Here is a 139,627-nt window from a genome sequence, read left to right on the forward strand (position 1 = left end):
AATCACAATTTTCCCTTTGATGGTATCTTGGTAAATCAGCGACACATTCTGGCAGGTAGGGCCTTCAGTAACTGCAACGAATGCCTGTGTAACTCAAGCGAATGTGGACACAATTTGACAATGACAGTTGTCTTAGCCAATCATATTTTGTTAAATTGTGGGCGGGCTCATACCTGTCATCTTCCGGGGATTCGCGAATACTTACCAAACACCCCCTCCCTGCCCCTCTGCACTCTGACGGGGCAATATTTTACTTGACCAAAAGCACAAATAAACGGACTCTCACCGAAAAAATCTGATATCTGTCTGCATTCACGCTTTATTTAGAGAATTTTCAGGGCGTTACTTTCACACAAAAACACCGCTAAATAAGGCTCTAGTTCTACATAAGTGTGTCTTTGAATGCCTCGCGTGTTTGGGATCCAGATTAATCTGCGTTCATTTTTATAACGCGTGAATTTGCGGTGTCATTAATTAATGTAATTAACGCGTTAAAATGACAGCCCTATATATATATATATATATATATATATATATATATATATATATATATATATCCACTGTGGAAACTGGACAGTTATTGGATAAACGCTGGGCTTTGTCTCGTCCTCGGACGCTAAGCGTCTCTGGGGTCTATGAGACAGTGGGCTGGCCTGGACGCTGGGCTTCTGCATGATGATTGGATGATCTGTCAGAGGCCGAATCCCTTTTTGATTGACAGTGAAATGAGCCAGTCAGCGATCTTGAAGTATAACCCTCCACTGGAGCATCTTCTCAGTTGTACATTCAGTTGTTCTGGACTGATTCGGTGGCTTTATCGATCCCAAGCGAGTTTACCTTTCTTAAAAACGACGAGCGTTGTGTTTAAAGATTCTCTCTCTTTTCACCAATACAGCTACAGCTACAGCTGCCGAGCTTCTCCCCAGTCACTCACACTTACAGCCTGCAGGTGTAGAGAGGAGCTTCTGTTTAAAGCGGCTCAAGTCTAACACCCACAACACAATGGGCCAAGACCCTTTTAGCAGTCTAGCTCTGCTGGCCATTGAGAGAACACTGGGTAAAATCCCTGGAAAAAACACCTGGTTGATACGACAGGGTCACAGATCATTTTCTTGAGAAGAATGGAGGGTAGAATTTACGTTTACATACATAATCGAATTTATGATGAAGGCTGGAAAAAATGAGCTTCCCCTCCTTGACTTGACCAGCAATCAATTTTACTGTAGAATAACGGAGATTTTCAAAGTAAAAATTTTAGATCCTAAAATAAGGGAGCAATACCTGTGGTGTTTTGGTGGCTTTAAATTTTTATGTTAGGTTCTGACAATTCTTGGTCTGTATGTTTTCACTACTACTCTGACTTCTCACAAACAAGAAACCAAGCGATTAATGTGGAATATCAGAGATTTTTAATGTTAAAGTCTAGGACCCTCAAATAAAAAAGAAATATCTCTGACATTTTGGTGGCTTTCAATTTTTTTTTGTTATCCATTAGTTTGACTATTCTTGTTCTGTATGTTTTCGGTATCACTCTGACTTCTCACACACAAGATATCAAGCGATTAGTGTGGAAAAACAAAGATTTCAAATGTTAAAGTCTAGGATCCTCAAATAAAATAGTTATGTCTCTGATGTTGTGGTGGCTTTCAATTTTTTTGTTATCCATAAGTTCCCACAAATTTCGTTCCGTAAATTGGTACCAGTCTGACTACTTACAAATAAATTCAAGAAATTTTATTTTAGAAAATAGAGATTTTCAAAGTTTAAAGTCTTACATTATAGAATGAAGGAGTAATATATCTGATGATTTGGTGGCTTTCTTTTTTTTTCTTTTTTCCCCTTGTCCTGTTCAGCGTCACGACAACAGAATAATGGTCTGGCTGCCGTATTGTGCAGAACACATTTGCTTTTCCAAAGGGAGCCGTTAGTGTATAAGGCTCCACTTGAGTGTTAAAATTGTACTCTTTGTTAGTGTTTTTTGATATATATTTTATACATAAATACACATACATATATATACATACACACACACACATACGTATATATGCACATACATACGCATACATGTATCCATACAGTTTCCCTCCCGTATATTGCCAAGTTTGAAGATTACTGCTTAAGAAACAGTGATAAAGGGAAAGAGTGTAGAGAAGAGACAAGACAGAGGGGGAGAGAGAGACAACAAAACAACAGTAGAGAGCAACCACAACAACTGAACAAATGACTACAGACAGGAGAAATAAACAAGCAGCTACTGAGCCTGAAAAGAGGCAGTATCCTGAGGTCTTTGACATCATAATCACAAGAAGCACCTGTGGAGAAATTGAACTGGAGAAATCATGAGTAGCAGTGAGCACAACAACGACAATTGTAAGAAGGTACATATACGTATATAGAAAAATACACAGAAGCATATACTCACCTACACGTATCGGGGTACAGGTGGCAGTACAGAATATTGGGTTTGATTTAGGTCAGGTGATCATTCCAAGGTGTGATCATGCAGATGTGGCCCCGCTGTTCCCAGAGGCCAAACGCGAACTGAGACAGCCCTCATATCCGGGCATCTAGCAGCCACAACAGAGCACAGGGCCCAGACAGACCACCATGGAGACAGCAGCACGCCAACCCAGGAGGGGCAAGGAGGGGGCGTCCCGGGAAGGCTAGAGGCAGGCCCCCGACGCTGCGGAGGGAGGACCCCAGGGGGCCAGGGACTGAGGCCTACAGGCCCCGCTGGACGCAGGGCCCCCTATCGAGTGTAGGGGGTAGGACCCGGGGTCACCTGTGCCCAAGGGCCGCTCACCCCCGAGGAGAGAGGGTTCGGCCAGGTACCCAGGAGGACAGACCCAGCCCAGGCCACCACCCATCACGAGTCGGTGCCAGCCCCCAGCGCACCCGGCCAGACACCGGAGACCACAGAAGTCCTCTCCCCAAAAACCCAGTGTCCCCCTTACACAACCCCCTGTCCCAACCCACCCCTATCCCCCTTTCATCTGTACCCCAGCTCACCAGCCCTCCTCCGTGGACCCTGACACCCGCACATAAACATTCTGTCCATCCATACCCATACGTTGACACAACAGCACAACGACACCACAGCACCACAAGACGACCACACAACAACATCACAACACGGCAGCACCATATCACAACACACTCGGAGCCTCCAGCCACTCAGGTGGTGAAATACCCCTTTTCCTCCTCACTCACCAAAAAATAAAAAAAAATAAAAATAATTTAAAAAAAGGATTAGATAAATAAATAAATAAATAAATAAGTAAATAAGTAAATATAAAGCCATGGGCATCCCCCGGGGCGCCGCAGGATCCCCGCTGTGCCACTTGCCCAGAACCCAAGGCAGCGGATCCCTTTTTTACCCCATGCCCCAGGGGGCACCGTAGAAACAGGGGTGTGAGAAGAGCCCCCTACCCCACCTCTGATTTGGTGGCTTTCAATTGTTTTGTTTTCCATAGTTCTGACAATTTTTGGTCTGTACGTTTTCAGTACCACTCTGACTTCTCATAGACTCAATCAATTGAAGAATAACAGAGATTTTTTAAAGTTTAAAGTCTTACATTTTAAAATGGAGTAATATCTCTGGTGTTTTGGTTGGCTTTTAATTTTTATTATTATTATTATTATTTTTTTTTTTTTTGATATCCATAAGTTCCTCCAATTCTTGGTCTGTATGTTTTCAGTGCCACTCTGACTTCTCACCATAGAATAGAACTTATTGTCTTTGTAACAAGTACAACGAAACTGAAGTCGCAGCAGCAATCAAGAAAACAAAAGTAAGAAAGTGCAAAAAGGTCCATAAGAAAAAAGATGATGACAGCTTGTCTATCATTCTCCAGTTCAGCCAGCCTCCACCTCCACAGGGTCCGGACTGAGCTTCTTTCAGTCATGCTCCATCTCTGTCTTCTGTATCCTGTATACTCAGGTGAAGCTCTTCCAACATGGCGTTGGTGTCTGATGTTAGCTTCGTTAGCCATGTCTGTGAATAGCATGAATAGCACTCTGCCCTCTGGAATTCCCTCTATTGCTGGGTTAGCATGGATAGCTTGGAGATAGATCTTACGTATCCAATAACGATGGATCCAACAGGTCTAGGTCTCTAACAGGTCCATGTCGTCACTTCTTAGTTCACACCTGAGAACCATCACGTCGTCCTCACCTCCTACTCCTCACCTTGTAGCAAGACATCAGGCCTTACACCAGTTAGCGTTGACATGCTACAGGCTGCAAACAGCTGAGTTCACATGTAAAAAATGCAGCCATGGTTACATGTAGGATCTCTAGACAAACACAGGAGCAAAAGTAGTAAAAATATCACTAAGCCACAAAAAGTTTGGTGTCCATGACCAACAAATGAGCCACACAAAGTAATGATCCACTCCAAATACAAAGATTACAAAATAAGAGGCGAAAAAATTACTAGAAACGGACAGAAAAGAGAGAGCTGCTGCAAAGGCAGCCATAACCAACAGAGCGGCGCCTAGCAATATGTTGTACTTTGTTATCTATATTTATCTTATTTGTGTTAACTGAAACATATTCCTACCTGTACAATAATATATTTCTTCATTGCTGCTCTGGGTGCTCCATAAAACCCTATTCAGTGCCACTACAAGCTTAATCTTTATGCTTAGACTTTTAAGACTTTAATCTGACACGTGAACTGCAGGTGTCTTGCCGCCCTGCTCTTGCACTCCATGAACACTGCTCAAACAGGGTGTATATCAGCGTCTCATGGCTGACGACCTCAACACCTTCTACTGCAGATTCGAAAGGGACCACTTCACACCTGCTCCTCTCCTCTCTGCAGTCACTCTGCCCCCCCCCCCCCCCCCCCCCCCCCCCCACCCCCACCCCCCCCACCCACTGACACTGAGCCCCTCATCTCAACTCCATCTCATCCCCGGGGTTCCAGCACACCCACTCCCCAGACCCTCCAAGTGAGCGAGGAGGAAGTGACCCTGCTGCTGCAGGGACAAAAAAGCAGGAAAGCTCCAGGCCCTGATGGGGGTTCCCCCTCCTGTCTGCGAGCCTGTGCAGACCAGCTAGCTCCTGTCTTCCCCCAGCTCTTCAACAGGTCCCTGGAGCTGGGTGTGGTCCCCTCCTGCTTCAAGCGCTCCACCATCATCCCCGTCCCCAAGAAACCCACCATCTCAGGACTAAATAACTACAGGCCTGTCGCACATCTGTGGTCATGAAGACCTTTGAGCAGCTGGTGTTGGCCCATCTGAAGACCCTCACAAAGGACCTGCTGGACCCCCTGCAGTTTGCCTACCTGGCAAAAAGATCAGTGGACGACGCTGTCAACTTGGGGCTGCATTACATCCTGCATCACCTGGATCGTCCTGGGACCTATGCACGTGCCCTTTTTGTGGACTTCAGCTCGGCCCTCAACACTGTGCCCCCCCCCTCTGCTTGCTCCAAACTGGCCCAGCTCACTGTGCCTCCTGCACTCTGTCAGTGGATCTACAGCTTTCTGACTGACAGAAGTCAGCAGGTGAGGCTGGGGCAGGCCATTTCGGACATTCGGACCACCAGCACAGGGACTCCCCAAGGATGTGTCCTTTCTCCACTACTCTTCTCCCTCTACACCAATGACTGCACCTCCACAGACGCCTCTGTGAAGCTGCTGAAGTTCGCAGACGACACCACCATCATCAGTCTCATCCAGGATGGTGATGAGACTGCTTACAAGACAGCAAGTGGATCAGCTGGTGCTCTGGTGTAAACAGAACAACCTGGAGCTCAACTCGCTCAAGACGGTGGAGATGATAGTGGACTTAAGGAGACATCCCCCGCCCTGTCCCCCCTCACAGTCCTCAACAGCCCGGTGTCCATTGTGGAGAACTTCAGATTCCTGGGCACGATCATCAGCAAGAACATCAGCTCCATCCTCAAGAAGGCTCAGCAGCGGATGTGTACTTCCTGCGCCTCCTGAGAAGACATGGACTGCCCCCTGAGCTGCTGCTGCAGTTCTACACTGCAGTCATCGAGTCCGTTCTGTGCTCCTCCATCACTGTGTGGTTTGGAGCTGCCACCAGGCAGGACCGATTCAGACTGCAGCGCACTGTGAGGACTGCTGAGCGCATCATTGGTGTTCTCCTGCCCTCCATCCAGGACCTCTACTGCTCTAGGACTCAGAGGAGTGCAGAAAACATTGTGAGGGACTCCACTCACCCTGCTCACGGACTCTTTGAAATGCTCCCATCCGGCAAGCGCCTCAGAGCTCTGCGGACCAGGACAAGCCGGCACAGGAGTAGTTTCTATCCGTCTGCAGTCTCCATATTAAATAATAAAAACTGTAACTAACACTGGCACCTTTTTTAAAACAGTTTACAGCTGCACTACGGACCGCACAGTTGCACTTTTCCACCTTCAATTGTAAGTATCCCAGTATTCTGTAAATATTTCTGATGCACATTTTATCCCAGCCCTTTTCTACACCCACATCTTTTTATTTATCTATTTTTTATTGTCATGTTTATGTATCATGTTTGTGTGTACCTCTTGTGCTAGAGACAACAACTGCCGGAGTCAAATTCCTTGTATGTGTTGCATACTTGGCAATAAAAACCGATTCTGATTCTGATTCTGATTCTGAATCAGTACAGCACGCACAGTGCAACCTTTTCTCAGAACAGTACTCAATTTGTTAATTGATCGAGGGCGCCATCTAGCGACCATATTTAACTCATACACTTATCTAACAGCAAACACAGGAAAAGATACAAATCAGTGTCATCTTATAATGCTTTTAATATTTTGTCATACACACGTTCGTTTGGCTCTAAAAATTATTTTGGTTCAAACAAACAACGTGAGTCAGGTTGCAATTTGCAAAATCTTAAATTTGTTTTAATGTCATCTAGGAGGATCACTGTGCAGAAATTCAGATCACCTATCATTGTTCTCCTTCGCTTTTTCCTGCAGTGGCTGTCACACTTGACAACCAAAACATGAAAAAACAAAAGCAAATGCGTGAGAGCTAACGGTATGATTTTCATTGATGTCTCTTTAGCGTTTTCCTGCAAATGCTGTGATATTTGACCCCGATATTGGAGAAACTTTCAGATTCAAGGAAAGACAATTGCGAATAAGAGTTTAAAGTTTAATTAAATAATATGTCATTTTTATGCTTTTCTCGCTAAAGCAAAGCACTTTTGGTGCTTAACCACGACTCTATGATGTAGGTTCATGGGAACTGGTATACAATTGTGCTTTTGTCACACACTTACTGAAATGAGTAAATCAGAGTACTTTTCCGTTTCCTGAGCCTTTTCGGTGTTGATTTGTCTCATTCAGCATGTTGTCTAGTCTTTTTGGTGTTTCTCGCCCCGCAAAGCGTTTTGGTTCATTACAGCGACTCTCTGATGCAGATTCAAGAAAGAACGAGAAATTATAATGCTTTTGTGACAATTATACTGAAATGAGAAAAACAGAGTACAGATTCATGTAATTCCGTGTCCTGAGCCTTTTCTGTGCTGTTTTGGCATCCAACATGTTATTGTAGTGCTTCTTATGGTCATGGCAAATTTCTGCATTCTCAGTCCTCTTTAGCTTTTTCCTGCAAATGTTGTGATATTTGACCCCCAAAACGTGAGAAACTTTCAGATTCAAGGAAAGACAATGGCGAATAAGAGTTTAAAATTTGATTAAAATAATATGTCATTTTTATGCTTTTCTCGCTAAAGCAAAGCACTTTTGGTGCTTACCACGTCTCTATGATGCAGGTTCATGGGAACAGTTACACAATTGTGCTTTTGTCACACACTTACTGAAATGAGTAAATCAGAGTACTTTTCCCGTTTCATGAGCCTTTTCGGTGTTGATTTGTCTCATTCAGCATGTTGTCTAGTCTTTTTGGTGTTTCTCGTCCCGCAAAGCGTTTTGGTTCATTACAGCGACTCTCTGATGCAGATTCAAGAAAGAACGAGAAATAATTAAGCTTTTGTGACATTTATACTGAAATCAGAAAAACAGAGTACAGATTCATGTAATTCCGTGTCCTGAGCCTTTTCTGTGCTATTTTTGCATCCAGCATGTTATTGTAGTGCTTCTTATGGTCATGGCAAATTTCTGCATTCTCTGTCCTCTTTAGCTTTTTCCTGCAAATGTTGTGGTATTTGACCCCCAAAACGTGAGAAACTTTCAGATTCAAGGGAAGACAATTGCGAATAAGAATTTAAAGTTTGATTCAAATAATATGTCATTTTTATGCTTTTCTCGCTAAAGCAAAGCACTTTTGGTGCTTAACCACGACTCTATGATGCAGGGTCATGGGAACTGTTATACAGTTGTGCTTTTGTCACACACTTACTGAAATGAGTAAATCAGAGTACTTTTCCCGTTTCATGAGCCTTTTCGGTGTTGATTTGTCTCATTCAGCATGTTGTCTAGTCTTTTGGTGTTTCTCGTCCCGCAAAGCGTTTTGGTTCATTACAGCGACTCTCTGATGCAGATTCAAGAAAGAACGAGGAATTATTATGCTTTTGTGACATTTATACTGAAATGAGCAAAACAGAGTACAGATACATGTAATTCCGTGTCCTGAGCCTTTTCTGTGCTGTTTTGGCATCCAGCATGTTATTGTAGTGCTTCTTATGGTCATGGCAAATTTCTGCATTCTCAGTCCTCTTTAGCTTTTTCCTGCAAATGTTGTGATATTTGACCCCCAAAACGTGAGAAACTTTCAGATTCAAGGGAAGACAATGGCGAATAAGAGTTTAAAGTTTGATTAAAATAATATGTCACTTTTATGCTTTTCTCGCTAAAGCAAAGCGCTTTTGGTGCTTAACCACGACTCTATGATGCAGGTTCATGGGAACTGTTATACAATTGTGCTTTTGTCACACACTTACTGAAATGAGTAAATCAGAGTACTTTTCCCGTTTCATGAGCCTTTTCGGTGTTGATTTGTCTCATTCAGCATGTTGTCTAGTCTTTTTGGTGTTTCTCGTCCCGCAAAGCGTTTTGGTTCATTACAGCGACTCTCTGATGCAGATTCAAGAAAGAACGAGGAATTATTATGCTTTTGTGACATTTATACTGAAATGAGCAAAACAGAGTACAGATACATGTAATTCCGTGTCCTGAGCCTTTTCTGTGCTGTTTTGGCATCCAGCATGTTATTGTAGTGCCTCCTATGGTCATGGCAAATTTCTGCATTCTCAGTCCTCTTTAGCTTTTTCCTGCAAATGTTGTGATATTTGACCCCCAAAACGTGAGAAACATTCAGATTCAAGGAAAGACAATGGCGAATAAGAGTTTAAAGTTTGATTAAATAATATGTCATTTTTATGCTTTTCTCGCTAAAGCAAAGCACTTTTGGTGCTTAACCACGACTCTATGATGTAGGTTCATGGGAACAGTTACACAATTGTGCTTTTGTCACACACTTACTGAAATGAGTAAATCAGAGTACTTTTCCCGTTTCATGAGCCTTTTCGGTGTTGATTTGTCTCATTCAGCATGTTGTCTAGTCTTTTTGGTGTTTCTCGCCCCGCAAAGCGTTTTGGTTCATCACAGCGACTCTCTGATGCAGATTCAAGAAAGAACGAGAAATAATTAAGCTTTTGTGACATTTATACTGAAATCAGAAAAACAGAGTACAGATTCATGTAATTCCGTGTCCTGAGCCTTTTCTGTGCTGTTTTTGCATCCAGCCTGTTATTGTAGTGCCTCTTATGGTCATGGCAAATTTCTGAATTCTCAGTCCTCTTTAGCTTTTTCCTGCAAATGTTGTGATATTTGACCCCCAAAACGTGAGAAACATTCAGATTCAAGGAAAGACAATGGCGAATAAGAGTTTAAAGTTTGATTAAATAATATGTCATTTTTATGCTTTTCTCGCTAAAGCAAAGCACTTTTGGTGCTTAACCACGACTCTATGATGTAGGTTCATGGGAACAGTTACACAATTGTGCTTTTGTCACACACTTACTGAAATGAGTAAATCAGAGTACTTTTCCCGTTTCATGAGCCTTTTCGGTGTTGATTTGTCTCATTCAGCATGTTGTCTAGTCTTTTTGGTGTTTCTCGCCCCGCAAAGCGTTTTGGTTCATCACAGCGACTCTCTGATGCAGATTCAAGAAAGAACGAGAAATAATTAAGCTTTTGTGACATTTATACTGAAATCAGAAAAACAGAGTACAGATTCATGTAATTCCGTGTCCTGAGCCTTTTCTGTGCTGTTTTTGCATCCAGCCTGTTATTGTAGTGCCTCTTATGGTCATGGCAAATTTCTGAATTCTCAGTCCTCTTTAGCTTTTTCCTGCAAATGTTGTGATATTTGACCCCCAAAACGTGAGAAACTTTCAGATTCAAGGGAAGACAATGGCGAATAAGAGTTTAAAGTTTGATTAAAATAATATGTCATTTTTATGCTTTTCCCGCTAAAGCAAAGCGCTTTTGGTGCTTAACCACGACTCTATGATGCAGGTTCATGGGAACTGTTATACAATTGTGCTTTTGTCACACACTTACTGAAATGAGTAAATCAGAGTACTTTTCCCGTTTCATGAGCCTTTTCGGTGTTGATTTGTCTCATTCAGCATGTTGTCTAGTCTTTTTGGTGTTTCTCGCCCTCGCAAAGCGTTTTGGTTCATCACAGCGACTCTCTGATGCAGATTCAAGAAAGAACGAGAAATTATTATGCTTTTGTGACAATTATACTGAAATCAGAAAAACAGAGTACAGATTCATGTAATTCCGTGTCCTGAGCCTTTTCTGTGCTGTTTTGGCATCCAGCATGTCATTGTAGTGCCTCTTATGGTCATGGCAAATTTCTGCATTCTCTGTCCTCTTTAGCTTTTTCCTGCAAATGTTGTGGTATTTGACCCCCAAAACGTGAGAAACTTTCAGATTCAAGGGAAGACAATGGCGAATAAGAGTTTAAAGTTTGATTAAAATAATATGTCATTTTTATGCTTTTCTCGCTAAAGCAAAGCACTTTTGGTGCTTAACCACGACTCTATGATGCAGGTTCATTGGAACTGGTATACAATTGTGCTTTTGTCACACACTTACTGAAATGAGTAAATCAGAGTACTTTTCCCGTTTCATGAGCCTTTTCGGTGTTGATTTGTCTCATTCAGCATGTTGTCTAGTCTTTTTGGTGTTTCTCGTCCCGCAAAGCGTTTTGGTTCATTACAGCGACTCTCTGATGCAGATTCAAGAAAGAACGAGGAATTATTATGCTTTTGTGACATTTATACTGAAATGAGCAAAACAGAGTACAGATACATGTAATTCCGTGTCCTGAGCCTTTTCTGTGCTGTTTTGGCATCCAGCATGTTATTGTAGTGCCTCTTATGGTCATGGCAAATTTCTGCATTCTCAGTCCTCTTTAGCTTTTTCCTGCAAATGTTGTGATATTTGACCCCCAAAACGTGAGAAACTTTCAGATTCAAGGGAAGACAATTGCGAATAAGAGTTTAAAGTTTGATTAAATAATATGTCATTTTTATGCTTTTCTCGCTAAAGCAAAGCGCTTTTGGTGCTTAACCACGACTCTATGATGCAGGTTCATGGGAACAGTTACACAATTGTGCTTTTGTCACGCACTTACTGAAATGAGTAAATCAGAGTACTTTTCCCGTTTCATGAGCCTTTTCGGTGTTGATTTGTCTCATTCAGCATGTTGTCTAGTCTTTTTGGTGTTTCTCGTCCCGCAAAGCGTTTTGGTTCATTACAGCGACTCTCTGATGCAGATTCAAGAAAGAACGAGGAATTATTATGCTTTTGTGACATTTATACTGAAATGAGCAAAACAGAGTACAGATACATGTAATTCCGTGTCCTGAGCCTTTTCTGTGCTGTTTTGGCATCCAACATGTTATTGTAGTGCTTCTTATGGTCATGGCAAATTTCTGCATTCTCAGTCCTCTTTAGCTTTTTCCTGCAAATGTTGTGATATTTGACCCCCAAAACGTGAGAAACTTTCAGATTCAAGGGAAGACAATTGCGAATAAGAGTTTAAAGTTTGATTAAATAATATGTCATTTTTATGCTTTTCTCGCTAAAGCAAAGCGCTTTTGGTGCTTAACCACGACTCTATGATGCAGGTTCATGGGAACAGTTACACAATTGTGCTTTTGTCACGCACTTACTGAAATGAGTAAATCAGAGTACTTTTCCCGTTTCATGAGCCTTTTCGGTGTTGATTTGTCTCATTCAGCATGTTGTCTAGTCTTTTTGGTGTTTCTCGCCCCGCAAAGCGTTTTGGTTCATCACAGCGACTCTCTGATGCAGATTCAAGAAAGAACGAGAAATAATTAAGCTTTTGTGACATTTATACTGAAATCAGAAAAACAGAGTACAGATTCATGTAATTCCGTGTCCTGAGCCTTTTCTGTGCTGTTTTTGCATCCAGCATGTTATTGTAGTGCCTCTTATGGTCATGGCAAATTTCTGAATTCTCAGTCCTCTTTAGCTTTTTCCTGCAAATGTTGTGATATTTGACCCCCAAAACGTGAGAAACTTTCAGATTCAAGGGAAGACAATGGCGAATAAGAGTTTAAAGTTTGATTAAAATAATATGTCATTTTTATGCTTTTCTCGCTAAAGCAAAGCGCTTTTGGTGCTTAACCACGACTCTATGATGCAGGTTCATGGGAACAGTTACACAATTGTGCTTTTGTCACGCACTTACTGAAATGAGTAAATCAGAGTACTTTTCCCGTTTCATGAGCCTTTTCGGTGTTGATTTGTCTCATTCAGCATGTTGTCTAGTCTTTTTGGTGTTTCTCGTCCCGCAAAGCGTTTTGGTTCATTACAGCGACTCTCTGATGCAGATTCAAGAAAGAACGAGGAATTATTATGCTTTTGTGACATTTATACTGAAATGAGCAAAACAGAGTACAGATACATGTAATTCCGTGTCCTGAGCCTTTTCTGTGCTGTTTTGGCATCCAACATGTTATTGTAGTGCTTCTTATGGTCATGGCAAATTTCTGCATTCTCAGTCCTCTTTAGCTTTTTCCTGCAAATGTTGTGATATTTGACCCCCAAAACGTGAGAAACTTTCAGATTCAAGGGAAGACAATTGCGAATAAGAGTTTAAAGTTTGATTAAATAATATGTCATTTTTATGCTTTTCTCGCTAAAGCAAAGCACTTTTGGTGCTTAACCACGACTCTATGATGCAGGTTCATGGGAACTGGTATACAATTGTGCTTTTGTCACACACTTACTGAAATGAGTAAATCAGAGTACTTTTCCCGTTTCATGAGCCTTTTCGGTGTTGATTTGTCTCATTCAGCATGTTGTCTAGTCTTTTTGGTGTTTCTCGTCCCGCAAAGCGTTTTGGTTCATTACAGCGACTCTCTGATGCAGATTCAAGAAAGAACGAGGAATTATTATGCTTTTGTGACATTTATACTGAAATGAGCAAAACAGAGTACAGATACATGTAATTCCGTGTCCTGAGCCTTTTCTGTGCTGTTTTGGCATCCAGCATGTTATTGTAGTGCCTCTTATGGTCATGGCAAATTTCTGCATTCTCAGTCCTCTTTAGCTTTTTCCTGCAAATGTTGTGATATTTGACCCCCAAAACGTGAGAAACTTTCAGATTCAAGGGAAGACAATTGCGAATAAGAGTTTAAAGTTTGATTAAATAATATGTCATTTTTATGCTTTTCTCGCTAAAGCAAAGCGCTTTTGGTGCTTAACCACGACTCTATGATGCAGGTTCATGGGAACAGTTACACAATTGTGCTTTTGTCACGCACTTACTGAAATGAGTAAATCAGAGTACTTTTCCCGTTTCATGAGCCTTTTCGGTGTTGATTTGTCTCATTCAGCATGTTGTCTAGTCTTTTTGGTGTTTCTCGTCCCGCAAAGCGTTTTGGTTCATTACAGCGACTCTCTGATGCAGATTCAAGAAAGAACGAGGAATTATTATGCTTTTGTGACATTTATACTGAAATGAGCAAAACAGAGTACAGATACATGTAATTCCGTGTCCTGAGCCTTTTCTGTGCTGTTTTGGCATCCAACATGTTATTGTAGTGCTTCTTATGGTCATGGCAAATTTCTGCATTCTCAGTCCTCTTTAGCTTTTTCCTGCAAATGTTGTGATATTTGACCCCCAAAACGTGAGAAACTTTCAGATTCAAGGGAAGACAATTGCGAATAAGAGTTTAAAGTTTGATTAAATAATATGTCATTTTTATGCTTTTCTCGCTAAAGCAAAGCGCTTTTGGTGCTTAACCACGACTCTATGATGCAGGTTCATGGGAACAGTTACACAATTGTGCTTTTGTCACGCACTTACTGAAATGAGTAAATCAGAGTACTTTTCCCGTTTCATGAGCCTTTTCGGTGTTGATTTGTCTCATTCAGCATGTTGTCTAGTCTTTTTGGTGTTTCTCGCCCCGCAAAGCGTTTTGGTTCATCACAGCGACTCTCTGATGCAGATTCAAGAAAGAACGAGAAATAATTAAGCTTTTGTGACATTTATACTGAAATCAGAAAAACAGAGTACAGATTCATGTAATTCCGTGTCCTGAGCCTTTTCTGTGCTGTTTTTGCATCCAGCATGTTATTGTAGTGCCTCTTATGGTCATGGCAAATTTCTGAATTCTCAGTCCTCTTTAGCTTTTTCCTGCAAATGTTGTGATATTTGACCCCCAAAACGTGAGAAACTTTCAGATTCAAGGGAAGACAATGGCGAATAAGAGTTTAAAGTTTGATTAAAATAATATGTCATTTTTATGCTTTTCTCGCTAAAGCAAAGCGCTTTTGGTGCTTAACCACGACTCTATGATGCAGGTTCATGGGAACTGTTATACAATTGTGCTTTTGTCACACACTTACTGAAATGAGTAAATCAGAGTACTTTTCCCGTTTCATGAGCCTTTTCGGTGTTGATTTGTCTCATTCAGCATGTTGTCTAGTCTTTTTGGTGTTTCTCGCCCTCGCAAAGCGTTTTGGTTCATCACAGCGACTCTCTGATGCAGATTCAAGAAAGAACGAGAAATTATTATGCTTTTGTGACAATTATACTGAAATCAGAAAAACAGAGTACAGATTCATGTAATTCCGTGTCCTGAGCCTTTTCTGTGCTGTTTTGGCATCCAACATGTTATTGTAGTGCTTCTTATGGTCATGGCAAATTTCTGCATTCTCAGTCCTCTTTAGCTTTTTCCTGCAAATGTTGTGATATTTGACCCCCCAAACGTGAGAAACTTTCAGATTCAAGGGAAGACAATTGCGAATAAGAGTTTAAAGTTTGATTAAATAATATGTCATTTTTATGCTTTTCTCGCTAAAGCAAAGCGCTTTTGGTGCTTAACCACGACTCTATGATGCAGGTTCATGGGAACTGTTATACAATTGTGCTTTTGTCACGCACTTACTGAAATGAGTAAATCAGAGTACTTTTCCCGTTTCATGAGCCTTTTCGGTGTTGATTTGTCTCATTCAGCATGTTGTCTAGTCTTTTTGGTGTTTCTCGCCCCGCAAAGCGTTTTGGTTCATCACAGCGACTCTCTGATGCAGATTCAAGAAAGAACGAGAAATAATTAAGCTTTTGTGACATTTATACTGAAATCAGAAAAACAGAGTACAGATTCATGTAATTCCGTGTCCTGAGCCTTTTCTGTGCTGTTTTTGCATCCAGCATGTTATTGTAGTGCCTCTTATGGTCATGGCAAATTTCTGAATTCTCAGTCCTCTTTAGCTTTTTCCTGCAAATGTTGTGATATTTGACCCCCAAAACGTGAGAAACTTTCAGATTCAAGGGAAGACAATGGCGAATAAGAGTTTAAAGTTTGATTAAAATAATATGTCATTTTTATGCTTTTCTCGCTAAAGCAAAGCGCTTTTGGTGCTTAACCACGACTCTATGATGCAGGTTCATGGGAACTGTTATACAATTGTGCTTTTGTCACACACTTACTGAAATGAGTAAATCAGAGTACTTTTCCCGTTTCATGAGCCTTTTCGGTGTTGATTTGTCTCATTCAGCATGTTGTCTAGTCTTTTTGGTGTTTCTCGCCCTCGCAAAGCGTTTTGGTTCATCACAGCGACTCTCTGATGCAGATTCAAGAAAGAACGAGAAATTATTATGCTTTTGTGACAATTATACTGAAATCAGAAAAACAGAGTACAGATTCATGTAATTCCGTGTCCTGAGCCTTTTCTGTGCTGTTTTGGCATCCAACATGTTATTGTAGTGCTTCTCATGGTCATGGCAAATTTCTGCATTCTCAGTCCTCTTTAGCTTTTTCCTGCAAATGTTGTGATATTTGACCCCCAAAACGTGAGAAACTTTCAGATTCAAGGGAAGACAATGGCGAATAAGAGTTTAAAGTTTGATTAAAATAATATGTCATTTTTATGCTTTTCTCGCTAAAGCAAAGCACTTTTGGTGCTTAACCACGACTCTATGATGCAGGTTCATGGGAACTGTTATACAATTGTGCTTTTGTCACACACTTACTGAAATGAGTAAATCAGAGTACTTTTCCCGTATCATGAGCCTTTTCGGTGTTGATTTGGCATCCAGCATGTAATTGTAGTGCTTCTTATGGTCATGGCAAATTTCTGCATTCTCAGTCCTCTTTAGCTTTTTCCTGCAAATGTTGTGATATTTGACCCCCAAAACGTGAGAAACTTTTAGATTCAAGGGAAGACAATCGCGAATAAGAGTTTAAAGTTTGATTAAATAATATGTCATTTTTATGCTTTTCTCGCTAAAGCAAAGCGCTTTTGGTGCTTAACCACGACTCTATGATGCAGGTTCATGGGAACAGTTACACAATTGTACTTTTGTCACGCACTTACTGAAATGAGTAAATCAGAGTACTTTTCCCGTTTCATGAGCCTTTTCGGTGTTGATTTGTCTCATTCAGCATGTTGTCTAGTCTTTTTGGTGTTTCTCGCCCCGCAAAGCGTTTTGGTTCATCACAGCGACTCTCTGATGCAGATTCAAGAAAGAACGAGAAATAATTAAGCTTTTGTGACATTTTTACTGAAATCAGAAAAACAGAGTACAGATTCATGTAATTCCGTGTCCTGAGCCTTTTCTGTGCTGTTTTGGCATCCAGCATGTTATTGTAGTGCCTCTTATGGTCATGGCAAATTTCTGAATTCTCAGTCCTCTTTAGCTTTTTCCTGCAAATGTTGTGATATTTGACCCCCAAAACGTGAGAAACTTTCAGATTCAAGGGAAGACAATGGCGAATAAGAGTTTAAAGTTTGATTTAAATAATATGTCATTTTTATGCTTTTCTCGCTAAAGCAAAGCACTTTTGGTGCTTAACCACGACTCTATGATGCAGGTTCATGGGAACTGTTATACAATTGTGCTTTTGTCACACACTTACTGAAATGAGTAAATCAGAGTACTTTTCCCGTTTCATGAGCCTTTTCGGTGTTGATTTGTCTCATTCAGCATGTTGTCTAGTCTTTTTGGTGTTTCTCGTCCCGCAAAGCGTTTTGGTTCATTACAGCGACTCTCTGATGCAGATTCAAGAAAGAACGAGGAATTATTATGCTTTTGTGACATTTATACTGAAATGAGCAAAACAGAGTACAGATACATGTAATTCCGTGTCCTGAGCCTTTTCTGTGCTGTTTTGGCATCCAGCATGTTATTGTAGTGCCTCTTATGGTCATGGCAAATTTCTGCATTCTCAGTCCTCTTTAGCTTTTTCCTGCAAATGTTGTGATATTTGACCCCCCAAACGTGAGAAACTTTCAGATTCAAGGGAAGACAATGGCGAATAAGAGTTTAAAGTTTGATTAAATAATATGTCATTTTTATGCTTTTCTCGCTAAAGCAAAGCGCTTTTGGTGCTTAACCACGACTCTATGATGTAGGTTCATGGGAACAGTTACACAATTGTGCTGCTGTCACGCACTTACTGAAATGAGTAAATCAGAGTACTTTTCCCGTTTCATGAGCCTTTTCGGTGTTGATTTGTCTCATTCAGCATGTTGTCTAGTCTTTTTGGTGTTTCTCGCCCCGCAAAGCGTTTTGGTTCATCACAGCGACTCTCTGATGCAGATTCAAGAAAGAACGAGAAATAATTAAGCTTTTGTGACATTTTTACTGAAATCAGAAAAACAGAGTACAGATTCATGTAATTCCGTGTCCTGAGCCTTTTCTGTGCTGTTTTTGCATCCAGCATGTTATTGTAGTGCCTCTTATGGTCATGGCAAATTTCTGAATTCTCAGTCCTCTTTAGCTTTTTCCTGCAAATGTTGTGATATTTGACCCCCAAAACGTGAGAAACTTTCAGATTCAAGGGAAGACAATGGCGAATAAGAGTTTAAAGTTTGATTAAAATAATATGTCATTTTTATGCTTTTCTCGCTAAAGCAAAGCACTTTTGGTGCTTAACCACGACTCTATGATGCAGGTTCATGGGAACTGTTATACAATTGTGCTTTTGTCACACACTTACTGAAATGAGTAAATCAGAGTACTTTTCCCGTTTCATGATCCTTTTCGGTGTTGATTTGTCTCATTCAGCATGTTGTCTAGTCTTTTTGGTGTTTCTCGCCCCGCAAAGCGTTTTGGTTCATCACAGCGACTCTCTGATGCAGATTCAAGAAAGAACGAGAAATAATTAAGCTTTTGTGACATTTATACTGAAATCAGAAAAACAGAGTACAGATTCATGTAATTCCGTGTCCTGAGCTTTTTCTGTGCTGTTTTTGCATCCAGCATGTTATTGTAGTGCCTCTTATGGTCATGGCAAATTTCTGCATTCTCAGTCCTCTTTAGCTTTTTCCTGCAAATGTTGTGATATTTGACCCCCAAAACGTGAGAAACTTTCAGATTCAAGGGAAGACAATGGCGAATAAGAGTTTGAAGTTTGATTAAAATAATATGTCATCTTTATGTTTTTCTCGCTAAAGCAAAGCACTTTTGGTGCTCAACCACGACTCTATGATGCAGGTTCATGGGAACTGTTATACAATTGTGCTTTTGTCACACACTTACTGAAATGAGTAAATCAGAGTACTTTTCCCGTTTCATGAGCCTTTTCGGTGTTGATTTGTCTCATTCAGCATGTTGTCTAGTCTTTTTGGTGTTTCTCGTCCCGCAAAGCGTTTTGGTTCATTACAGCGACTCTCTGATGCAGATTCAAGAAAGAACGAGGAATTATTATGCTTTTGTGACATTTATACTGAAATGAGCAAAACAGAGTACAGATACATGTAATTCCGTGTCCTGAGCCTTTTCTGTGCTGTTTTGGCATCCAGCATGTTATTGTAGTGCCTCTTATGGTCATGGCAAATTTCTGCATTCTCAGTCCTCTTTAGCTTTTTCCTGCAAATGTTGTGATATTTGACCCCCCAAACGTGAGAAACTTTCAGATTCAAGGGAAGACAATTGCGAATAAGAGTTTAAAGTTTGATTAAATAATATGTCATTTTTATGCTTTTCTCGCTAAAGCAAAGCGCTTTTGGTGCTTAACCACGACTCTATGATGCAGGTTCATGGGAACAGTTACACAATTGTGCTTTTGTCACACACTTACTGAAATGAGTAAATCAGAGTACTTTTCCCGTTTCATGAGCCTTTTCGGTGTTGATTTGTCTCATTCAGCATGTTGTCTAGTCTTTTTGGTGTTTCTCGCCCCGCAAAGCGTTTTGGTTCATCACAGCGACTCTCTGATGCAGATTCAAGAAAGAACGAGAAATAATTAAGCTTTTGTGACATTTATACTGAAATCAGAAAAACAGAGTACAGATTCATGTAATTCCGTGTCCTGAGCCCTTTCTGTGCTGTTTTTGCATCCAGCATGTTATTGTAGTGCCTCTTATGGTCATGGCAAATTTCTGAATTCTCAGTCCTCTTTAGCTTTTTCCTGCAAATGTTGTGATATTTGACCCCCAAAACGTGAGAAACTTTCAGATTCAAGGGAAGACAATGGCGAATAAGAGTTTAAAGTTTGATTAAATAATATGTCATTTTTATGCTTTTCTCGCTAAAGCAAAGCGCTTTTGGTGCTTAACCACGACTCTATGATGCAGGTTCATGGGAACAGTTACACAATTGTGCTTTTGTCACACACTTACTGAAATGAGTAAATCAGAGTACTTTTCCCGTTTCATGAGCCTTTTCGGTGTTGATTTGTCTCATTCAGCATGTTGTCTAGTCTTTTTGGTGTTTCTCGCCCCGCAAAGCGTTTTGGTTCATCACAGCGACTCTCTGATGCAGATTCAAGAAAGAACGAGAAATAGTTAAGCTTTTGTGACATTTATACTGAAATCAGAAAAACAGAGTACAGATTCATGTAATTCCGTGTCCTGAGCCTTTTCTGTGCTGTTTTTGCATCCAGCATGTTATTGTAGTGCCTCTTATGGTCATGGCAAATTTCTGAATTCTCAGTCCTCTTTAGCTTTTTCCTGCAAATGTTGTGATATTTGACCCCCAAAACGTGAGAAACTTTCAGATTCAAGGGAAGACAATGGCGAATAAGAGTTTAAAGTTTGATTAAAATAATATGTCATTTTTATGCTTTTCTCGCTAAAGCAAAGCGCTTTTGGTGCTTAACCACGACTCTATGATGCAGGTTCATGGGAACTGTTATACAATTGTGCTTTTGTCACACACTTACTGAAATGAGTAAATCAGAGTACTTTTCCCGTTTCATGAGCCTTTTCGGTGTTGATTTGTCCCATTCAGCATGTTGTCTAGTCTTTTTGGTGTTTCTCGCCCCGCAAAGCGTTTTGGTTCATTACAGCGACTCTCTGATGCAGATTCAAGAAAGAACGATAAATTATTAAGCTTTTGTGACACTTATACTGAAATCAGAAAAACAGAGTACAGATTCATGTAATTCCGTGTCCTGAGCCTTTTCTGTGCTGTTTTGCCATGCAGCATATTGTTGTGTCTTCCTGGTATTTCTCGCCTTGAAGCGTTTATTGTTCATTACCACGACTCTGCGATGCAGGTAGAAGAAACTGTTTAATCATTATCCTTTTGTGACACTGTTTCTGAAATGAGCGAATCACAGTACAAATTCACGTAATCCCGTGTCATGAGCCTTTTATGTGCTTTTATGGCATCCAGCATGATATTGTAGTGCTTTCTATGATCATTGCACCTTTCTGCATTCCCTGTCCTCTTTAGCTTTTTCCTGCAAAATCTGTTATATTTAACTCTCAAAACGCGAGAAACTTTCAAATCTAAGGGAAAACGATCGCGAATAAGTGCCCTTAAAAGCTTAAAGTATGATTTTGAATAATATGTCATTAATAGGTTTTTCTCGCTAAGGCAAAGCGTTTTGGTTCATTACCACGACTCTGCGATGCAGGTAAAAGAGAACTGTGGAATCATTGTGCTTTTGTGACACATTCACTGAAACGAGCAGTTTAGAGTACATTATCCGTGTCCTGAGCCTTTTCGCGGTTGTTTTGTCATACAGCATGTTGTCCTGTCTCTTTGGCGTTTCTTGCTCCGCAACGCATGACATAAGAACTGAAATGAGCAAATCAGAGTACAAATCCATGTAATTCCGTGTCACGAGCCTTTTATGTGCTTTTATGGCTAAAGCAAAGCGTTTTGGTTGCCTACTTTACATCGACTCTATGATGCAGATTAATGGGAACTGTAACAAAATTAAGCTTTTGACACTACTACTAAATGAGTAAATCAGAGTACACTTCCAGTGTCTTGAGCCTCTTCCTTGCTGTTTTGTCATACAGCATGGTGTTGTTGCGCTTTTGTCATTACACATCAATACCTCTGCTCTCTCTCTCCTTTTTAGCTTTTCATATTTGACATAGAACACACACGAGTTACATCAAAATGACTTCGGAAACAGTCCAACATGTTTTCATGAGAACTTAAAGCACGATTTATAATATATATATTTTTTCATTTTCCTTTATCGCTCTGCAAACCTTTTTTCTTTCACTAAACAGGTCCATTGGTATTGCCGTCCTCACTACTTTGTCACTTAATCACTTCTGTGTGATCTATGTTGTACAAAAATCCATCTTATTCACTGTTGTGCGTTTACAGTGCTGTTTTGGCACCCGGCATAGTACTGTTGTGATTACTGTCATCGTTTCATATTTCTGCTATCTCTGCCCTCCATAGACTTTTCCTGTGTTGCATTCGTATCCAGGAGAAAACAATCGGAAAAGGTGTGTTCAAGAGTGATTTTGAATGATGAACAAAAAGCTTTCAAAATCAAACATCAAACGCTTGAGTTACCTACAAAAAGCTGACAGACGCAATAAAGATGTCTTCAGCAGCTCAAATCATAAATTGAATCATGGCATGGTGTTTTTTGCTCTGCAAAGCCTTATATGCATAAAACTGTGATGTGCTCTTTATTTCGATCAGTATTTAATTAACACATAATTGCTTTTAAGCTCATGTCACATAGCTTTAGGTAATACTTTTTGAATGAGTTGTAACGACGTGCTATTTCACTCTGCAAAGGTAGAAACTCAGCTATGGCTTCTAAAAACATGAGCGGTTGTTGCTTTTAAGGGAAAAAAATTACAATATTTTCACTCACAATATTTTTTATGTGCTTCAGAATGCGATATCAGCAAGTTTCACTGCCTTTATAGTACTTGGAACTAAAACGTGCAAAGCTGCACATTGTGACCACAAGATGGCAGCATGTGACTACAAGTGAAATCACCGAACAACAATTTCATCTTCAGTATTTAGGCTGAACATTATTGAACTGGAAAGGTGCCTTGCAGAAAATGCGTTGAAAGGCTGACACCAGGCTTTGTGAAATTAATTGCACAAAAGCAGTGCATGACAACTGAAAATGCAAAAAATGTAAAACAAAACTACATAAAGTTGTGGTACAAAGCAATGAATGACAAAATGTGAAATAATATTGCACAGAGCTGCAAAAACTTTCCAGCCTGTGGAAAGGCAGTGAAGATCATTGTCTTTACACCCCAGGAATAAACTACTTTCTGGGAAGAACCAACCACTTACACAGTAAGTGATACTTCATCATGTAAAGCCTAAATGAAAAACATACACACAGATGCATGCATGATGCATGCACACACACACACGCACGCACACACACACACACACACACACACACACACACACACACACACACACACACACAAACGAAAGTTGAGTTTATGTGTATATTCACGTGTAGTCTATTATTGTCTCATTTTAGTCCGTTGGAGCTATTCAGTGACCTGATCCCCATCCATTCACAAGACACCAGGCTTTGTGAAATTAATTGCACAAAAGCAGTGCATGCCAACTGAAAATGCAAAAAATGTAAAATAAAACTACATAAAGTTGTGGTACAAAGCAATGAATGAAGAAGAAGATCTAAACCACCAAGCTACAACCTCACAAGTGAGGAACACCTTAGCTACATTGCCACAAAAAATAAAACCAAACCAAAGCAATCAAAAAAAAAAAAAAACAATAAAAAAGGGCAAAAAGGTCAACAGGAAAACACAGCAAGACGACCAGCCATGTCACTTCTGTAAGGCTCGCCATGGTAACCCTGATGATCCAAAGGCAACAGAGGCATGGATCATCAAGTCTCTAACTGCTCGGTCAGGTGCCATGAGAGCTATGGCGAAAAGAACGGCATCTGTGGCGATGACGGCTTCACCTGTTAGGAATGTGTCTAAATTCGTGTTTTAAGTAACAGTTTTTGCATAAATCCCATTTTAAGGCCTAGTAGGTTGCAGTTTTTATTGTTTTTATCTATGTGTTTTATGCCAAAGTTCACATTGCCATTTGCGATGAGCATATCAGTCGGTGTCTATTTATTCATTCATTTATTCATCATTTACTTATGTAATCAATTGTCCTGATAATATGAAATTGTTCTAATAAATTATGTTGCCACATCGATAGTTGTTTTACAATAAAAATTAATGACTATCCCTTTGCAGCTGGACTGGCCCAACTTACCCGATAAGGGTCCCATTTTACCTGATCAGCTGACCCATTTTACCTGAACTCTGCTTGTGTAAAAAAAGTTGGCACAGCTGACCTATCAAGACCTGTAGGGCCTAAAAAAAAAAAAATTACTGCAAAGGTAGAAACTCAGCTATGGCTGCCAACACAAAATGTAAAGGAAACAACCACTATTATTAGCCATAAAACCACATTTTAACAGAATGCATTGTTTTTTGTAAATGCCTGAAGCTATTTACCAAGAAGTGGCCCAATTTAGCTGATGTCACCCAACATTGTGACCACAAGATGGCAGCATGTGACTACAAGTGAAATCACTGCAAAAACATGTCTTCATCTTCAGTATTCAGGCTGATGTGCGCGCTGCACAGGATCTCATGTGTTCACCTCTGCTTTATTGTTCGAACGGTGGCACAGCAGCAGCCTTTGGTTTTCTCTTCAAGCCCCTCAAACCTTTTCTGAAGATTTTCTGAGTTTCCTATCTCTCATTTACCTGCAGGAAGCCTTGTCTCCATTGTAACTCCACATCACTCATCCTTCCTTGCTGGACATGACTGACCTGTTTTCTTGAGCTCCATGTCATTTAAATCCTCTTCACCTTTGGCTGCTATAGAAATACAACGACAGTTACTGACAACATACTTTAAACAATTGTAAGAATAGAATAAAATAAAATAGGTAAGAATAGGTAAGAATAGGTAAGAATAGAATAGAATAATTTTATTGTAATAGAATAGAATTTCCCCAAAAGGAAACTTAGTTAATACAAACAATGAAAATAACGTGGATTTGAGTCTTAATGGTCAGCGTGTGTGAGTCCCTTCCCTATCCAAAACACAGACAGACAGTCCTCCTCACTAGAGGTGGGCAATACTGGGACTTTTGGTATTGATCCGATACCAAGTAAATACAGGGCCAGTATGGCAGATACAGATACAGATAGAGATACAGATACAGACACAGATTCAGATACCGATACTTTTTAATATTAAGGGTTGATGTATCATCGAGCTGCAGACCTTAAGGTGTTTTTGTGATTTTTTTTTTTTGATTATGTTGTTAAAACCTAGGACAAAATTTTGGCAAAGTTTGAAGGTGACTACAAATTAATTTAGTGTCATTATAAATTATATGTTCAGAAACAATACAACGGTAACAAAACAAATTTTACCCAAAACATTGGGATTTTTTTTTAAAGAAACTAAAGTGCAAAAAATTGTCACTTTAAGGTAAAATTAAAACAAATTCTTCTTTAAGGTCCAGAGTTAAAGACTACAATACAAAAAATAAGTAAATAAATAAAATGTTCCCCCATTATTGCACTCATTTTTTAAAAAGAGTAAAGTATAATGAAATACCACACCAGAATAAATTTCCTCTACCCCTCACTCACAGTAGTCTCCTCCTGCATTCACATGAATCACGCAAGTGTGTGTCTCATTATGGTCACTTCTATCATCCCCGGCCCAGATTAAGGAAGAGGGTTGCTAATTAGACATTTTAAAAAAAATGGACGGAAGACAGTTAATTTGTAGTTGTAGTAATTTTGTAGTTGATAATGATGTTGTGTTTTACCTGCTTTCTCTCTTCCATTGTTATTTCTCTGCCCTACAAAGTCCATGACAATTACATGCACGTGAATTATTCTGCAGATTAGACAGCAGCGTCATTTAGTGACTTTTAGTGACTTTGTGGACAGTCAATAGTGACTTTCCTTACTGAGGAGTTGGCATGTTGAAACTGGCAATGTTTCACTCAGCTTTAATGATGTTCGAAATGGTAAACAGTCTCATTCTTTCAGGTATTTCATGACTATACATGATATAATTGATTAAAGATTATCTGTTAATGGTGGATTATTTGGGTATATAGTAATCTGGGGTGTTAAAAACAACAACAATTTACACCGAACTCAACCGATAACCGTGACTACAAAACCGTGATAAAAACTGAACCGTGGATTTTGTGAACCGTTCCATCCCTACTTCATCACACACTTCAGTTGGTAGAGCATCCTGTCTCTTATGGAACTCCTGAGCGCAGTGAGTGTGTGTTGAAATTTTCAGTTTGCAAACCAAAAGCAATTCAATGATACTTGTTCAGTAAACAGCAGTGACTGCATGCAGAGTATTTAATCCTAAGGTGTAAATTAATACAAGACCACATCTCTAACAAAGACATAAAAATTATGAGTGCTTCGCATTATGTTGAAGAGATATAGTGTACTTTATAGTGGACGTGAGAGATTAAGTGTTGGTGAACGATAACCATGTGTGAATGATACAGCATTCATTTACAGAAGTCTGTGCTTCAGTGTAAGGGGGCCCCCAAATGAAATTTGCCTAGGGCCTCATACTCACTTGGGCCCTGTTGTATTATTTGGTTGCAAAGGGAAACTGATATCATGGAACCAAAAATATGGCCCCAATATTGTGCAGATCTTCTACTCATGCTTAGCTAAAGGGGTGATTCAGATAAATGTGAGGGAAGAAAAAAGCATTTCAAACAGGAATAAAGATATCGCCTCATCTTAGAAATAGAATGGACCTTCAGAAGTCTAGAAGTGTACCAAGTGTAACACAGAGATCAGTAGCTTTATACATACTATGTAGTCTTATGTGTATATACAGGAATTTTTTGGGAAAATTGTTTCAAAGTGTGCTTTTTAACAAGGATTGGAGAATGGACCCTTGTATGCCTTCTGTTGGGGTTAAACTCAAGAACACCTATACTGAAGAACTGTGGAATGTTGACCTATGCTGCAAGAAAGTTTGTAACTTAAATGGATTTCAGAAAAGCCACCAACCCTCTCAGAATGGCACAAAGTTATATTTGCTCTGCTTCCCATAGATTATTTGCCATATCGCACCAAAAAGGAAAATTGGAACATTTCATCATATATGGACTCCCTTTCTTGATTATGTGGGACCGAGAATGTGCAAGGTATTCTGGCAGATGCATCCTAGACTGAAGGGGGTTAGCTAAAAGAGAAGGAGAGGCTCTGTTGTCTGTATCAGTTTATTGTTTATTGTGTGTAAGTTTTGTCATGTTCATCTGTGCTGTGCCTGTATACAAGTTCGGGGGACTGTGTTGATTGGGTGGGAGAGAATAGAACAGAAAAGAATAGAATACAACTTTATTGTCATTGTAACATGTACAACGAAATTGAAATCACGACAGCAATCAAGAAAACAAAAGTAAGAAAGTGCAAAAAGGTCCATAAGAAAATAGATGATGACAGCTTGTCCATCATTCTCCAATTCAACCAGCCTCCACCTCCACAGGGTCCAGGACTGAGCTTCTTCAGTCATGCTCCATCTCTGTCTCCTGTATCCTGTCTGCTCACAGCAGGTGAAGCTCTTCCAACATGGCGTTGGTGTCTGATGTTAGCTTCGTTAGCCATGTTTATGAATAGCATGATGCGACTCTGCCCTCTGGTTTTCCCTCTATTGCTGGGTTAGCACAGCTAGCTCGTCCATCTTATTGGAGATAGATCCTACGTCCCCAATAACGATGGATGGAAGGACAGGTCCATATCGTCACTTCTTAGCTCACACCTGAGAACCAGCATGTCGTCCTCACCTCCTTCTCCTCACCTTGTGGGAAGACATCACCAGTTAGCATTGACATGCTATAGACTGCTAACAGCTGAGTTCACATGTAAACAATTTGGCCATGGTTACATGTAGGATCTCCAGACAAACACAGGAGCAAAAATAGTAAAAATATCACTGAAGCCAAAAAAAGTTTGGTGTCCATGACCAACAAATGAGCCAAACAAAGAAATGATCTACTCCAAATACAAAAATTACGAAAAAGAGACAAAAAAAATGACAAGAAATGGACAAAAAAAGAGAGAGCTGCTGCAAAAGGCAGCCATAGCCAACAGGGCGCTGCCTAGCTCTGTGTTTCTGACTGTATGATGATCCATAGTAGGAAGACTTGAGTCCAGATCAATGTGATAGGATGACAAATGCCCACAAAAAAGTTATGTGGGTGATTTAATCAGTTATTATGTGAGTAAAGCAGGGTCACATTATCTGATGGCTACGCTGTTGTCTCCTTACAGCATGTTCTTAAATAGTTGTTTTTTTTAATTATAGCCACAACACTCATTTTATATTTTTACTTATTTATTGAACATGTTTAGAGGGATTACATTATATAACGATCGTGAAGATATAGATGAAGTATAGATAAACTAAAACGTAAATTTAAAAGGATTTGTACATGTATCTCATGAGAGCAGGCACAGCGAACTACATATTTGAAACAGTTCATATAGACTTTTACATAAAATGTAGCTCTTAGCAAACGTAGATTATAGTATATATTTCCTTTAAAAGTCGCCTGATCTAATGTAGGGTTTTCAGTTCCTGGGTTATGTAGCTGTATATACGATTGTTTCTCCTTTATCAGTAGGAAGCCATCACAAGCGGTGCTTACTTGTGGGTAGCAGATAAAGCAACATCAATCGACTGCTTTGTATAAATTACACCCAATTTCTACAGATTTTGCAAACATTTACCCCAGATGTATCTTTGAGTACACCATTTACGTAACTCAACTTCTCCTCCTCTTTTTTGGACAATGCACACATAGTCAATGCCTGCCATCGCCCCCTGCGGTCACATATTCCGATGGTCACAGATTTCAGTGCAGCACCGTTCAGACATCTAGCTGCATGTAATTGTTTATTTCGTCCACTAGATGTCACAGTTGTGCCGTGTAGCACCGCTGAAGGAACAGAGGTACAAGGGAAATTTTAGAAGACAATTCATGTGTTTTACTGTCTTCTTACAGTGAATAAATACCGGAGGAATTGTGAATATGTCAGCCCCCTCCATGTGCCAATCATCGCACGTTTCACAGACCTTCAAAACATTTTATTGCTCCATTCATCCCTTGTGGCAAGTGTTTGCAAGTTTAAATGAATGTAAACTACCGGGATAGATTACAGATAAACTGCAGTGCGCATGTTTCGTTTCGACATAAAGTTGTCCTCTTTTTGCTCCTTTTAAGTTCTAGAGTTCATTTGATGAAAGAAAAAGAAGCATGGAGCTATTTTTTTCTAGGAGGAACTAAAAACGGGAATTTCTTCAGTGGCTTCTAATCAAACTTTCTCAAGTCACACAAAAATTGCTCCTAGATGTGGACTATTTCCAGTTTGTTGTCAACCAGGAGATGCAACTTTTTAGAACATTTTCCAGCCAGGTTGAGATGCTGGAGAACATCACCCATGCTTTTACTGAGCTGTTAGCGCTGCACAAAGTCTGATCAGTGAGACCAAGGAGTTGAAAATGCTGACATAGCACGGTGCATGTTCACTTTCAGGGGGTGTGGCAGGGGCAGTTTCCCGTCAGGAAAGAGGGTGCACAATCAATGGTATTTATGCATTTACCGTAAAATACCAAATAAACGCCGGGTTCCAATTAAACGCCGGGTTCCAAATAAACGCCGGGTGCAGCAGCACGTTAAGCAAAATAGACGCCCGTTCCAAATAAACGGCGGGGGTATGGTAAGTTACTCGGCGCAGCCTACGAGCTGCAGGGCGTAATTACAGAACACACACGCAAACGCTGAGCTCACAACTGACAGTTGACTCTTGAAAACTGAGTTTTGTAAAAGAAACAGACTGTACTTTATTGGTAGTGGTGCAACGGATCATGATTGATCCGTGATCCGTTAGGATCGACGTAATCGGTTCGGCACACACATGACCCTACAGCTGTGTTTTTTGTGCAGCAGAAGCCCGGAGCGCTCGCACCAAACACCCCCTCCCTGCTCGTCTGCTCGTCTGCCCCGTCTGAGTGCAGACTCAGATGAGCCCATATTTTACTTAACCCAAAACACAAATAAACGGACTCCCACCGAAAAAATCTGGTATTGGTCTGCATTCACGCTTTATTTAGAGACTTTTCAGCGCGTTGCTTTCACACAAAAACACCGCTAAATAAGGCTCTAGTTCTCATCGTGTTGTAAAACGGCACTACCTCTGCTGCAGAGCCACAGCTGGGTACAAGGCACTCGCCGCTTAGTGCATCAGTCCACGCGCAGCGTGCCAGATATAAACAAACGCAGGTAGTCTGCCAGGATGAATTATGCAATAACAACGTAAAGATGAGGAGGCTTTGAAGAGTCAAAGAAGAAGACGTTACCACTTCCGCTGAATGTTATTTCCTGGGAAAGAAATAAACGCCTGTTCCAAATAAACGCCCGGTCCCAAATAAACGCCTGGTCTGCGCAGGGATTGAAACAAATAAACGCCCCAGCTACTATTTGGTATTTTACGGTATATATAATTTTCAGTAAAAAAAAAATCATCGATGGTAAAAAAAACAAAACAAATGCACTGTGAGAATTTGAAGTTAATTGTACTTGTACTAGAACTTGTACAGGAACGTCTGTGGCGAGACGCAGGGATGGCTGTAACAAATGTGCACTATGAGAGTCTTCACAGCCTTGAAGATGAAGGTCTTCTAGATCCCTCTGATAGCATCCACCTCTTCTTTGTCCAGCATGTTTTCCTTCCGCATCTGCTAAGGGAACTGGGCCCTGTTCTACGAAGCAAGTTTAGCCTAGCGAGATAGCCTTGGAGCTACCTCGCTGAACTGAGCACGGTAGCCGGCGGTCTCGCTACACGGGTTCACGACGCTGGCTATCAACCTCATAGGTGGATCCAGCTAGGCAATGAGCGCGTGCACACATATAAGGCGGGGCCCGCTGCATCTGACCAATCGCGAACATTGAGCCGTCTGGAGCGTCAGAGCAGGCCGGAGACAGAAGGACCGCATACTTCACTCAGGAGGAGCAGGAGGTGATCACGAGGAAGTATGACGAGCTGAAACATGTAATTAACGTTAAAAGCAACACCGTCGCCGCTGTTAAAGCACGGAAGGAGTGCTGGCAGAAAATTGCTGACAGTCTAAATGCGTAAGTGTAGTGGTGTAGTGCAAAAAAAATCTTTTGTGCCATTATCATCCTGAAATAGCACTGTTCACCATGCACTTTTACTGTAACATGCACCATATCTAATTTATTTCTTAGATGAATTTATTCATTTGTTCATTCCTATCGTGTTTACATTTTTTGTGATATGTAGCCCACATGAGCCCTACATGAATTCCTGTCACAATTTTAATATGGGCAATAAAATATTGTCATGGAACAGAAGTGTTGGCATTAAAGATCTTATTATGGCAATGAGAGTTCTTCATTCCCTTTAACTACCTGTAGAAAGTGTCATGTGCTACCAACCCCTCCCCGGAAAAACTTTCATAAAGGTGGTCATCCGAAAAAGAGAGTGGGTGGGGCTCCGATGTCCACGGGATCCTCTAAGAACGTACAAGCCATTTTTCGTGAGGGCTCATTGGTCAGTGGGCGGGGTTTTTAAAGTCCGGGAGTTCAATCTAGAACCTAACCTGCCCAGGAGCAGGTTAGCCGTTCAGCGTGTGTTGCCATGGAGACTCGCCTCGCTGAGAAGTGATCCCGTGTCATAGAACAGGGAATCCGGAACCTTTCCTCAAAACTACCTCGCTAGGCAGTAATCCTGCTTCGTAGAACAGGGCTCTGATGTCTCCAGGGTGGGTTGGGATAATCACTCCCTAAGAACAGAACAACAACTGTGGACAATGGGACTCCTCCAGAATCCCACAGATACACTGAACTTTGCACTGGTACTAAGCAAGTACAATTTCCAGGAGCACCTTGTACTGTGTGTTGTAGTTCTGAGTAGCATTGCTCCAGGTATATCTCGAAAAAAGAGAATAACATGAAAAAGTTAGATTGTTTGGTCACTCATTTCTAAATTGCAAATCTATTTATGGCTCATAGAGTGAAATTTTTGAAGCATTTATTTTTTAAAAAAGTTGATTATTATGGCTCACAGATAATGAAACCCCCAAATTCAGTGTCTCAACGGTTAGAATATTGTGGGAAAAGCTGATTATTGTAAAGTTATGATGTCACACCCAAATCAGTTAATAAACTCCAAACTCCTGCAAAGGTTACAACAGGTTTTCTATCACAGCAACTCACACTCTTCTTCTGGCTATACCCCTGTATAAACAACTCACTAGCAACCTCTATTGGTGGTAGGCCGTAATAGCATCTCACTATATAACATTATCTATTACCTTTACCCACACCTGCTTGCATGAAGTTGTAGGAACTCTGGGGTAAATTTGATGAAACAGACATGGCATCGGAACTTCTGATGGAGACTAATAAAAGATTTACTCTGAAGATCCCAGGTCGACTGGCATGTACAAACCGTTGGTCCTATTCATAAGCTGTAAAAAGTGGCGTTATCCTCAGATTCTCAAGTTTCCGAGGGTACCTTGATGTATTACACGCGACGTCAGCAACATGCCGAGGAAATGCCGGGAAAGAACAATGATTTTGTGAAACTGCCATTAACATCGTTTGCAATTTGCAAACTTTATTTATACAGCACATTTTAAAACAACCACAGTTGGCCAAAGTGCTGTACAGGCTTAAAATCAAGATCAATAAAAACAAAATGGATAAAACCACAATCAACTAAAACAATCGTTAATAAGAATAAGTTCAAACAGCGGGAAGGTAAAAGACACAATAAATAGTAGAGGAAAAAAAAAAAAGAACACACGGTAAATAAACACTGGCTGAAGAAGAATACTAACTAAAGAAGTCAGGCAAAATAAGGAGCTACACAGGAGGTTACAAAACTAACTAAGGTTGTGCTGAAATTAACTCAAGATAAACAGAAAACACGATCTCAGACTAAATGGGGCTGATCTAGGAAACACACAACCCGCATGGCAAAGGACACAACAAAATGGACTAAAAAACGAAACAGACCCAACCACACTACAGAGCTCGCACTAGAGTTAGCTGACCCAGAGAGAGAGGGGAAACCTTGGTAGACAGCCTAAGAGAAGGGAGAGCTTTAAGGAAGGCAGGCTGGGGAGGTGTGCAAGCGAGGCGGGGGAGGCTTCAGAGTTGGATAATCAAGAAAATACAGCTGAGTCAGGCTGAGTGGGTCTAAGATCTGAGGTACAGGAAACAGTGTTAAAATCCAGAGCGTAATATGCAAGAAAAGACTGAGTTTAAGCTTACTACTGACTGGTATGCAAAGATCCAATTCACAGTAGCGGCTGCAGTCTGGTTTTATGGCAGAGGAAGGTGACTGCTGGTGAACCAGTCTGGTGATTACCAATCGCCTGAACCTGCCTGCACTCCACACACCTCACTCATGCTCACCTGGATAAGGAAAAGAGGGAAGGAGGGGGGAAGGGAGACGCTGCCACTAAGCAGAGCTGGAGGCCCTGGGTGCGTCTCAAAGCGATAAAGTTCCATCCTCCCTTCCTCCACTTGCGTCGTTCACTTGAGTCTTAGTTCCTCCCACCAGAGATGGATGCATGGGGAGACGCAAAGAAATGAAGAGAGGAGAGAGGGTGGAGGAGACTCGTTTTTAGAGCAATGGGACATCCTCTCCTCCAGAGCGTCACATGAAGCAACGTGTTTCACTGATGACGGCATCAGCTGATCACCTCTGGATCATCTGTCAGTCAGCTCTAACAAGCTCTAATAGCTGTTTGTGTGTCTGCACATGTGCGCTGTAACAACTCTGATAAAACATAAACAGTAAAAGAGCTTTGTCTGTTCCTTAAACCAGTTTAAGAAACACGTTGCCATGAAAAAAACCTGCACTCTGTTTATTCTGTGTGCAGTTAAGAAGCTCGAGGATCACTTTACCGGTAAATGCCTTATTGTTAGATTATTTATGAATAATTTAGCCTTTATCTAGATTGTGAACTCTGAAACTTATTAATCTAACCTAGTTTATTCTGTTTCAGGAAGATATTATTCATTAGATTTCAGAAAAAATCCTCAATTATATTGATTTGATGATGGTTGTGTTCAGTGTTTTGTGCTTTAAACTCACTAAAAACACTTTATTACCTGATATATGATCAGTTTCTGAACAATCCTCAGCACCTGTCCTCAGCTCGCCTTTTCTCTCTCATTAAACTCTGTTGTGATTGTGAAGTTTCATGTACAGAAGTCTGAGCTGCTGCAGCGTCCAATCAGAGAGCGATATTCCATATGGGGGCGTGTCAGTCAGTGGCAAGACTTCCGCAAAGCCAGCTCACGTGTTTCCTCTAGGGCTGCAACTATCGAATATTTTAGTACTCGCGTACTCTACTGAAAATTACATTGAGTACTCGAGTACTCAGATAAAACCCATTTTGGCATACTTAAACAGCAATTATTTTTCAAATGGAAATTTGTTTCAAGCAAGTGTAAAATCAAGTCACTTTGGACTACATATATGACATTTTAACTAGGAACAAGACATTTTTGAAAGATTTTGAGTCTTTGCAGTGTTCAGACTAAAATGATTATCCCTGCTGTATTGGAGCACATATGGCTCCATTACTACTTGATATTTGTACCCTTCTACCCCTGACACCAGCCCAGTTAGCTCTATTATGTTTTTGTTTTTTAATCTTCTTCACTCTTCATTGCTGTGTTTTGTAGATTATCTACAACACTAAATCAATAATCAACTAATTTGCATAACAAGTCACTTGTATGTAACGGTTGCATTTTTTTACTATATCACCTCTTCATGGCCCATATCCCTGGACATGTTGGCATGCCTTTTTCCAAGACCAGCCTGGGCAAGGTCAAACTCTTCAGAAGAGGTTGGGGTTGTCTCCGTATTCAGGTTTAACAGTTATCCATAGATGCTAAAAGGCCTCCGAATTTTTAGATACTGTGCCATAGGTTGTCAAACTCTGTATCTTTTGCTTTCCAGAACAAGATTTCCTGTGAAAAAAAATGGGAGAGATCTGATTTTGAAATATAAAATCCGAATTTGAAATATAAAAATACTATTACCATACTATACTAAAAATACAAAAAGTTTTTTAAAACATGACACACACACACACACACCACACACACACACACACACACACACACACACACACACACACACACACACACACACACACACACACACACACACACACACACAGATAACCTGGGCCCATATTCACAAAGGTTCTCAGAGTCCTCTCAGAGAGCTCCTAACTAAAAATTCCTAGCAAGGAGTCTTAGCTTAAGAGTGATTCAGGAAGGTTGTAAGAGCAACTCTGAGCAAGGAGGAGACAGAAAGTTTTATCTTAGGTTGTGTCCGAAATCATTCACTCATTCTCTACTCACTCCTCACTATATAGTGAATTAGATGTAGTGGACTACATCAGCTACATTAAAACAACATTTCCAACACTACTCACTCACTCACCAGCAGCTAACAGTGACGTAATTACACTCGCGTCGCTCATGGACGACTAGGGATTTACACTAATTATTTTTCTCAAACACTGCAAAAAGTTTTTTATTCCAGTGATAACTAATGTTATACTTGGCGTATTTTCCGCAACAGCCAAATAGAATAACTTACTACACATTATTCATAAAATTCATAAACCATATATTTGCACAGCAACTTATGCTATATTTGAGAATTACAAAATCCGGTGAATGCATCATCCGCAATGAAAAATTTAGTGGCTAATGTCTGTGTTGTTTGTTTCTCTGCTCGAAGTTGTGAGACACGTTCCCGCGAAAGTTTAGCAGAGAGCTTAGTGTCATTCTCTGACAGTTTTTAAAGATTTTTCATGTTATCAGTAATCAGTAATCATGTAATCAGCCATTCCTTCAGTTTGAACTCATGATGGTATATATTGCTATTATAGTGAGCATCTCTAATACACTACTTTACAAAATGCATTGTGGGATACATTGAGTGGACTATATATTGAATGACCATGCTTACTCAGAATTCGGACAGCACTACAAAATGACATATTCACTATACAGTGCACTATATAGAGAATAAGAAGTGATTTCAGACACAGCCTTAGTGAGGACGTGTGGTTGACACTGTTGCTACGAGAAGAGCAACGAGAAGAGTACGAGAAGAGTGCCGACTGGTACTGTTCTCGTACCAGTCGGTTGGTACGAGAAGGGGAAAGAATTGGGGGGGGGTTGTGAAATTCATTTTATCTCATGCTGATAAAACTCATCTAAATTATTGGTGACACAGCTTTCAAAATGTTTGAACATACCTCATTCACACACCGATTATATTGATTTGTTTATTGATCCATTTACTGCCCATGCTGGTCATGTTACTACTCAGTGTGTTTGGTTTTAATGGTGGACGCAGACTCCAGAAAGTACTGCGCATGCGCAGTACTTTCTGGAGAGCTGTCTCCTTTCTTTGAGGGACAAACCTAAACAAAGTCTTCGTCAGTTCAGAGGTCATTACAGCCACATTGCCCTGTCTGAAGTGACAAAGACTGCAACAGAGGACTATCTCAGAGTGGACCATAATGGAATATTGGTGAAAAACACGAGTTTTTGGACGATCAATGCAGTTTTAGGAGCGGCGCTGTCTATGCCCCGATGGATCCCATTATACGGACGTCCGCTGCACGATTTTGGATCTAAATATCTCCCGAAGCACTACTTGGATCAGGAAAACCTTCTGGGTGAGTATTTTGTTCTACTTCATTCTATAAACAATGTAAAAGCTGTATAAACCAAACTTTTCCTTTAAGTGCCTACGTTTCCTGAAAACAACAGCACCAAGGAAGGCTCTGAGCCATCTTTGATGCTGTCACTCACAATCCCACACCCTTCTCAGTCAAGACCAAGCTCCCCACACCAAAACAGGGCCAAAAGTTTGAATCTGAAGAAAAAAACAATCCGAAAGTGAAAAAAATATCTGAAAGCCAAAATGAAGATTTGAATGCGTAAAAAAAACAGGCTGAGGGAGATTTTATAAAAAAGAAAATTGCACCTGAAAAAACAAACAGCTCAAATGTTAAAAAAAATCAAGAGTAAAAACTGAATTGATTTGTTTAAAAATATCAAAGAGGTGAATCAAGACTATTTTTGGATTGAAAAATAATTGCTTTTGCTTATTTTTTTGTTTTGGTTTAGTGTGTTATTTATTTTTAAAATCAGGATTGTTTTATTTTATGTTTTTTAAATCAGTATCAAACTAAAAAAAAAAATATTGTTTCAATTTTTTTTTTATGATCTTTTTTTTTTAATAATTTACAAAACTTTTGGCCTTGACTCAGCTCCATACATTTGGTTATCATCTCTACTTCATGCAAAGCAAATCTGTTGGGCAGTCTGTGAAAACTACAGAAGTGGATTAGGGCCATTTGGGATGGAGAAAATAATTTTGGGCAGGTTGAGATTATTGCTGCATTCCATTTGTACTCGGAGCTGGAAGTCGGGAGTGGGGTGTCATCTCCGAGGTTCAGCGTTCCAGTTGCTAAGTCGGAAAAAAAACTTGGCATAACAGCAGTATTTCTGTATATAAACATCGAATTATACTATGTATACAAAGCTGCTTAATTGCAACAAACACTAGTCAGAAATTGTCAGAAAAGAATATAATAGAAGCTTATTTACATTGTACAACTGAACTCAGAATTTCCTACTGGGAACTCGGGGTTGGTGTGGGTGCTCCAACTTACAAGTCGGAAATTCCGACTTCGGGAGCTGTTCCTGTTGGGCGTTCCCACCTGGAACTCGCAAATTCTGACTTCCGAATACAAATGGAATGCAGCATAAAGTCGAAATGATGAGAATAAAATTGAAATTTCAAGATCAAAGTGGAAATGACTAGAATAAAGCTGAAAAACAAATTCAAGATCAAAGTCAAAATGACGGGAATAAAGTTAAAATGACAATACAGTCAAAAAATAATTTGAGATCAAAGTCGAAAGGACGAGAAAAAAAGTCAAAATAACCTGCTCTGATGTTTACCGGCAGTACGCCGGGTACAGTCAGGTCCTCAACAGTCACAGACACGACTGACAGTAGTAACAGCTGCCATACAGGAGCCTAAACGACAATCTTCGGAATCTGTGTTTGTGTGACAGGGTTGGTCTTTTACATTTTTATTGCATGTGGTGTTATATGAAGTGTGTGGGTAGGTAATGACTTTTCTGACTGGCCCTGAAGTATCCCCCCCTAAAACCAGCTCATTGGAGACTGGCGGGCAGGACTTCAGGACAGACACCTAAAAAGAGCAGCAGATAGCAGAGAGGGACGACAGTAGGACCGCAAGCAAAGCACGAGAAGCAACCCTGAAAAGACCCGATTGCTCTAGGAAGAAGAAGCAGTAGCCAGTTGTGGGCCTTTACGGTTTCCTGTGAAGAGAAGGAGGCTGATGTTGGGGAGTCACCGTGGAGTTGCCAAGGGGACCGTTGCTGTGAGGCACTGGCATTAGCTTTGAGGAGAAGCAACGTTGGATGCACCCCTCTGAGTTAAGTACCCTCACAGGACCTTTTTATATTGAACCTTGGACACGGTTATAATTGGGTCAAGGAACTTTTTAAACACAAAACACCAGTTTTATTCTTTTTTCTTTGTGGGTTTTAAGTGTTTTGAGGGGTTTAAGATCCTTTAGGGAGCTATTCTCTTATGCTAGTTCTTTTTTAGGATTTTACTCAGACACTTCTTTCTAGACCTGCAACCTATCACAGAGCCATGTGTGTGTGTGTGTTTTTTTTGTCAAAGATTTTCATTATATTTTTTGTTATGTGTACAGGAAAGAAAAAGACATTTTAGGTACACAAAGCAGAACAATTTCGGGACAAAAACATATTCAATCACACTTATTCATACTACAAGAACTAAGAGACAAGACAACACACTCAATCGACATGGGGTATCAACAAGTGGACAAGTGGTAACGCAGAAATGAAGGGGAAGGGAAAGACAAGAGAAAAAGAAAGAAAAAGAGGAAAGGAGAAAGATGCATTTAAGTATGTAATGATATTTAAATAATGAAAATAAATAAATAAATAAGAAAAGAAAGAAAGAAAGAAAGAAAGAAAGAAAGAAAGAAAGAAAATCAGCAAGTCAGTAGTTCATAGGTTTTCAGCCTCAATGACAGGGTATCTATATGAAGTAAAAAGGGTTGCCAGATTTCATGGGAGGTCTTAAGGGAACCTTTCAGGGAGAATCTGATTTTCTCAAGTCTCATGCAATGTAAAATTTCTTGAATACATCTGTTATGTGTAGGTGGGGATAAATGAGTCCATTTAAGAAGAATGAGCCTACTTGCTAGCAAGGTAGAAAAGTCAAAAATACGATATGAAAATTTTGACCAGCCAGAGGATGGAAGCAGTCCAAAAAGAGCAATAAGAGGGTCGGCGTTCAAAGTGCAGCCAAGGACTTTCCCTAACGTATCAAAAATGGTGCCCCAAAAATCAGTCAGTTTAGTGCATGACCAAAACATATGCATGTGGTCAGCTGGAGACAGTTTACACCTGTTACAGGAGTTGTCTCTATCTGGATAGATTTTGGCTAGTCTCACATTAGTGAAGTGTCTCCTGCGTAAAATCTTACATTGTAGAAGTTGTTGTCTGGCGCATACAGAAGAAGTATGAGCAAGGTTAAGTATGCTGTTCCATTGTTCGTCGGAGATTGTGATTCTGGGGTCCTGGTCCCAAATAGCCCTGAGGGAGTGGAGGGAGGTGGGGTTTATTCTGAATATTGAGCTTTACAAGACTGAGGTCTGGGATTTATTGTTTATTTTGGTCAAAAGAAGGGAATCCATCAAGGTCCCTGGGGGGAATTGATTTTTCACAAATGACGGATCTGAAAAAAACGAGATAAGTGAGATTAAAGTAGAGAATTTTTTTTGATAGTACTGCAAATGAAGGGAAAACATCCACGATATAAAAGTCATCAAGAATTTGCAGACCAGGATTCAAAAGCTAAGTCGGAGCAGGATGGAAGAAATAAAAGGTTTTGATAAACTGGAGCAAGTTTCGATGAGGAATGTAGGCCAAATTGTTTCCTTAATTGACTCCAAATTTTCAAGGTCTCCGAAATAATGGCGTTCTGTGCTATTCGCTTGATTGGTGAAGGTAACTGTGAACAAATCACTGACCATAACACAACGGGTGAGGAGGCTAGTTCATGCAGGCCCATAGAGGGTGATTATTAGGAGCAATCTTAACATTCCAATAAAGGATTTGCTGATATTGCTAGCCCCGTAGTATCTGCAAAAATCAGGTGAGGCCAGACCCCAGAGAGATTTAGGAAGTTGGAGAGTTGATCTTTATTCTAGCTTATTTATTGCACCATAAAAAAAGGAATTAATCAGCTGGCCAAGTGAAGAAAAAAAAGATTTGCAGATGAGCACTGGAACATGTTGAAAGATATAAAGAAAGCAGGGAAAAGTACCGTCATTATGATCAGGTTGATACGACCTGGTAAAGGTAAAGGGATAGTGGACCACCTAGTCAGATCTGATCTGCAGCGCTCAAGTAAAGGTTGAAAGTTTTTTGCAAAAATACTCAGAGAATGGTTTTGTTACAAGAACACCAAGATATTTTAATCCTTGGGTCGTTTTCCTAAAAGGAAAGACAGCGAGAGGGAGGTTCTCTGCAGTGGAGTTAATTGGAAGGTACTCGCTTTTATGTAGGTTAATTTTTAGAGGTGTCCCAGTCCAATATTAATAACGGATATCAGTCCGATATCAGCAAAAAAAACAAATATCGGTATCGTATCGGAATGCATCTAAAATCTCCGATACGAGCACTCCGATATAAGCAGTCCATTCCAGACTCCATTCCTGCTGTTTTTATTTGATTTATTTAGGTTATTTTCTAGGTTTTCTAATTTATTCTTTATTTTATTCAATTACTAGTATTTTTTATGTTTAATGTTAAAATTTCTGTTACCTGTTGGTTAATAATAGATGGGTCAGTTTTTCCTCAAAGCTAAAAATAAAATCACTGAACCAAGCATTTTCTAACATGACAGACATACTACAAAATAAGTAATAAAAGTATGCATGTTTCATGCTGATATCGTATCGGATTAATATCGGTATCGGCCAATACTCAATGCTCAATAATTCTATAGTCAGATAATTTCATAAATTGTTCTAGAATATCCAAGATAACAGGAAGTGATGAAGTTGGATTGGAAGTTGGATTGGATTGGTAATGTAAAGCAGAAGGTCATCTGCATAAAGAAATAAGCCAAATCGAGAAAATCCCTTCAAATTTATCTTCATAATGAAGCCATACGGCTAAGGGCTTGACGGCTAGAGCAAGCAGAGATGGGGAAAGCAGGCATCTCTGACGAGTGCCCCAGGATAAAGGAAATGAATTGGATTTTATACCGTTAATATTAATCTTAGCCACAGGGGAAATGTAAAGAAGCTTAATCCATGATATGAAGTTGGAGTCAAAACTGAATTTACTTAGAATATGGAACAAGTAACTCCACTCGACCCGATTAAAAGCCTTTTCGGCGTCTAGAGATAGGATGATTTCAGCCGGGATGGAGTCTGAAGAAGAGCAGATGATGTTGAAAAACCTTCTAGTATTACTGAAAAAGATTGTCGACCAGAGATGAAACTGGTCTGGTGCGGGTTCGTTAGCGTAGGGGTGACCTTCAGGAGACGAGTGGCGAGCACTTTGGACAATTTTTAGAGTCAACATTTAAGAGGGAGATGGGCCTATAGCTGCTGCAGTGGTGAGGATTTTTATCCTTCTTAAGTAACAAGGTTATTGACACTTCTGAGAATGTAGAAGGAAGTTTCCCTCTTGCAAATGCATCATTGAATACCCTTACTAGGATGGGAGCTAGTTTGCTAGAAAAGGTTTTGAATAATTCTGTGGAGTATCCGTCCAGGGGATTTGGAGCTTTGTAAAGACCCGATAGCTTCTTGGACCTCAGCAAATGTTATGGGGGCTCCTAGATTACTAAACACATTGTTGTCTACTTGAGGAAATGTAAAGTAGTCTAGGGGCATTGGCTCTGACCAGTTGTGGAAGGAGATTTCGGACGAGTAGAGTGTTAAATAATAATTAGAGAAAGTATTAAAAATTTCCCTAGGATCTGTTGTAACTAACCCAGCTGGGGATGCTATGTTAGGTATGAGTTTAGAGGCAGTTGCAGAGCGGGCTTGATATGCTAATAGTTTGCCAGGTTTATCAACTTGTTCAAAGAAGCATTGCTTTGTTTGTAAAAGCTGAATCTCAACTTTGCTGGTTGATAGCAATTCATATTGAGACTGTAGCTGTAATCTCTTTTTGTATAATGCAGCTGAGGGATTGGAGGCGTATTGGGCATCTAAAATACGGATTTCATCGGATAGTTCTGTCAACTTAGAAAGTTATGATTTTTTAGAATGGGAAACAAATAAGACGATCTGCCCGCGTAAATATGTTTTGAAAGAATCCCACAGTATATCACTGCTGATATCAGGCATGTCAATTATTGTAATTGTTAAAGACGAAATTGATTTCGTCAGTGAGAAATTCTTTAAATTTAGCTTCAGAGAGCAACTGTGACTTAAATTTCCAGAATTTGTAAGCAGGTCTGCAGAGGGAGAAAGTAATGTCTACTGATGCAAGGGCATGATCAGAGATGACTATACTATGATATCCACAGGCAACAGTACTGTGCAACAGTTTATTATCCAGTAGGAAGAAATCTATTTGCGAGAAGTTATGGTGCACATGAGAAAAGAAGGAAAATTCTCTATTGTAAGGAAACCTAGTTCTCCAAGGGTCAGACAATCCCAAATGGTCTGTATGAAATTTTAAGGTGGTAGCTGATTTTGTATGAGCGATATGTTTAGCAGATGATCTATCAAGTGTGGTGTCCTATACCAGATTAAAATCGCCCAAACAATGATAAGGTGGTCTTAAAGATTAAGTGAAGAAGAAAAAAAAAAAGATACAAATTTTTCATCATCCCAAGTGGGAGCATGCATACACTGAAGCCAGGACTACAGGGGTGGTTTGTCAGAGACTATAACAACACGTCCGTTAAGATCAGATATAGTGACAGAGGTTTCAAAGGAGTTGTATATCAATTGCGAGCACCCCTTACCCTCTCAGTAAACCCAGAGTGGAATAAGTGACCCATCCAAGCCCTTTTTACACCAGATATTTCAGAATTGCGAAGGTGAGTTTCTTGTAAGAAGCACAGATCTCCCCTTCAGGTGTTGCAGGTGTGATATTACCTTGTTGACTTTGACGACATTATTCATTCCTTTGACATTCCATGAGACGAAACGAAGATTTCTACCAGACATCAAGATGGATTATTCACAGAACTGGCTGACTGAGCTGTGAAAAGAGCAGAGAGAGAAAATGAAACAGAGAAAGAGAGAAGAAAAAAGAAAAACAAGGAGGAGGGATAACAAGATACAAGGAGAGACAAAACACACACACATACTTCTCATCAGTGGCGAACCGTGGCCCCAGCCACTGGGCCTCCAGTAGGACCATGGGACCACACGTGGCAATAAACAATAAAACAAAGAAATAAAAACAATAGCCAGAATCATGTGACATGGAAGCTTAGTATATTGATAGTTTTGTGTGATTACAAATTGTCTCTTCGTCCTGGCAGACTACCTGCGTTTGTTTATATCTGGCACGCCGTGCGCGCGGACTGATAAACTAAGCGGTGAGCGCCTCATAGCCAGCTGTGGCTCTGCAGCAGAGGTAGCGCCGTTTTACAACACGATGAGAACTAGAGCCTTATTTAGCGGTGTTTTTGTGTGAAAGTAACGCGCTGAAAATTCTCTAAATAAAGCGTGAATGCAGACCGATATCAGATTTTTTTCGGTTGGAGTCCGTTTATTTGTGTTTTTGGTCAAGTAAAATATGGCCCCGTCTGAGTGCAGAGGAGCAGGGAGGGGGTGTTTGGTAAGTATTTGCGAATCCCCAGAAGATGACAGGAAATGATCCCGCCCACAACTTAAATATATATGATTGGCTAAGACAGCTGTCATTGTCAAATTGTGTCCACATTCCCTTGAGTTACACAGGCATTTGTTGCAGTTACTGAAGGCCCTGCCTGCCAGAATGTGTCGCTGATTTACCCAGATACCATCAAAGGGAAAATTGTGATTGGTCCATTTTCCATTTAGTAATATTAACCCATTGTTTGCCAGGACAAGTTTATAAAAATAATATAAAACTCATTGCTATGATTTCATTGAGTAAAATAAAGAAATAAAAACAAAATAAAGAAATAAAATAACTATTTAGGAGTTCTTTTAATATTGTTTTCACTGAATACCTTGAAAGGCCCAGAGGGTTCCCCTCTGCTTCTCATGCACTCAAAACAAAACAAAAGAATCCCTTGGGAAAACTAAACTTCTGTATCATACAAGATACAAGACTTTCTATTCCTACAACTCCATCTTACTCCTGCTCCCATTACAAAACAAGAAAACATACATGAAGAGAATTAACCCCTAAAACAAGGAATGGCAACTGCTCAACAGATTATGCAAAATAGAGCAGCACCTAAAGCACTCAAGTTTCCAGTATGTGAGTATTAAATGTTAAAATATTCAAAACATATAACTGGTGGTGGTAGGATTCACATTGGGTCACTAAGTTATCTCATTTATCACTATTGATTCACAGCTGCATAATTCAGGTCATTGCTGCCTTTCATATGGTTGTGGGGCCTCTGCACACTGTCGTTGCTGACACAAAGGTCGTCGGACCTCTGCACACTGTCACTTCTGTCACCAATGGTCATCGGACCTCTGCTCACTGTCACTGCTGACAAAAGGTCGTGGAACCTCTGCTTACTGTCATTGCTGACAAAAGGTTGTCGGACCTCTGCACACTGTCATTGCTCACATCCAAGGTTGTCGGACCTCTCACCTCTGTCATTGCTCACATCATGGGTTGATTTGTAATCATCATATTTCCTTTCTATCTTCACTTACCCCAATTATTTGTATTATTTAACATTATTTCTATGCCTTCTCTTTGCTTTTATCTGGAATCATCAGACTCCCCCAAAGGTACGTATTCTTACAGGTGATAATCATAATTCATAACGCCATTGTACCCCCTACATTGATTATTTTGCTCAACGCTTGATGGGTTCTAATCGCCAAACTTCATTTGCATGCATTTATTCATTAAATCTGTTCATAACTTTTTCTGTTGTATAAGTCTCTCTTAATTGAACTACTGTCATATCTGAGGTGTGGCATTTTCTTCGATGTTACTCAGTGAATGATTTGACCTCTGCAATATATCAAGCCACCTGAAAGATCAAAACTTTATTAGAACACAGCATTGGCTTTGTCTTTCCCACATGGTATGAATCATAGCAAAAAAAAACAGAATTTAAAGTGTTCAAAACAGTCTGCATGATAGGCCTGGGCGATATATCGATTATATTGATTAATTCGAACTTTTTCTTGTAAACGATTTAAAAAATTTGAATTTGAATTTTTCTCCCCCGCTATTGTGCATCTTTTATACCGCAGCAAGCGCTGACTCCACGTGTGTGCAGCATGCTTTAACAGTTCACTAACAAAACAACAGAAACCTAAGTGTCATAAAATGTTCTTGAATGTCTTTGACACCCAGCACCTTGACAGACACGTGTTCCTTATGGTCTGTATCAACAGCCCTGAGAGGTTAATATAAACTAGACTTCTCGTCAGTAAACGTTCAAATCCCTTTCCTCTAATCCTCTGTTTTCTATCAGTCACCTTTCAGGAGTTTGATTAAGATCTTTGACTCAAACATTTCCAAAGCCGGGACCCTTTCATGTTCACCTGCAGATTATTAATAATGTGACTGAGGCGCGTAAAACCTGCTGCTCTTCAAAGTTAATACTCTGATCATTTTGAAAATTAGATAGTAAAGAAATATACATTAGTTTTTCTCAGAACATCCCCACTCTACTGAAGAAAATCCCCTCTTATGGTGACATGGACGGATCATGATTTGTGAAAGTAGACTGCGGGAGGGAGACGGAACGACAATGGGCGATCGAATAGAGCAGCGCTGCCTGGACAGACATGACTGAGAAGTTGTTTGGCTTTTACCTTGAGAAAGCTGAGTTCCGTCTTTCCCTGCAACTCCCTCTGTTCCACCAACTAAATCCTCCATTCAGCAGTAATCCATCCGCTGACGAGCAGAGCAACATAACGAACCAGCATCTAGCCGCGCTCTGTCAAGCAGGGGCGGACCAGACTTTTTAGACTGGGGTGCCCCCAACCAGGGCACTGACTTATGCAGGGAGGCATGACATTTGTGAGCCCACACTTGAATAAATAGCATTTATTTTTACTTATTTGTCTGTATTAAAATACAGAATAAACAGGCTACAGCCTTAAAAAATAAAACTAGACAGTAACAAAGTGGTTTTTTTAAATAGTTTAAAAGCAGAATATAACAGAACAGTGCTGTAGTGCACTGAAACAGTACTGTACACGCTTTTCCTAGCAGGATTTTTGAATTCAAAATGTACAAAATGGTGCAGCTTTCAATGTGAATGTGCCTCCCTTATAACTACAAAGTGAAGTTATTGAAACAGAAGAAGAGCTGAAACTTTAATTCCAAGAGTCAAATAGAGGTTACCTTTATTATTTTAAGTTTTTTGACAAAATTAAAACAAAACTGGTTTTGAGTTGTCTCTGTCATTTGTACTTATCGTTTTCTTTAAAAGAAAAAAAAACATCAAAAAACCATAACTTGAAATTTTTGTGAAAAAATCAGAGATTTTATTTTAAGGCCATATCACCCAGCCCTACTGCATGAATTTCCACTGGATTTTTCCTGTGCGCTCTTAAGTGCTTGGCTGTGCGTCAGCGCGCACAACCTAAGCACCAATTTCAATGTTCAGTTTTGATTTTTAAAATTAAAGTCGCTCAGCTCAACCCCTGGATGTTGATAAATTAGTGGAGAGAATCACGGCAGAGGTGTTAAAAGCAGTGGAGACCTCGCTTGACAAAAAGATTGACCCTGTGCTTCAGAAACTGCAGAACTGCGCTTCAGATATCGCTGTGCTAGATACCCGTCTCACCACCGCTGAAGACTACTTCAAAATGTAGCTTTTTTTTGTTTTGTTATATCTCTCAAGTAGTTGCGGCCGGGCTGTAGTTGGCCGAGTTGATGAGAGCCTGGTCCAGCATCCTCCCCTGTTTCTCTGGGAAGGTTAGCTTGCACCCCCTACTGGGTGTTTTACACCTCCGTCTGACCCCCCTATGTTCTACTCTTTACATTTTTTTGTTTTTTGTAAATAGTTCTTGTTGTTTTTTCCTTAGCAAAGCAGAGCACATTTTATTTTTCTTGTCACTTGAGATTGTTGTATCTTGGTTCAATTATTTTGAGAATATCCTTATCCTTCTGGCCTGGCTTAGCACTTACTTTAAATCAAAATGACCAGTTCGAATTCCTCTCTAAAAGTGTGTAGTTGGAATGTGGGGGGCATTCATAGTCCTATCAAACGTAAGAAAATCCTTAACTTTCTGAAAAAGGAAAATGTACATGTAGCCCTTCTACAAGAAACACATTTGACCTCTGATGAGCATTTAAAATTGAAACGTGATTGGGTGGGGCAAGTGTTTTACTCCTCTTTTACGAGTCGGAGTCGTGGCGTGGCCATTTTGATAAATAAACATTTGCCTTTGATAGACACCCACTCGGTTAGTGATAAATCTGGTAGATATTTATTACTTAAAGGCACATTGAATAGTAAACCTATTTCATTCCTAAATAATTACTTCCCACCTGTTCAGTCTCTAGACTTCATTACACTTGCTTTCTCCTCCTTTTCTGAATGGATTTGTGACAATTCTGTCATAGCTGGTGATTTCAACTGCTATTTTTCATCTTCTGTGGATAAATCTCCCCCAACTAAGGTTACAAATATCAAAAAGGGCTAAGGCACTTTTGGACACCTGTACTGAGCTTGAACTGGTTGATACTTGGCGGGTGTTACACCCTAAAGATAAAGAATTAACATTTTTTTCGGGTGTGCACAAAACAAGTTCTAGAATTGATTTTGTGTTTACCCCTAAGATTTCCCTTGGTAACGTTGTTAATTGTAGAATTGGTGATATAATTATATCGGACCATGCGCCTGTTTTTGTTGAGTTGAATATTCTTGACGCAAATTTCCGTAATTTAAATTGGAGGTTTAATAATTTCCTGATCCATGATCCCAAGTTTGAAAAGTATCTGACTGACCATTTGAATTATTTTATACAAGATAATAAGACCCCTGATGTATCTCCTGGGTTAATCTGGGATACTTTAAAAGCTTATACGCGTGGTCTGGTTATATCATACAGTGCTGGGGTCAAAAAGAGATCTTTAATGGAACAAAGAAAACTAGAATTGAAGTTGCATGAATTACAGGTCAAATATAACCACTCCCCTTCTGAACAGTTAAGAAACGATATCCAGGTAACTAAAACAGCGTTGGAGGGGTTACTGACAAAAAAGGCAGAGAATTCTATATTTTTTATGAAGCAGAGGCTCTACAAATTCGCAAATAAACCTAATCGTTACCTTTCTAATCTTCTAAGAAATAAGGGTTCGTTTCGCAATATCTCCGGCATTAAAGATGCTTCTGGCGTGCTCAGCTATGATAACACAGTAATTAGTGATACATTCAGAACATTTTACAAGCAATTATACTCTTCTCAATTTAAATCGTCCCATTATCAAGAAATGTCCCTCTTTTTTCAGAACCTTGACCTGCCTCATATTACGAATATTCAGAGAGAAAATTTGTCTAAACCAATTACTCGTAGTGAAATTCAAAATATTATTCAACAACTACCAAATAATAAGGCCCCTGGGCCGGATGGATTCAGTGGGGAATTTTATAAGAAATTCAGTAGAATTTTACTTTCTCCTCTGTCTGAAATGTTTGACTCCTCATTTGCAGGTGGGGCTCTACCTCCCTCCCTTATGGAGGCCAATATTTCACTAGTTCTGAAGAAAGACAAATCTCCAGAAGAGTGCTCCTCCTATAGACCCATCTCTGTTTTAAATATTGATTTGAAAATTCTTGCAAAAATCCTAGCCTCACGCTTAGAAGCTATCTTGCCTAGCATCATCAACAATGACCAAACTGGTTTTATACGGGGCCATTACTCTTCACACAACATAAGACGTCTACTTAATCTTATTCAGCATTCTTCCTCATTCACTTCCGATGCTTTGGTTATTTCTCTGGACGCAGAGAAAGCCTTCCATCGGCTTGAGTGGCCGTATCTCCTGTTTACTCTCAAAAAGTTTGGTCTGGGTGACAAATTTATCAAATGGATCCAAATTCTGTATGCTTCACCTCTTTCAGCCGTGATCACTAATGGCCACAAATCCAATAGCTTCGGCATTGAGCGTGGAAGCCGTCAGGGATGTCCATTAAGCCCCTTGTTGTTCGCCCTAGCTATGGAACCCTTAGCTGCTGCCATCAGAATGGACTCCTGTATTGAAGGTCTTCTTTTAAATAACTGTCTGCATAAGATATCTCTTTATGATGATGATGTTTTAATTTTTCTGAGTTCGCCAACCAGGTCCATTCCAAAATTAATTAATTTAATCACCCAGTATGGTTCCTTTTCAGGTTATAAAATAAATTTCTCTAAAATTCCTCTTTCTAGTTCACATAGGATCTCTCCAGATGCCTCGCAGCCTTTTCGTTGGTCCCCGACCGGTTTCACTTATTTAGGAATTAAGATCTCCCCTAATTTAAAAGATTTATACAATCTCAACTATACTCCTCTTATTCAGGCTGTTAGAGGGGATTTGGACAGATGGTGTAGTCTCCCGCTGTCCCTTTTGGGTCGTATACACCTGATTAAAATGAATATCCTACTGCGCCTTTTATATTTATTCCAGATGTTGCCGCTTGTTCTATCTAAGAAAGTGTTTTCAAAGTTGAATGGTTTTATAATTTCTTTCATTTGGAACAAAAAAAGGCCCAGGTTAAGATACAGTTATCTTTGTCTCCCAGTGCGTATGGGTGGACTTGCTGCCCCATCGTTACCACTTTATCTTTGGTCTGCTCAGTTTAAATTTTTTTTGGAATGGTACAGATTGGATCAAGGGTCAATTTATTTAAGTGCTGAATCCGCTTCCTTAAAAGGTATCCCACTGTAGAATTTACTTTACAGCTCCCCTGCGAAATCCTCAAGTCTTATAAAGGATAACCTGCTGTTAAAAAACATGTTAACTATTTGGCATAAGGTTAGATACTTGGAAGGCTATAAAAGTCATTTTTCTTTACTTACCCCCATTCACCAAAACCTTGATTTTATCCCAGGTCTCAATGCAGGGTTTATGGAGTGGTTTCGCAGGGGGATTAAAACAGTTGGTGACTTGGCTGATGGAGATCAAGTTTTGTCATTTCAACAAGTGAGAGAAAAATATGGTATTGGTAGTGGAGATATTCTCAGGTATATGCAGGTTAAACATTTTATTCTTGGTAGATTAAAGGAATGTGATGGGAAATTGTCTGTCTCTTCTATGGAATCCCTGATCCTGAAAACTACTAAACTTAAATCATTCTCTAAATCAGTCTACAATGTTCTATCTGAACTTAATACTGACAATGCTGATAGAGTTAAAATGCAATGGGAAACAGATCTAGGGCCTATCACAGCTGAATCCTGGAGTGCACTATGTAACCGGCCTTTTCAAGCCCTGATTTCTAATTCCATCTGGGAGAGACAATTTAAGATTTTGCATAGGCTCTTTATTACCCCCGAGAAGAGACACAAAATGTTCCCAACAACATCTGAAATGTGTACTAAATGTCTCTCTGCTGTTGGTAATCTTTTTCATTGTTTATGGAGTTGCCCACTTATTTTGCAATTTTGGACATCAGTTATTGATAAGCTTTGTGCCATATTCAAGTGTCAATTGAATTTGGGACCCCGGACTTGTCTCCTTGGCCTTGAGGATGATTTGCCTGCACGATTCTCGGAGAAAGATCTTCTACACATATTATTACACTGCGCACGAAAATGTATAATGGCACAGTGGATCTCCGATGAAGCACCCTCCCCACATCAGTGGCTCCAAACTGTCATTGCTGTTATTCCAATGGAAGCTTTTTCCACTTTGTTGAAGGATAAACCTTATAAATTTTATAAGACCTGGGACCCATTTTTGGACTATTTGGACTACTAGATTGAGATCTGGCTTGCTGTTATTAGCTTGGCCAAAAGACCCTTAATATTAATATTAATGATAGTACACATTTGTGTATATGTATGTATGTGTATATATATGTGTATGTATATGTGTGTGTATATATGTATGTATGTGTATGTGTGTATGTATATATATGTATGTATGCGTATGCGTATGTGTATGTATGTATGTATGTATGTATATATATATATATATATATATATATATATATATATATATATTTTAATGTAATTGTCTTATTTATATATTTTTGATGCTCTGCTTTGTACAAAATGTTCAAAATGTTCAATAAAAACAATTATTAAAAAAAAAAAAATTAAGTCAAAAAGCTCACTCTTTCTTTGTTTTTTAAAATCCTTTATATCCTGAACAGAACATCTAACAATTTTCAGAACATACACGGATCCTGAAGACAGCCGTTTGTCCTGTATGGCAGCTGCTACTACTGTCAATTTTGCCTGTGGCTGTTGAGGAGCTGAGTGTACTCAGTGTACTACCGCAAAACATCAGGGCAGGTTGTTGAGACTTCTTCCTCTCATTTTGACTTTAGTCTCCAAATTTTGACTTTAAATTTGAAATTCGAATTTATTGTTATCATTTCGGCTTTAATCTCAAAATCGTTTTTCGACTTTATTCTTCTTCATTTCAACCTTTTCTTCAACTCTATTCTCGTCGTTTTGACTTTTATCTCAATTGTTTTTACTTTATTCGTGTCCTTTCTACTTTAATCTGGACATTTTAACTTTATTTCGTCATTACCTCTTCATCTCGAAATTGTGTTTCGACTTTATTCCAGTCATTTCAACTTTAATCTCGACATTTCAACTTTGTTTGCGTCATTTTGACTTCAATCTTTTCGACTTTATTCTCATCATTATGACTTTATTTGCCCAAAATTGTTTTCTCCGTCCAAAATGGCCCTAATCTGCTTCCCTAGAAACAGATCCAGCCACTGATGATTACTTTTTTTTTCTTCAAAACATTGTCATACTCAAACATTTATATTTCCACAGGTCTAATACCGGTGTTGCTCATAAACGGGATAAGTTAACTGTACGGAGCCTAAAAAGGGGGGACTCCAGTAGATTATAAACCCAACTATTTATAAAATATAACCATGGTGTTGTAGTGGGTGGCTATGAATGGTGTAAAGTGTAAACATCATGTCAGGCTTTCCAGAAATGTGTATTAGGTGTTTCATCTGGAAGTTTGAAATTATGCAAGTGTTCACAAGCTGGTCTACACAGAGATGGTCTTTGTGGTGTGGTTGTCCACACAGCTTGAAGGGTGAATTTGTGCTGTAGCTGTATATTTGCATAGTCTTTCGATACCAGTAGTAACTTTGAGCCTAAATTGTTGCTTTCCTCTTTCCATAAGCTCCAAGACCCTGTGTTTCCCCTGCCCCTTTGACCCCCATCCAAACTGGACTACAAGTGAAATCATTTGTTGTGACCTTTTGTTTCTGTTTTTACAGGACCTCCGGAGCTGACTGAGCTGTGAGGGTAGCATCGCCTGGACCAGCATGGACCAGCTTGTGAACATTTGCGCCTTTTCTCACTAACTGATCAATCACCTAAAACACATTTCTTGGAAAGCCCAACATTATACTTACAATCTATATCATTTACAACACCAAGAACAACACTACACTACACTCGGCGCTGCCCAAGTAGCTGCCTGTTGAAGCAGCTCTCTCTTCTTTGTCCGTTTCTTGTAATTTTTTTCGTCTCTTTTTCGTCTTCTTTGTATTTGGAGTGGATCATTACTTTGTATGGTTCATTGTTGGTCATGGACACCAAACTTTTTGTGGCTTCAGCGATATTTTTACTACTTTTCGCCTGTGTTTGTCTAGAGATCCTACATCTAACCATGGCTGCATTGTTTACATGTGAAATTAGCTGTTAGCAGCCTGTAGCATGTCAATGCTAACTGGAGTAGGGCTTGATGATTTCCCTCGAGGTGAGGAGGATGAGGTGAGGACGACGTGCTGGTTCTCAGGTGTGAGCCAGGAGGTGACGACGTGGACCTGTCCTTCCATCCATCGTTGTTGGGAACCTGGGATCTAACTCCGGTGGGATGGACGAGCTAGCCGTGCTAGCCCAGCAGCAGAGGGGCTGCCGGAGGGCAGTGTGGCATCATGCTGTTCACGGACGTGGCTGACTGAGCTGACATCGGTAGCCGGCGCCACATTGGAGGAGCTTCGCCTGCTGTGGGCAGACAGGATCCAGGAGACAGAGACTGAACAGACTGCTGGGGAGGCTCAGTCCTGGACCCTGTGCAGGTGGAGACTGGCTGGGCTGGAGAGTGGTGGACGGGCTGTCGTCATCTATTTTCTTGTGGACCTTTTTGCACTTTCTATACACTTTCCTACTTTCGTTTTCTTGATTGCTGCTGTGACTCCTGAATTTCCCCTAGGGGATAAAAAAAGTATTTTCTATTCTATTCTATTTTCTATTTATATATAAATATTAGGGCTGTCATTTTAACGCGTTAATTAGATTAATTAATTACACCGCAAATTAACGCGTCATAAAAATTAACGCAGATTGATCTGGATCCCAAACCCGCGAGGCGTTCAAAGACGCACTTATTTTCAAATGTCTAGCATTTACAAACCGTTTGTCCTACATGAAAAAAGTGGTGTTCTCGTCAGATTTTCAAATTTTCGACGGTCCCTGAATGTATCACACCTAGCAACATGCTTTGAACTGGGGGGAAGAGAGAGCGCTGTTAAGGGGACTGCCGTCGACATCTCGTTTATTCACACGTCCTTTTTGAAAATCTACAGAAAATCAACCGTTTGCTCTAGCTCAACTCTGTAAAAAACAGGTCATTTTACACTCTCTACTGCATCAAACAAGCCCTGAATGATCAAAAAAGGTCTTGTATTTAAATCTAAAGAATTCTTTGAAAATTTCCTTCCATCTTCCTGGTGTCATGTTTCAGCTTGGGGCTGCTCTGCACCAATGAGCAACAGTTTGTGTTCAGAGCATGTTAAACTGAGAATACTTCACTTTTCTTTGATCCAAGACTTGAAAAAAGTGTTTTGTAAATAGTTCCTCACAGTTTTTAGCCTTTAGCCCTGGTTCTCCTGACCTCATAGAAGTATAGAAGTTCAAATTGCATTGAGTAAAAATGTGAACAGAAGCAAAAAACGTCCTAAAATTCAAATCAGCTTACCTTAGGTGCAGGACTGTGTAGATTTTGTAAAGATAGAACCATAACACTTTTTTCATTTGTTCCTTATGCCTCAGGGTACCTAAAAATGTGTTGTATATATTCCCACCTTATTCTTAAATGTCTTTTAATGTAATTTCAATGTCCTGGAATTCAGATTCTCTATTTTGGGACCTCAAGCAGATGTGAGATTAAAATGCGATTAATTAGATTAATTAATTACAAATCCTGTAATTAATTAGAATTTTTTTTTTAATTGCCTGACAGCACTAATAAATATATAATTATGTTTACAATTTATTTGGGTCACTCACTCCCTTTCAGGCCATATTCTCCTTACTATTGTCAAACATCTTTCATGACCAACACCAGCATGAAACCTGTGGAAATATAAGCGTTTGAATGTGACAATGTTCTGAAATTTAAATAAAAAAAATACACAAATACATAAATAAAAGATTTGTTTCCAGTGTGTTTGTACAACAGATTTGTTTTGCATGAAGTAGATGACCAAACACCAATACTACTAACACCAAACACAAGTGTGAAAAACTGTAGAAGAGAACATAGATCATCAAGATCATTGTGAAATATATAGAACTTTTCACGAAGTGCACGTTGTTAAATGAACAGTGGCAGCATCAGGGGTGTGCTATATCATACCATTTACAACAATACTGGTACAATTTTTTTGACAATATAAATTTGTCATTTCACGGTATTTACAGTGCAGAGACACAATGACATATGACGCTTCCTGCTGTGTACGAAACAACAATGGCGAGAGCAAAAGTAGCACTGCAGCATCATCGTCTTCACATAAGGATTTAGTGCCTAAAAGCTGCGCAGAGCAGCGCAGCACAGAGCAGCGCAGCACAGCGCAGCGCAGAGCAGCGCAGCGCAGCGCAGCGCAGAGCAGCGCAGAGCAGAGCAGAGCAGAGCAGCGCAGCACAGAGCAGCGCAGCACAGAGCAGAGCAGCGCTGCTCTGCGCCCATAGCAGCTGGATACCTGAGATTATAAGATCACAGGAAAACCACGTTTCAGCAGGAATCCCACCCATGACGACACACCTTCATGGTAATTAATTAGTATGTTAAGTAGGGATGTCCCGATATTACATTTTCATTTCCGATACGATACCGATATTTATCCGATATGATATCAGCATTAAACATGCCTACTTTGATTACTTATTTTGTAGTATGTCTGACATGTTAGAAAAGGCTTGATTAAGTGAACAGTAGTCAGCAACAGTAGGTATTAGGAAAAACTGACTCATTTATTATTAACCAATGGGAAACACAATTTTAACATTAAACATAAAAAATACTAGTAATTGAATAAAATAAAGAATAAATTAGAAGATCCAGAAAAAAACCTAAGTAAATCAAATAAAAACAGCAGGAGCGGAGTCTGGAATGGACTGCTTATATTGGAGTGCTGATATCGGAAATTTTAGATGCATTCCGATACGATACCGATATTTGTTTTTTTGCTGATATCGGACCGATATCCGATAGTAATATCCGACTGGGACACCTCTAATGTTAAGCTCATCTTGCCCTCTCCAAACTTCAGTGCCTTTAGTCTATGCCGCCTTCTTTGTGTTGGTGTCCTTATAGAAAGAATGTGTTGTTAGAATTATGAAGTTTTTCGCCTGCTAGATTAACTTTTCCTTTTTTTTTCTTCTTTTTTTTCTTCTTTTCCCCTTGTCTGCATTATCTTTTCTGCTGAGCACTGTGTCATATGACAGCGTTGAAAAGACCAATGCATTTTTTTTTTCTAGCAGTCAGATTAACTGCTATAGTGACCATCACCAGCCCTCCCTGTAGGCTACTCCATCATTCTAAACTTTATTTAACCCCTGATGTGAGCTGAAGGGGAGGGCCGTGCCACACCACAGTGTAAAAGAAGGGGAAATAATGACAAGCAGGACGAGACAAGACAAACAGAAGGGAGGACAAACGTCTACTATTGTTGATTTAAGATAGCAATTCAAGTGCAAGGCTAATGCAATACAGGAAGTAAAGGTTGTACTAAACCAGGGACACCAGAAATGTGGGGTCTTGATAGTGTGGGGAGTGTGGGCCTACGTGGATAGGAGAAGAAGTGGCATGCATCACAGGATGTGAGAAGATGTGTAATAGTACCCGACTCAGCATGCTCTGACGGGATCTATCATAACTCTTAGTTAGTCTCAACAGAAGCTTGAGTATCTGCATGCGTGTGAGGTGGTCACCGAATATCCAAGTAAGTAAAACACAGCCAGGGGCACCCCCCTGGCCACCAGGGCATCCAGGCCCCCCCACACAGTCCCCAAACCGCCAGGCCCAGGGACAACCCCAGGACTCAAGAGGGCACAGACCTGCCTCCGCGCCGATACCAAAGACAGCACCCAGGGCCCAGAGCAGCAGCCCCCCCTGCAGATCGCACCCGCCCTCCCTGACCACCCGTCCGCCCGGCCCTAAGCCACCCCAAATCCCAGCACCCAGCCACCCCCACGCCCCCCGTGGCAGGCTGGAGGCCCCAAGCCACCCAAGAGCCAGCCCCCCCAGGACCAGACCCTTCCCTAGAGGGGAGGCCACGAACCACAGCCAGGCCAGGTGGGGCAAGATATGGGCATGTAGCGGTGGGATAGAGGTCCCGGCCCGTCCCCCAGAAAATCCCAGGCCATGAGAGGCCTTGGAGACCACTGCCCAAGCAACAGGGTAGCCCCCCCGGCAACCTGCACAGGACAGCACCCCATAGGGAGCCCGTCATGCCAAGGCCCCTAGAGAGCAACAGACCGAAGGATCACGCACTGCAGCCCACCAAGGGGTACAGGAGCCAGCCGGGCCTACCCGCCCCCTAGGGCCCGCGCCAGACCCCCGCCCGCAGCTCCCGGAGCCCAGCCGAACCACGGAAGCCGCCCGCGCCACCCGCCCCCCACAAAGTCATGACCAGCAAGGCCCAACCCCCACAGCCACACCAAGCCTATGCCGTGACAAACTCTATACCGCCAGTGTGACTGCGTCCTTACAGGCAGGGCTAGTAAGGGCCGGGCCAAACCACCCAAAACAGCGCGAAGGCGCGGGAGTAGCACCGAACGGCTCGCTGAACAGAAGGACCCAGGACCCACAAGCGACAATCCAGACGAGCTCCAGTGGGCAGACGCGCCCAGCATGAGCGCACACACACACACACACACACACACACACACACACACACACACACACACACACACACACACGCACACCCCAGTAGACCGCAGCACCAGAACCACCGGCCCAGCGCCCACCAGGGACCCAACTCAGGCGGGCCAAGGGCACTGCCCCCCAGGGGAGGACCCCAGGGCACCAAAACATCGAGTCCCTGGTGCCCACCCCCTGCCCGAGCCACCGGGGGAGGTAGGACCAGCACCAGGGGACACCCACCGCCATTGTCTCCTGCTTCATGGCAGGATCTGGAGTCGCCCCACCCAGACCCAGTGGTACAGCCCAGATGTCGCAGCCCCCCCTGGAGGTATGCCAGGCCCCAGCGGCCTACCCACCGGCGGCCAGGGGCCCCCAACCCCCCGCGAGGGGAGAGGGGGGAGCAGGTGAGGAGGAAGGAGGAGGGGAGGGGCCGCAGGGCGGACAGCAGGAAGGAAAAGACACGGGTGCAGAGCAGAGGAGCCCACCACTCCCAAGCCCCCGGGCCAGCCAAGGCACCACCGCAAGAGGAGGCCAGCGCCGTCCCCAGACCCTGCAGACTGAACACGGACCCAGCAGCCACAGGGAACAGGAGGGAAGGCACCGCAGCACCGCAGCACCCCAGAGGAGGCCGCTAGGCCAGTTATCCCCACAAGGTAGTGGGTTAACCTGGGTATCTAGGTGGAAAGATGTCTCTGACCACCATCACCAGAGTATATTTACCTCCTTTGGGACCCATGAAGCTGTGCTATTTCCTCTCCTTTAGTTCTCAGGAATCTATGGTATATAAAACCAGTAGAGGAGAGGAGAGGGAAAAGAAAAAAAAAACAACCAGAAGAAAAAAAAAACAAAAAACGAGAGAACAGAGCACGAGGGGGCAGTACTAGCTTACATTAGAGGGATCTTTGGTTAGGAATATAGATGTGCAAGAAAAGGTTGCCAGATTGAGTCCTGGTCTTCGGTCCTTTGCCTGTTTGATTCAGTTAGATTTTCCATTGATATGTGGTCGACAAGGAGGTTTTTCCAGAATGTAATATTTATTGCCTGTTTTGATTTCCAGTTCATGAGAATAGTTTTCTTAGGACGCGGTCACACCGGCCATCCAAAACGTGCCGTGCTTAAGCACGATTGCCCCCCTGCAGCGCTGTTCCCCAGCTGGAGAGTACGGCCGGCGGTCACACTACCCCAATATGAACCAGACTTTAGCGGGTATCAGACACGCGCACTGCCCACCTTCGTCATCGTGAAGCATCTGTTTAGGCTACATGAAGCACGATCTCATCAGAGTCAGCACAATGAGACACAGAGAGCCCTGCTACAACTTTAGAGACTTTAGGACTTATATTGAGCCATTATCGCCCGACACAGCCCTCTAACACCCTACTTTGTTTAAAATGATCGTCAAGAGATGCGCTCGCAGTGATTATACGTAATGGATCGCACGCGCTGTCCGCGTGCTTGTGCTCGTGCATGAAGTAAACCGTGCCGAAGCCCACCTCTTCGAAGCGTGCCGAAGCACGGAAGGGAATCGTGCTTGAGCACGGTACAGTTGGGGTCACACTGGCCATTCCAAACGTGCTTTACGGCTGAAGTGTGCTTAGGCACGGCACGGTTGGCCAGTGTGACCGCGTCCTTAGCGATGGTTAGAGCTATGAGAAGAGGTCTATTTATTTTCATTTTATGGTTTAATGATGATAAATCCCCTAGCAGACACAGTGAAGGGGACAGAGGGATGGGGCAGCCCAAAATATTTGGGAGAGATGTGATAATATCAACCCAAAATTGTTGGACAGGTGTGCAGTTCCAGGTAGCATGAAGGTAAGTGTCTGGAGTGTGTTGGCAGCAGTGGGTGCAAGTGTCAGATTGTGCTAAACCCATTTTAAACATCCTGTGCCCTTTAAAGTGAACCCTGTGGATGATTTTGTACTGGATTAGTTGGATATTACTGTTGGTGCTTATGGAGAAGGTGTTTTCACAGATTTGGTTCCAGAAGTCAGCATTGGGGGTGAGGGCCAGGTCTTGTTCCCACTTTATTGATGGTAGTGATATTGATTTGTCTAAGTTAGCATTGAGTCATTGAGAATAAGTAATTTATTTTTGGTAATATTGGCATTTTAATAGTAGCTATTCTGCCTGTGAGAGATATTGGTAGGTTCATCCATCGTTCAAGGTCATCCGTAATTGTTTTCAACAGTGGTGTAAAATTTAGATTAAACAGCTCTGACAACCTGGAGGAGATGTGAATACCCAAGTATGTCAGGTGACTGGTGCATATCGGGATAGGTGATGTATGGGCTGCCACATCCCAACCGCTGTCTTTAATGGGAAGAATACTTGATTTAGACCAGGTAATTAAATAATCTGATAGATGGGAGAATGATCGGATTAAATTAATAGTTTCTTTTAATGATCTAGATTTGGATTTCTGATATAACTATGTCATCTCAGGGTTCATACAGATTTTTCATGGTCAAATTCAAGTACTTTTCAAGGAACTTCAAGGTCAATTTTCAAACTTTTCAAGTACTGTGAGCAGTTGTTAATTTCATAATGTTAAGAAATCGATGCGCACACAAAATGGCAATTTCATTGTTTTGTGCTTAACAGCACATTTGTTCACAACTTCACAGAGAGGACTCGCATTTACAAAAAAAACCAGCATTTTTTTCCTGATTCTTGTCTTTTTACTACTTCTCAAAGAACTGATTCTCATCACTTGCTGACAAAACTGGTATCATTATCTTTGAAACTAAGAGTATTAGAAGCATTATGAGGATTTATATTAAATCTATTATATTACAACAAATTTTTTAATGCAGCTCCCTCCTTTGTGAAAACAACATCCCTCCACAGTAGATTGTCCACAAACAGGGCAGACTGGGAGAACAAATTAAACGCACCCTTCCCAACACCGTGTATGTTAATGAGGCAGCTGACAGCTCAGTGGATCAGTCTGAAGACAAACAGTGAAGTCATATCTCCAGTTCAGACCCTCAGAATTAATCTGAACAAATCTGATTAAAAGATCGATCCTTGGACTTTATGAATCGATGTCAAATTTTGAAAATGAGGATCGTTTTTAATTTTGAGAATCGATTTTTTTTTAACCCAGCCCTACTTTTTGTATCGAATTCTATGGTTTTTTTTATTCTCAGACAATGAGTTAGATAGCCACATCTCAGACGCTTATAATAAACGAAGCCGGTAGCGCGGCTTTAGCACGAACGAGCCATCTAACCTTTATGGTTTGATGCTCGGGGCAGGTTATCACATGACCGTTGTTCGTCTGTGCCGGGTCTCAATGAGAAACGCCGTTTCGTTCCTTCGTATGTACAGGGCGAGCCTCCCACTCCGCCGCGGCCGTATGCTCAGACCAGGCACGACCCGGTATTTGTAGACAAAACTTGTCACCGCCCGACCGCAGTTATTTTATAACCTGCCCCGGCAAACACCCGCAGGCAACACTACTTTTAAGTTAAATGGGACACTTCCTTCATCACTCATGCCTCGCATGTAGCATAAAAAGTTTGTTAGCTTCAACAGGTAGCAGGCTAATTGGCTAATTAACGTGTAGGGCTAACAGGGTACCTTTCATGTGGCTGGTGAGTGCCGACTCGCCCATAGCTTCCACTGCAAACTCCTTTTTACATACATTGCAGTATGCTGCACGGGGATTTGCGCTACGTTTAATCCAAAATTTGAATTTTTCTTTCTCCAGTCAACGGTCATGCCTCCCGGCATGCTGTTTAAGGAACAATCCTCATGGGGGAGACGTCACAACGCACATATAAACAGACCAGTTATGTTACACCCGCGAGCCCATCAGATCGAACGTTTTTTTCCCGCAACAATTTTATTTTATTTCTCTCTATTTGATCGATCTGTTGAATTAGGAGACTGAATAGTTATATACGATGATAAATTCAAGCACTCGAAAAGAAAATCAAGTACTTTTCAAACCTTGAAAACACAACATGAAAAAATAAGCATTTTCAAGGATTTCAAGGACCTGTACGAACCCTGTCATCTGCATATAAACTGATTTTGTGATGAGACGTTGGAGTCTCGATACCTATAATGTTACTATTCTGGCGAATGGCTGCTGCTAGGGGTTCAATAAAGATAGTAAATAATGAGGGGGAGAAAAGGCCCCCTCTAGATTAACTTTTCCACCTCCAAAATGAAAGATTTCCTCTGGATCTGACCTACTTTCTTTGCTTACATTTCAAGCTTGTGTAGTAGTAGTAGTAAATGATTGGAAAAGTGGCATCCATACTGTGTGTGCAATAAAAATGCTGTTGTTCAGAAGCAGCAATCACCAATAATGAGTTGTTTGGTTTTTTCCCATAACGTCATGAATATCATTATCACACACTTTTGGCTGGTCGGCTACTAGCTAGATACATTAAACAAAAAGAAACATTAAGTGCCATTCCAGCCATTCAGGGGGCTGATGGCAGACTTCTGTGTGATCCTAAAGAAATAAGTGGGACTTTTAGAGACTTCTATGTTAAACTATATACCTCCGAGCTAACAGTGAGTAAAATAGATATTATATCCTTTCTCTCAACTCTCAATCTTCCTCGATTATCAGAGGACCAACTTGAGCAACTGGATTCACCCATCACTACTGAAGAAATAATGAATGTCATCAAAAATCTACCTTCAAGTAAAGCTCCAGGCTTAGATGGCTTTACAGCAGAGTTTTATAAAGCATATTCTGCAGAGCTAGCACCTTTGCTTTTAGAAACTTATAATGAAGCATTTGACAAGGGCAGACTTCCTCCCTCTTTGACAGAGGCTGCTATTACTCTTATTTTAAAAGCTGGTAAAGATCCCTTGGATTTCAAAAGCTACAGACCAATAAGTCTGACGTCCTGTAATAAGTAAAATATTATCCAAAATCTTAGCCAACCGACTATGCAAAGTTATAACTTCCCTGATCCATCCTGACCAGGTTGGCTTTATACATCCTCCCTGTTCTGCAGACAACATCAGAAGGTTTATTGATATAATGTGGGTCTGTCAGGACTACACCTATGGAGATAATTTTGTTTCTTTATTATTCAATCAAAAAGAATAGATTTGAAACCAAAAAAGAGATTTGTAATCAAAAGACAATACGTAGGAAATGAAAAAAAAAAAGTTGAGATCAAAACAGAGCAGGTTGCAATTGAAAAAAAAAAGTTGAGATCAAAATACAACAGTTTGCATTTGAAAAAAAAAAAAGTTGAGATCAAAATACAACAGGTTGCATTTGACGGACGTCATGCTCAGCAGACCGCTGCTTCACCAACTGGCCGAGAGGTCTGCACAGAGCGGACCGAGGTGCCGTTAACGAGAACCGAGACGCGGCTCGGCAAGGCTCAGCTGGCCGCTGTAGCATGGCTGCTAGCTGTTAGCACAGAGCTCAAAGCTTCTGTGAGCTTAGATGCTTTCACCACATGTGAAAATGATCCATCGTTTGATTTTTCAGCTCGTAGGGCTCGCGTTTGTTTTCACTCAGGTCCAAACAATTGATCAGTGAGCGTCACGTTGTCATGGCAACTGACCAGAGGAAGGCGTGTGTCACTGTGTGTCAGAGAGAGACAGAGAGAGACGAAATAATGCTACACCAGACAGTTGTCCTGAAGTTTTTAGTGCAAACAGTATTATAATTATTTATTTATGTGATAGGTTGAACAACATTTCAAGAGTGTCTTGAGCAGTCGCACTCTGCTTTGACTGGTGTTAAAATGATATACATAAATGTTATATGTTATACGTCCGCGACATGTCCCGTTAGGCGCGACTATGCTCAACGAAGTTGTAACGTTGTCAGGTGATGAAAAAGACACCTGATCATGTGTTAATGGAGTGCCAAAAGTGAATTAAAAAGCTTAGCCTGGCGTGGGGCGGCAGGTAAAGCCTGGCGGGCCCGCCAGGCTTATAGTACACTGGGAGAAACCCTGTACTGTTGTGTAGGAACCATGCCCCCGCTTGTACCGTGGAACAGTGTTTTAATCACTCACTATCTTAGCTAATGTAACTATGCTCAGGCCGTGACTAGCAGAGACAACCATGCTAAATTAGCGTGCTTGCAGCAGTAGGGCATTATAATTCATTTTATTGTGTTGTTGTTGTTTTGTGAGTGCACAGCGGACTCTAGCCAGAGGCTATCAACTTACCTCCAGGCGTTGTGTAAGGAAGTGGTAGCTGGCGCTGGCACTCGGTAAAGCCAGGTCAAACCAACCAATAGAAACTATTCTGTCATCCACCAGCGTAGGCCCCACCCAGTAAGTGCAGTAAAATTCGCAAGCAAAACTTTGGAGTTTGCAAACAAAAAGGAATGATTTTCAAGAGAAGGTTTTCAACTTGAAAGCAAAGAGGGCTGATTTATAAGCAAAATGGAAAGAAATAGGTTCTCAGTTTAATTTTTCAATCGCAACCTGTTGTGTTTTAATCTCAATTTATTTTTTTTCAAATGCAACCTGTTGTATTTTGATCTCAACTTTTTTTTTCAAATGCAAACTGTTGCATTTTGATCTCAACTTTTTTTTTTCAATTGCAACCTGCTCTGTTTTGATCTCAACTTTTTTTTTTTCATTTCCTACTTATTGTCTTTTGATTACAAATCTCTTTTTTTGGTTTCAAATCTATTCTTTTTGATTGAATAATAAAGAAACAAAATTATCTCTATATACACCTCCCCTGTGGCAGCCATCTCCTTGGACGCCGAGAAGGCTTTTGACAGGGTTGAGTGGCAGTTCCTGGGGTGCTTCTCAAAGCTCCAAAGTTCCATCCTCGCCTCCTCCACTCACCTCCTCCACTTGCGTCTTAGTCCCACCCACCAGAGATGCATGCCAGAGACGCGGGGAAACGAAGAGAGTAGAGAGGAGACGAGGAGGTTCATTTTATGAGCATTGAGATGTCCTCTCCTCCGGAGCGTCACATGAAGCGACGTATTTTAGTGATGACGGCGTCACAGCTGGATAAACCGGTCTGAACGCACGAGACAAACTAAACTAAGAAAAATAATGTAAACAACAGGGCGCTCAACCGCAGAAAATTCATATTCACTTTTAGATCAGTTTAACATGAATATGTTCATGAATGAAAAAGAAAAATGTCACGTTTTCCCAGGCCCAGATTGATAGTTTTTAAGTCTTATATTGGGGCCACTTTGTGTTCATAAATAATGTGTTTATTCTGCTATAAGCACTGCTTAGGGCACTGGTGGGACAGGAGGAGAGAGAAGTGGAGCTGTCTGCAGCAGTGCCTTTCATCCATTACGTGCACGCAGAGGGACAGAGGTGAAACTGTTGCTGTATCAGCCAATAATGGCACGATCTCACACCCATCACTGATAAAACAACAGTTTGCTACTCTATGAAAATTGGGTTGCTTATGTGTTATTTTTAAAGGCATTATTGAACTGGCTCGAGTGGGCCAGTGGAGTGCGCAGTCAGCTGACCCGGAGCCTTTGAGTTTCACTTTCAGCCTGCGTGTGTTGTCTGTTGTCCGGTCTCTGGGGCTCTTTCTAATTGTCTGTTGTCACCCTCAGTGAGAATGAATGTTGTAATCATCCAGATAAATATCAAACATGAAAATTATCGGGGCGGCTCCGACGAGTCTGTGCGACGATCGTGGGGCTAAAGATTCATCCGTCAACCGCTCACACTAGAAGATAATCTTGCCCGAACGTCGGCCGATTTTAGTCCACGACCAGATTTCTTCCCCGATTGTCGGGGGGACCCAATCTGGGTTAAATCGGGGCGAGAATCCTGTAGTGTGAGCCAGACTTTACACTTAGACAGCTTATCTTGCTCCATGGAGCTCACGTTTCACACATGTGGACAGCTGACGCTTTATAGACGGCTCTGATACGTCACAAGGGGGCGTGTCTGTCAGTGAAAAGACTTCCGCGAAGCCTGCTCTTGTGTTTCCTTGATTATGCCTCCTCCAGCTCAGTCTCCTCTCTCCTCCGAGCACATTTAGCATTGAAATGTCCTCCAGCATGGCTGCTCACAAAGTACTTCCTGTGTCGCGGAGGAGAGAGGAGATAGGAGACTGCATTTTGGCACATTGGGAAGCACCCCTGCTCTCTGCCCTGGAGTCTTTTGGTTTTGGCCAGAGGTTCATAGATTGGGTCAGCCTTATTTACACTCATCCCACAGCTTCTGTTCTCACTAATGGTGTCATATCCTCTCCATTTGAACTAGGTAGAGGCACTAGACAGGGGGATCCTCTTTCTCCCCTGCTCTTTGCTGTTGTGCTGGAGCCATTAGCAGTGGCTATCCGCAGTGAGCCTACATTTCCAGGCATTTTAGTTGGAGAGCATCGCCATAAATTAATGCTATATATATTCTCTTGTTTGTTTCAGATCCCCTCTCCTCTCCCTGTTTAAAATTATAGATAGGTTTTCTTCCGTTTCAGGTTTTAAAGTAAATTGGTCAAAGTCTGAGGCTCCTCCTCTTACACCATACTGCCCTAAATCTCTCTTCCAATTTGGTAACTTTGCCTGGCCCAAGAAAGGCATTAAGTATCTAGGTATAACATTTCCACCTGTGCTAGCTGATTTGATTAAAATAAATTTTGACCCTTTAACAGAGAGCTTGCGAGCTGATGTGACACAGTGGTCCCCACTTTATCTTTCCATGTGGGGTAAGGCAAATATAATTAAAATGACGCGCACCCTATATAGGCATATCTCCTTCCTTTAAAATTTAACAATGAACCAAAAATCAACTTAAAGTGCAACAGCAACATAAAAAGGCATATCTCCTTTTAATATTGGTTGAAAGACCATTAATAAAATAGAACTCAAAGAAACATTAGAAGACATCTTCCTTGAAACAAGGAGAATGAAAGAACTAGTCACACCGGTGGACAAATGTCATGTTTAAAACAAAATATTTTCATATTTGAATTTTAAAGCTCATTAACTACAGATGTATTTATTCTGGAAGTTTATACTGTAAAGGAAAAAATAGGGGTTTTAATTAAGTATTATGAGTTATTATTTATATTTGTCACAAAGGACACAAAATGGAGCGTCACGTCAAGCACCCACATAAATGTGGAAATAGAATTAAATATTGATAAATAAGTAAATAAAAGCCCTCTACTCTCACGGTTATTTATCTTTTGTCTTATCTTATGTAGCAGACACTGCCAGCATGAAATACAGCAGAAAACAACATTCATATGAGAGGGTGGTTCTAAAGCCACATTTCCACCAAGCAGACCAGTTCGGTTCGTCTGGGTAAGGCATGGATTTTGTGGTGTTTCCACTGACTTATTCCGGGAAAGATCCCCAAATAACCGAGACGAGCCGTCCCACTTTTTAGGACCCTTTTCGTATGCAACTATTGTAGTTTTTCTCAGTTGCTTTGGTTCATTTCTCAGATCAGAATTGAAATTCTCAAAACTACTTGTTCAATCTTCACATCATTGTGTCACTTGTGCAGTAAATCAGTTTCAATTGTTTTTGGACATACATGCAAATGATTATGTAGAATTCTCTTTTGTTTGCTACATTATCAGGTGCTTTAGTCATATTTGTGGCCCAACTTTACCCACTATATTAGGAAAGGGCCTCTAGGTTCTTAAATATTATATTGAGAGCTAATGAAGAGATACTGCTTCATCTATGTTACTGTGTAAAAAATCCCAAGTGTCCCTTTAATATTCGATACCCACTCTTATTACGATCTTACATGCAGAGAAACCAAGATCAGATTAAATGATCAAACTTTTAAGTTAAATGCAAACTTCCAGTTAACTGAACATTTTTAAAATCAACATTATAACAAATAAACCAACAATAAATCATAATTGCTCCTGAAATCTGTATTTTCTCAGTTTCTTGGCTTAAAATAATAAGTTTCTTAACTTGAAATAATGTGTTTCTTAACTTAAAATAATAACCTATGTAAGGGGCCACACACACTCACACCTGCCTGGTTATTAAGTTTAGAAAAACCCTATAGTTGCTGGCCTGCGGTGAGGCCCAAAACTTAATGGCTGCTTCACTCTAGGAGCAAACCAAAATAAACCCTGAGCTTGTAGTTCAGTCAGTACTCACAGCCTCCAGTCCAAGTTCACGTGAAGAGAAATCCAAACAGTGTCCAAAGATCGCAGCTCGAGCCTCCCACTTTGGCGAATGCAGGGTTAGCCTTTAGCAAGCGATGTCCAGGAAAGCAAAGATAAAATCCACACTTTGAACTTTTCCAGCAGTCTATTAGCACTTTGACAACGACTAATCTTCATATCCAGTCCGGAATGATGAGAAAGAAGTCTCCATAGAAAGCTGACTGAGCAAAACTAGTCCATTGGCGGCGCTACATCCGCTAAACTAGCGAATGCTACAAGCTACGGTGCTAAACTGCTTCAAAAGTTCTTTAAACAACCTACTGCAGGGCAGACTTCGGGCAGAAATTATCCATAGTTAATCCAAAAGCAATAGACGAGTGTTCATTGACGACCATTGAGCTAAAAGTCCAGAAAACTCTTCTAATTACTCAAAAATAGCAGCCATGGCAGATTCAAATTGCGTCTCTCCAGGTCAAGCTAGCGCATCCCACTTCCGGTTTCTTAGTAAAGCGAATACGAAACTGATCGGCAAGGGTTGTGTACACAGCACTTCCTTTTAGCTCTTTCAAAATAAAAACAAAATAAAATACATGAAAACATTTTGTATTTCACTCGTTTTTAACTGATACTCATCACTCGTTTACTTTGAACAGCTTTTAAACCTTTTTAACACATACATGAAATACAATTCTAACCATATTTATACAACTTTTATGTATTGATTCCTTTTAATTGTTTGAATTGTAACATCTCTTATGACCTTGTGACTATTTTATTTATTTATTGTTATGGATGGATGGATTATTTATATATTATATATATATATATATATATATATATATATATATATATATATATATATATATATATATATATATATATCAGTGGGGAACCCACTGGGCCTTCAAGGTATTCAGTGAAAGCCTAATAGAAAATATTGAAAGAATTTTTGTACTCCTAAATAAGTATTTTATTTCTTTATTTTGTTTTATTTTGTTTTTATTTATTTATTTTACTCAATGAAATCATAGTAATGAGTTTTATATTATTTTTAAAAACTTGTCCTGGCAAACAATGGGGTTAATATAACGAAATGGAAAATGGACCAATCACAATTTTCCCTTTGATGGTATCTTGGTAAATCAGCGACACATTCTGGCAGGTAGGGCCTTCAGTAACTGCAACGAATGCCTGTGTAACTCAAGCGAATGTGGACACAATTTGACAATGACAGTTGTCTTAGCCAATCATATTTTGTTAAATTGTGGGCGGGCTCATACCTGTCATCTTCCGGGGATTCGCGAATACTTACCAAACACCCCCTCCCTGCCCCTCTGCACTCTGACGGGGCAATATTTTACTTGACCAAAAGCACAAATAAACGGACTCTCACCGAAAAAATCTGATATCTGTCTGCATTCACGCTTTATTTAGAGAATTTTCAGGGCGTTACTTTCACACAAAAACACCGCTAAATAAGGCTCTAGTTCTACATAAGTGTGTCTTTGAATGCCTCGCGTGTTTGGGATCCAGATTAATCTGCGTTCATTTTTATAACGCGTGAATTTGCGGTGTCATTAATTAATGTAATTAACGCGTTAAAATGACAGCCCTAATATATATATATATATATATATATATATATATATATATATATATATATATATATCCACTGTGGAAACTGGACAGTTATTGGATAAACGCTGGGCTTTGTCTCGTCCTCGGACGCTAAGCGTCTCTGGGGTCTATGAGACAGTGGGCTGGCCTGGACGCTGGGCTTCTGCATGATGATTGGATGATCTGTCAGAGGCCGAATCCCTTTTTGATTGACAGTGAAATGAGCCAGTCAGCGATCTTGAAGTATAACCCTCCACTGGAGCATCTTCTCAGTTGTACATTCAGTTGTTCTGGACTGATTCGGTGGCTTTATCGATCCCAAGCGAGTTTACCTTTCTTAAAAACGACGAGCGTTGTGTTTAAAGATTCTCTCTCTTTTCACCAATACAGCTACAGCTACAGCTGCCGAGCTTCTCCCCAGTCACTCACACTTACAGCCTGCAGGTGTAGAGAGGAGCTTCTGTTTAAAGCGGCTCAAGTCTAACACCCACAACACAATGGGCCAAGACCCTTTTAGCAGTCTAGCTCTGCTGGCCATTGAGAGAACACTGGGTAAAATCCCTGGAAAAAACACCTGGTTGATACGACAGGGTCACAGATCATTTTCTTGAGAAGAATGGAGGGTAGAATTTACGTTTACATACATAATCGAATTTATGATGAAGGCTGGAAAAAATGAGCTTCCCCTCCTTGACTTGACCAGCAATCAATTTTACTGTAGAATAACGGAGATTTTCAAAGTAAAAATTTTAGATCCTAAAATAAGGGAGCAATACCTGTGGTGTTTTGGTGGCTTTAAATTTTTATGTTAGGTTCTGACAATTCTTGGTCTGTATGTTTTCACTACTACTCTGACTTCTCACAAACAAGAAACCAAGCGATTAATGTGGAATATCAGAGATTTTTAATGTTAAAGTCTAGGACCCTCAAATAAAAAAGAAATATCTCTGACATTTTGGTGGCTTTCAATTTTTTTTTGTTATCCATTAGTTTGACTATTCTTGTTCTGTATGTTTTCGGTATCACTCTGACTTCTCACACACAAGATATCAAGCGATTAGTGTGGAAAAACAAAGATTTCAAATGTTAAAGTCTAGGATCCTCAAATAAAATAGTTATGTCTCTGATGTTGTGGTGGCTTTCAATTTTTTTGTTATCCATAAGTTCCCACAAATTTCGTTCCGTAAATTGGTACCAGTCTGACTACTTACAAATAAATTCAAGAAATTTTATTTTAGAAAATAGAGATTTTCAAAGTTTAAAGTCTTACATTATAGAATGAAGGAGTAATATATCTGATGATTTGGTGGCTTTCTTTTTTTTTCTTTTTTCCCCTTGTCCTGTTCAGCGTCACGACAACAGAATAATGGTCTGGCTGCCGTATTGTGCAGAACACATTTGCTTTTCCAAAGGGAGCCGTTAGTGTATAAGGCTCCACTTGAGTGTTAAAATTGTACTCTTTGTTAGTGTTTTTTGATATATATTTTATACATAAATACACATACATATATATACATACACACACACACATACGTATATATGCACATACATACGCATACATGTATCCATACAGTTTCCCTCCCGTATATTGCCAAGTTTGAAGATTACTGCTTAAGAAACAGTGATAAAGGGAAAGAGTGTAGAGAAGAGACAAGACAGAGGGGGAGAGAGAGACAACAAAACAACAGTAGAGAGCAACCACAACAACTGAACAAATGACTACAGACAGGAGAAATAAACAAGCAGCTACTGAGCCTGAAAAGAGGCAGTATCCTGAGGTCTTTGACATCATAATCACAAGAAGCACCTGTGGAGAAATTGAACTGGAGAAATCATGAGTAGCAGTGAGCACAACAACGACAATTGTAAGAAGGTACATATACGTATATAGAAAAATACACAGAAGCATATACTCACCTACACGTATCGGGGTACAGGTGGCAGTACAGAATATTGGGTTTGATTTAGGTCAGGTGATCATTCCAAGGTGTGATCATGCAGATGTGGCCCCGCTGTTCCCAGAGGCCAAACGCGAACTGAGACAGCCCTCATATCCGGGCATCTAGCAGCCACAACAGAGCACAGGGCCCAGACAGACCACCATGGAGACAGCAGCACGCCAACCCAGGAGGGGCAAGGAGGGGGCGTCCCGGGAAGGCTAGAGGCAGGCCCCCGACGCTGCGGAGGGAGGACCCCAGGGGGCCAGGGACTGAGGCCTACAGGCCCCGCTGGACGCAGGGCCCCCTATCGAGTGTAGGGGGTAGGACCCGGGGTCACCTGTGCCCAAGGGCCGCTCACCCCCGAGGAGAGAGGGTTCGGCCAGGTACCCAGGAGGACAGACCCAGCCCAGGCCACCACCCATCACGAGTCGGTGCCAGCCCCCAGCGCACCCGGCCAGACACCGGAGACCACAGAAGTCCTCTCCCCAAAAACCCAGTGTCCCCCTTACACAACCCCCTGTCCCAACCCACCCCTATCCCCCTTTCATCTGTACCCCAGCTCACCAGCCCTCCTCCGTGGACCCTGACACCCGCACATAAACATTCTGTCCATCCATACCCATACGTTGACACAACAGCACAACGACACCACAGCACCACAAGACGACCACACAACAACATCACAACACGGCAGCACCATATCACAACACACTCGGAGCCTCCAGCCACTCAGGTGGTGAAATACCCCTTTTCCTCCTCACTCACCAAAAAATAAAAAAAAATAAAAATAATTTAAAAAAAGGATTAGATAAATAAATAAATAAATAAATAAGTAAATAAGTAAATATAAAGCCATGGGCATCCCCCGGGGCGCCGCAGGATCCCCGCTGTGCCACTTGCCCAGAACCCAAGGCAGCGGATCCCTTTTTTACCCCATGCCCCAGGGGGCACCGTAGAAACAGGGGTGTGAGAAGAGCCCCCTACCCCACCTCTGATTTGGTGGCTTTCAATTGTTTTGTTTTCCATAGTTCTGACAATTTTTGGTCTGTACGTTTTCAGTACCACTCTGACTTCTCATAGACTCAATCAATTGAAGAATAACAGAGATTTTTTAAAGTTTAAAGTCTTACATTTTAAAATGGAGTAATATCTCTGGTGTTTTGGTTGGCTTTTAATTTTTATTATTATTATTATTATTTTTTTTTTTTTTGATATCCATAAGTTCCTCCAATTCTTGGTCTGTATGTTTTCAGTGCCACTCTGACTTCTCACCATAGAATAGAACTTATTGTCTTTGTAACAAGTACAACGAAACTGAAGTCGCAGCAGCAATCAAGAAAACAAAAGTAAGAAAGTGCAAAAAGGTCCATAAGAAAAAAGATGATGACAGCTTGTCTATCATTCTCCAGTTCAGCCAGCCTCCACCTCCACAGGGTCCGGACTGAGCTTCTTTCAGTCATGCTCCATCTCTGTCTTCTGTATCCTGTATACTCAGGTGAAGCTCTTCCAACATGGCGTTGGTGTCTGATGTTAGCTTCGTTAGCCATGTCTGTGAATAGCATGAATAGCACTCTGCCCTCTGGAATTCCCTCTATTGCTGGGTTAGCATGGATAGCTTGGAGATAGATCTTACGTATCCAATAACGATGGATCCAACAGGTCTAGGTCTCTAACAGGTCCATGTCGTCACTTCTTAGTTCACACCTGAGAACCATCACGTCGTCCTCACCTCCTACTCCTCACCTTGTAGCAAGACATCAGGCCTTACACCAGTTAGCGTTGACATGCTACAGGCTGCAAACAGCTGAGTTCACATGTAAAAAATGCAGCCATGGTTACATGTAGGATCTCTAGACAAACACAGGAGCAAAAGTAGTAAAAATATCACTAAGCCACAAAAAGTTTGGTGTCCATGACCAACAAATGAGCCACACAAAGTAATGATCCACTCCAAATACAAAGATTACAAAATAAGAGGCGAAAAAATTACTAGAAACGGACAGAAAAGAGAGAGCTGCTGCAAAGGCAGCCATAACCAACAGAGCGGCGCCTAGCAATATGTTGTACTTTGTTATCTATATTTATCTTATTTGTGTTAACTGAAACATATTCCTACCTGTACAATAATATATTTCTTCATTGCTGCTCTGGGTGCTCCATAAAACCCTATTCAGTGCCACTACAAGCTTAATCTTTATGCTTAGACTTTTAAGACTTTAATCTGACACGTGAACTGCAGGTGTCTTGCCGCCCTGCTCTTGCACTCCATGAACACTGCTCAAACAGGGTGTATATCAGCGTCTCATGGCTGACGACCTCAACACCTTCTACTGCAGATTCGAAAGGGACCACTTCACACCTGCTCCTCTCCTCTCTGCAGTCACTCTGCCCCCCCCCCCCCCCCACCCCCCCCCCCCACCCCCACCCCCCCCACCCACTGACACTGAGCCCCTCATCTCAACTCCATCTCATCCCCGGGGTTCCAGCACACCCACTCCCCAGACCCTCCAAGTGAGCGAGGAGGAAGTGACCCTGCTGCTGCAGGGACAAAAAAGCAGGAAAGCTCCAGGCCCTGATGGGGGTTCCCCCTCCTGTCTGCGAGCCTGTGCAGACCAGCTAGCTCCTGTCTTCCCCCAGCTCTTCAACAGGTCCCTGGAGCTGGGTGTGGTCCCCTCCTGCTTCAAGCGCTCCACCATCATCCCCGTCCCCAAGAAACCCACCATCTCAGGACTAAATAACTACAGGCCTGTCGCACATCTGTGGTCATGAAGACCTTTGAGCAGCTGGTGTTGGCCCATCTGAAGACCCTCACAAAGGACCTGCTGGACCCCCTGCAGTTTGCCTACCTGGCAAAAAGATCAGTGGACGACGCTGTCAACTTGGGGCTGCATTACATCCTGCATCACCTGGATCGTCCTGGGACCTATGCACGTGCCCTTTTTGTGGACTTCAGCTCGGCCCTCAACACTGTGCCCCCCCCCTCTGCTTGCTCCAAACTGGCCCAGCTCACTGTGCCTCCTGCACTCTGTCAGTGGATCTACAGCTTTCTGACTGACAGAAGTCAGCAGGTGAGGCTGGGGCAGGCCATTTCGGACATTCGGACCACCAGCACAGGGACTCCCCAAGGATGTGTCCTTTCTCCACTACTCTTCTCCCTCTACACCAATGACTGCACCTCCACAGACGCCTCTGTGAAGCTGCTGAAGTTCGCAGACGACACCACCATCATCAGTCTCATCCAGGATGGTGATGAGACTGCTTACAAGACAGCAAGTGGATCAGCTGGTGCTCTGGTGTAAACAGAACAACCTGGAGCTCAACTCGCTCAAGACGGTGGAGATGATAGTGGACTTAAGGAGACATCCCCCGCCCTGTCCCCCCTCACAGTCCTCAACAGCCCGGTGTCCATTGTGGAGAACTTCAGATTCCTGGGCACGATCATCAGCAAGAACATCAGCTCCATCCTCAAGAAGGCTCAGCAGCGGATGTGTACTTCCTGCGCCTCCTGAGAAGACATGGACTGCCCCCTGAGCTGCTGCTGCAGTTCTACACTGCAGTCATCGAGTCCGTTCTGTGCTCCTCCATCACTGTGTGGTTTGGAGCTGCCACCAGGCAGGACCGATTCAGACTGCAGCGCACTGTGAGGACTGCTGAGCGCATCATTGGTGTTCTCCTGCCCTCCATCCAGGACCTCTACTGCTCTAGGACTCAGAGGAGTGCAGAAAACATTGTGAGGGACTCCACTCACCCTGCTCACGGACTCTTTGAAATGCTCCCATCCGGCAAGCGCCTCAGAGCTCTGCGGACCAGGACAAGCCGGCACAGGAGTAGTTTCTATCCGTCTGCAGTCTCCATATTAAATAATAAAAACTGTAACTAACACTGGCACCTTTTTTAAAACAGTTTACAGCTGCACTACGGACCGCACAGTTGCACTTTTCCACCTTCAATTGTAAGTATCCCAGTATTCTGTAAATATTTCTGATGCACATTTTATCCCAGCCCTTTTCTACACCCACATCTTTTTATTTATCTATTTTTTATTGTCATGTTTATGTATCATGTTTGTGTGTACCTCTTGTGCTAGAGACAACAACTGCCGGAGTCAAATTCCTTGTATGTGTTGCATACTTGGCAATAAAAACCGATTCTGATTCTGATTCTGATTCTGAATCAGTACAGCACGCACAGTGCAACCTTTTCTCAGAACAGTACTCAATTTGTTAATTGATCGAGGGCGCCATCTAGCGACCATATTTAACTCATACACTTATCTAACAGCAAACACAGGAAAAGATACAAATCAGTGTCATCTTATAATGCTTTTAATATTTTGTCATACACACGTTCGTTTGGCTCTAAAAATTATTTTGGTTCAAACAAACAACGTGAGTCAGGTTGCAATTTGCAAAATCTTAAATTTGTTTTAATGTCATCTAGGAGGATCACTGTGCAGAAATTCAGATCACCTATCATTGTTCTCCTTCGCTTTTTCCTGCAGTGGCTGTCACACTTGACAACCAAAACATGAAAAAACAAAAGCAAATGCGTGAGAGCTAACGGTATGATTTTCATTGATGTCTCTTTAGCGTTTTCCTGCAAATGCTGTGATATTTGACCCCGATATTGGAGAAACTTTCAGATTCAAGGAAAGACAATTGCGAATAAGAGTTTAAAGTTTAATTAAATAATATGTCATTTTTATGCTTTTCTCGCTAAAGCAAAGCACTTTTGGTGCTTAACCACGACTCTATGATGTAGGTTCATGGGAACTGGTATACAATTGTGCTTTTGTCACACACTTACTGAAATGAGTAAATCAGAGTACTTTTCCGTTTCCTGAGCCTTTTCGGTGTTGATTTGTCTCATTCAGCATGTTGTCTAGTCTTTTTGGTGTTTCTCGCCCCGCAAAGCGTTTTGGTTCATTACAGCGACTCTCTGATGCAGATTCAAGAAAGAACGAGAAATTATAATGCTTTTGTGACAATTATACTGAAATGAGAAAAACAGAGTACAGATTCATGTAATTCCGTGTCCTGAGCCTTTTCTGTGCTGTTTTGGCATCCAACATGTTATTGTAGTGCTTCTTATGGTCATGGCAAATTTCTGCATTCTCAGTCCTCTTTAGCTTTTTCCTGCAAATGTTGTGATATTTGACCCCCAAAACGTGAGAAACTTTCAGATTCAAGGAAAGACAATGGCGAATAAGAGTTTAAAATTTGATTAAAATAATATGTCATTTTTATGCTTTTCTCGCTAAAGCAAAGCACTTTTGGTGCTTACCACGTCTCTATGATGCAGGTTCATGGGAACAGTTACACAATTGTGCTTTTGTCACACACTTACTGAAATGAGTAAATCAGAGTACTTTTCCCGTTTCATGAGCCTTTTCGGTGTTGATTTGTCTCATTCAGCATGTTGTCTAGTCTTTTTGGTGTTTCTCGTCCCGCAAAGCGTTTTGGTTCATTACAGCGACTCTCTGATGCAGATTCAAGAAAGAACGAGAAATAATTAAGCTTTTGTGACATTTATACTGAAATCAGAAAAACAGAGTACAGATTCATGTAATTCCGTGTCCTGAGCCTTTTCTGTGCTATTTTTGCATCCAGCATGTTATTGTAGTGCTTCTTATGGTCATGGCAAATTTCTGCATTCTCTGTCCTCTTTAGCTTTTTCCTGCAAATGTTGTGGTATTTGACCCCCAAAACGTGAGAAACTTTCAGATTCAAGGGAAGACAATTGCGAATAAGAATTTAAAGTTTGATTCAAATAATATGTCATTTTTATGCTTTTCTCGCTAAAGCAAAGCACTTTTGGTGCTTAACCACGACTCTATGATGCAGGGTCATGGGAACTGTTATACAGTTGTGCTTTTGTCACACACTTACTGAAATGAGTAAATCAGAGTACTTTTCCCGTTTCATGAGCCTTTTCGGTGTTGATTTGTCTCATTCAGCATGTTGTCTAGTCTTTTGGTGTTTCTCGTCCCGCAAAGCGTTTTGGTTCATTACAGCGACTCTCTGATGCAGATTCAAGAAAGAACGAGGAATTATTATGCTTTTGTGACATTTATACTGAAATGAGCAAAACAGAGTACAGATACATGTAATTCCGTGTCCTGAGCCTTTTCTGTGCTGTTTTGGCATCCAGCATGTTATTGTAGTGCTTCTTATGGTCATGGCAAATTTCTGCATTCTCAGTCCTCTTTAGCTTTTTCCTGCAAATGTTGTGATATTTGACCCCCAAAACGTGAGAAACTTTCAGATTCAAGGGAAGACAATGGCGAATAAGAGTTTAAAGTTTGATTAAAATAATATGTCACTTTTATGCTTTTCTCGCTAAAGCAAAGCGCTTTTGGTGCTTAACCACGACTCTATGATGCAGGTTCATGGGAACTGTTATACAATTGTGCTTTTGTCACACACTTACTGAAATGAGTAAATCAGAGTACTTTTCCCGTTTCATGAGCCTTTTCGGTGTTGATTTGTCTCATTCAGCATGTTGTCTAGTCTTTTTGGTGTTTCTCGTCCCGCAAAGCGTTTTGGTTCATTACAGCGACTCTCTGATGCAGATTCAAGAAAGAACGAGGAATTATTATGCTTTTGTGACATTTATACTGAAATGAGCAAAACAGAGTACAGATACATGTAATTCCGTGTCCTGAGCCTTTTCTGTGCTGTTTTGGCATCCAGCATGTTATTGTAGTGCCTCCTATGGTCATGGCAAATTTCTGCATTCTCAGTCCTCTTTAGCTTTTTCCTGCAAATGTTGTGATATTTGACCCCCAAAACGTGAGAAACATTCAGATTCAAGGAAAGACAATGGCGAATAAGAGTTTAAAGTTTGATTAAATAATATGTCATTTTTATGCTTTTCTCGCACAGCACTTTTGGTGCTTAACCACGACTCTATGATGTAGGTTCATGGGAACAGTTACACAATTGTGCTTTTGTCACACACTTACTGAAATGAGTAAATCAGAGTACTTTTCCCGTTTCATGAGCCTTTTCGGTGTTGATTTGTCTCATTCAGCATGTTGTCTAGTCTTTTTGGTGTTTCTCGCCCCGCAAAGCGTTTTGGTTCATCACAGCGACTCTCTGATGCAGATTCAAGAAAGAACGAGAAATAATTAAGCTTTTGTGACATTTATACTGAAATCAGAAAAACAGAGTACAGATTCATGTAATTCCGTGTCCTGAGCCTTTTCTGTGCTGTTTTTGCATCCAGCCTGTTATTGTAGTGCCTCTTATGGTCATGGCAAATTTCTGAATTCTCAGTCCTCTTTAGCTTTTTCCTGCAAATGTTGTGATATTTGACCCCCAAAACGTGAGAAACTTTCAGATTCAAGGGAAGACAATGGCGAATAAGAGTTTAAAGTTTGATTAAAATAATATGTCATTTTTATGCTTTTCCCGCTAAAGCAAAGCGCTTTTGGTGCTTAACCACGACTCTATGATGCAGGTTCATGGGAACTGTTATACAATTGTGCTTTTGTCACACACTTACTGAAATGAGTAAATCAGAGTACTTTTCCCGTTTCATGAGCCTTTTCGGTGTTGATTTGTCTCATTCAGCATGTTGTCTAGTCTTTTTGGTGTTTCTCGCCCTCGCAAAGCGTTTTGGTTCATCACAGCGACTCTCTGATGCAGATTCAAGAAAGAACGAGAAATTATTATGCTTTTGTGACAATTATACTGAAATCAGAAAAACAGAGTACAGATTCATGTAATTCCGTGTCCTGAGCCTTTTCTGTGCTGTTTTGGCATCCAGCATGTCATTGTAGTGCCTCTTATGGTCATGGCAAATTTCTGCATTCTCTGTCCTCTTTAGCTTTTTCCTGCAAATGTTGTGGTATTTGACCCCCAAAACGTGAGAAACTTTCAGATTCAAGGGAAGACAATGGCGAATAAGAGTTTAAAGTTTGATTAAAATAATATGTCATTTTTATGCTTTTCTCGCTAAAGCAAAGCACTTTTGGTGCTTAACCACGACTCTATGATGCAGGTTCATTGGAACTGGTATACAATTGTGCTTTTGTCACACACTTACTGAAATGAGTAAATCAGAGTACTTTTCCCGTTTCATGAGCCTTTTCGGTGTTGATTTGTCTCATTCAGCATGTTGTCTAGTCTTTTTGGTGTTTCTCGTCCCGCAAAGCGTTTTGGTTCATTACAGCGACTCTCTGATGCAGATTCAAGAAAGAACGAGGAATTATTATGCTTTTGTGACATTTATACTGAAATGAGCAAAACAGAGTACAGATACATGTAATTCCGTGTCCTGAGCCTTTTCTGTGCTGTTTTGGCATCCAGCATGTTATTGTAGTGCCTCTTATGGTCATGGCAAATTTCTGCATTCTCAGTCCTCTTTAGCTTTTTCCTGCAAATGTTGTGATATTTGACCCCCAAAACGTGAGAAACTTTCAGATTCAAGGGAAGACAATTGCGAATAAGAGTTTAAAGTTTGATTAAATAATATGTCATTTTTATGCTTTTCTCGCTAAAGCAAAGCGCTTTTGGTGCTTAACCACGACTCTATGATGCAGGTTCATGGGAACAGTTACACAATTGTGCTTTTGTCACGCACTTACTGAAATGAGTAAATCAGAGTACTTTTCCCGTTTCATGAGCCTTTTCGGTGTTGATTTGTCTCATTCAGCATGTTGTCTAGTCTTTTTGGTGTTTCTCGTCCCGCAAAGCGTTTTGGTTCATTACAGCGACTCTCTGATGCAGATTCAAGAAAGAACGAGGAATTATTATGCTTTTGTGACATTTATACTGAAATGAGCAAAACAGAGTACAGATACATGTAATTCCGTGTCCTGAGCCTTTTCTGTGCTGTTTTGGCATCCAACATGTTATTGTAGTGCTTCTTATGGTCATGGCAAATTTCTGCATTCTCAGTCCTCTTTAGCTTTTTCCTGCAAATGTTGTGATATTTGACCCCCAAAACGTGAGAAACTTTCAGATTCAAGGGAAGACAATTGCGAATAAGAGTTTAAAGTTTGATTAAATAATATGTCATTTTTATGCTTTTCTCGCTAAAGCAAAGCGCTTTTGGTGCTTAACCACGACTCTATGATGCAGGTTCATGGGAACAGTTACACAATTGTGCTTTTGTCACGCACTTACTGAAATGAGTAAATCAGAGTACTTTTCCCGTTTCATGAGCCTTTTCGGTGTTGATTTGTCTCATTCAGCATGTTGTCTAGTCTTTTTGGTGTTTCTCGCCCCGCAAAGCGTTTTGGTTCATCACAGCGACTCTCTGATGCAGATTCAAGAAAGAACGAGAAATAATTAAGCTTTTGTGACATTTATACTGAAATCAGAAAAACAGAGTACAGATTCATGTAATTCCGTGTCCTGAGCCTTTTCTGTGCTGTTTTTGCATCCAGCATGTTATTGTAGTGCCTCTTATGGTCATGGCAAATTTCTGAATTCTCAGTCCTCTTTAGCTTTTTCCTGCAAATGTTGTGATATTTGACCCCCAAAACGTGAGAAACTTTCAGATTCAAGGGAAGACAATGGCGAATAAGAGTTTAAAGTTTGATTAAAATAATATGTCATTTTTATGCTTTTCTCGCTAAAGCAAAGCGCTTTTGGTGCTTAACCACGACTCTATGATGCAGGTTCATGGGAACAGTTACACAATTGTGCTTTTGTCACGCACTTACTGAAATGAGTAAATCAGAGTACTTTTCCCGTTTCATGAGCCTTTTCGGTGTTGATTTGTCTCATTCAGCATGTTGTCTAGTCTTTTTGGTGTTTCTCGTCCCGCAAAGCGTTTTGGTTCATTACAGCGACTCTCTGATGCAGATTCAAGAAAGAACGAGGAATTATTATGCTTTTGTGACATTTATACTGAAATGAGCAAAACAGAGTACAGATACATGTAATTCCGTGTCCTGAGCCTTTTCTGTGCTGTTTTGGCATCCAACATGTTATTGTAGTGCTTCTTATGGTCATGGCAAATTTCTGCATTCTCAGTCCTCTTTAGCTTTTTCCTGCAAATGTTGTGATATTTGACCCCCAAAACGTGAGAAACTTTCAGATTCAAGGGAAGACAATTGCGAATAAGAGTTTAAAGTTTGATTAAATAATATGTCATTTTTATGCTTTTCTCGCTAAAGCAAAGCACTTTTGGTGCTTAACCACGACTCTATGATGCAGGTTCATGGGAACTGGTATACAATTGTGCTTTTGTCACACACTTACTGAAATGAGTAAATCAGAGTACTTTTCCCGTTTCATGAGCCTTTTCGGTGTTGATTTGTCTCATTCAGCATGTTGTCTAGTCTTTTTGGTGTTTCTCGTCCCGCAAAGCGTTTTGGTTCATTACAGCGACTCTCTGATGCAGATTCAAGAAAGAACGAGGAATTATTATGCTTTTGTGACATTTATACTGAAATGAGCAAAACAGAGTACAGATACATGTAATTCCGTGTCCTGAGCCTTTTCTGTGCTGTTTTGGCATCCAGCATGTTATTGTAGTGCCTCTTATGGTCATGGCAAATTTCTGCATTCTCAGTCCTCTTTAGCTTTTTCCTGCAAATGTTGTGATATTTGACCCCCAAAACGTGAGAAACTTTCAGATTCAAGGGAAGACAATTGCGAATAAGAGTTTAAAGTTTGATTAAATAATATGTCATTTTTATGCTTTTCTCGCTAAAGCAAAGCGCTTTTGGTGCTTAACCACGACTCTATGATGCAGGTTCATGGGAACAGTTACACAATTGTGCTTTTGTCACGCACTTACTGAAATGAGTAAATCAGAGTACTTTTCCCGTTTCATGAGCCTTTTCGGTGTTGATTTGTCTCATTCAGCATGTTGTCTAGTCTTTTTGGTGTTTCTCGTCCCGCAAAGCGTTTTGGTTCATTACAGCGACTCTCTGATGCAGATTCAAGAAAGAACGAGGAATTATTATGCTTTTGTGACATTTATACTGAAATGAGCAAAACAGAGTACAGATACATGTAATTCCGTGTCCTGAGCCTTTTCTGTGCTGTTTTGGCATCCAACATGTTATTGTAGTGCTTCTTATGGTCATGGCAAATTTCTGCATTCTCAGTCCTCTTTAGCTTTTTCCTGCAAATGTTGTGATATTTGACCCCCAAAACGTGAGAAACTTTCAGATTCAAGGGAAGACAATTGCGAATAAGAGTTTAAAGTTTGATTAAATAATATGTCATTTTTATGCTTTTCTCGCTAAAGCAAAGCGCTTTTGGTGCTTAACCACGACTCTATGATGCAGGTTCATGGGAACAGTTACACAATTGTGCTTTTGTCACGCACTTACTGAAATGAGTAAATCAGAGTACTTTTCCCGTTTCATGAGCCTTTTCGGTGTTGATTTGTCTCATTCAGCATGTTGTCTAGTCTTTTTGGTGTTTCTCGCCCCGCAAAGCGTTTTGGTTCATCACAGCGACTCTCTGATGCAGATTCAAGAAAGAACGAGAAATAATTAAGCTTTTGTGACATTTATACTGAAATCAGAAAAACAGAGTACAGATTCATGTAATTCCGTGTCCTGAGCCTTTTCTGTGCTGTTTTTGCATCCAGCATGTTATTGTAGTGCCTCTTATGGTCATGGCAAATTTCTGAATTCTCAGTCCTCTTTAGCTTTTTCCTGCAAATGTTGTGATATTTGACCCCCAAAACGTGAGAAACTTTCAGATTCAAGGGAAGACAATGGCGAATAAGAGTTTAAAGTTTGATTAAAATAATATGTCATTTTTATGCTTTTCTCGCTAAAGCAAAGCGCTTTTGGTGCTTAACCACGACTCTATGATGCAGGTTCATGGGAACTGTTATACAATTGTGCTTTTGTCACACACTTACTGAAATGAGTAAATCAGAGTACTTTTCCCGTTTCATGAGCCTTTTCGGTGTTGATTTGTCTCATTCAGCATGTTGTCTAGTCTTTTTGGTGTTTCTCGCCCTCGCAAAGCGTTTTGGTTCATCACAGCGACTCTCTGATGCAGATTCAAGAAAGAACGAGAAATTATTATGCTTTTGTGACAATTATACTGAAATCAGAAAAACAGAGTACAGATTCATGTAATTCCGTGTCCTGAGCCTTTTCTGTGCTGTTTTGGCATCCAACATGTTATTGTAGTGCTTCTTATGGTCATGGCAAATTTCTGCATTCTCAGTCCTCTTTAGCTTTTTCCTGCAAATGTTGTGATATTTGACCCCCCAAACGTGAGAAACTTTCAGATTCAAGGGAAGACAATTGCGAATAAGAGTTTAAAGTTTGATTAAATAATATGTCATTTTTATGCTTTTCTCGCTAAAGCAAAGCGCTTTTGGTGCTTAACCACGACTCTATGATGCAGGTTCATGGGAACTGTTATACAATTGTGCTTTTGTCACGCACTTACTGAAATGAGTAAATCAGAGTACTTTTCCCGTTTCATGAGCCTTTTCGGTGTTGATTTGTCTCATTCAGCATGTTGTCTAGTCTTTTTGGTGTTTCTCGCCCCGCAAAGCGTTTTGGTTCATCACAGCGACTCTCTGATGCAGATTCAAGAAAGAACGAGAAATAATTAAGCTTTTGTGACATTTATACTGAAATCAGAAAAACAGAGTACAGATTCATGTAATTCCGTGTCCTGAGCCTTTTCTGTGCTGTTTTTGCATCCAGCATGTTATTGTAGTGCCTCTTATGGTCATGGCAAATTTCTGAATTCTCAGTCCTCTTTAGCTTTTTCCTGCAAATGTTGTGATATTTGACCCCCAAAACGTGAGAAACTTTCAGATTCAAGGGAAGACAATGGCGAATAAGAGTTTAAAGTTTGATTAAAATAATATGTCATTTTTATGCTTTTCTCGCTAAAGCAAAGCGCTTTTGGTGCTTAACCACGACTCTATGATGCAGGTTCATGGGAACTGTTATACAATTGTGCTTTTGTCACACACTTACTGAAATGAGTAAATCAGAGTACTTTTCCCGTTTCATGAGCCTTTTCGGTGTTGATTTGTCTCATTCAGCATGTTGTCTAGTCTTTTTGGTGTTTCTCGCCCTCGCAAAGCGTTTTGGTTCATCACAGCGACTCTCTGATGCAGATTCAAGAAAGAACGAGAAATTATTATGCTTTTGTGACAATTATACTGAAATCAGAAAAACAGAGTACAGATTCATGTAATTCCGTGTCCTGAGCCTTTTCTGTGCTGTTTTGGCATCCAACATGTTATTGTAGTGCTTCTCATGGTCATGGCAAATTTCTGCATTCTCAGTCCTCTTTAGCTTTTTCCTGCAAATGTTGTGATATTTGACCCCCAAAACGTGAGAAACTTTCAGATTCAAGGGAAGACAATGGCGAATAAGAGTTTAAAGTTTGATTAAAATAATATGTCATTTTTATGCTTTTCTCGCTAAAGCAAAGCACTTTTGGTGCTTAACCACGACTCTATGATGCAGGTTCATGGGAACTGTTATACAATTGTGCTTTTGTCACACACTTACTGAAATGAGTAAATCAGAGTACTTTTCCCGTATCATGAGCCTTTTCGGTGTTGATTTGGCATCCAGCATGTAATTGTAGTGCTTCTTATGGTCATGGCAAATTTCTGCATTCTCAGTCCTCTTTAGCTTTTTCCTGCAAATGTTGTGATATTTGACCCCCAAAACGTGAGAAACTTTTAGATTCAAGGGAAGACAATCGCGAATAAGAGTTTAAAGTTTGATTAAATAATATGTCATTTTTATGCTTTTCTCGCTAAAGCAAAGCGCTTTTGGTGCTTAACCACGACTCTATGATGCAGGTTCATGGGAACAGTTACACAATTGTACTTTTGTCACGCACTTACTGAAATGAGTAAATCAGAGTACTTTTCCCGTTTCATGAGCCTTTTCGGTGTTGATTTGTCTCATTCAGCATGTTGTCTAGTCTTTTTGGTGTTTCTCGCCCCGCAAAGCGTTTTGGTTCATCACAGCGACTCTCTGATGCAGATTCAAGAAAGAACGAGAAATAATTAAGCTTTTGTGACATTTTTACTGAAATCAGAAAAACAGAGTACAGATTCATGTAATTCCGTGTCCTGAGCCTTTTCTGTGCTGTTTTTGCATCCAGCATGTTATTGTAGTGCCTCTTATGGTCATGGCAAATTTCTGAATTCTCAGTCCTCTTTAGCTTTTTCCTGCAAATGTTGTGATATTTGACCCCCAAAACGTGAGAAACTTTCAGATTCAAGGGAAGACAATGGCGAATAAGAGTTTAAAGTTTGATTTAAATAATATGTCATTTTTATGCTTTTCTCGCTAAAGCAAAGCACTTTTGGTGCTTAACCACGACTCTATGATGCAGGTTCATGGGAACTGTTATACAATTGTGCTTTTGTCACACACTTACTGAAATGAGTAAATCAGAGTACTTTTCCCGTTTCATGAGCCTTTTCGGTGTTGATTTGTCTCATTCAGCATGTTGTCTAGTCTTTTTGGTGTTTCTCGTCCCGCAAAGCGTTTTGGTTCATTACAGCGACTCTCTGATGCAGATTCAAGAAAGAACGAGGAATTATTATGCTTTTGTGACATTTATACTGAAATGAGCAAAACAGAGTACAGATACATGTAATTCCGTGTCCTGAGCCTTTTCTGTGCTGTTTTGGCATCCAGCATGTTATTGTAGTGCCTCTTATGGTCATGGCAAATTTCTGCATTCTCAGTCCTCTTTAGCTTTTTCCTGCAAATGTTGTGATATTTGACCCCCCAAACGTGAGAAACTTTCAGATTCAAGGGAAGACAATGGCGAATAAGAGTTTAAAGTTTGATTAAATAATATGTCATTTTTATGCTTTTCTCGCTAAAGCAAAGCGCTTTTGGTGCTTAACCACGACTCTATGATGTAGGTTCATGGGAACAGTTACACAATTGTGCTGCTGTCACGCACTTACTGAAATGAGTAAATCAGAGTACTTTTCCCGTTTCATGAGCCTTTTCGGTGTTGATTTGTCTCATTCAGCATGTTGTCTAGTCTTTTTGGTGTTTCTCGCCCCGCAAAGCGTTTTGGTTCATCACAGCGACTCTCTGATGCAGATTCAAGAAAGAACGAGAAATAATTAAGCTTTTGTGACATTTTTACTGAAATCAGAAAAACAGAGTACAGATTCATGTAATTCCGTGTCCTGAGCCTTTTCTGTGCTGTTTTTGCATCCAGCATGTTATTGTAGTGCCTCTTATGGTCATGGCAAATTTCTGAATTCTCAGTCCTCTTTAGCTTTTTCCTGCAAATGTTGTGATATTTGACCCCCAAAACGTGAGAAACTTTCAGATTCAAGGGAAGACAATGGCGAATAAGAGTTTAAAGTTTGATTAAAATAATATGTCATTTTTATGCTTTTCTCGCTAAAGCAAAGCACTTTTGGTGCTTAACCACGACTCTATGATGCAGGTTCATGGGAACTGTTATACAATTGTGCTTTTGTCACACACTTACTGAAATGAGTAAATCAGAGTACTTTTCCCGTTTCATGATCCTTTTCGGTGTTGATTTGTCTCATTCAGCATGTTGTCTAGTCTTTTTGGTGTTTCTCGCCCCGCAAAGCGTTTTGGTTCATCACAGCGACTCTCTGATGCAGATTCAAGAAAGAACGAGAAATAATTAAGCTTTTGTGACATTTATACTGAAATCAGAAAAACAGAGTACAGATTCATGTAATTCCGTGTCCTGAGCTTTTTCTGTGCTGTTTTTGCATCCAGCATGTTATTGTAGTGCCTCTTATGGTCATGGCAAATTTCTGCATTCTCAGTCCTCTTTAGCTTTTTCCTGCAAATGTTGTGATATTTGACCCCCAAAACGTGAGAAACTTTCAGATTCAAGGGAAGACAATGGCGAATAAGAGTTTGAAGTTTGATTAAAATAATATGTCATCTTTATGTTTTTCTCGCTAAAGCAAAGCACTTTTGGTGCTCAACCACGACTCTATGATGCAGGTTCATGGGAACTGTTATACAATTGTGCTTTTGTCACACACTTACTGAAATGAGTAAATCAGAGTACTTTTCCCGTTTCATGAGCCTTTTCGGTGTTGATTTGTCTCATTCAGCATGTTGTCTAGTCTTTTTGGTGTTTCTCGTCCCGCAAAGCGTTTTGGTTCATTACAGCGACTCTCTGATGCAGATTCAAGAAAGAACGAGGAATTATTATGCTTTTGTGACATTTATACTGAAATGAGCAAAACAGAGTACAGATACATGTAATTCCGTGTCCTGAGCCTTTTCTGTGCTGTTTTGGCATCCAGCATGTTATTGTAGTGCCTCTTATGGTCATGGCAAATTTCTGCATTCTCAGTCCTCTTTAGCTTTTTCCTGCAAATGTTGTGATATTTGACCCCCCAAACGTGAGAAACTTTCAGATTCAAGGGAAGACAATTGCGAATAAGAGTTTAAAGTTTGATTAAATAATATGTCATTTTTATGCTTTTCTCGCTAAAGCAAAGCGCTTTTGGTGCTTAACCACGACTCTATGATGCAGGTTCATGGGAACAGTTACACAATTGTGCTTTTGTCACACACTTACTGAAATGAGTAAATCAGAGTACTTTTCCCGTTTCATGAGCCTTTTCGGTGTTGATTTGTCTCATTCAGCATGTTGTCTAGTCTTTTTGGTGTTTCTCGCCCCGCAAAGCGTTTTGGTTCATCACAGCGACTCTCTGATGCAGATTCAAGAAAGAACGAGAAATAATTAAGCTTTTGTGACATTTATACTGAAATCAGAAAAACAGAGTACAGATTCATGTAATTCCGTGTCCTGAGCCCTTTCTGTGCTGTTTTTGCATCCAGCATGTTATTGTAGTGCCTCTTATGGTCATGGCAAATTTCTGAATTCTCAGTCCTCTTTAGCTTTTTCCTGCAAATGTTGTGATATTTGACCCCCAAAACGTGAGAAACTTTCAGATTCAAGGGAAGACAATGGCGAATAAGAGTTTAAAGTTTGATTAAATAATATGTCATTTTTATGCTTTTCTCGCTAAAGCAAAGCGCTTTTGGTGCTTAACCACGACTCTATGATGCAGGTTCATGGGAACAGTTACACAATTGTGCTTTTGTCACACACTTACTGAAATGAGTAAATCAGAGTACTTTTCCCGTTTCATGAGCCTTTTCGGTGTTGATTTGTCTCATTCAGCATGTTGTCTAGTCTTTTTGGTGTTTCTCGCCCCGCAAAGCGTTTTGGTTCATCACAGCGACTCTCTGATGCAGATTCAAGAAAGAACGAGAAATAGTTAAGCTTTTGTGACATTTATACTGAAATCAGAAAAACAGAGTACAGATTCATGTAATTCCGTGTCCTGAGCCTTTTCTGTGCTGTTTTTGCATCCAGCATGTTATTGTAGTGCCTCTTATGGTCATGGCAAATTTCTGAATTCTCAGTCCTCTTTAGCTTTTTCCTGCAAATGTTGTGATATTTGACCCCCAAAACGTGAGAAACTTTCAGATTCAAGGGAAGACAATGGCGAATAAGAGTTTAAAGTTTGATTAAAATAATATGTCATTTTTATGCTTTTCTCGCTAAAGCAAAGCGCTTTTGGTGCTTAACCACGACTCTATGATGCAGGTTCATGGGAACTGTTATACAATTGTGCTTTTGTCACACACTTACTGAAATGAGTAAATCAGAGTACTTTTCCCGTTTCATGAGCCTTTTCGGTGTTGATTTGTCCCATTCAGCATGTTGTCTAGTCTTTTTGGTGTTTCTCGCCCCGCAAAGCGTTTTGGTTCATTACAGCGACTCTCTGATGCAGATTCAAGAAAGAACGATAAATTATTAAGCTTTTGTGACACTTATACTGAAATCAGAAAAACAGAGTACAGATTCATGTAATTCCGTGTCCTGAGCCTTTTCTGTGCTGTTTTGCCATGCAGCATATTGTTGTGTCTTCCTGGTATTTCTCGCCTTGAAGCGTTTATTGTTCATTACCACGACTCTGCGATGCAGGTAGAAGAAACTGTTTAATCATTATCCTTTTGTGACACTGTTTCTGAAATGAGCGAATCACAGTACAAATTCACGTAATCCCGTGTCATGAGCCTTTTATGTGCTTTTATGGCATCCAGCATGATATTGTAGTGCTTTCTATGATCATTGCACCTTTCTGCATTCCCTGTCCTCTTTAGCTTTTTCCTGCAAAATCTGTTATATTTAACTCTCAAAACGCGAGAAACTTTCAAATCTAAGGGAAAACGATCGCGAATAAGTGCCCTTAAAAGCTTAAAGTATGATTTTGAATAATATGTCATTAATAGGTTTTTCTCGCTAAGGCAAAGCGTTTTGGTTCATTACCACGACTCTGCGATGCAGGTAAAAGAGAACTGTGGAATCATTGTGCTTTTGTGACACATTCACTGAAACGAGCAGTTTAGAGTACATTATCCGTGTCCTGAGCCTTTTCGCGGTTGTTTTGTCATACAGCATGTTGTCCTGTCTCTTTGGCGTTTCTTGCTCCGCAACGCATGACATAAGAACTGAAATGAGCAAATCAGAGTACAAATCCATGTAATTCCGTGTCACGAGCCTTTTATGTGCTTTTATGGCTAAAGCAAAGCGTTTTGGTTGCCTACTTTACATCGACTCTATGATGCAGATTAATGGGAACTGTAACAAAATTAAGCTTTTGACACTACTACTAAATGAGTAAATCAGAGTACACTTCCAGTGTCTTGAGCCTCTTCCTTGCTGTTTTGTCATACAGCATGGTGTTGTTGCGCTTTTGTCATTACACATCAATACCTCTGCTCTCTCTCTCCTTTTTAGCTTTTCATATTTGACATAGAACACACACGAGTTACATCAAAATGACTTCGGAAACAGTCCAACATGTTTTCATGAGAACTTAAAGCACGATTTATAATATATATATTTTTTCATTTTCCTTTATCGCTCTGCAAACCTTTTTTCTTTCACTAAACAGGTCCATTGGTATTGCCGTCCTCACTACTTTGTCACTTAATCACTTCTGTGTGATCTATGTTGTACAAAAATCCATCTTATTCACTGTTGTGCGTTTACAGTGCTGTTTTGGCACCCGGCATAGTACTGTTGTGATTACTGTCATCGTTTCATATTTCTGCTATCTCTGCCCTCCATAGACTTTTCCTGTGTTGCATTCGTATCCAGGAGAAAACAATCGGAAAAGGTGTGTTCAAGAGTGATTTTGAATGATGAACAAAAAGCTTTCAAAATCAAACATCAAACGCTTGAGTTACCTACAAAAAGCTGACAGACGCAATAAAGATGTCTTCAGCAGCTCAAATCATAAATTGAATCATGGCATGGTGTTTTTTGCTCTGCAAAGCCTTATATGCATAAAACTGTGATGTGCTCTTTATTTCGATCAGTATTTAATTAACACATAATTGCTTTTAAGCTCATGTCACATAGCTTTAGGTAATACTTTTTGAATGAGTTGTAACGACGTGCTATTTCACTCTGCAAAGGTAGAAACTCAGCTATGGCTTCTAAAAACATGAGCGGTTGTTGCTTTTAAGGGAAAAAAATTACAATATTTTCACTCACAATATTTTTTATGTGCTTCAGAATGCGATATCAGCAAGTTTCACTGCCTTTATAGTACTTGGAACTAAAACGTGCAAAGCTGCACATTGTGACCACAAGATGGCAGCATGTGACTACAAGTGAAATCACCGAACAACAATTTCATCTTCAGTATTTAGGCTGAACATTATTGAACTGGAAAGGTGCCTTGCAGAAAATGCGTTGAAAGGCTGACACCAGGCTTTGTGAAATTAATTGCACAAAAGCAGTGCATGACAACTGAAAATGCAAAAAATGTAAAACAAAACTACATAAAGTTGTGGTACAAAGCAATGAATGACAAAATGTGAAATAATATTGCACAGAGCTGCAAAAACTTTCCAGCCTGTGGAAAGGCAGTGAAGATCATTGTCTTTACACCCCAGGAATAAACTACTTTCTGGGAAGAACCAACCACTTACACAGTAAGTGATACTTCATCATGTAAAGCCTAAATGAAAAACATACACACAGATGCATGCATGATGCATGCACACACACACACGCACGCACACACACACACACACACACACACACACACACACACACACACACACACACACAAACGAAAGTTGAGTTTATGTGTATATTCACGTGTAGTCTATTATTGTCTCATTTTAGTCCGTTGGAGCTATTCAGTGACCTGATCCCCATCCATTCACAAGACACCAGGCTTTGTGAAATTAATTGCACAAAAGCAGTGCATGCCAACTGAAAATGCAAAAAATGTAAAATAAAACTACATAAAGTTGTGGTACAAAGCAATGAATGAAGAAGAAGATCTAAACCACCAAGCTACAACCTCACAAGTGAGGAACACCTTAGCTACATTGCCACAAAAAATAAAACCAAACCAAAGCAATCAAAAAAAAAAAAAAACAATAAAAAAGGGCAAAAAGGTCAACAGGAAAACACAGCAAGACGACCAGCCATGTCACTTCTGTAAGGCTCGCCATGGTAACCCTGATGATCCAAAGGCAACAGAGGCATGGATCATCAAGTCTCTAACTGCTCGGTCAGGTGCCATGAGAGCTATGGCGAAAAGAACGGCATCTGTGGCGATGACGGCTTCACCTGTTAGGAATGTGTCTAAATTCGTGTTTTAAGTAACAGTTTTTGCATAAATCCCATTTTAAGGCCTAGTAGGTTGCAGTTTTTATTGTTTTTATCTATGTGTTTTATGCCAAAGTTCACATTGCCATTTGCGATGAGCATATCAGTCGGTGTCTATTTATTCATTCATTTATTCATCATTTACTTATGTAATCAATTGTCCTGATAATATGAAATTGTTCTAATAAATTATGTTGCCACATCGATAGTTGTTTTACAATAAAAATTAATGACTATCCCTTTGCAGCTGGACTGGCCCAACTTACCCGATAAGGGTCCCATTTTACCTGATCAGCTGACCCATTTTACCTGAACTCTGCTTGTGTAAAAAAAGTTGGCACAGCTGACCTATCAAGACCTGTAGGGCCTAAAAAAAAAAAAATTACTGCAAAGGTAGAAACTCAGCTATGGCTGCCAACACAAAATGTAAAGGAAACAACCACTATTATTAGCCATAAAACCACATTTTAACAGAATGCATTGTTTTTTGTAAATGCCTGAAGCTATTTACCAAGAAGTGGCCCAATTTAGCTGATGTCACCCAACATTGTGACCACAAGATGGCAGCATGTGACTACAAGTGAAATCACTGCAAAAACATGTCTTCATCTTCAGTATTCAGGCTGATGTGCGCGCTGCACAGGATCTCATGTGTTCACCTCTGCTTTATTGTTCGAACGGTGGCACAGCAGCAGCCTTTGGTTTTCTCTTCAAGCCCCTCAAACCTTTTCTGAAGATTTTCTGAGTTTCCTATCTCTCATTTACCTGCAGGAAGCCTTGTCTCCATTGTAACTCCACATCACTCATCCTTCCTTGCTGGACATGACTGACCTGTTTTCTTGAGCTCCATGTCATTTAAATCCTCTTCACCTTTGGCTGCTATAGAAATACAACGACAGTTACTGACAACATACTTTAAACAATTGTAAGAATAGAATAAAATAAAATAGGTAAGAATAGGTAAGAATAGGTAAGAATAGAATAGAATAATTTTATTGTAATAGAATAGAATTTCCCCAAAAGGAAACTTAGTTAATACAAACAATGAAAATAACGTGGATTTGAGTCTTAATGGTCAGCGTGTGTGAGTCCCTTCCCTATCCAAAACACAGACAGACAGTCCTCCTCACTAGAGGTGGGCAATACTGGGACTTTTGGTATTGATCCGATACCAAGTAAATACAGGGCCAGTATGGCAGATACAGATACAGATAGAGATACAGATACAGACACAGATTCAGATACCGATACTTTTTAATATTAAGGGTTGATGTATCATCGAGCTGCAGACCTTAAGGTGTTTTTGTGATTTTTTTTTTTTGATTATGTTGTTAAAACCTAGGACAAAATTTTGGCAAAGTTTGAAGGTGACTACAAATTAATTTAGTGTCATTATAAATTATATGTTCAGAAACAATACAACGGTAACAAAACAAATTTTACCCAAAACATTGGGATTTTTTTTTAAAGAAACTAAAGTGCAAAAAATTGTCACTTTAAGGTAAAATTAAAACAAATTCTTCTTTAAGGTCCAGAGTTAAAGACTACAATACAAAAAATAAGTAAATAAATAAAATGTTCCCCCATTATTGCACTCATTTTTTAAAAAGAGTAAAGTATAATGAAATACCACACCAGAATAAATTTCCTCTACCCCTCACTCACAGTAGTCTCCTCCTGCATTCACATGAATCACGCAAGTGTGTGTCTCATTATGGTCACTTCTATCATCCCCGGCCCAGATTAAGGAAGAGGGTTGCTAATTAGACATTTTAAAAAAAATGGACGGAAGACAGTTAATTTGTAGTTGTAGTAATTTTGTAGTTGATAATGATGTTGTGTTTTACCTGCTTTCTCTCTTCCATTGTTATTTCTCTGCCCTACAAAGTCCATGACAATTACATGCACGTGAATTATTCTGCAGATTAGACAGCAGCGTCATTTAGTGACTTTTAGTGACTTTGTGGACAGTCAATAGTGACTTTCCTTACTGAGGAGTTGGCATGTTGAAACTGGCAATGTTTCACTCAGCTTTAATGATGTTCGAAATGGTAAACAGTCTCATTCTTTCAGGTATTTCATGACTATACATGATATAATTGATTAAAGATTATCTGTTAATGGTGGATTATTTGGGTATATAGTAATCTGGGGTGTTAAAAACAACAACAATTTACACCGAACTCAACCGATAACCGTGACTACAAAACCGTGATAAAAACTGAACCGTGGATTTTGTGAACCGTTCCATCCCTACTTCATCACACACTTCAGTTGGTAGAGCATCCTGTCTCTTATGGAACTCCTGAGCGCAGTGAGTGTGTGTTGAAATTTTCAGTTTGCAAACCAAAAGCAATTCAATGATACTTGTTCAGTAAACAGCAGTGACTGCATGCAGAGTATTTAATCCTAAGGTGTAAATTAATACAAGACCACATCTCTAACAAAGACATAAAAATTATGAGTGCTTCGCATTATGTTGAAGAGATATAGTGTACTTTATAGTGGACGTGAGAGATTAAGTGTTGGTGAACGATAACCATGTGTGAATGATACAGCATTCATTTACAGAAGTCTGTGCTTCAGTGTAAGGGGGCCCCCAAATGAAATTTGCCTAGGGCCTCATACTCACTTGGGCCCTGTTGTATTATTTGGTTGCAAAGGGAAACTGATATCATGGAACCAAAAATATGGCCCCAATATTGTGCAGATCTTCTACTCATGCTTAGCTAAAGGGGTGATTCAGATAAATGTGAGGGAAGAAAAAAGCATTTCAAACAGGAATAAAGATATCGCCTCATCTTAGAAATAGAATGGACCTTCAGAAGTCTAGAAGTGTACCAAGTGTAACACAGAGATCAGTAGCTTTATACATACTATGTAGTCTTATGTGTATATACAGGAATTTTTTGGGAAAATTGTTTCAAAGTGTGCTTTTTAACAAGGATTGGAGAATGGACCCTTGTATGCCTTCTGTTGGGGTTAAACTCAAGAACACCTATACTGAAGAACTGTGGAATGTTGACCTATGCTGCAAGAAAGTTTGTAACTTAAATGGATTTCAGAAAAGCCACCAACCCTCTCAGAATGGCACAAAGTTATATTTGCTCTGCTTCCCATAGATTATTTGCCATATCGCACCAAAAAGGAAAATTGGAACATTTCATCATATATGGACTCCCTTTCTTGATTATGTGGGACCGAGAATGTGCAAGGTATTCTGGCAGATGCATCCTAGACTGAAGGGGGTTAGCTAAAAGAGAAGGAGAGGCTCTGTTGTCTGTATCAGTTTATTGTTTATTGTGTGTAAGTTTTGTCATGTTCATCTGTGCTGTGCCTGTATACAAGTTCGGGGGACTGTGTTGATTGGGTGGGAGAGAATAGAACAGAAAAGAATAGAATACAACTTTATTGTCATTGTAACATGTACAACGAAATTGAAATCACGACAGCAATCAAGAAAACAAAAGTAAGAAAGTGCAAAAAGGTCCATAAGAAAATAGATGATGACAGCTTGTCCATCATTCTCCAATTCAACCAGCCTCCACCTCCACAGGGTCCAGGACTGAGCTTCTTCAGTCATGCTCCATCTCTGTCTCCTGTATCCTGTCTGCTCACAGCAGGTGAAGCTCTTCCAACATGGCGTTGGTGTCTGATGTTAGCTTCGTTAGCCATGTTTATGAATAGCATGATGCGACTCTGCCCTCTGGTTTTCCCTCTATTGCTGGGTTAGCACAGCTAGCTCGTCCATCTTATTGGAGATAGATCCTACGTCCCCAATAACGATGGATGGAAGGACAGGTCCATATCGTCACTTCTTAGCTCACACCTGAGAACCAGCATGTCGTCCTCACCTCCTTCTCCTCACCTTGTGGGAAGACATCACCAGTTAGCATTGACATGCTATAGACTGCTAACAGCTGAGTTCACATGTAAACAATTTGGCCATGGTTACATGTAGGATCTCCAGACAAACACAGGAGCAAAAATAGTAAAAATATCACTGAAGCCAAAAAAAGTTTGGTGTCCATGACCAACAAATGAGCCAAACAAAGAAATGATCTACTCCAAATACAAAAATTACGAAAAAGAGACAAAAAAAATGACAAGAAATGGACAAAAAAAGAGAGAGCTGCTGCAAAAGGCAGCCATAGCCAACAGGGCGCTGCCTAGCTCTGTGTTTCTGACTGTATGATGATCCATAGTAGGAAGACTTGAGTCCAGATCAATGTGATAGGATGACAAATGCCCACAAAAAAGTTATGTGGGTGATTTAATCAGTTATTATGTGAGTAAAGCAGGGTCACATTATCTGATGGCTACGCTGTTGTCTCCTTACAGCATGTTCTTAAATAGTTGTTTTTTTTAATTATAGCCACAACACTCATTTTATATTTTTACTTATTTATTGAACATGTTTAGAGGGATTACATTATATAACGATCGTGAAGATATAGATGAAGTATAGATAAACTAAAACGTAAATTTAAAAGGATTTGTACATGTATCTCATGAGAGCAGGCACAGCGAACTACATATTTGAAACAGTTCATATAGACTTTTACATAAAATGTAGCTCTTAGCAAACGTAGATTATAGTATATATTTCCTTTAAAAGTCGCCTGATCTAATGTAGGGTTTTCAGTTCCTGGGTTATGTAGCTGTATATACGATTGTTTCTCCTTTATCAGTAGGAAGCCATCACAAGCGGCGCTTACTTGTGGGTAGCAGATAAAGCAACATCAATCGACTGCTTTGTATAAATTACACCCAATTTCTACAGATTTTGCAAACATTTACCCCAGATGTATCTTTGAGTACACCATTTACGTAACTCAACTTCTCCTCCTCTTTTTTGGACAATGCACACATAGTCAATGCCTGCCATCGCCCCCTGCGGTCACATATTCCGATGGTCACAGATTTCAGTGCAGCACCGTTCAGACATCTAGCTGCATGTAATTGTTTATTTCGTCCACTAGATGTCACAGTTGTGCCGTGTAGCACCGCTGAAGGAACAGAGGTACAAGGGAAATTTTAGAAGACAATTCATGTGTTTTACTGTCTTCTTACAGTGAATAAATACCGGAGGAATTGTGAATATGTCAGCCCCCTCCATGTGCCAATCATCGCACGTTTCACAGACCTTCAAAACATTTTATTGCTCCATTCATCCCTTGTGGCAAGTGTTTGCAAGTTTAAATGAATGTAAACTACCGGGATAGATTACAGATAAACTGCAGTGCGCATGTTTCGTTTCGACATAAAGTTGTCCTCTTTTTGCTCCTTTTAAGTTCTAGAGTTCATTTGATGAAAGAAAAAGAAGCATGGAGCTATTTTTTTCTAGGAGGAACTAAAAACGGGAATTTCTTCAGTGGCTTCTAATCAAACTTTCTCAAGTCACACAAAAATTGCTCCTAGATGTGGACTATTTCCAGTTTGTTGTCAACCAGGAGATGCAACTTTTTAGAACATTTTCCAGCCAGGTTGAGATGCTGGAGAACATCACCCATGCTTTTACTGAGCTGTTAGCGCTGCACAAAGTCTGATCAGTGAGACCAAGGAGTTGAAAATGCTGACATAGCACGGTGCATGTTCACTTTCAGGGGGTGTGGCAGGGGCAGTTTCCCGTCAGGAAAGAGGGTGCACAATCAATGGTATTTATGCATTTACCGTAAAATACCAAATAAACGCCGGGTTCCAATTAAACGCCGGGTTCCAAATAAACGCCGGGTGCAGCAGCACGTTAAGCAAAATAGACGCCCGTTCCAAATAAACGGCGGGGGTATGGTAAGTTACTCGGCGCAGCCTACGAGCTGCAGGGCGTAATTACAGAACACACACGCAAACGCTGAGCTCACAACTGACAGTTGACTCTTGAAAACTGAGTTTTGTAAAAGAAACAGACTGTACTTTATTGGTAGTGGTGCAACGGATCATGATTGATCCGTGATCCGTTAGGATCGACGTAATCGGTTCGGCACACACATGACCCTACAGCTGTGTTTTTTGTGCAGCAGAAGCCCGGAGCGCTCGCACCAAACACCCCCTCCCTGCTCGTCTGCTCGTCTGCCCCGTCTGAGTGCAGACTCAGATGAGCCCATATTTTACTTAACCCAAAACACAAATAAACGGACTCCCACCGAAAAAATCTGGTATTGGTCTGCATTCACGCTTTATTTAGAGACTTTTCAGCGCGTTGCTTTCACACAAAAACACCGCTAAATAAGGCTCTAGTTCTCATCGTGTTGTAAAACGGCACTACCTCTGCTGCAGAGCCACAGCTGGGTACAAGGCACTCGCCGCTTAGTGCATCAGTCCACGCGCAGCGTGCCAGATATAAACAAACGCAGGTAGTCTGCCAGGATGAATTATGCAATAACAACGTAAAGATGAGGAGGCTTTGAAGAGTCAAAGAAGAAGACGTTACCACTTCCGCTGAATGTTATTTCCTGGGAAAGAAATAAACGCCTGTTCCAAATAAACGCCCGGTCCCAAATAAACGCCTGGTCTGCGCAGGGATTGAAACAAATAAACGCCCCAGCTACTATTTGGTATTTTACGGTATATATAATTTTCAGTAAAAAAAAAATCATCGATGGTAAAAAAAACAAAACAAATGCACTGTGAGAATTTGAAGTTAATTGTACTTGTACTAGAACTTGTACAGGAACGTCTGTGGCGAGACGCAGGGATGGCTGTAACAAATGTGCACTATGAGAGTCTTCACAGCCTTGAAGATGAAGGTCTTCTAGATCCCTCTGATAGCATCCACCTCTTCTTTGTCCAGCATGTTTTCCTTCCGCATCTGCTAAGGGAACTGGGCCCTGTTCTACGAAGCAAGTTTAGCCTAGCGAGATAGCCTTGGAGCTACCTCGCTGAACTGAGCACGGTAGCCGGCGGTCTCGCTACACGGGTTCACGACGCTGGCTATCAACCTCATAGGTGGATCCAGCTAGGCAATGAGCGCGTGCACACATATAAGGCGGGGCCCGCTGCATCTGACCAATCGCGAACATTGAGCCGTCTGGAGCGTCAGAGCAGGCCGGAGACAGAAGGACCGCATACTTCACTCAGGAGGAGCAGGAGGTGATCACGAGGAAGTATGACGAGCTGAAACATGTAATTAACGTTAAAAGCAACACCGTCGCCGCTGTTAAAGCACGGAAGGAGTGCTGGCAGAAAATTGCTGACAGTCTAAATGCGTAAGTGTAGTGGTGTAGTGCAAAAAAAATCTTTTGTGCCATTATCATCCTGAAATAGCACTGTTCACCATGCACTTTTACTGTAACATGCACCATATCTAATTTATTTCTTAGATGAATTTATTCATTTGTTCATTCCTATCGTGTTTACATTTTTTGTGATATGTAGCCCACATGAGCCCTACATGAATTCCTGTCACAATTTTAATATGGGCAATAAAATATTGTCATGGAACAGAAGTGTTGGCATTAAAGATCTTATTATGGCAATGAGAGTTCTTCATTCCCTTTAACTACCTGTAGAAAGTGTCATGTGCTACCAACCCCTCCCCGGAAAAACTTTCATAAAGGTGGTCATCCGAAAAAGAGAGTGGGTGGGGCTCCGATGTCCACGGGATCCTCTAAGAACGTACAAGCCATTTTTCGTGAGGGCTCATTGGTCAGTGGGCGGGGTTTTTAAAGTCCGGGAGTTCAATCTAGAACCTAACCTGCCCAGGAGCAGGTTAGCCGTTCAGCGTGTGTTGCCATGGAGACTCGCCTCGCTGAGAAGTGATCCCGTGTCATAGAACAGGGAATCCGGAACCTTTCCTCAAAACTACCTCGCTAGGCAGTAATCCTGCTTCGTAGAACAGGGCTCTGATGTCTCCAGGGTGGGTTGGGATAATCACTCCCTAAGAACAGAACAACAACTGTGGACAATGGGACTCCTCCAGAATCCCACAGATACACTGAACTTTGCACTGGTACTAAGCAAGTACAATTTCCAGGAGCACCTTGTACTGTGTGTTGTAGTTCTGAGTAGCATTGCTCCAGGTATATCTCGAAAAAAGAGAATAACATGAAAAAGTTAGATTGTTTGGTCACTCATTTCTAAATTGCAAATCTATTTATGGCTCATAGAGTGAAATTTTTGAAGCATTTATTTTTTAAAAAAGTTGATTATTATGGCTCACAGATAATGAAACCCCCAAATTCAGTGTCTCAACGGTTAGAATATTGTGGGAAAAGCTGATTATTGTAAAGTTATGATGTCACACCCAAATCAGTTAATAAACTCCAAACTCCTGCAAAGGTTACAACAGGTTTTCTATCACAGCAACTCACACTCTTCTTCTGGCTATACCCCTGTATAAACAACTCACTAGCAACCTCTATTGGTGGTAGGCCGTAATAGCATCTCACTATATAACATTATCTATTACCTTTACCCACACCTGCTTGCATGAAGTTGTAGGAACTCTGGGGTAAATTTGATGAAACAGACATGGCATCGGAACTTCTGATGGAGACTAATAAAAGATTTACTCTGAAGATCCCAGGTCGACTGGCATGTACAAACCGTTGGTCCTATTCATAAGCTGTAAAAAGTGGCGTTATCCTCAGATTCTCAAGTTTCCGAGGGTACCTTGATGTATTACACGCGACGTCAGCAACATGCCGAGGAAATGCCGGGAAAGAACAATGATTTTGTGAAACTGCCATTAACATCGTTTGCAATTTGCAAACTTTATTTATACAGCACATTTTAAAACAACCACAGTTGGCCAAAGTGCTGTACAGGCTTAAAATCAAGATCAATAAAAACAAAATGGATAAAACCACAATCAACTAAAACAATCGTTAATAAGAATAAGTTCAAACAGCGGGAAGGTAAAAGACACAATAAATAGTAGAGGAAAAAAAAAAAAGAACACACGGTAAATAAACACTGGCTGAAGAAGAATACTAACTAAAGAAGTCAGGCAAAATAAGGAGCTACACAGGAGGTTACAAAACTAACTAAGGTTGTGCTGAAATTAACTCAAGATAAACAGAAAACACGATCTCAGACTAAATGGGGCTGATCTAGGAAACACACAACCCGCATGGCAAAGGACACAACAAAATGGACTAAAAAACGAAACAGACCCAACCACACTACAGAGCTCGCACTAGAGTTAGCTGACCCAGAGAGAGAGGGGAAACCTTGGTAGACAGCCTAAGAGAAGGGAGAGCTTTAAGGAAGGCAGGCTGGGGAGGTGTGCAAGCGAGGCGGGGGAGGCTTCAGAGTTGGATAATCAAGAAAATACAGCTGAGTCAGGCTGAGTGGGTCTAAGATCTGAGGTACAGGAAACAGTGTTAAAATCCAGAGCGTAATATGCAAGAAAAGACTGAGTTTAAGCTTACTACTGACTGGTATGCAAAGATCCAATTCACAGTAGCGGCTGCAGTCTGGTTTTATGGCAGAGGAAGGTGACTGCTGGTGAACCAGTCTGGTGATTACCAATCGCCTGAACCTGCCTGCACTCCACACACCTCACTCATGCTCACCTGGATAAGGAAAAGAGGGAAGGAGGGGGGAAGGGAGACGCTGCCACTAAGCAGAGCTGGAGGCCCTGGGTGCGTCTCAAAGCGATAAAGTTCCATCCTCCCTTCCTCCACTTGCGTCGTTCACTTGAGTCTTAGTTCCTCCCACCAGAGATGGATGCATGGGGAGACGCAAAGAAATGAAGAGAGGAGAGAGGGTGGAGGAGACTCGTTTTTAGAGCAATGGGACATCCTCTCCTCCAGAGCGTCACATGAAGCAACGTGTTTCACTGATGACGGCATCAGCTGATCACCTCTGGATCATCTGTCAGTCAGCTCTAACAAGCTCTAATAGCTGTTTGTGTGTCTGCACATGTGCGCTGTAACAACTCTGATAAAACATAAACAGTAAAAGAGCTTTGTCTGTTCCTTAAACCAGTTTAAGAAACACGTTGCCATGAAAAAAACCTGCACTCTGTTTATTCTGTGTGCAGTTAAGAAGCTCGAGGATCACTTTACCGGTAAATGCCTTATTGTTAGATTATTTATGAATAATTTAGCCTTTATCTAGATTGTGAACTCTGAAACTTATTAATCTAACCTAGTTTATTCTGTTTCAGGAAGATATTATTCATTAGATTTCAGAAAAAATCCTCAATTATATTGATTTGATGATGGTTGTGTTCAGTGTTTTGTGCTTTAAACTCACTAAAAACACTTTATTACCTGATATATGATCAGTTTCTGAACAATCCTCAGCACCTGTCCTCAGCTCGCCTTTTCTCTCTCATTAAACTCTGTTGTGATTGTGAAGTTTCATGTACAGAAGTCTGAGCTGCTGCAGCGTCCAATCAGAGAGCGATATTCCATATGGGGGCGTGTCAGTCAGTGGCAAGACTTCCGCAAAGCCAGCTCACGTGTTTCCTCTAGGGCTGCAACTATCGAATATTTTAGTACTCGCGTACTCTACTGAAAATTACATTGAGTACTCGAGTACTCAGATAAAACCCATTTTGGCATACTTAAACAGCAATTATTTTTCAAATGGAAATTTGTTTCAAGCAAGTGTAAAATCAAGTCACTTTGGACTACATATATGACATTTTAACTAGGAACAAGACATTTTTGAAAGATTTTGAGTCTTTGCAGTGTTCAGACTAAAATGATTATCCCTGCTGTATTGGAGCACATATGGCTCCATTACTACTTGATATTTGTACCCTTCTACCCCTGACACCAGCCCAGTTAGCTCTATTATGTTTTTGTTTTTTAATCTTCTTCACTCTTCATTGCTGTGTTTTGTAGATTATCTACAACACTAAATCAATAATCAACTAATTTGCATAACAAGTCACTTGTATGTAACGGTTGCATTTTTTTACTATATCACCTCTTCATGGCCCATATCCCTGGACATGTTGGCATGCCTTTTTCCAAGACCAGCCTGGGCAAGGTCAAACTCTTCAGAAGAGGTTGGGGTTGTCTCCGTATTCAGGTTTAACAGTTATCCATAGATGCTAAAAGGCCTCCGAATTTTTAGATACTGTGCCATAGGTTGTCAAACTCTGTATCTTTTGCTTTCCAGAACAAGATTTCCTGTGAAAAAAAATGGGAGAGATCTGATTTTGAAATATAAAATCCGAATTTGAAATATAAAAATACTATTACCATACTATACTAAAAATACAAAAAGTTTTTTAAAACATGACACACACACACACACACCACACACACACACACACACACACACACACACACACACACACACACACACACACACACACACACACACACACACACACACACAGATAACCTGGGCCCATATTCACAAAGGTTCTCAGAGTCCTCTCAGAGAGCTCCTAACTAAAAATTCCTAGCAAGGAGTCTTAGCTTAAGAGTGATTCAGGAAGGTTGTAAGAGCAACTCTGAGCAAGGAGGAGACAGAAAGTTTTATCTTAGGTTGTGTCCGAAATCATTCACTCATTCTCTACTCACTCCTCACTATATAGTGAATTAGATGTAGTGGACTACATCAGCTACATTAAAACAACATTTCCAACACTACTCACTCACTCACCAGCAGCTAACAGTGACGTAATTACACTCGCGTCGCTCATGGACGACTAGGGATTTACACTAATTATTTTTCTCAAACACTGCAAAAAGTTTTTTATTCCAGTGATAACTAATGTTATACTTGGCGTATTTTCCGCAACAGCCAAATAGAATAACTTACTACACATTATTCATAAAATTCATAAACCATATATTTGCACAGCAACTTATGCTATATTTGAGAATTACAAAATCCGGTGAATGCATCATCCGCAATGAAAAATTTAGTGGCTAATGTCTGTGTTGTTTGTTTCTCTGCTCGAAGTTGTGAGACACGTTCCCGCGAAAGTTTAGCAGAGAGCTTAGTGTCATTCTCTGACAGTTTTTAAAGATTTTTCATGTTATCAGTAATCAGTAATCATGTAATCAGCCATTCCTTCAGTTTGAACTCATGATGGTATATATTGCTATTATAGTGAGCATCTCTAATACACTACTTTACAAAATGCATTGTGGGATACATTGAGTGGACTATATATTGAATGACCATGCTTACTCAGAATTCGGACAGCACTACAAAATGACATATTCACTATACAGTGCACTATATAGAGAATAAGAAGTGATTTCAGACACAGCCTTAGTGAGGACGTGTGGTTGACACTGTTGCTACGAGAAGAGCAACGAGAAGAGTACGAGAAGAGTGCCGACTGGTACTGTTCTCGTACCAGTCGGTTGGTACGAGAAGGGGAAAGAATTGGGGGGGGGTTGTGAAATTCATTTTATCTCATGCTGATAAAACTCATCTAAATTATTGGTGACACAGCTTTCAAAATGTTTGAACATACCTCATTCACACACCGATTATATTGATTTGTTTATTGATCCATTTACTGCCCATGCTGGTCATGTTACTACTCAGTGTGTTTGGTTTTAATGGTGGACGCAGACTCCAGAAAGTACTGCGCATGCGCAGTACTTTCTGGAGAGCTGTCTCCTTTCTTTGAGGGACAAACCTAAACAAAGTCTTCGTCAGTTCAGAGGTCATTACAGCCACATTGCCCTGTCTGAAGTGACAAAGACTGCAACAGAGGACTATCTCAGAGTGGACCATAATGGAATATTGGTGAAAAACACGAGTTTTTGGACGATCAATGCAGTTTTAGGAGCGGCGCTGTCTATGCCCCGATGGATCCCATTATACGGACGTCCGCTGCACGATTTTGGATCTAAATATCTCCCGAAGCACTACTTGGATCAGGAAAACCTTCTGGGTGAGTATTTTGTTCTACTTCATTCTATAAACAATGTAAAAGCTGTATAAACCAAACTTTTCCTTTAAGTGCCTACGTTTCCTGAAAACAACAGCACCAAGGAAGGCTCTGAGCCATCTTTGATGCTGTCACTCACAATCCCACACCCTTCTCAGTCAAGACCAAGCTCCCCACACCAAAACAGGGCCAAAAGTTTGAATCTGAAGAAAAAAACAATCCGAAAGTGAAAAAAATATCTGAAAGCCAAAATGAAGATTTGAATGCGTAAAAAAAACAGGCTGAGGGAGATTTTATAAAAAAGAAAATTGCACCTGAAAAAACAAACAGCTCAAATGTTAAAAAAAATCAAGAGTAAAAACTGAATTGATTTGTTTAAAAATATCAAAGAGGTGAATCAAGACTATTTTTGGATTGAAAAATAATTGCTTTTGCTTATTTTTTTGTTTTGGTTTAGTGTGTTATTTATTTTTAAAATCAGGATTGTTTTATTTTATGTTTTTTAAATCAGTATCAAACTAAAAAAAAAAATATTGTTTCAATTTTTTTTTTATGATCTTTTTTTTTTAATAATTTACAAAACTTTTGGCCTTGACTCAGCTCCATACATTTGGTTATCATCTCTACTTCATGCAAAGCAAATCTGTTGGGCAGTCTGTGAAAACTACAGAAGTGGATTAGGGCCATTTGGGATGGAGAAAATAATTTTGGGCAGGTTGAGATTATTGCTGCATTCCATTTGTACTCGGAGCTGGAAGTCGGGAGTGGGGTGTCATCTCCGAGGTTCAGCGTTCCAGTTGCTAAGTCGGAAAAAAAACTTGGCATAACAGCAGTATTTCTGTATATAAACATCGAATTATACTATGTATACAAAGCTGCTTAATTGCAACAAACACTAGTCAGAAATTGTCAGAAAAGAATATAATAGAAGCTTATTTACATTGTACAACTGAACTCAGAATTTCCTACTGGGAACTCGGGGTTGGTGTGGGTGCTCCAACTTACAAGTCGGAAATTCCGACTTCGGGAGCTGTTCCTGTTGGGCGTTCCCACCTGGAACTCGCAAATTCTGACTTCCGAATACAAATGGAATGCAGCATAAAGTCGAAATGATGAGAATAAAATTGAAATTTCAAGATCAAAGTGGAAATGACTAGAATAAAGCTGAAAAACAAATTCAAGATCAAAGTCAAAATGACGGGAATAAAGTTAAAATGACAATACAGTCAAAAAATAATTTGAGATCAAAGTCGAAAGGACGAGAAAAAAAGTCAAAATAACCTGCTCTGATGTTTACCGGCAGTACGCCGGGTACAGTCAGGTCCTCAACAGTCACAGACACGACTGACAGTAGTAACAGCTGCCATACAGGAGCCTAAACGACAATCTTCGGAATCTGTGTTTGTGTGACAGGGTTGGTCTTTTACATTTTTATTGCATGTGGTGTTATATGAAGTGTGTGGGTAGGTAATGACTTTTCTGACTGGCCCTGAAGTATCCCCCCCTAAAACCAGCTCATTGGAGACTGGCGGGCAGGACTTCAGGACAGACACCTAAAAAGAGCAGCAGATAGCAGAGAGGGACGACAGTAGGACCGCAAGCAAAGCACGAGAAGCAACCCTGAAAAGACCCGATTGCTCTAGGAAGAAGAAGCAGTAGCCAGTTGTGGGCCTTTACGGTTTCCTGTGAAGAGAAGGAGGCTGATGTTGGGGAGTCACCGTGGAGTTGCCAAGGGGACCGTTGCTGTGAGGCACTGGCATTAGCTTTGAGGAGAAGCAACGTTGGATGCACCCCTCTGAGTTAAGTACCCTCACAGGACCTTTTTATATTGAACCTTGGACACGGTTATAATTGGGTCAAGGAACTTTTTAAACACAAAACACCAGTTTTATTCTTTTTTCTTTGTGGGTTTTAAGTGTTTTGAGGGGTTTAAGATCCTTTAGGGAGCTATTCTCTTATGCTAGTTCTTTTTTAGGATTTTACTCAGACACTTCTTTCTAGACCTGCAACCTATCACAGAGCCATGTGTGTGTGTGTGTTTTTTTTGTCAAAGATTTTCATTATATTTTTTGTTATGTGTACAGGAAAGAAAAAGACATTTTAGGTACACAAAGCAGAACAATTTCGGGACAAAAACATATTCAATCACACTTATTCATACTACAAGAACTAAGAGACAAGACAACACACTCAATCGACATGGGGTATCAACAAGTGGACAAGTGGTAACGCAGAAATGAAGGGGAAGGGAAAGACAAGAGAAAAAGAAAGAAAAAGAGGAAAGGAGAAAGATGCATTTAAGTATGTAATGATATTTAAATAATGAAAATAAATAAATAAATAAGAAAAGAAAGAAAGAAAGAAAGAAAGAAAGAAAGAAAGAAAGAAAATCAGCAAGTCAGTAGTTCATAGGTTTTCAGCCTCAATGACAGGGTATCTATATGAAGTAAAAAGGGTTGCCAGATTTCATGGGAGGTCTTAAGGGAACCTTTCAGGGAGAATCTGATTTTCTCAAGTCTCATGCAATGTAAAATTTCTTGAATACATCTGTTATGTGTAGGTGGGGATAAATGAGTCCATTTAAGAAGAATGAGCCTACTTGCTAGCAAGGTAGAAAAGTCAAAAATACGATATGAAAATTTTGACCAGCCAGAGGATGGAAGCAGTCCAAAAAGAGCAATAAGAGGGTCGGCGTTCAAAGTGCAGCCAAGGACTTTCCCTAACGTATCAAAAATGGTGCCCCAAAAATCAGTCAGTTTAGTGCATGACCAAAACATATGCATGTGGTCAGCTGGAGACAGTTTACACCTGTTACAGGAGTTGTCTCTATCTGGATAGATTTTGGCTAGTCTCACATTAGTGAAGTGTCTCCTGCGTAAAATCTTACATTGTAGAAGTTGTTGTCTGGCGCATACAGAAGAAGTATGAGCAAGGTTAAGTATGCTGTTCCATTGTTCGTCGGAGATTGTGATTCTGGGGTCCTGGTCCCAAATAGCCCTGAGGGAGTGGAGGGAGGTGGGGTTTATTCTGAATATTGAGCTTTACAAGACTGAGGTCTGGGATTTATTGTTTATTTTGGTCAAAAGAAGGGAATCCATCAAGGTCCCTGGGGGGAATTGATTTTTCACAAATGACGGATCTGAAAAAAACGAGATAAGTGAGATTAAAGTAGAGAATTTTTTTTGATAGTACTGCAAATGAAGGGAAAACATCCACGATATAAAAGTCATCAAGAATTTGCAGACCAGGATTCAAAAGCTAAGTCGGAGCAGGATGGAAGAAATAAAAGGTTTTGATAAACTGGAGCAAGTTTCGATGAGGAATGTAGGCCAAATTGTTTCCTTAATTGACTCCAAATTTTCAAGGTCTCCGAAATAATGGCGTTCTGTGCTATTCGCTTGATTGGTGAAGGTAACTGTGAACAAATCACTGACCATAACACAACGGGTGAGGAGGCTAGTTCATGCAGGCCCATAGAGGGTGATTATTAGGAGCAATCTTAACATTCCAATAAAGGATTTGCTGATATTGCTAGCCCCGTAGTATCTGCAAAAATCAGGTGAGGCCAGACCCCAGAGAGATTTAGGAAGTTGGAGAGTTGATCTTTATTCTAGCTTATTTATTGCACCATAAAAAAAGGAATTAATCAGCTGGCCAAGTGAAGAAAAAAAAGATTTGCAGATGAGCACTGGAACATGTTGAAAGATATAAAGAAAGCAGGGAAAAGTACCGTCATTATGATCAGGTTGATACGACCTGGTAAAGGTAAAGGGATAGTGGACCACCTAGTCAGATCTGATCTGCAGCGCTCAAGTAAAGGTTGAAAGTTTTTTGCAAAAATACTCAGAGAATGGTTTTGTTACAAGAACACCAAGATATTTTAATCCTTGGGTCGTTTTCCTAAAAGGAAAGACAGCGAGAGGGAGGTTCTCTGCAGTGGAGTTAATTGGAAGGTACTCGCTTTTATGTAGGTTAATTTTTAGAGGTGTCCCAGTCCAATATTAATAACGGATATCAGTCCGATATCAGCAAAAAAAACAAATATCGGTATCGTATCGGAATGCATCTAAAATCTCCGATACGAGCACTCCGATATAAGCAGTCCATTCCAGACTCCATTCCTGCTGTTTTTATTTGATTTATTTAGGTTATTTTCTAGGTTTTCTAATTTATTCTTTATTTTATTCAATTACTAGTATTTTTTATGTTTAATGTTAAAATTTCTGTTACCTGTTGGTTAATAATAGATGGGTCAGTTTTTCCTCAAAGCTAAAAATAAAATCACTGAACCAAGCATTTTCTAACATGACAGACATACTACAAAATAAGTAATAAAAGTATGCATGTTTCATGCTGATATCGTATCGGATTAATATCGGTATCGGCCAATACTCAATGCTCAATAATTCTATAGTCAGATAATTTCATAAATTGTTCTAGAATATCCAAGATAACAGGAAGTGATGAAGTTGGATTGGAAGTTGGATTGGATTGGTAATGTAAAGCAGAAGGTCATCTGCATAAAGAAATAAGCCAAATCGAGAAAATCCCTTCAAATTTATCTTCATAATGAAGCCATACGGCTAAGGGCTTGACGGCTAGAGCAAGCAGAGATGGGGAAAGCAGGCATCTCTGACGAGTGCCCCAGGATAAAGGAAATGAATTGGATTTTATACCGTTAATATTAATCTTAGCCACAGGGGAAATGTAAAGAAGCTTAATCCATGATATGAAGTTGGAGTCAAAACTGAATTTACTTAGAATATGGAACAAGTAACTCCACTCGACCCGATTAAAAGCCTTTTCGGCGTCTAGAGATAGGATGATTTCAGCCGGGATGGAGTCTGAAGAAGAGCAGATGATGTTGAAAAACCTTCTAGTATTACTGAAAAAGATTGTCGACCAGAGATGAAACTGGTCTGGTGCGGGTTCGTTAGCGTAGGGGTGACCTTCAGGAGACGAGTGGCGAGCACTTTGGACAATTTTTAGAGTCAACATTTAAGAGGGAGATGGGCCTATAGCTGCTGCAGTGGTGAGGATTTTTATCCTTCTTAAGTAACAAGGTTATTGACACTTCTGAGAATGTAGAAGGAAGTTTCCCTCTTGCAAATGCATCATTGAATACCCTTACTAGGATGGGAGCTAGTTTGCTAGAAAAGGTTTTGAATAATTCTGTGGAGTATCCGTCCAGGGGATTTGGAGCTTTGTAAAGACCCGATAGCTTCTTGGACCTCAGCAAATGTTATGGGGGCTCCTAGATTACTAAACACATTGTTGTCTACTTGAGGAAATGTAAAGTAGTCTAGGGGCATTGGCTCTGACCAGTTGTGGAAGGAGATTTCGGACGAGTAGAGTGTTAAATAATAATTAGAGAAAGTATTAAAAATTTCCCTAGGATCTGTTGTAACTAACCCAGCTGGGGATGCTATGTTAGGTATGAGTTTAGAGGCAGTTGCAGAGCGGGCTTGATATGCTAATAGTTTGCCAGGTTTATCAACTTGTTCAAAGAAGCATTGCTTTGTTTGTAAAAGCTGAATCTCAACTTTGCTGGTTGATAGCAATTCATATTGAGACTGTAGCTGTAATCTCTTTTTGTATAATGCAGCTGAGGGATTGGAGGCGTATTGGGCATCTAAAATACGGATTTCATCGGATAGTTCTGTCAACTTAGAAAGTTATGATTTTTTAGAATGGGAAACAAATAAGACGATCTGCCCGCGTAAATATGTTTTGAAAGAATCCCACAGTATATCACTGCTGATATCAGGCATGTCAATTATTGTAATTGTTAAAGACGAAATTGATTTCGTCAGTGAGAAATTCTTTAAATTTAGCTTCAGAGAGCAACTGTGACTTAAATTTCCAGAATTTGTAAGCAGGTCTGCAGAGGGAGAAAGTAATGTCTACTGATGCAAGGGCATGATCAGAGATGACTATACTATGATATCCACAGGCAACAGTACTGTGCAACAGTTTATTATCCAGTAGGAAGAAATCTATTTGCGAGAAGTTATGGTGCACATGAGAAAAGAAGGAAAATTCTCTATTGTAAGGAAACCTAGTTCTCCAAGGGTCAGACAATCCCAAATGGTCTGTATGAAATTTTAAGGTGGTAGCTGATTTTGTATGAGCGATATGTTTAGCAGATGATCTATCAAGTGTGGTGTCCTATACCAGATTAAAATCGCCCAAACAATGATAAGGTGGTCTTAAAGATTAAGTGAAGAAGAAAAAAAAAAAGATACAAATTTTTCATCATCCCAAGTGGGAGCATGCATACACTGAAGCCAGGACTACAGGGGTGGTTTGTCAGAGACTATAACAACACGTCCGTTAAGATCAGATATAGTGACAGAGGTTTCAAAGGAGTTGTATATCAATTGCGAGCACCCCTTACCCTCTCAGTAAACCCAGAGTGGAATAAGTGACCCATCCAAGCCCTTTTTACACCAGATATTTCAGAATTGCGAAGGTGAGTTTCTTGTAAGAAGCACAGATCTCCCCTTCAGGTGTTGCAGGTGTGATATTACCTTGTTGACTTTGACGACATTATTCATTCCTTTGACATTCCATGAGACGAAACGAAGATTTCTACCAGACATCAAGATGGATTATTCACAGAACTGGCTGACTGAGCTGTGAAAAGAGCAGAGAGAGAAAATGAAACAGAGAAAGAGAGAAGAAAAAAGAAAAACAAGGAGGAGGGATAACAAGATACAAGGAGAGACAAAACACACACACATACTTCTCATCAGTGGCGAACCGTGGCCCCAGCCACTGGGCCTCCAGTAGGACCATGGGACCACACGTGGCAATAAACAATAAAACAAAGAAATAAAAACAATAGCCAGAATCATGTGACATGGAAGCTTAGTATATTGATAGTTTTGTGTGATTACAAATTGTCTCTTCGTCCTGGCAGACTACCTGCGTTTGTTTATATCTGGCACGCCGTGCGCGCGGACTGATAAACTAAGCGGTGAGCGCCTCATAGCCAGCTGTGGCTCTGCAGCAGAGGTAGCGCCGTTTTACAACACGATGAGAACTAGAGCCTTATTTAGCGGTGTTTTTGTGTGAAAGTAACGCGCTGAAAATTCTCTAAATAAAGCGTGAATGCAGACCGATATCAGATTTTTTTCGGTTGGAGTCCGTTTATTTGTGTTTTTGGTCAAGTAAAATATGGCCCCGTCTGAGTGCAGAGGAGCAGGGAGGGGGTGTTTGGTAAGTATTTGCGAATCCCCAGAAGATGACAGGAAATGATCCCGCCCACAACTTAAATATATATGATTGGCTAAGACAGCTGTCATTGTCAAATTGTGTCCACATTCCCTTGAGTTACACAGGCATTTGTTGCAGTTACTGAAGGCCCTGCCTGCCAGAATGTGTCGCTGATTTACCCAAAAACCATCAAAGGGAAAATTGTGATTGGTCCATTTTCCATTTAGTAATATTAACCCATTGTTTGCCAGGACAAGTTTATAAAAATAATATAAAACTCATTGCTATGATTTCATTGAGTAAAATAAAGAAATAAAAACAAAATAAAGAAATAAAATAACTATTTAGGAGTTCTTTTAATATTGTTTTCACTGAATACCTTGAAAGGCCCAGAGGGTTCCCCTCTGCTTCTCATGCACTCAAAACAAAACAAAAGAATCCCTTGGGAAAACTAAACTTCTGTATCATACAAGATACAAGACTTTCTATTCCTACAACTCCATCTTACTCCTGCTCCCATTACAAAACAAGAAAACATACATGAAGAGAATTAACCCCTAAAACAAGGAATGGCAACTGCTCAACAGATTATGCAAAATAGAGCAGCACCTAAAGCACTCAAGTTTCCAGTATGTGAGTATTAAATGTTAAAATATTCAAAACATATAACTGGTGGTGGTAGGATTCACATTGGGTCACTAAGTTATCTCATTTATCACTATTGATTCACAGCTGCATAATTCAGGTCATTGCTGCCTTTCATATGGTTGTGGGGCCTCTGCACACTGTCGTTGCTGACACAAAGGTCGTCGGACCTCTGCACACTGTCACTTCTGTCACCAATGGTCATCGGACCTCTGCTCACTGTCACTGCTGACAAAAGGTCGTGGAACCTCTGCTTACTGTCATTGCTGACAAAAGGTTGTCGGACCTCTGCACACTGTCATTGCTCACATCCAAGGTTGTCGGACCTCTCACCTCTGTCATTGCTCACATCATGGGTTGATTTGTAATCATCATATTTCCTTTCTATCTTCACTTACCCCAATTATTTGTATTATTTAACATTATTTCTATGCCTTCTCTTTGCTTTTATCTGGAATCATCAGACTCCCCCAAAGGTACGTATTCTTACAGGTGATAATCATAATTCATAACGCCATTGTACCCCCTACATTGATTATTTTGCTCAACGCTTGATGGGTTCTAATCGCCAAACTTCATTTGCATGCATTTATTCATTAAATCTGTTCATAACTTTTTCTGTTGTATAAGTCTCTCTTAATTGAACTACTGTCATATCTGAGGTGTGGCATTTTCTTCGATGTTACTCAGTGAATGATTTGACCTCTGCAATATATCAAGCCACCTGAAAGATCAAAACTTTATTAGAACACAGCATTGGCTTTGTCTTTCCCACATGGTATGAATCATAGCAAAAAAAAACAGAATTTAAAGTGTTCAAAACAGTCTGCATGATAGGCCTGGGCGATATATCGATTATATTGATTAATTCGAACTTTTTCTTGTAAACGATTTAAAAAATTTGAATTTGAATTTTTCTCCCCCGCTATTGTGCATCTTTTATACCGCAGCAAGCGCTGACTCCACGTGTGTGCAGCATGCTTTAACAGTTCACTAACAAAACAACAGAAACCTAAGTGTCATAAAATGTTCTTGAATGTCTTTGACACCCAGCACCTTGACAGACACGTGTTCCTTATGGTCTGTATCAACAGCCCTGAGAGGTTAATATAAACTAGACTTCTCGTCAGTAAACGTTCAAATCCCTTTCCTCTAATCCTCTGTTTTCTATCAGCCACCTTTCAGGAGTTTGATTAAGATCTTTGACTCAAACATTTCCAAAGCCGGGACCCTTTCATGTTCACCTGCAGATTATTAATAATGTGACTGAGGCGCGTAAAACCTGCTGCTCTTCAAAGTTAATACTCTGATCATTTTGAAAATTAGATAGTAAAGAAATATACATTAGTTTTTCTCAGAACATCCCCACTCTACTGAAGAAAATCCCCTCTTATGGTGACATGGACGGATCATGATTTGTGAAAGTAGACTGCGGGAGGGAGACGGAACGACAATGGGCGATCGAACAGAGCAGCGCTGCCTGGACAGACATGACTGAGAAGTTGTTTGGCTTTTACCTTGAGAAAGCTGAGTTCCGTCTTTCCCTGCAACTCCCTCTGTTCCACCAACTAAATCCTCCATTCAGCAGTAATCCATCCGCTGACGAGCAGAGCAACATAACGAACCAGCATCTAGCCGCGCTCTGTCAAGCAGGGGCGGACCAGACTTTTTAGACTGGGGTGCCCCCAACCAGGGCACTGACTTATGCAGGGAGGCATGACATTTGTGAGCCCACACTTGAATAAATAGCATTTATTTTTACTTATTTGTCTGTATTAAAATACAGAATAAACAGGCTACAGCCTTAAAAAATAAAACTAGACAGTAACAAAGTGGTTTTTTTAAATAGTTTAAAAGCAGAATATAACAGAACAGTGCTGTAGTGCACTGAAACAGTACTGTACACGCTTTTCCTAGCAGGATTTTTGAATTCAAAATGTACAAAATGGTGCAGCTTTCAATGTGAATGTGCCTCCCTTATAACTACAAAGTGAAGTTATTGAAACAGAAGAAGAGCTGAAACTTTAATTCCAAGAGTCAAATAGAGGTTACCTTTATTATTTTAAGTTTTTTGACAAAATTAAAACAAAACTGGTTTTGAGTTGTCTCTGTCATTTGTACTTATCGTTTTCTTTAAAAGAAAAAAAAACATCAAAAAACCATAACTTGAAATTTTTGTGAAAAAATCAGAGATTTTATTTTAAGGCCATATCACCCAGCCCTACTGCATGAATTTCCACTGGATTTTTCCTGTGCGCTCTTAAGTGCTTGGCTGTGCGTCAGCGCGCACAACCTAAGCACCAATTTCAATGTTCAGTTTTGATTTTTAAAATTAAAGTCGCTCAGCTCAACCCCTGGATGTTGATAAATTAGTGGAGAGAATCACGGCAGAGGTGTTAAAAGCAGTGGAGACCTCGCTTGACAAAAAGATTGACCCTGTGCTTCAGAAACTGCAGAACTGCGCTTCAGATATCGCTGTGCTAGATACCCGTCTCACCACCGCTGAAGACTACTTCAAAATGTAGCTTTTTTTTGTTTTGTTATATCTCTCAAGTAGTTGCGGCCGGGCTGTAGTTGGCCGAGTTGATGAGAGCCTGGTCCAGCATCCTCCCCTGTTTCTCTGGGAAGGTTAGCTTGCACCCCCTACTGGGTGTTTTACACCTCCGTCTGACCCCCCTATGTTCTACTCTTTACATTTTTTTGTTTTTTGTAAATAGTTCTTGTTGTTTTTTCCTTAGCAAAGCAGAGCACATTTTATTTTTCTTGTCACTTGAGATTGTTGTATCTTGGTTCAATTATTTTGAGAATATCCTTATCCTTCTGGCCTGGCTTAGCACTTACTTTAAATCAAAATGACCAGTTCGAATTCCTCTCTAAAAGTGTGTAGTTGGAATGTGGGGGGCATTCATAGTCCTATCAAACGTAAGAAAATCCTTAACTTTCTGAAAAAGGAAAATGTACATGTAGCCCTTCTACAAGAAACACATTTGACCTCTGATGAGCATTTAAAATTGAAACGTGATTGGGTGGGGCAAGTGTTTTACTCCTCTTTTACGAGTCGGAGTCGTGGCGTGGCCATTTTGATAAATAAACATTTGCCTTTGATAGACACCCACTCGGTTAGTGATAAATCTGGTAGATATTTATTACTTAAAGGCACATTGAATAGTAAACCTATTTCATTCCTAAATAATTACTTCCCACCTGTTCAGTCTCTAGACTTCATTACACTTGCTTTCTCCTCCTTTTCTGAATGGATTTGTGACAATTCTGTCATAGCTGGTGATTTCAACTGCTATTTTTCATCTTCTGTGGATAAATCTCCCCCAACTAAGGTTACAAATATCAAAAAGGGCTAAGGCACTTTTGGACACCTGTACTGAGCTTGAACTGGTTGATACTTGGCGGGTGTTACACCCTAAAGATAAAGAATTAACATTTTTTTCGGGTGTGCACAAAACAAGTTCTAGAATTGATTTTGTGTTTACCCCTAAGATTTCCCTTGGTAACGTTGTTAATTGTAGAATTGGTGATATAATTATATCGGACCATGCGCCTGTTTTTGTTGAGTTGAATATTCTTGACGCAAATTTCCGTAATTTAAATTGGAGGTTTAATAATTTCCTGATCCATGATCCCAAGTTTGAAAAGTATCTGACTGACCATTTGAATTATTTTATACAAGATAATAAGACCCCTGATGTATCTCCTGGGTTAATCTGGGATACTTTAAAAGCTTATACGCGTGGTCTGGTTATATCATACAGTGCTGGGGTCAAAAAGAGATCTTTAATGGAACAAAGAAAACTAGAATTGAAGTTGCATGAATTACAGGTCAAATATAACCACTCCCCTTCTGAACAGTTAAGAAACGATATCCAGGTAACTAAAACAGCGTTGGAGGGGTTACTGACAAAAAAGGCAGAGAATTCTATATTTTTTATGAAGCAGAGGCTCTACAAATTCGCAAATAAACCTAATCGTTACCTTTCTAATCTTCTAAGAAATAAGGGTTCGTTTCGCAATATCTCCGGCATTAAAGATGCTTCTGGCGTGCTCAGCTATGATAACACAGTAATTAGTGATACATTCAGAACATTTTACAAGCAATTATACTCTTCTCAATTTAAATCGTCCCATTATCAAGAAATGTCCCTCTTTTTTCAGAACCTTGACCTGCCTCATATTACGAATATTCAGAGAGAAAATTTGTCTAAACCAATTACTCGTAGTGAAATTCAAAATATTATTCAACAACTACCAAATAATAAGGCCCCTGGGCCGGATGGATTCAGTGGGGAATTTTATAAGAAATTCAGTAGAATTTTACTTTCTCCTCTGTCTGAAATGTTTGACTCCTCATTTGCAGGTGGGGCTCTACCTCCCTCCCTTATGGAGGCCAATATTTCACTAGTTCTGAAGAAAGACAAATCTCCAGAAGAGTGCTCCTCCTATAGACCCATCTCTGTTTTAAATATTGATTTGAAAATTCTTGCAAAAATCCTAGCCTCACGCTTAGAAGCTATCTTGCCTAGCATCATCAACAATGACCAAACTGGTTTTATACGGGGCCATTACTCTTCACACAACATAAGACGTCTACTTAATCTTATTCAGCATTCTTCCTCATTCACTTCCGATGCTTTGGTTATTTCTCTGGACGCAGAGAAAGCCTTCCATCGGCTTGAGTGGCCGTATCTCCTGTTTACTCTCAAAAAGTTTGGTCTGGGTGACAAATTTATCAAATGGATCCAAATTCTGTATGCTTCACCTCTTTCAGCCATGATCACTAATGGCCACAAATCCAATAGCTTCGGCATTGAGCGTGGAAGCCGTCAGGGATGTCCATTAAGCCCCTTGTTGTTCGCCCTAGCTATGGAACCCTTAGCTGCTGCCATCAGAATGGACTCCTGTATTGAAGGTCTTCTTTTAAATAACTGTCTGCATAAGATATCTCTTTATGATGATGATGTTTTAATTTTTCTGAGTTCGCCAACCAGGTCCATTCCAAAATTAATTAATTTAATCACCCAGTATGGTTCCTTTTCAGGTTATAAAATAAATTTCTCTAAAATTCCTCTTTCTAGTTCACATAGGATCTCTCCAGATGCCTCGCAGCCTTTTCGTTGGTCCCCGACCGGTTTCACTTATTTAGGAATTAAGATCTCCCCTAATTTAAAAGATTTATACAATCTCAACTATACTCCTCTTATTCAGGCTGTTAGAGGGGATTTGGACAGATGGTGTAGTCTCCCGCTGTCCCTTTTGGGTCGTATACACCTGATTAAAATGAATATCCTACCGCGCCTTTTATATTTATTCCAGATGTTGCCGCTTGTTCTATCTAAGAAAGTGTTTTCAAAGTTGAATGGTTTTATAATTTCTTTCATTTGGAACAAAAAAAGGCCCAGGTTAAGATACAGTTATCTTTGTCTCCCAGTGCGTATGGGTGGACTTGCTGCCCCATCGTTACCACTTTATCTTTGGTCTGCTCAGTTTAAATTTTTTTTGGAATGGTACAGATTGGATCAAGGGTCAATTTATTTAAGTGCTGAATCCGCTTCCTTAAAAGGTATCCCACTGTAGAATTTACTTTACAGCTCCCCTGCGAAATCCTCAAGTCTTATAAAGGATAACCTGCTGTTAAAAAACATGTTAACTATTTGGCATAAGGTTAGATACTTGGAAGGCTATAAAAGTCATTTTTCTTTACTTACCCCCATTCACCAAAACCTTGATTTTATCCCAGGTCTCAATGCAGGGTTTATGGAGTGGTTTCGCAGGGGGATTAAAACAGTTGGTGACTTGGCTGATGGAGATCAAGTTTTGTCATTTCAACAAGTGAGAGAAAAATATGGTATTGGTAGTGGAGATATTCTCAGGTATATGCAGGTTAAACATTTTATTCTTGGTAGATTAAAGGAATGTGATGGGAAATTGTCTGTCTCTTCTATGGAATCCCTGATCCTGAAAACTACTAAACTTAAATCATTCTCTAAATCAGTCTACAATGTTCTATCTGAACTTAATACTGACAATGCTGATAGAGTTAAAATGCAATGGGAAACAGATCTAGGGCCTATCACAGCTGAATCCTGGAGTGCACTATGTAACCGGCCTTTTCAAGCCCTGATTTCTAATTCCATCTGGGAGAGACAATTTAAGATTTTGCATAGGCTCTTTATTACCCCCGAGAAGAGACACAAAATGTTCCCAACAACATCTGAAATGTGTACTAAATGTCTCTCTGCTGTTGGTAATCTTTTTCATTGTTTATGGAGTTGCCCACTTATTTTGCAATTTTGGACATCAGTTATTGATAAGCTTTGTGCCATATTCAAGTGTCAATTGAATTTGGGACCCCGGACTTGTCTCCTTGGCCTTGAGGATGATTTGCCTGCACGATTCTCGGAGAAAGATCTTCTACACATATTATTACACTGCGCACGAAAATGTATAATGGCACAGTGGATCTCCGATGAAGCACCCTCCCCACATCAGTGGCTCCAAACTGTCATTGCTGTTATTCCAATGGAAGCTTTTTCCACTTTGTTGAAGGATAAACCTTATAAATTTTATAAGACCTGGGACCCATTTTTGGACTATTTGGACTACTAGATTGAGATCTGGCTTGCTGTTATTAGCTTGGCCAAAAGACCCTTAATATTAATATTAATGATAGTACACATTTGTGTATATGTATGTATGTGTATATATATGTGTATGTATATGTGTGTGTATATATGTATGTATGTGTATGTGTGTATGTATATATATGTATGTATGCGTATGCGTATGTGTATGTATGTATGTATGTATGTATATATATATATATATATATATATATATATATATTTTAATGTAATTGTCTTATTTATATATTTTTGATGCTCTGCTTTGTACAAAATGTTCAAAATGTTCAATAAAAACAATTATTAAAAAAAAAAAAATTAAGTCAAAAAGCTCACTCTTTCTTTGTTTTTTAAAATCCTTTATATCCTGAACAGAACATCTAACAATTTTCAGAACATACACGGATCCTGAAGACAGCCGTTTGTCCTGTATGGCAGCTGCTACTACTGTCAATTTTGCCTGTGGCTGTTGAGGAGCTGAGTGTACTCAGTGTACTACCGCAAAACATCAGGGCAGGTTGTTGAGACTTCTTCCTCTCATTTTGACTTTAGTCTCCAAATTTTGACTTTAAATTTGAAATTCGAATTTATTGTTATCATTTCGGCTTTAATCTCAAAATCGTTTTTCGACTTCATTCTTCTTCATTTCAACCTTTTCTTCAACTCTATTCTCGTCGTTTTGACTTTTATCTCAATTGTTTTTACTTTATTCGTGTCCTTTCTACTTTAATCTGGACATTTTAACTTTATTTCGTCATTACCTCTTCATCTCGAAATTGTGTTTCGACTTTATTCCAGTCATTTCAACTTTAATCTCGACATTTCAACTTTGTTTGCGTCATTTTGACTTCAATCTTTTCGACTTTATTCTCATCATTATGACTTTATTTGCCCAAAATTGTTTTCTCCGTCCAAAATGGCCCTAATCTGCTTCCCTAGAAACAGATCCAGCCACTGATGATTACTTTTTTTTTCTTCAAAACATTGTCATACTCAAACATTTATATTTCCACAGGTCTAATACCGGTGTTGCTCATAAACGGGATAAGTTAACTGTACGGAGCCTAAAAAGGGGGGACTCCAGTAGATTATAAACCCAACTATTTATAAAATATAACCATGGTGTTGTAGTGGGTGGCTATGAATGGTGTAAAGTGTAAACATCATGTCAGGCTTTCCAGAAATGTGTATTAGGTGTTTCATCTGGAAGTTTGAAATTATGCAAGTGTTCACAAGCTGGTCTACACAGAGATGGTCTTTGTGGTGTGGTTGTCCACACAGCTTGAAGGGTGAATTTGTGCTGTAGCTGTATATTTGCATAGTCTTTCGATACCAGTAGTAACTTTGAGCCTAAATTGTTGCTTTCCTCTTTCCATAAGCTCCAAGACCCTGTGTTTCCCCTGCCCCTTTGACCCCCATCCAAACTGGACTACAAGTGAAATCATTTGTTGTGACCTTTTGTTTCTGTTTTTACAGGACCTCCGGAGCTGACTGAGCTGTGAGGGTAGCATCGCCTGGACCAGCATGGACCAGCTTGTGAACATTTGCGCCTTTTCTCACTAACTGATCAATCACCTAAAACACATTTCTTGGAAAGCCCAACATTATACTTACAATCTATATCATTTACAACACCAAGAACAACACTACACTACACTCGGCGCTGCCCAAGTAGCTGCCTGTTGAAGCAGCTCTCTCTTCTTTGTCCGTTTCTTGTAATTTTTTTCGTCTCTTTTTCGTCTTCTTTGTATTTGGAGTGGATCATTACTTTGTATGGTTCATTGTTGGTCATGGACACCAAACTTTTTGTGGCTTCAGCGATATTTTTACTACTTTTCGCCTGTGTTTGTCTAGAGATCCTACATCTAACCATGGCTGCATTGTTTACATGTGAAATTAGCTGTTAGCAGCCTGTAGCATGTCAATGCTAACTGGAGTAGGGCTTGATGATTTCCCTCGAGGTGAGGAGGATGAGGTGAGGACGACGTGCTGGTTCTCAGGTGTGAGCCAGGAGGTGACGACGTGGACCTGTCCTTCCATCCATCGTTGTTGGGAACCTGGGATCTAACTCCGGTGGGATGGACGAGCTAGCCGTGCTAGCCCAGCAGCAGAGGGGCTGCCGGAGGGCAGTGTGGCATCATGCTGTTCACGGACGTGGCTGACTGAGCTGACATCGGTAGCCGGCGCCACATTGGAGGAGCTTCGCCTGCTGTGGGCAGACAGGATCCAGGAGACAGAGACTGAACAGACTGCTGGGGAGGCTCAGTCCTGGACCCTGTGCAGGTGGAGACTGGCTGGGCTGGAGAGTGGTGGACGGGCTGTCGTCATCTATTTTCTTGTGGACCTTTTTGCACTTTCTATACACTTTCCTACTTTCGTTTTCTTGATTGCTGCTGTGACTCCTGAATTTCCCCTAGGGGATAAAAAAAGTATTTTCTATTCTATTCTATTTTCTATTTATATATAAATATTAGGGCTGTCATTTTAACGCGTTAATTAGATTAATTAATTACACCGCAAATTAACGCGTCATAAAAATTACACTTTTAAATTACTTTTTTCATGTAGGACAAACCGTTTGTCCTACATGAAAAAAGTGGTGTTCTCGTCAGATTTTCAAATTTTCGACGGTCCCTGAATGTATCACACCTAGCAACATGCTTTGAACTGGGGGGAAGAGAGAGCGCTGTTAAGGGGACTGCCGTCGACATCTCGTTTATTCACACGTCCTTTTTGAAAATCTACAGAAAATCAACCGTTTGCTCTAGCTCAACTCTGTAAAAAACAGGTCATTTTACACTCTCTACTGCATCAAACAAGCCCTGAATGATCAAAAAAGGTCTTGTATTTAAATCTAAAGAATTCTTTGAAAATTTCCTTCCATCTTCCTGGTGTCATGTTTCAGCTTGGGGCTGCTCTGCACCAATGAGCAACAGTTTGTGTTCAGAGCATGTTAAACTGAGAATACTTCACTTTTCTTTGATCCAAGACTTGAAAAAAGTGTTTTGTAAATAGTTCCTCACAGTTTTTAGCCTTTAGCCCTGGTTCTCCTGACCTCATAGAAGTATAGAAGTTCAAATTGCATTGAGTAAAAATGTGAACAGAAGCAAAAAACGTCCTAAAATTCAAATCAGCTTACCTTAGGTGCAGGACTGTGTAGATTTTGTAAAGATAGAACCATAACACTTTTTTCATTTGTTCCTTATGCCTCAGGGTACCTAAAAATGTGTTGTATATATTCCCACCTTATTCTTAAATGTCTTTTAATGTAATTTCAATGTCCTGGAATTCAGATTCTCTATTTTGGGACCTCAAGCAGATGTGAGATTAAAATGCGATTAATTAGATTAATTAATTACAAATCCTGTAATTAATTAGAATTTTTTTTTTAATTGCCTGACAGCACTAATAAATATATAATTATGTTTACAATTTATTTGGGTCACTCACTCCCTTTCAGGCCATATTCTCCTTACTATTGTCAAACATCTTTCATGACCAACACCAGCATGAAACCTGTGGAAATATAAGCGTTTGAATGTGACAATGTTCTGAAATTTAAATAAAAAAAATACACAAATACATAAATAAAAGATTTGTTTCCAGTGTGTTTGTACAACAGATTTGTTTTGCATGAAGTAGATGACCAAACACCAATACTACTAACACCAAACACAAGTGTGAAAAACTGTAGAAGAGAACATAGATCATCAAGATCATTGTGAAATATATAGAACTTTTCACGAAGTGCACGTTGTTAAATGAACAGTGGCAGCATCAGGGGTGTGCTATATCATACCATTTACAACAATACTGGTACAATTTTTTTGACAATATAAATTTGTCATTTCACGGTATTTACAGTGCAGAGACACAATGACATATGACGCTTCCTGCTGTGTACGAAACAACAATGGCGAGAGCGAAAGTAGCACTGCAGCATCATCGTCTTCACATAAGGATTTAGTGCCTAAAAGCTGCGCAGAGCAGCGCAGCACAGAGCAGCGCAGCACAGCGCAGCGCAGAGCAGCGCAGAGCAGCGCAGCGCAGCGCAGAGCAGCGCAGAGCAGAGCAGAGCAGAGCAGCGCAGCACAGAGCAGCGCAGCACAGAGCAGAGCAGCGCTGCTCTGCGCCCATAGCAGCTGGATACCTGAGATTATAAGATCACAGGAAAACCACGTTTCAGCAGGAATCCCACCCATGACGACACACCTTCATGGTAATTAATTAGTATGTTAAGTAGGGATGTCCCGATATTACATTTTCATTTCCGATACGATACCGATATTTATCCGATATGATATCAGCATTAAACATGCCTACTTTGATTACTTATTTTGTAGTATGTCTGACATGTTAGAAAAGGCTTGATTAAGTGAACAGTAGTCAGCAACAGTAGGTATTAGGAAAAACTGACTCATTTATTATTAACCAATGGGAAACACAATTTTAACATTAAACATAAAAAATACTAGTAATTGAATAAAATAAAGAATAAATTAGAAGATCCAGAAAAAAACCTAAGTAAATCAAATAAAAACAGCAGGAGCGGAGTCTGGAATAAACTGCTTATATTGGAGTGCTGATATCGGACATTTTCGATGCATTCCGATACGATACCGATATTTGTTTTTTTGCTGATATCGGACCGATATCCGATAGTAATATCCGACTGGGACACCTCTAATGTTAAGCTCATCTTGCCCTCTCCAAACTTCAGTGCCTTTAGTCTATGCCGCCTTCTTTGTGTTGGTGTCCTTATAGAAAGAATGTGTTGTTAGAATTATGAAGTTTTTCGCCTGCTAGATTAACTTTTCCTTTTTTTTTCTTCTTTTTTTTCTTCTTTTCCCCTTGTCTGCATTATCTTTTCTGCTGAGCACTGTGTCATATGACAGCGTTGAAAAGACCAATGCATTTTTTTTTTCTAGCAGTCAGATTAACTGCTATAGTGACCATCACCAGCCCTCCCTGTAGGCTACTCCATCATTCTAAACTTTATTTAACCCCTGATGTGAGCTGAAGGGGAGGGCCGTGCCACACCACAGTGTAAAAGAAGGGGAAATAATGACAAGCAGGACGAGACAAGACAAACAGAAGGGAGGACAAACGTCTACTATTGTTGATTTAAGATAGCAATTCAAGTGCAAGGCTAATGCAATACAGGAAGTAAAGGTTGTACTAAACCAGGGACACCAGAAATGTGGGGTCTTGATAGTGTGGGGAGTGTGGGCCTACGTGGATAGGAGAAGAAGTGGCATGCATCACAGGATGTGAGAAGATGTGTAATAGTACCCGACTCAGCATGCTCTGACGGGATCTATCATAACTCTTAGTTAGTCTCAACAGAAGCTTGAGTATCTGCATGCGTGTGAGGTGGTCACCGAATATCCAAGTAAGTAAAACACAGCCAGGGGCACCCCCCTGGCCACCAGGGCATCCAGGCCCCCCCACACAGTCCCCAAACCGCCAGGCCCAGGGACAACCCCAGGACTCAAGAGGGCACAGACCTGCCTCCGCGCCGATACCAAAGACAGCACCCAGGGCCCAGAGCAGCAGCCCCCCCTGCAGATCGCACCCGCCCTCCCTGACCACCCGTCCGCCCGGCCCTAAGCCACCCCAAATCCCAGCACCCAGCCACCCCCACGCCCCCCGTGGCAGGCTGGAGGCCCCAAGCCACCCAAGAGCCAGCCCCCCCAGGACCAGACCCTTCCCTAGAGGGGAGGCCACGAACCACAGCCAGGCCAGGTGGGGCAAGATATGGGCATGTAGCGGTGGGATAGAGGTCCCGGCCCGTCCCCCAGAAAATCCCAGGCCATGAGAGGCCTTGGAGACCACTGCCCAAGCAACAGGGTAGCCCCCCCGGCAACCTGCACAGGACAGCACCCCATAGGGAGCCCGTCATGCCAAGGCCCCTAGAGAGCAACAGACCGAAGGATCACGCACTGCAGCCCACCAAGGGGTACAGGAGCCAGCCGGGCCTACCCGCCCCCTAGGGCCCGCGCCAGACCCCCGCCCGCAGCTCCCGGAGCCCAGCCGAACCACGGAAGCCGCCCGCGCCACCCGCCCCCCACAAAGTCATGACCAGCAAGGCCCAACCCCCACAGCCGGGCCAAACCACCCAAAACAGCGCGAAGGCGCGGGAGTAGCACCGAACGGCTCGCTGAACAGAAGGACCCAGGACCCACAAGCGACAATCCAGACGAGCTCCAGTGGGCAGACGCGCCCAGCATGAGCGCACACACACACACACACACACACACACACACACACACACACACACACACACACACACGCACACCCCAGTAGACCGCAGCACCAGAACCACCGGCCCAGCGCCCACCAGGGACCCAACTCAGGCGGGCCAAGGGCACTGCCCCCCAGGGGAGGACCCCAGGGCACCAAAACATCGAGTCCCTGGTGCCCACCCCCTGCCCGAGCCACCGGGGGAGGTAGGACCAGCACCAGGGGACACCCACCGCCATTGTCTCCTGCTTCATGGCAGGATCTGGAGTCGCCCCACCCAGACCCAGTGGTACAGCCCAGATGTCGCAGCCCCCCCTGGAGGTATGCCAGGCCCCAGCGGCCTACCCACCGGCGGCCAGGGGCCCCCAACCCCCCGCGAGGGGAGAGGGGGGAGCAGGTGAGGAGGAAGGAGGAGGGGAGGGGCCGCAGGGCGGACAGCAGGAAGGAAAAGACACGGGTGCAGAGCAGAGGAGCCCACCACTCCCAAGCCCCCGGGCCAGCCAAGGCACCACCGCAAGAGGAGGCCAGCGCCGTCCCCAGACCCTGCAGACTGAACACGGACCCAGCAGCCACAGGGAACAGGAGGGAAGGCACCGCAGCACCGCAGCACCCCAGAGGAGGCCGCTAGGCCAGTTATCCCCACAAGGTAGTGGGTTAACCTGGGTATCTAGGTGGAAAGATGTCTCTGACCACCATCACCAGAGTATATTTACCTCCTTTGGGACCCATGAAGCTGTGCTATTTCCTCTCCTTTAGTTCTCAGGAATCTATGGTATATAAAACCAGTAGAGGAGAGGAGAGGGAAAAGAAAAAAAAAACAACCAGAAGAAAAAAAAAACAAAAAACGAGAGAACAGAGCACGAGGGGGCAGTACTAGCTTACATTAGAGGGATCTTTGGTTAGGAATATAGATGTGCAAGAAAAGGTTGCCAGATTGAGTCCTGGTCTTCGGTCCTTTGCCTGTTTGATTCAGTTAGATTTTCCATTGATATGTGGTCGACAAGGAGGTTTTTCCAGAATGTAATATTTATTGCCTGTTTTGATTTCCAGTTCATGAGAATAGTTTTCTTAGGACGCGGTCACACTGGCCATCCAAAACGTGCCGTGCTTAAGCACGATTGCCCCCCTGCAGCGCTGTTCCCCAGCTGGAGAGTACGGCCGGCGGTCACACTACCCCAATATGAACCAGACTTTAGCGGGTATCAGACACGCGCACTGCCCACCTTCGTCATCGTGAAGCATCTGTTTAGGCTACATGAAGCACGATCTCATCAGAGTCAGCACAATGAGACACAGAGAGCCCTGCTACAACTTTAGAGACTTTAGGACTTATATTGAGCCATTATCGCCCGACACAGCCCTCTAACACCCTACTTTGTTTAAAATGATCGTCAAGAGATGCGCTCGCAGTGATTATACGTAATGGATCGCACGCGCTGTCCGCGTGCTTGTGCTCGTGCATGAAGTAAACCGTGCCGAAGCCCACCTCTTCGAAGCGTGCCGAAGCACGGAAGGGAATCGTGCTTGAGCACGGTACAGTTGGGGTCACACTGGCCATTCCAAACGTGCTTTACGGCTGAAGTGTGCTTAGGCACGGCACGGTTGGCCAGTGTGACCGCGTCCTTAGCGATGGTTAGAGCTATGAGAAGAGGTCTATTTATTTTCATTTTATGGTTTAATGATGATAAATCCCCTAGCAGACACAGTGAAGGGGACAGAGGGATGGGGCAGCCCAAAATATTTGGGAGAGATGTGATAATATCAACCCAAAATTGTTGGACAGGTGTGCAGTTCCAGGTAGCATGAAGGTAAGTGTCTGGAGTGTGTTGGCAGCAGTGGGTGCAAGTGTCAGATTGTGCTAAACCCATTTTAAACATCCTGTGCCCTTTAAAGTGAACCCTGTGGATGATTTTGTACTGGATTAGTTGGATATTACTGTTGGTGCTTATGGAGAAGGTGTTTTCACAGATTTGGTTCCAGAAGTCAGCATTGGGGGTGAGGGCCAGGTCTTGTTCCCACTTTATTGATGGTAGTGATATTGATTTGTCTAAGTTAGCATTGAGTCATTGAGAATAAGTAATTTATTTTTGGTAATATTGGCATTTTAATAGTAGCTATTCTGCCTGTGAGAGATATTGGTAGGTTCATCCATCGTTCAAGGTCATCCGTAATTGTTTTCAACAGTGGTGTAAAATTTAGATTAAACAGCTCTGACAACCTGGAGGAGATGTGAATACCCAAGTATGTCAGGTGACTGGTGCATATCGGGATAGGTGATGTATGGGCTGCCACATCCCAACCGCTGTCTTTAATGGGAAGAATACTTGATTTAGACCAGGTAATTAAATAATCTGATAGATGGGAGAATGATCGGATTAAATTAATAGTTTCTTTTAATGATCTAGATTTGGATTTCTGATATAACTATGTCATCTCAGGGTTCATACAGATTTTTCATGGTCAAATTCAAGTACTTTTCAAGGAACTTCAAGGTCAATTTTCAAACTTTTCAAGTACTGTGAGCAGTTGTTAATTTCATAATGTTAAGAAATCGATGCGCACACAAAATGGCAATTTCATTGTTTTGTGCTTAACAGCACATTTGTTCACAACTTCACAGAGAGGACTCGCATTTACAAAAAAAACCAGCATTTTTTTCCTGATTCTTGTCTTTTTACTACTTCTCAAAGAACTGATTCTCATCACTTGCTGACAAAACTGGTATCATTATCTTTGAAACTAAGAGTATTAGAAGCATTATGAGGATTTATATTAAATCTATTATATTACAACAAATTTTTTAATGCAGCTCCCTCCTTTGTGAAAACAACATCCCTCCACAGTAGATTGTCCACAAACAGGGCAGACTGGGAGAACAAATTAAACGCACCCTTCCCAACACCGTGTATGTTAATGAGGCAGCTGACAGCTCAGTGGATCAGTCTGAAGACAAACAGTGAAGTCATATCTCCAGTTCAGACCCTCAGAATTAATCTGAACAAATCTGATTAAAAGATCGATCCTTGGACTTTATGAATCGATGTCAAATTTTGAAAATGAGGATCGTTTTTAATTTTGAGAATCGATTTTTTTTTAACCCAGCCCTACTTTTTGTATCGAATTCTATGGTTTTTTTTATTCTCAGACAATGAGTTAGATAGCCACATCTCAGACGCTTATAATAAACGAAGCCGGTAGCGCGGCTTTAGCACGAACGAGCCATCTAACCTTTATGGTTTGATGCTCGGGGCAGGTTATCACATGACCGTTGTTCGTCTGTGCCGGGTCTCAATGAGAAACGCCGTTTCGTTCCTTCGTATGTACAGGGCGAGCCTCCCACTCCGCCGCGGCCGTATGCTCAGACCAGGCACGACCCGGTATTTGTAGACAAAACTTGTCACCGCCCGACCGCAGTTATTTTATAACCTGCCCCGGCAAACACCCGCAGGCAACACTACTTTTAAGTTAAATGGGACACTTCCTTCATCACTCATGCCTCGCATGTAGCATAAAAAGTTTGTTAGCTTCAACAGGTAGCAGGCTAATTGGCTAATTAACGTGTAGGGCTAACAGGGTACCTTTCATGTGGCTGGTGAGTGCCGACTCGCCCATAGCTTCCACTGCAAACTCCTTTTTACATACATTGCAGTATGCTGCACGGGGATTTGCGCTACGTTTAATCCAAAATTTGAATTTTTCTTTCTCCAGTCAACGGTCATGCCTCCCGGCATGCTGTTTAAGGAACAATCCTCATGGGGGAGACGTCACAACGCACATATAAACAGACCAGTTATGTTACACCCGCGAGCCCATCAGATCGAACGTTTTTTTCCCGCAACAATTTTATTTTATTTCTCTCTATTTGATCGATCTGTTGAATTAGGAGACTGAATAGTTATATACGATGATAAATTCAAGCACTCGAAAAGAAAATCAAGTACTTTTCAAACCTTGAAAACACAACATGAAAAAATAAGCATTTTCAAGGATTTCAAGGACCTGTACGAACCCTGTCATCTGCATATAAACTGATTTTGTGATGAGACGTTGGAGTCTCGATACCTATAATGTTACTATTCTGGCGAATGGCTGCTGCTAGGGGTTCAATAAAGATAGTAAATAATGAGGGGGAGAAAAGGCCCCCTCTAGATTAACTTTTCCACCTCCAAAATGAAAGATTTCCTCTGGATCTGACCTACTTTCTTTGCTTACATTTCAAGCTTGTGTAGTAGTAGTAGTAAATGATTGGAAAAGTGGCATCCATACTGTGTGTGCAATAAAAATGCTGTTGTTCAGAAGCAGCAATCACCAATAATGAGTTGTTTGGTTTTTTCCCATAACGTCATGAATATCATTATCACACACTTTTGGCTGGTCGGCTACTAGCTAGATACATTAAACAAAAAGAAACATTAAGTGCCATTCCAGCCATTCAGGGGGCTGATGGCAGACTTCTGTGTGATCCTAAAGAAATAAGTGGGACTTTTAGAGACTTCTATGTTAAACTATATACCTCTGAGCTAACAGTGAGTAAAATAGATATTATATCCTTTCTCTCAACTCTCAATCTTCCTCGATTATCAGAGGACCAACTTGAGCAACTGGATTCACCCATCACTACTGAAGAAATAATGAATGTCATCAAAAATCTACCTTCAAGTAAAGCTCCAGGCTTAGATGGCTTTACAGCAGAGTTTTATAAAGCATATTCTGCAGAGCTAGCACCTTTGCTTTTAGAAACTTATAATGAAGCATTTGACAAGGGCAGACTTCCTCCCTCTTTGACAGAGGCTGCTATTACTCTTATTTTAAAAGCTGGTAAAGATCCCTTGGATTTCAAAAGCTACAGACCAATAAGTCTGACGTCCTGTAATAAGTAAAATATTATCCAAAATCTTAGCCAACCGACTATGCAAAGTTATAACTTCCCTGATCCATCCTGACCAGGTTGGCTTTATACATCCTCCCTGTTCTGCAGACAACATCAGAAGGTTTATTGATATAATGTGGGTCTGTCAGGACTACACCTATGGAGATAATTTTGTTTCTTTATTATTCAATCAAAAAGAATAGATTTGAAACCAAAAAAGAGATTTGTAATCAAAAGACAATAAGTAGGAAATGAAAAAAAAAAAGTTGAGATCAAAACAGAGCTGGTTGCAATTGAAAAAAAAAAGTTGAGATCAAAATACAACAGTTTGCATTTGAAAAAAAAAAAAGTTGAGATCAAAATACAACAGGTTGCATTTGACGGACGTCATGCTCAGCAGACCGCTGCTTCACCAACTGGCCGAGAGGTCTGCACAGAGCGGACCGAGGTGCCGTTAACGAGAACCGAGACGCGGCTCGGCAAGGCTCAGCTGGCCGCTGTAGCATGGCTGCTAGCTGTTAGCACAGAGCTCAAAGCTACTGTGAGCTTAGATGCTTTCACCACATGTGAAAATGATCCATCGTTTGATTTTTCAGCTCGTAGGGCTCGCGTTTGTTTTCACTCAGGTCCAAACAATTGATCAGTGAGCGTCACGTTGTCATGGCAACTGACCAGAGGAAGGCGTGTGTCACTGTGTGTCAGAGAGAGACAGAGAGAGACGAAATAATGCTACACCAGACAGTTGTCCTGAAGTTTTTAGTGCAAACAGTATTATAATTATTTATTTATGTGATAGGTTGAACAACATTTCAAGAGTGTCTTGAGCAGTCTCACTCTGCTTTGACTGGTGTTAAAATGATATACATAAATGTTATATGTTATACGTCCGCGACATGTCCCATTAGGCGCGACTATGCTCAACGAAGTTGTAACGTTGTCAGGTGATGAAAAAGACACCTGATCATGTGTTAATGGAGTGCCAAAAGTGAATTAAAAAGCTTAGCCTGGCGTGGGGCGGCAGGTAAAGCCTGGCGGGCCCGCCAGGCTTATAGTACACTGGGAGAAACCCTGTACTGTTGTGTAGGAACCATGCCCCCGCTTGTACCGTGGAACAGTGTTTTAATCACTCACTATCTTAGCTAAATGTAACTATGCTCAGGCCGTGACTAGCAGAGACAACCATGCTAAATTAGCGTGCTTGCAGCAGTAGGGCATTATAATTCATTTTATTGTGTTGTTGTTGTTTTGTGAGTGCACAGCGGACTCTAGCCAGAGGCTATCAACTTACCTCCAGGCGTTGTGTAAGGAAGTGGTAGCTGGCGCTGGCACTCGGTAAAGCCAGGTCAAACCAACCAATAGAAACTATTCTGTCATCCACCAGCGTAGGCCCCACCCAGTAAGTGCAGTAAAATTCGCAAGCAAAACTTTGGAGTTTGCAAACAAAAAGGAATGATTTTCAAGAGAAGGTTTTCAACTTGAAAGCAAAGAGGGCTGATTTATAAGCAAAATGGAAAGAAATAGGTTCTCAGTTTAATTTTTCAATCGCAACCTGTTGTGTTTTGATCTCAATTTATTTTTTTTCAAATGCAACCTGTTGTATTTTGATCTCAACTTTTTTTTTCAAATCCAAACTGTTGCATTTTGATCTCAACTTTTTTTTTTCAATTGCAACCTGCTCTGTTTTGATCTCAACTTTTTTTTTTTCATTTCCTACTTATTGTCTTTTGATTACAAATCTCTTTTTTTGGTTTCAAATCTATTCTTTTTGATTGAATAATAAAGAAACAAAATTATCTCTATATACACCTCCCCTGTGGCAGCCATCTCCTTGGACGCCGAGAAGGCTTTTGACAGGGTTGAGTGGCAGTTCCTGGGGTGCTTCTCAAAGCTCCAAAGTTCCATCCTCGCCTCCTCCACTCACCTCCTCCACTTGCGTCTTAGTCCCACCCACCAGAGATGCATGCCAGAGACGCGGGGAAACGAAGAGAGTAGAGAGGAGACGAGGAGGTTCATTTTATGAGCATTGAGATGTCCTCTCCTCCGGAGCGTCACATGAAGCGACGTATTTTAGTGATGACGGCGTCACAGCTGGATAAACCGGTCTGAACGCACGAGACAAACTAAACTAAGAAAAATAATGTAAACAACAGGGCGCTCAACCGCAGAAAATTCATATTCACTTTTAGATCAGTTTAACATGAATATGTTCATGAATGAAAAAGAAAAATGTCACGTTTTCCCAGGCCCAGATTGATAGTTTTTAAGTCTTATATTGGGGCCACTTTGTGTTCATAAATAATGTGTTTATTCTGCTATAAGCACTGCTTAGGGCACTGGTGGGACAGGAGGAGAGAGAAGTGGAGCTGTCTGCAGCGGTGCCTTTCATCCATTACGTGCACGCAGAGGGACAGAGGTGAAACTGTTGCTGTATCAGCCAATAATGGCACGATCTCACACCCATCACTGATAAAACAACAGTTTGCTACTCTCTGAAAATTGGGTTGCTTATGTGTTATTTTTAAAGGCATTATTGAACTGGCTCGAGTGGGCCAGTGGAGTGCGCAGTCAGCTGACCCGGAGCCTTTGAGTTTCACTTTCAGCCTGCGTGTGTTGTCTGTTGTCCGGTCTCTGGGGCTCTTTCTAATTGTCTGTTGTCACCCTCAGTGAGAATGAATGTTGTAATCATCCAGATAAATATCAAACATGAAAATTATCGGGGCGGCTCCGACGAGTCTGTGCGACGATCGTGGGGCTAAAGATTCATCCGTCAACCGCTCACACTAGAAGATAATCTTGCCCGAACGTCGGCCGATTTTAGTCCACGACCAGATTTCTTCCCCGATTGTCGGGGGGACCCAATCTGGGTTAAATCGGGGCGAGAATCCTGTAGTGTGAGCCAGACTTTACACTTAGACAGCTTATCTTGCTCCATGGAGCTCACGTTTCACACATGTGGACAGCTGACGCTTTATAGACGGCTCTGATACGTCACAAGGGGGCGTGTCTGTCAGTGAAAAGACTTCCGCGAAGCCTGCTCTTGTGTTTCCTTGATTATGCCTCCTCCAGCTCAGTCTCCTCTCTCCTCCGAGCACATTTAGCATTGAAATGTCCTCCAGCATGGCTGCTCACAAAGTACTTCCTGTGTCGCGGAGGAGAGAGGAGATAGGAGACTGCATTTTGGCACATTGGGAAGCACCCCTGCTCTCTGCCCTGGAGTCTTTTGGTTTTGGCCAGAGGTTCATAGATTGGGTCAGCCTTATTTACACTCATCCCACAGCTTCTGTTCTCACTAATGGTGTCATATCCTCTCCATTTGAACTAGGTAGAGGCACTAGACAGGGGGATCCTCTTTCTCCCCTGCTCTTTGCTGTTGTGCTGGAGCCATTAGCAGTGGCTATCCGCAGTGAGCCTACATTTCCAGGCATTTTAGTTGGAGAGCATCGCCATAAATTAATGCTATATATATTCTCTTGTTTGTTTCAGATCCCCTCTCCTCTCCTCTCCCTGTTTAAAATTATAGATAGGTTTTCTTCCGTTTCAGGTTTTAAAGTAAATTGGTCAAAGTCTGAGGCTCCTCCTCTTACACCATACTGCCCTAAATCTCTCTTCCAATTTGGTAACTTTGCCTGGCCCAAGAAAGGCATTAAGTATCTAGGTATAACATTTCCACCTGTGCTAGCTGATTTGATTAAAATAAATTTTGACCCTTTAACAGAGAGCTTGCGAGCTGATGTGACACAGTGGTCCCCACTTTATCTTTCCATGTGGGGTAAGGCAAATATAATTAAAATGACGCGCACCCTATATAGGCATATCTCCTTCCTTTAAAATTTAACAATGAACCAAAAATCAACTTAAAGTGCAACAGCAACATAAAAAGGCATATCTCCTTTTAATATTGGTTGAAAGACCATTAATAAAATAGAACTCAAAGAAACATTAGAAGACATCTTCCTTGAAACAAGGAGAATGAAAGAACTAGTCACACCGGTGGACAAATGTCATGTTTAAAACAAAATATTTTCATATTTGAATTTTAAAGCTCATTAACTACAGATGTATTTATTCTGGAAGTTTATACTGTAAAGGAAAAAATAGGGGTTTTAATTAAGTATTATGAGTTATTATTCATATTTGTCACAAAGGACACAAAATGGAGCGTCACGTCAAGCACCCACATAAATGTGGAAATAGAATTAAATATTGATAAATAAGTAAATAAAAGCCCTCTACTCTCGCGGTTATTTATCTTTTGTCTTATCTTATGTAGCAGACACTGCCTGCATGAAATACAGCAGAAAACAACATTCATATGAGAGGGTGGTTCTAAAGCCACATTTCCACCAAGCAGACCAGTTCGGTTCGTCTGGGTAAGGCATGGATTTTGTGGTGTTTCCACTGACTTATTCCGGGAAAGATCCCCAAATAACCGAGACGAGCCGTCCCACTTTTTAGGACCCTTTTCGTATGCAACTATTGTAGTTTTTCTCAGTTGCTTTGGTTCATTTCTCAGATCAGAATTGAAATTCTCAAAACTACTTGTTCAATCTTCACATCATTGTGTCACTTGTGCAGTAAATCAGTTTCAATTGTTTTTGGACATACATGCAAATGATTATGTAGAATTCTCTTTTGTTTGCTACATTATCAGGTGCTTTAGTCATATTTGTAGCCCAACTTTACCCACTATATTAGGAAAGGGCCTCTAGGTTCTTAAATATTATATTGAGAGCTAATGAAGAGATACTGCTTCATCTATGTTACTGTGTAAAAAATCCCAAGTGTCCCTTTAATATTCGATACCCACTCTTATTACGATCTTACATGCAGAGAAACCAAGATCAGATTAAATGATCAAACTTTTAAGTTAAATGCAAACTTCCAGTTAACTGAACATTTTTAAAATCAACATTATAACAAATAAACCAACAATAAATCATAATTGCTCCTGAAATCTGTATTTTCTCAGTTTCTTGGCTTAAAATAATAAGTTTCTTAACTTGAAATAATGTGTTTCTTAACTTAAAATAATAACCTATGTAAGGGGCCACACACACTCACACCTGCATGGTTATTAAGTTTAGAAAAACCCTATAGTTGCTGGCCTGCGGTGAGGCCCAAAACTTAATGGCTGCTTCACTCTAGGAGCAAACCAAAATAAACCCTGAGCTTGTAGTTCAGTCAGTACTCACAGCCTCCAGTCCCAAGTTCACGTGAAGAGAAATCCAAACAGTGTCCTAAGATCGCAGCTCGAGCCTCCCACTTTGGCGAATGCAGGGTAAGCCTTTAGCAAGCGATGTCCAGGAAAGCAAAGATAAAATCCACACTTTGAACTTTTCCAGCAGTCTATTAGCACTTTGACAACGACAAATCTTCATATCCAGTCCGGAATGATGAGAAAGAAGTCTCCATAGAAAGCTGACTGAGCAAAACTAGTCCATTGGCGGCGCTACATCCGCTAAACTAGCGAATGCTACAAGCTACGGTGCTAAACTGCTTCAAAAGTTCTTTAAACAACCTACTGCAGGGCAGACTTCGGGCAGAAATTATCCATAGTTAATCCAAAAACAATAGACGAGTGTTCATTGACGACCATTGAGCTAAAAGTCCAGAAAACTCTTCTAATTACTCAAAAATAGCAGCCATGGCAGATTCAAATTGCGTCTCTCCAGGTCAAGCTAGCGCATCCCACTTCCGGTTTCTTAGTAAAGCGAATACGAAACTGATCGGCAAGGGTTGTGTACACAGCACTTCCTTTTAGCTCTTTCAAAATAAAAACAAAATAAAATACATGAAAACATTTTGTATTTCACTCGTTTTTAACTGATACTCATCACTCGTTTACTTTGAACAGCTTTTAAACCTTTTTAACACATACATGAAATACAATTCTAACCATATTTATACAACTTTTATGTATTGATTCCTTTTAATTGTTTGAATTGTAACATCTCTTATGACCTTGTGACTATTTTATTTATTTATTGTTATGGATGGATGGATTATTTATATATTATATATATATATATATATATATATATATATATATATATATATATATATATATATATATATATATATATATATATATATATATATATATATATATATATATCAGTGGGGAACCCACTGGGCCTTCAAGGTATTCAGTGAAAGCCTAATAGAAAATATTGAAAGAATTTTTGTACTCCTAAATAAGTATTTTATTTCTTTATTTTGTTTTATTTTGTTTTTATTTATTTATTTTACTCAATGAAATCATAGTAATGAGTTTTATATTATTTTTAAAAACTTGTCCTGGCAAACAATGGGGTTAATATAACGAAATGGAAAATGGACCAATCACAATTTTCCCTTTGATGGTATCTTGGTAAATCAGCGACACATTCTGGCAGGTAGGGCCTTCAGTAACTGCAACGAATGCCTGTGTAACTCAAGCGAATGTGGACACAATTTGACAATGACAGTTGTCTTAGCCAATCATATTTTGTTAAATTGTGGGCGGGCTCATACCTGTCATCTTCCGGGGATTCGCGAATACTTACCAAACACCCCCTCCCTGCCCCTCTGCACTCTGACGGGGCAATATTTTACTTGACCAAAAGCACAAATAAACGGACTCTCACCGAAAAAATCTGATATCTGTCTGCATTCACGCTTTATTTAGAGAATTTTCAGGGCGTTACTTTCACACAAAAACACCGCTAAATAAGGCTCTAGTTCTACATAAGTGTGTCTTTGAATGCCTCGCGTGTTTGGGATCCAGATTAATCTGCGTTCATTTTTATAACGCGTGAATTTGCGGTGTCATTAATTAATGTAATTAACGCGTTAAAATGACAGCCCTAATATATATATATATATATATATATATATATATATATATATATATATATATATATATATATATCAGTGACGATTGCCTATAAGACTGCAAGGGAAGCTCAGCTTCCCCTAAAATGGCCCCCAAAAGGTGCTGCTATGTACTGCTGTGTGTACATTTCATTGACAAAATGAATTCCTTCATCTTTTGTTCAGAATCAGCTACCTATCACAGGTAACTGGCTTGACCTCCTCCTCGTTCATCCCCGCAGCATCTCAGCGCTTAAACACAGTCAGACGCTGGGCGTCTTCTGACTTCACGAGAAGAAGCGGGTTGTTCCACTGTGGAAACTGGACAGTTATTGGATAAACGCTGGGCTTTGTCTCGTCCTCGGACGCTAAGCGTCTCTGGGGTCTATGAGACAGTGGGCTGGCCTGGACGCTGGGCTTCTGCATGATGATTGGATGATCTGTCAGAGGCCGAATCCCTTTTTGATTGACAGTGAAATGAGCCAGTCAGCGATCTTGAAGTATAACCCTCCACTGGAGCATCTTCTCAGTTGTACATTCAGTTGTTCTGGACTGATTCGGTGGCTTTATCGATCCCAAGCGAGTTTACCTTTCTTAAAAACGACGAGCGTTGTGTTTAAAGATTCTCTCTCTTTTCACCAATACAGCTACAGCTACAGCTGCCGAGCTTCTCCCCAGTCACTCACACTTACAGCCTGCAGGTGTAGAGAGGAGCTTCTGTTTAAAGCGGCTCAAGTCTAACACCCACAACACAATGGGCCAAGACCCTTTTAGCAGTCTAGCTCTGCTGGCCATTGAGAGAACACTGGGTAAAATCCCTGGAAAAAACACCTGGTTGATACGACAGGGTCACAGATCATTTTCTTGAGAAGAATGGAGGGTAGAATTTACGTTTACATACATAATCGAATTTATGATGAAGGCTGGAAAAAATGAGCTTCCCCTCCTTGACTTGACCAGCAATCAATTTTACTGTAGAATAACGGAGATTTTCAAAGTAAAAATTTTAGATCCTAAAATAAGGGAGCAATACCTGTGGTGTTTTGGTGGCTTTAAATTTTTATGTTAGGTTCTGACAATTCTTGGTCTGTATGTTTTCACTACTACTCTGACTTCTCACAAACAAGAAACCAAGCGATTAATGTGGAATATCAGAGATTTTTAATGTTAAAGTCTAGGACCCTCAAATAAAAAAAGAAATATCTCTGACATTTTGGTGGCTTTCAATTTTTTTTTGTTATCCATTAGTTTGACTATTCTTGTTCTGTATGTTTTCGGTATCACTCTGACTTCTCACACACAAGATATCAAGCGATTAGTGTGGAAAAACAAAGATTTCAAATGTTAAAGTCTAGGATCCTCAAATAAAATAGTTATGTCTCTGATGTTGTGGTGGCTTTCAATTTTTTTGTTATCCATAAGTTCCCACAAATTTCGTTCCGTAAATTGGTACCAGTCTGACTACTTACAAATAAATTCAAGAAATTTTATTTTAGAAAATAGAGATTTTCAAAGTTTAAAGTCTTACATTATAGAATGAAGGAGTAATATATCTGATGATTTGGTGGCTTTCTTTTTTTTTCTTTTTTCCCCTTGTCCTGTTCAGCGTCACGACAACAGAATAATGGTCTGGCTGCCGTATTGTGCAGAACACATTTGCTTTTCCAAAGGGAGCCGTTAGTGTATAAGGCTCCACTTGAGTGTTAAAATTGTACTCTTTGTTAGTGTTTTTTGATATATATTTTATACATAAATACACATACATATATATACATACACACACACACATACGTATATATGCACATACATACGCATACATGTATCCATACAGTTTCCCTCCCGTATATTGCCAAGTTTGAAGATTACTGCTTAAGAAACAGTGATAAAGGGAAAGAGTGTAGAGAAGAGACAAGACAGAGGGGGAGAGAGAGACAACCAAACAACAGTAGAGAGCAACCACAACAACTGAACAAATGACTACAGACAGGAGAAATAAACAAGCAGCTACTGAGCCTGAAAAGAGGCAGTATCCTGAGGTCTTTGACATCATAATCACAAGAAGCACCTGTGGAGAAATTGAACTGGAGAAATCATGAGTAGCAGTGAGCACAACAACGACAATTGTAAGAAGGTACATATACGTATATAGAAAAATACACAGAAGCATATACTCACCTACACGTATCAGGGTACAGGTGGCAGTACAGAATATTGGGTTTGATTTAGGTCAGGTGATCATTCCAAGGTGTGATCATGCAGATGTGGCCCCGCTGTTCCCAGAGGCCAAACGCGAACTGAGACAGCCCTCATATCCGGGCATCTAGCAGCCACAACAGAGCACAGGGCCCAGACAGACCACCATGGAGACAGCAGCACGCCAACCCAGGAGGGGCAAGGAGGGGGCGTCCCGGGAAGGCTAGAGGCAGGCCCCCGACGCTGCGGAGGGAGGACCCCAGGGGGCCAGGGACTGAGGCCTACAGGCCCCGCTGGACGCAGGGCCCCCTATCGAGTGTAGGGGGTAGGACCCGGGGTCACCTGTGCCCAAGGGCCGCTCACCCCCGAGGAGAGAGGGTTCGGCCAGGTACCCAGGAGGACAGACCCAGCCCAGGCCACCACCCATCACGAGTCGGTGCCAGCCCCCAGCGCACCCGGCCAGACACCGGAGACCACAGAAGTCCTCTCCCCAAAAACCCAGTGTCCCCCTTACACAACCCCCTGTCCCAACCCACCCCTATCCCCCTCTCATCTGTACCCCAGCTCACCAGCCC

General features: G+C 40.7%; 1 long non-coding RNA gene across 1 annotated transcript; it reads right to left on the reverse strand.

Annotated features, from left to right (window-relative positions):
* Window positions 1-27,238: 27,238 nt before the first annotated feature.
* LOC141786584 (uncharacterized) lies at window positions 27,239-67,677 on the reverse strand. The gene is made up of 3 exons (XR_012597850.1): window positions 67,373-67,677; window positions 42,984-43,089; window positions 27,239-27,504 (listed from the first exon to the last, which is right to left on the reverse strand). It is a non-coding gene; the product is annotated as an uncharacterized LOC141786584 (long non-coding RNA).
* Window positions 67,678-139,627: the final 71,950 nt, after the last annotated feature.

This window comes from Halichoeres trimaculatus, unplaced genomic scaffold (assembly GCF_033239565.1).
Source record: "Halichoeres trimaculatus isolate MK-OKI-2021-1 unplaced genomic scaffold, fHalTri1.1 fHalTri1_scaffold_45, whole genome shotgun sequence".
NCBI classification, from domain to species: domain Eukaryota; kingdom Metazoa; phylum Chordata; class Actinopteri; order Labriformes; family Labridae; genus Halichoeres; species Halichoeres trimaculatus.